Here is a 144179-nt window from a genome sequence, read left to right as displayed (position 1 = left end):
GTGGTCTCCTGATTCTCCTCCAGTTCTGGGTTTTTGTGCATGAACTGCCCCTGTTCCCCCCCTAGTCCTGCCTCTGATTTCCTGGTTTCTCTTAGACGAAAGCAAGCTGCCACCAAACCGCCTCTCCCACACCGCAGTCCCCAGCTGCTCGCTCTGGCTCCAGCTGCCTTTTGAGGTCAGTGCACCTGTTTTATAGGAGGGAGCTTTTCAGCAGAGCTATAGCCAGTTCCCAAGAAGGTGCCCATCTGCTTGCAGAGGGGTGGGGGGTCACCTCATGGGAAGTACTCACTCTGCTGACTAAATATTAACCACTCAGGCCTCCCTGGGGAGAAATATTCCAAATAATCATTGAGAAGCTCTCTGATTTGTGTAGAGGTAGCCCCTAAAACTGCCCAATGCTTCACGACGACCTTCCTGTGTAGGGTTTTAGGTGCTGTGTTTGGTGAGGTTGTGACTTAACACCAGAAGGGAACGAATTTTGGGGAAGACTTCGTGAAGATCCCACATCATTTGCGACCTCAAATATTCAACTGCGAAGGTGAAAAACATGGGGGAGTGAGATCTGGGGGTAACCCTACCACATGGGCAGCTGCCCCCTTGATGCTGCTCACTTTCCCTCACCGTCATCCAGCCAGACGGGCCGTGTGCCTTCATCAGAGTGCCCTATTCCAGGGACAGAGCAAAGACACCTAGATTTCCTGGGCCCGCTGAATTCCTATCTTTTTTCCTTCCCCTAAAAGACAAAGCCGCTGCGGCACTGCTTCAGACCCTAGTTTCTGTGGCTTTGGATTGCAGTCCTAAGGCCGTTTTCTAGAATGCCAGGGCCACTGCCTGCCTTCACCCACTGGACCACAAGCCACTGTTGGTTAGCACTGTAGGCACTCAAAGTGCCAGATACCGCCGAACCATCCCCTGTGACTGGACAGCGGTGCCATCCCCAGGTACTGAACAGGTGAAGACACCTTTGCAGTTAGTTAACGAGGAATCAAGAAGTTCTTCCTGACTCTGTGGCAGATGTGGGAAGTCTCTTTGCCAAAGATTTTCAATGTCGTGCCATGAGTTGGTGCTGGATACTTTTCTGGGTGAGCCGCCTCTGAGGACACTGATTTTTCTCCATCGTTGCGCTCAGCAGAGAGCAGGGTGCCAGGCACGGAGACCCCATCAACAGCTGTGGAATGAGTGAAAATGTGAGTGAACAAAAATGTATGAATCATCTTTCGTGATACATAGGACGGCTATTTACTGTGTGATCCCGTTTTCATGAAAGTTCAGAGAAGAGGAACATAACTTAAAACGACAGAACTATATCAACCTCATTACGTGCAATTTTTAAAAAGGCAAAGTAAAATCACACCGGGGTGTGGCTTTCAGTCTGCAGGTTAGCAAAAGTATGTGCTTTGAGCAAAACACAAATCTAGATCAGATTTGTGCAAATCGACTGCACAGGACCACGAGGGAATATTTTGCGGTGACATAAATGTTCTACATTTTGTTTATCCAAGAGTATACACTTGTCAAAATGAAAAAAAAATAAGTACACTTAAAATGGGGATTTTATTGTATGCAAATTACATTCAGGGGAGCGGGGAGTTACTGTTTAATGGATATAGAGTTTTTTGGGTGAAAAGAAGAAAAACTTTGGGCCTCCCTGGTGGCCCAGGGGTTAAAGTCTCAGTGCTGTCAAGCTGTTGCCAGCCACTGCAGCCTCAGTTCGATCCCTGGCCAGGGAGCTACCCACATGGTGCAGTAGACCCCTCCTGTCTCGCCCGCTGCTCCCCTCAGTAGATCTGCCTGTTTTACTCTCCACTCTGTCTCTGGTGAATCCTCTCAGCCTTCACCCCGCACCTCTGGCCTACACCCCAGTTCTTGTATGCATAAATAAATAAAAAATAAATCTTTTTTTAAAAGAAAGGAAGAAAAGCTTCATCTCTTTTCCCTCTGGTGGCAAAGGATGATACTTAACGTGAATTTTTAAAACAACGATGCAAACATGTGTCATTGAAGTGTACACTTAAAATGGCTAAATTGATAGATTTTCTATTGTGTATATTTTACCTCCATAAAATAATTATACCTCAATAATGTCGATGTTACAGAAGTGAAAGAGGGTAATCACATTAGATGGTAGAAAAAGAATAAAATATGTGGTGTGCACAAAAATCTCTAATTATTTGAACCATTTACCAGGGTCTACTAGATGGTAGCAAGATGTAAGTTGCTAGAGGGTTTTTTTTTATTTTTATATTTTTTATTTTTATATTCCCCATACAATTGCAACCCCCTTATTTTGATGCCAATCCCACCTTCCCCGCCCCCCCCCATAGAGTGTCTTTGGTTCACAGTTGTTTGTTGATTTTGATTTTTTTCTTTCTTATAGTTATTCATTTTCCTGGTCCCTTATTTAGGTTTTCTAGATTCCTGCTATGAGTGAGACTATCCGGTATTTTTCTTTTTCTTTCTGGCTTATATCGCTGAGCATGATCCCTTCCAGCGCCATCCATGTTGCTGCAAACGGCATGTGTTTATCTTTTTTGAATGCTGAGTAATATTCCATGGTGTATATGGACCACATCTTCTTGATCCAGTCATCTATTTTTGGGCATTTGGGTTGTTTCCAAAGCTGAGCTATTGTAAACAGTGCTGCTATAAACATAGGGGTGCAGGTGCTCTTTGGAATGGATGTTTCTGTGTCCTTTGGGTAAATACCTAGGAGTGGAATTGCTGGATCTTATGGAAGCTCTATCTTTAGTAGGTTGAGGAATCTCCACACAGCTCTCCATAGTGGTTGGACCAGGTTAGTGGGGTTTTAAAAAGCAGCACTGGGGCAAAAGTGAGTTGGGATGAAAAGCCAGAGTAGCTTTATGGTGCTTTGTGTGGCCTGGTCCTGTCATTTTCCGCTTTGAGATTTGGCTGCCTCCCCAGTAACCTATGGGGGTACCAGCTGACACCCAAGGGCCCCCCTGTGCTAGTGCTCTCTACTTTCCCTGCTTTTGTGTCCACTCAGGATTCACTTCCTTCTAGTGTGAGAGATGACAAAGGGTAGCTTAGGCCAATCAGTAAATGATACTTTACAGAAGTGACACAATATTTGCATTCATAATAAAAGATGTTCTACCAGTTGTTTCTTTTTCAACTGACTTTTACTAAGCATTTATGTTTCACACCCAGGCACATCCCCCCCTCTCCTCTGCTCTTCCTTTCTTGTTATTTTCTGTGATTCAAAAGCCTGTGTAGCAACACTCCCCAAAACTTCCTCTACCAGAGGTCACAGTGACCTACTTCCTAATTGCCAATTCCCATGTGCTCTTAAATCTTTGTCTAATCTGGGCCTCCCTTGGTGGCGCAGCAGTTGAGCGCTGGGCTGCGAAGCTGCCCACAGCCTCTGTAGCGCCGGTTTGATCCCCAGCTGCTCCCCGGCCACCGGAGGAGGGTCCCGCATGGCGCGCAGACCTCTCCTGCCACCCGCTGCTCCCCTCAGCAGTGTACCTCGTCAGTCTGCCTGTTCTGTTCCCCGCTCTGGCTCTGGTGAATTCTCTCACCCTCACGGGCTTCTGACTGTACCCAGTGCTTGAATAAATAAATCTTTAAAAAAAAACAAAAAAAAAACATTTAATTAGTTGCTAACTTAAAAAAAAAAATCTTCATCTAATCTGAATTCCTGGTCAGACTCAACTCTGTTAACCCTCCAACCTAACAGAACTTGTACCTCTTGAGTTCTGAGGCTCAGGGCCCTCCCCCCTTTTTTTTCTCTATCCCTCCCAGATTAGCAAACATTTTCTGTGAAAAGTCAGATAGTAAATATTTCAGGTTATGTGGGCCTTAGGCTTCTCTCTATAGTCTTCGTTGTGTTTGTTTGTTGTTTTAAACCCTTGTGAAAGTAAAGCGCACTCTGAAAGGAGAGCTCCCTGTCTCTGTGGCTTCCCACTCACTCTCAGCTCTTCCTGCCCCTTCCCCATTAGCCTCGTCCTTCTCCCACCTGTCACCCAGAGGCCTAAACAGTGATGTGCTCTGAGTTCCACCTTCCCAGGAGGGGGTGCCCCATTTTCTGAATTTAAAAAAAAAATGTAATTGTACGAAAGATAATGGGCAAAACATTGAAAAAGCTATTTGCAAAATAGTAAATGTCAGTGAGTTTTAGACATAATAAGATTCTCAACCTCGGGCCTCCCTGGTGGCGCAAGGGGTTAAGCACTATGAAGCAATCCACAGCCTCTGCAGCACCAGTTCGGTCCCTGGCCGGCCAGGGAGCTACCCACATGGCATGGCAGACCTCTCCTGACTCGCCCGCTGCTCCCCTCAGCAGTGTATTTCATTCAGTCTGCCTGTTCTGCTCCCTACTGGTGAGTCCTCTCACCCCCCCAACACCTCTGGCCTGTACCCCAGCTCTTATATGCATAAATAAATAAATCTTTAAAAAAAAAAAAGATTCTCATTTTCATACAGAATAAAAGAAAGGCAGAGTAAAACCACAGTGCAATGTGGTTTTTCTGTCTGCAGAACAACAAAAAATGAGAGTTTGATAATATGAGCTTGTTGATGAAGAGCTGAGGAAGTAAGCATTGTCTCCTTTGGCGGATAATTTAGCAACATCTATCAAAATAGAAAATGCACATGCCTTCTGACCCAGCAAGTTCAATTACAGGGAGTCATGTGAAATAATGCAGGATGGAAATACATTGGTGGCATAAATAAGGCATACGTGCATAAATAAGGCGTGGGAAGAAGATGCACATTGCTAGGAGCATTAGGCATGGCCAGGGAGGGAACAGATTAGAGGAGGTTCCTTGAGGAAGACACTTACAGGTGTCTAATCTAACCCCATCACTTGCTAATGAGGAAGTGAGCTCCGAACAGTTCCTTGACTTTCTAAGATCTGATTGTTTCTGGCTGAGCTAGAACTCCAATCCAGGCCCACCAGTTCTCAGTCCACTCTTGTCCCTCACATCGCATCTCTTAAGTGACCCCCTGATGCAAGAAGTTCATCTGGATAACTTGAACTTGAGGAAGATGTAGGCATTCGTAAAAGTGAACATTGACAATGTCGTTTCTTTTTTTAGGCGCATTTTTATAATTAAAAATTACCAAAGTATTTGTAGACCATTTAAATAATGCAGCATTGGGCCTCCCTGGTGGCACAAGGGGTTAAGCACCGCACTGTGAAGTAATCCACAGCCTCTGCAGCAGGAGTTTGATCCCGGCCAGGAGCTACCCACATGGTGCAGCAGACCCCTCCTGTCTCGCCCGCTGCTCCCCTCAGCAGTGTATTTCAGTCAGCCTGCCTGTTCTGTTCCCTGCTCTGTCTCTGGTGAATCCTCTAGCCCAGCTCTTGTATGCATAAATAAATAAATCTTTATAAATAAATAAATAAATAATGCAGAACTGTATTGTAATGTTGCTTCCTCAGCAAAGATTCTACTCCTCCCCCATGGGTGGCAGCCACAAGTGATTTGCATGGGACTGACCCAAGTCCCGAGGACACTGAACGATCAGGCCTCCTGGGCCACAGTGATCTATTTTTAGTCTGTAGGCCCAAGCCAATCAGCGCTCGCCATTTCCCTGCCTCCAGGGGTTCATTCTGGGTTGGTACAATCAGCAATGAAACTGAAGACTTCTGTGGAAATTATGGGCCACAAACACCTCTGCTTCCGGATACCATGGGAGGCTTATGTGAAGCTCGGCGCTGCTGCAGCCTTCTTACTACCATGAGGGAATTTTGCCTAAGAATGCAGGTGACACAAAGGAAGTCAGAATAAAGGGATGGAAAAAAATTACTTGCAGACATTAAGTTCGCAAATCACAATCCTGTCATGCCAAGCTGCCAGTCACACAGCTCTCTGAACCTTTCAGTTACTTGAGCAAAAGTTTCCCTTTAAGCTAATTTGAGTGAGGATTTCTGTTACCAGCAGAGCAGACATAAATGATACATATTTAAAGTAAAAAAAAAAAGTGAAATTCTCCCTACTTCTACACTTAAGGAATCATTGAAAATAATTTTGTGTTTCTTTTTAAATGTGTGTGTGTGTATGTACGTGTGTGTGTAAACAATCATTAATTATACCACTTATGTTATTTTACAACTTGTTTTTTGTTTTCCTTTCTCAATATAGCCTGGGTTGCTTCCCTAGAAGTACAAACACAACTACTTATTTGCTCATGGTATGACAGTAACTTGTTTATCAAACCAAATTTCTAATCTTAGAATTTGAGATTTAGTCTCTATGTTATAATAATGCCAAGAGAAAGAGAGCGAACTCTCCTTGTGAGCATGTGTGACATGTCACAGGTATGGGCTCAGGAATCAGATGCCTGAATTTAGACTCTGGCTTCAGTGCTTACTTGCTCAGAAAACTTCACTTTCCTAAGCCTCAGTTTCTCCTTCTGGAAAATGGACATAACAGGCCTACATTCAGCAGACTCTCTTGGGAAGACACATACCAAGTACTAGTCAAGGTTAACTATTTCTAAATACTGGAATCAATCCCTAAAATTGGACTTTCTGTGCCACTATTTACCTTTTAATTTTGATAGAAGCTACCGATTAACCTCCAGAACCAGAAATAAACCAAGTTACACTTTCCCCAGGAGTGTCCTTTGACCTCCACATTTACAAACACTGGATTTTCTCTTTTTTTTTTTTTTTTGCCAAACCACTGGGCTCATTGCTGTTTTATTTTTTTTTAAAGATTTTATTATTTATTCATGCATACAAGAACCGGGGTACAGGCCAGAGATGCGGGGGGTGAGAGGATTCACCAGAGACAGAGCGGGGAGCAGAACAGGCAGACTGACTGAAATACACTGCTGAGGGGAGCAGCAGACAAGGCCTGTGGGTAACTCCCTGGCCAGCTGGGGATCCAACTCGTGCTGCAGTGGCTGGTGATACTTGACAGCGCTGTCTTTAACCATGCGCCACCAGGGAAGCCCATGATTGTGTCTTTTTAAGGATGGTTTTGGTTTATGACTTCTGATGCACTTCAGTTTTTCTTGCTAGGTCCCTGCCGAGTTGGGGCATACAAAGGATGCTTGTCTGGACCTCCTGGACATTACTATAGATTACTAACTTCTTGGTCTGAAAAGGGCTTATAAAGCCCTCACAGGAGGCTTGAAACAGCAACCCCCTCCTGGACACCACAGGATACCCCACATCAACTGGCCTGAGCTGAGTGGAGGAAGGCCTTGGTCTTCAGTTAGTCTCTGCTGAGAGGGTTCTTAGCAGTGGGATAGAGGAATGACAAATGATTTAGGAATGACACAGGTCCCTGCCCTGGAGGTGCCTACAGGACCGTGAAGGAGACAATTACATAAACTGGTCATTTCAGTTTTTCTCGTGTGCCTGATTAGCAATCTACATACCCTACGTTGATAAACCATTCAAGTGAAGGTAGCAGTGTTGACAAAATTACTTCACTTAGTGTTCCAGAACTCTGCTTTTTAAACATGGAGCTGAGGAATTCTGATCTAAGATTGCACAACGAGGAAAGAATTACCTGCTAAACGAGACTTTTAAATATCACACTGATATTTTTCTTTTTCCTTCTGGCTTATTTCACTGAGCGTAGTGCCTTCTAGCTCCATCCACGCTGCTGCAAATGGCATGAGTTTATCTTTTTTGATTGCTGAATAATATTCCATGGTGTATATGTACCACATCTTCTTGATCCAGTCATCTATTTTTGGGCATTTGGGTTGTTTCCAGGCTTTACCTATTGTAAATAGTGCTGCAATAAACATAGGGGTACAGGTGTTCTTTTGAATCACTGTTTTTGTGTCCTTAGGTAGATCCCTAGGAGTGAAATTGCCGGGTCGTATGGTAGCTCCATTTTTAGTAGACTGAGGAACCTCCAGGCAGCTTTCCATAGTGGCTGGACCAGTTTGCACTCCCGTCAGCAGTGTAGGAGAGTTCCTTTTTCACCACATCCTCGCCAACATTTGTTGTTGCTTGTTTTTTTGATGTGTGCCATTCTCACTGGTGTAAGGTGGTATCTCAGTGTGGTTTCGATTTGCATTTCCCTGGTGATAAGGGATGTTGAACATTTTTTCATATGCCTGTTGGCCATTTGCATTTCCTCTTTGGAGAAATGTCTTTTGAGTTCTTCTGCCCATTTCTTGACTGGATTGTTTATTTTGTTTTTGTTGAGCCATGTGAGTTCTTTGTATCTCTTTGTGATCAGTCCCTTATCAGTTGAATGGAGTGCAAAGATTTTTTCCCAGTCAGTGGGGTGTCTCTCTGTTTTGGTTAATGTCTCTGTGCAGAAGCTTTTCAGTTTGATGTAATCCCAGGTGTTTATCTTTGCCTTCACTGTCCGGATGGTTTCACTTATAGCAGGAATATAGGGGAACCAAATAAGACATCAGTATAAAAAAATAATAGTAACAGTACAAAATACAACAAAGCAAAAACAGACAATTATAAACCAGAGACATCCTGCAGGGGAGCAGGAGGGAGAGGAATCAGAGGGAGGGAGGGAGGTGCACAGGGGACTGGGGTGATGGTGCCCGGGGGCCTTGGGGAAGGAAATTCTATGGGGACTAATCTGAGGGGGTGGTGGGAAGCAAATATTGTCTAAATTTTTTTTTAAATGATAAATGTTAAAATAAAAAATAAATAAATGAATTTTAAAAATAAATAAATAAATATCACACTGAACTTCCCGGTTGTAGATTAGACTCATATCTAGTTTACAAGCTGCTGAGTGATCTGCCCCTGCCCCACCCCAGCCTGCTCTGGCCCTGTACTCTCCACTCTCTGTGAGGCCTTGGCACATGCTAGCCTGGCCCCACCCTGCTGCTCTGTCCTGCCTCCTGCCACTTCTTAACCCACTATTAGGGGGTGAATTGTGACCTTCAAATTCCTATGTTCAAGTCCTAACTCCTGATACCCGAAAATATGACCCTATTAGGAAACAGAATGTTGGAGATGTAATTAGTGAAATTGGGATGAGGTCATCCTGGAGTAGGATGGGCCCTAGCACAGTAGCAGTTTGTCCTTATGAAAAGGGTGGGGGGAGAGGAATTTGTCTACAGAGACACCGGAGAGCGCTTACCACTGAAGGTTGCTTGTAAAGTAGGTGGAGCGGGGAGATACGGGGCAAATTCTGCCTCGTAACACTCAGAAGGAGCCAGTGCTGCCAATACCTTGATTTCCAGCTTCTTGCCTCCTGAATTTATAGAGACAATACATTTCTGTTGCCTAAGCTACTCTGGTTGTGGGGTTTTTTTTGGAAAATACACCCATTTCAGGACTTTTATCTGGCATCACCTTGAGGCCTCAGTTGGCCCCCATGGTCTTTAAAGTTATGGTTCCCTGGTGCCCAGTGTTTTCTAAGACCTCAGGCGGGTCCTGCCACTCCCCTTAAGTGCCCCACACCACATCTCATGCAACATAATAAAATGCACCCAAATCCCAAATTAAATCTAATTATATGGTAGAAATGCAATTTGTTTTATAATATTGTTTTGGAAATAGATTGAGAGTAATTATTTGAATTTACTGTGACTTGTAGAAAAGGAAAAAAATCTAGCTTATAAACGGTTTTCAGATGTAAATGTCTATAAAGGGTCACATGTCAGCCGTATTGAAATTAACTCTTTATAAATAATTAATCTGGTCAGTGTTGAAGGAATGTCACCTTTTATAGATATTCAATTTTATATGATTTGATAGTCATTTTCTTTTCACTTTTAGGACCTAATATATATTTTTTCAGGACATACAGTTTTAGAGCCTGTCTACAAGCTTGCAAACCTCCTGGTTCCTCCTGCGGCGCTGGTGAGCACACTTTAGCATCCTGAGCTGATTTTTGCAGAACCTAGTGCCCTCGGTGTGACTGTTATTTCCTTGCGCTTCTCTCACAAGCCTGTAAACTCCTTGAGGGTCTCTCTCTGCCTTATTTCTGTGTCTCCCGTCCAGCACAATGTCTGGCGTGTAACTAGTGTCCAGCGACTCATTTAAAGAATAAATAAGCACTTTACATGTTCTGCTCTTAAAAATTGCTAAGTGTGGAAATCGTTGATGCTTTTGCTTTAAAGCTGATATGCCAGGAGCAGCTAAACATGAAACAAAAACCCATCACATATTTTTTACACTTGAGGACTTTTAGACTCTGAGGAGGTTATGACAACAAAAGCAGGTTTTACATCTCGAGGACAAAACCACTGTCGCTTTGCCACTGCCCAGCGGTAGGAGCGGATGCTATGTCTCCACTGGACTCAGCTGTCTCTTCCTTCCCAGGGTCTGGGTTCAAGTGGGTGACTCTTGCCTTGAATTCAGCTTAAGTGTTTAGAATAAATGCTGGAGAGAGAAGGCCAGGGAGGAAAAAACATCCACCTCAAGGGGGCAGGAATGAGCAGGAAGGAAGTAGACACATCAGAAAGCAGAAGTCAACGTAGAAAAGAGAATTGTTGCTTTTATAATAGCCTTGTGGCTGAGATCATAAGCGGTCAAGCAAGCAGCGGCTGTGGTGGTGTAAAATTGGGGTGAGACAGAAGGCATGGAGGGGGTGGTACAGGGATGGGGGTAGAGAGGGGGGTGTGTAAAAGCATTCACCAGAGACATAGTGGAGAACAGAAAAGGCAGATCTATTGAATACACTGCTGAGAGGGGCAGCAGGCCGAACAAGGCTTAAGGTCTTTTATAGCCTGCTGGGATGTCTGGTCTCGGGTGTTGACCTTTGACACAAGTGTGTCCCAGCCCTGCTTCCACATTTGTGGTCTAGGGGATGGAGATCAGTGGTAGGTCTTATGGCCCTGTTGCCTTTATCTACTTGCCTGCTGGGCTAGGAAAGGCAGCTTAGTTTTCAACCTTAGTAATGATACCACTAAGAGTGTTTGCTTGTATTGTTTCCTTTCACTCTCTGGACAGTTCTGTGGGGTAGTTATTTATTTTTTTAGAGATTTATTTATTCCTGCATACAAGAACTGGGGTACAGGCCAGAGGTTGGGGGGGTGAGAGGATTCACCGGAGACAGAGCAGGGAGCAGAACAGGAAGACTGACTGAAATACACTGCAGAGGGGAGCAGCAGGCGAGACAGGAGAGGTCTGCGGTGCCATGTGGGTCACCTCCTTGGCGGGGGATGGAACTCGTGCTGCAGAGGCTGCGGATAATTTCATAGTGCGGCATCTTCTTTTTTTTTTTTTTTAAGATTTTTATTTTTTGTTTATGATTACAAGAACTGGGGTACAGGCCAGAGGCACAGGAGATGAGAGGATTCACCAGAGACAGAGCGGGGAATAGGCAGATTGACCAAAGCACACTGCTGAGGGGAGCATCGGGCAAGCCAGGAGAGGTCTGCTGCGCCATGTGGGTAGCTCCCTGGCCAGGGAGCAAACTCACACTGCAGAGGCTGGGGACAGCTTCACAGTGCTGCGCTCAACCCCTTGCGCCACCAGGGAAGCCTAAGAAAATTGGATTTAAAGAGGTTAAGGTGAGCTGAAGGTGAAGTTGTACCCCTGGTGATGGTGTAACCAGTGGCTGAAGCCAAAAGACTATTACAGGTGATTTCTCTGGGAGGGGTGCTGGTGAGGATAGATAGCCCCAGGAGAAATGCTAAAAAGTATCACATTTTGGGGTGAAACAATGGATAAAAAAATCGAAGGGATTGCAGCCTTCTGCCGTGGATTATTCAGTCTTCAGGATATAGTGTTCCAGATTCAGCTTTTGAAGATTTAGTGTTTCAGATTTAGAAGACTATTGTGGGCCTCTAAAGGTGAAGGTCTCCAGCAACCAACTTCAGAGAGGAAAGTTTGGAGGCTTTGCAAGTAGCCAAGCGACTGAAACTCTTCCTGGTTTTGCTGCTGTTACAGCCTGGCAAAGAACGCGAGGACCCAGAGCTGGGTGCCTCGCTGAGCTGCCATCAGTGTGGCCATTTGTCAGGGCATAAGACTGCCGTAGCTGCTGTTTTGAATGTTGTTTGTCTGGTGATGTGCTGAGGCATCTGGGCAGCTCCAGCACCATCTACTGCTGTGTCTTCTGCTCTTTGTGAGTTGGAACACTGGCCCATAGTCTGGCTGCTGTGTGTCCACAGTGGGAGGAAGACACCGTCTTAGACACATGGCCTATTGCTCGGGAGAGGATCTCCAGTGTCCTAAATGGCAGGAAGGCGCCATTTTAGCTGCTTTTGTTTAGGACTTAGAAACACTGGACACTGCCTTAGGTGAGGTAAACAGCCATTTTTGGCCTCAGTTACTCTTTGCTTTTCCCTGATTTGTTACATAAATCCCTTTGTTTTTGTTTTCTGAGCCTGAGTAGTCTTGCAATTGTGCATGCAGGTGAAGAACTCAGTGACGGGTAAACTATTTGGGCAGTGTCCTTGACCAGTTTTAGTGCCCCCTGCTACCCTGTATCAATGACAGAACTCGGATTTGACCTCTGAGGCCAAAGTGTCTCAGGCTTAGCTGCCACTGCTTCACAAAGATGTTGTATTCCAGCATCTTTTACAACATTACAGGTCCTTTGAAGGCAGAAATTGTATGTCCATTCTGTATTTTAGGGAGATTTTCTTATTGCTTTTAAATGGAAGAACATAATTGCTTACTAGGCCAGTTGATATTTATTGAAGAGAGCACATCATACTTTCCAAATTCATTTCTCTTGTCATTCATTCTCATCTTAATTTGAGGGCAATAACTTGAGTCAACACTTATTCTGTTAAAAATAGTCAAACACTTAAACAGCTGTGGGGCCTGTTTTGAGTCACCGGACTCCATCTTGCCTCAGCTAACTGCTATGTTGAGACTTCTGGGTGAAAATTAAACAGCCTGACCAGCCATTGAGTGGCTAGGAGGGGAAAGGGGTCATCTGCTGATGGGCACAACTGGATGATCTGTGTGTATTAACTCAGGTAACCCTCCGGCTTAACACTGGATGTGGACTGCTGGTAGAATTTACACTGCTTGAAAAGTTTATGAATTGTGGAATTATTTCTAATTAGTTCTACTACATTAAACTACATTTAACCAGTAAGTTAAATACTCCCAAGAATGTCTGCTGAGGGCCTCCCCTGGTGGTGCAGTGGTTGAGCACTGGGCTGCAAAGCTGCCCGCAGCCTCTGCAGCACCAGTTCGATCCCCTGCCGCCGGCGAGGGTCCCACATGGAGCAGCAGATCTCTCCTGTCACACCCACTGCTCCCCTCAGCAGTGTACTTCGTCAGTCTGCCTGTTCTGTTCCCTGCTCTGGCTCTGGTGAATTCTTCTGACTGTACCCAGTGCTTGCATAAATAAATGAATCTTTAAAAAAAAAAAAAAAGAATATCTGCTGAGAAGTACTGCCATGTTCCTTTAATGAACGTTGATGTCTCATTTATAATCAGGAACAATTAATGTACTAACATCCTTTAAAGTAGAAAGGGAGCTGACTTTAGTTAAATATGCCCCGTATAAGCCTACCAACTGCCTTTGTTAGCACATGAACGAGAGGTACATGTGGATCCCAAAAACACAGGGTGCATGCTCTAAAACAGGGTGCCGCCATTCACCACATCAGACAAAGGAAGCATACTCGTAGTGTAAAAGATCTTTGAGGGCATTAATGGGCATAGAAAGGGAATAGAGAAGTTCCTAGTAAGAGTTTTCCAATCAAACACCACAAATTACCTATCCCCTCCCAGGAAAATTCCCAGCCAAACAGGGTCGGCCTGAAGCAGGTTGCTGAAGCCTGAAATCTTGCCACAAGTCTAAGCCACTTTCTGGTGGAGAACCATAGGAAAGGGGCTCTGAAACAGGTCCCAGAAAACTGGAGCAAAAAGACATGCCACATCAAAAGGACAGCTGCCACTGTGTTTCTCACCCACAGTGTCTATTCCAAGTGTCTCTATGTGTGTTTTCCATGTGTTTCCTCCAAGTCTCCTTCCCCAAGTACCAGGGTACAAGTTCCCGTGTTACACAGCGTCACCTGACCACTAGCTCCACCCGTGTTCTCATGAGCTAGTCCAAAGCAGTTTCATGTAAGTGGAGGCGGGAAACACGGTATCTCCCCTAACACCTTGGCAATTTATCTACCACTTTCTTCTAAAATTATTCAAAGACTTCCCTACATTCCAAATAAATGTATCAGGCCTCCCTAATGGCCTAGGGGTTAAGTCTCAGCCCTACCACCATAGTGGCCTGAGTTTGATCCCAGGCCAGGGAGCTAACCCACATCAGACCTCCCCAGCCAGGCAGCTAATCCACAACAGACCTCTCCTGTCTCCCCTGTTGCTCTCCTTAGCAATGTATTTCAGTCGATCTGCCTGTTCTGCTCCCCACTCTGTCTCTGGTGGATCCTCTCACACACACACACCCCCCCCCCATAGCTCTGGCCTACACTCCATTTCTTCTGTGCAAAAATGAATAAAATCTTTAAAAAAAAACACACACACAAATAAAAGTATCACAGTTCAGAACTGAGAGCAACTTTTTTTTTTTTACTATATTATCAAAGACTGAGTTTTGAAGATTCTAGGCAGGAACTTCAGGAGATAAAACTTTTTAAACCTCTTAATTCTTAAGCCAATGATACAATAGGATGTAAACCTGGTTCATAGGATATAAACCTAGTTCTTGGCCAATTTAATAGGTCTAGCTTTTGTCTGTACAGGATATACCGTACAGTCAAAAAAAAAAAAAAAGAAGAAGTCGTCCACAGAATTCCAAGTAAAGTTTTTGTATGCTTACGTTAATATTTATTATTCTTGTAAAACCGGCCTTAAGTGTTGTATTGTGGTTTGGGCTTCAGTCTCTTTAAAATCCAATGTACACAGGAATCACCTGGAGATGTAGTTACCCCACGGATTTGTTCCAGCATGCTGAGGGTGGGGCCAGAGAATCTGCATGTCTAAAGTACTCCCAGGCGAAGCCCCAATGCAGAAGTTCAGGGTGTAGACTTTGGGAGCCAGATAGTTGGCCATGCATGATTAAAATTCTTGTTCTCTCACTTATTAGATCCATGTCCTTGGGCAAGGTATTAACCTCTCTGCCTTGATTTTCTTGTCCTCAAAATAGGATAATGATAATAGATACACTATAGAGTGTTTCAAAGATTAGTTAATACTATAAAGCAATTCAAATAGGAAAAAGAAAAACAACTGGCATTACACTGCACATGGTTACAACTCACTTTTTTCACTTAGCAAAATAACTTTGTATGTCAGAATAAAACCACCCCATGCTTTCTAAGGGCTATGGAGTATCCCACAATGGCATGGATCTTTATTTGCTTCAATCCAACAGACCTTGTTTCTATTTTTTAAATCGTAGTACATAACACAAAGTTTACCATTTTATTTATTTATTTTTTAATTTTTATTTATTTGTTTATCTAAGCACTGGGTACAGTCAGAAGCGCAGCGCGGGAGGGTGAGAGAATTCGCCAGAGCCAGGGCGGGGAACAGAACAGGCAGACTGACGAAACACACTGCTGAGGGGAGCAGCAGGTGCAGCAGGAGAGGTCTGTCGTGCCATGTAGGACCCTCGCCAGTGGCCGGGAATCGAACCGGCGCTGCAGAGGCTGCGGGCAGCTTCGCAGCCCGGCGCTCAACCGCTGCGCCACCAGGGGAGGCCCAAAGTTTACCATTTTAATCATTTTTGAATGTATATTTCAGGAGCTTTAAGGACATCCACACTACTATCCATCTCAAGTACTTTTTCACATCCCAAATTGTACGTCCCCATTGTACAATAACTTCACTCCACCCATTCTCAGGAATCCTTGGTTCTCTCCTTTCTGTCTCTATGAATGGATTTGTCTCTTCTGGCCCCTTAGGCATGTGGTATGAGGTAATATTTGTCCTTCTGTGCCTCCGGTGGATTTTCAAAAACATGCTTTCTCAAGCAGCCCTTCCTGCAGAATCCATACTCTGAATCCTGCCATCTCTAAGGAGCTGCCAGTTGATGCTCTTGGTGCCCGAGGCAAGAATTAGATCTGAGTTGCTCACCTGTGACTGTGCAACCTCTGCAGGCCTCTGACTCTATAACTAACAAAACCCCATGTCACTTTCATTCTCTGAGCACCTCCCTGGGGCCTGCACTGTGCTGGGAACTGCAGTGCTCCCTAAGATGGAAAAAATTACCCCACTTTGCATTTGCAAAACCGAAGATCAGAATACTTAGTTATTATTCCAGGGCAGAAGTGGGTTATGATTAGGTCTGCCTCCAAAGCCCATGCCCCTTCCACTGCTTACTAGCCTGACAAATGAAAAAGCAATTGTTTTCAGTGTTTTTGCAGCAACATTCTGCTTAATACAGGTGAAATCAAATTAAGAAGACCTAATAATTAAAGATTCAGATATGTAGACAAATTAATTGGAGTGTTTGCTAAACAAAAGAATCCATCACTGAGCCTCTTTTGAGCTAAGCTTCTCTTTTTTTTACTCAGTTTCCCAGATAGGGAATGATCTCTCAACTGCTTGTGTGTTTGAGAGTAGATTTATACTGCCTGCTATTGTCCAGCCTCCTTTTTTCTTGGTATCGCTTCCTCATCCCTGGAGAATGTGGATGTAGAATTGTTGTTAAACTAACTAAGGACTAGGAGAACCTCAACCAGCAATTCCTTGTTGAGCAGCCTCATCTTTAAACCCTGCTGACTTTCTCTTCAGGACTTCAGAAGGAGTAAGAGCACTCACAGGCAACTGCTGTGATCCCTGACAAAAGTCAAAATGCTGGTTTGATCTCTTCAGATTATTTCCTGACCAACTAAGTGGGCAAGTTGTATGTGTGTGTGTGTGTGTGTGTGTATACATGTGTATACAATTACTGTATAGAAGGAGACCCAATGTTCTATTTTTGCAAAACAAAACATGCTTAAAATTTGATGGAAACATCCCTTTAAATGACTGTAACTATCACATCTAAAAATTCCATTTCTTCCTCCTAAGATGGGTCTTTTTTCTCTTGTTTTTGCCAAGAAGAAAGAACGCTGTTTACATTTTGCATCACCCTTTCACGTGCTCCAGTTCGGATCCTCTCACCAGGCTCACATGTTGTTTTGGCAGCCCGCGCGCCTTCTTTCCTGCTTCCATCCCTTAAAGGAGCCGTGTGGAGCCCAGCAGCGCTGGGGCTGTCACCTGAGCAGGGGGTTGGGCAGCTGCCTGTCGCGATTGCCTGACGTGATGCTCTGAGTCTTTTGGCCCAGCTAGGTGTTAGATCAGAATGATTAGGGAAAACCTCAAAATACCACTTGATCACTAATAAGATGCACTACCCAAGGCCACTAGCCTACCATTCATTGTGCAAACCAAGAAAAAAAAAAAAATAATGTCCACAAGGACTCTTGGAGGGGGTGCAAGTCAAAATGCTCCAGGTCTGATGCGTTTTGGTGACTTGGATCAAATTAGTTAACATGTTGACTAATATCCCCCCCCCATATAGTTACTAGGGAATTCATTGTAAAACAAACTTCTGATTTGTTATTATAAATAAGTTTGAAATTCAAACCACATGTAGCTCCATCCACTCAACAGCTTTGAAGAACCCACAGGATCCTCCGCATGGCATGGCTGTCAGACAGTCAGGCTGCAGGCACATGTCACACTGGGAAATTGTCCTTATATTTTCTCACTACAGCAAAGGCTGCTGCCTTTCTTAACTCAGCTCTGTACCAAAAGTTGATCTTAACCTTTGCCCCCCTCTTTCCATGGTTTGTAAATGTAGTCACGCATCCATATTCTTTGAGACATCTCTGAATTATGGGGCTCCCACTATGTACAAGGCCCAGAAAACAAGAGCATAAATAAACCATCCTTCCACTTTTATATGCATGTCATTGGCTGCAGTGCGGGGTGGGTGAAATATGATGGAGGTGACTTCTGAAGTCCTTGTATTTGGAGAGATTCTAGTTATTATATATGCCAAATTATAATTGAGTACATATTTGTTGGGCATTTCTATGCTGTGCTTACCTTCAGTTAAGAGCCTGAGCAAGAGAATACGATGAATTGCTCATGGCCATCCTTATGAAAAGCTTCACATCGTCCCTCTTTACCCCAATATCATGTCCCCACACAGGGTCACTGGTTTCAATCACTCAACAAGCATGTGAAAGACAGAATGAAGTATCCCTTTAAGGAACTTACTATCTAGTTCAAGAGAAAAGATGTATGTGCATGAAAGATCAATACAAGGTCACATAGAATCAAGTGCCTGGATGTGGTGACAAAGTGTGAGTGTGGACTGGAATGTTAAAAGGGGAAAAAATGGCTGGGCTCATGTTAGTGAGGGTCTTCTTCGGAAGAGGGAATCTTAGGAACTGACCTTTGAATGAAGTGAGGAATTGGACTAATACAAAAAACAGGGAAGTGGACGTTTCTGACTAGAAAATAGATGAGCTGGAGCGAAGCATAGAGGAAAGAGGAAAGGGCTGTGCTTGCTTATTTCCCTTTGTCCTTCCTTTAGATTCTTTCTACTGTTTCACACATGAGAGTGCCTTTGACTCCAGCTAATAGGCTGCAAATTTATAGACTAGCCTTTTGCCACTTGCATTTTACACCATCTGTTCAGGGAATATTTTGTACCTATAGTCCCACCTTTGAGGAGGGGAAAGGAATTGTCTTTAATGAAGGAGAAATGGAATCATTAAAGAGAATGTGCTCTTTCCCTCCCATTCTTTCCAAATGGCCCAGACCTGCACTATTAGATGGGGCAGGGGCAGGTGGGCACCCATGTGTGAGCAGAGAGGGTTGGCTGTAGTGTGTCAAACCCATGCAAGGTAAAGAGGGCCTCCATGCAGGGCTTTCTGACATGAGTGAGAGCCCATGAAGGTGAGGGGGGTGCACACTTGGGCTGGCACCAGGTATGTGAATCTGAGAATGATGACCGGGCATCCTCAGGTGAGGAGAGCCAGACATGGGTCTAGAAACCCGGTGGAGAGGAAAGCATCCATGGGAGGGAAGGGGAGGGAGGTGGAGTGCATAGGGGGCTGATCAGTCAGTGACTAGATGAAGATTTCTCAATGGTTGAGAAGGGAAAATTGAAAGGGTAAAAATAAAAATATAAAATAAAAATAAAAAATACAGGGGCCTCCCTGGTGGCGCAAGGGGTTGGGACACAACCTGTGGGGCTGTCCGCAGCTCCTGCAGCATGAGTTCAATTCCCGGCCAGCCAGGGAGCTACCCACATGGCACAGCAGACCTCTCCTGCCTCGCCCGCTGCTCCCCTCAGCAGTGGATTTCAGTCAGTCTGCCTGTTCTGCTCCCCACTCTGTCACTGGTGAATCCTCTCACCCCCTCACCTCTGGTCTGTACCCTGGTTCTTGTATGCATAAATAAATAAATCTTTAAAAAAATTTAAAAATTAAAAAAATAAAAAATACAAACATTGAAAGGGAAAAAATAAAAATAAACACTGTCATGTTGAATCGGCATTGGTAGTATTAGTGAAATAAACCACATCTTTTTAAGATTGGCAGATAGAAATATAGACAGACAGACAGACAGATGATAGAAACATAAAGTTTACCAGTGTCTATATGTGTAAGTGTGTATAGACTCTAAGATGGTCCCCAGTGACCAGCATCATCTGGTATCCATGCCCTTGTGTAATTCCCTCCCCTTAAGTGTGGCAGGACCTTAAGCTACTTCTAACCAATGGACTACGGCAAAGATAATAGGAGTCATTTTGTGATTGTGTTACATAGATGAATGTCTGTTTGGCATGGAGACACTCCCCCTTGCTGGCTTTGGTGAAGCACGTTGTTCTGTTGTGAGTTGTTTTGTGGAGAGGCCCACAGGGCACAGAATTGAGGGCAACTTCCAGCCAACAGTCAGTTAGAAACTGAGGCCTTCAGTCCAACAAATACACAAAGAATTGGATTCAGCCACCACCTGAGCTTGAAATGGTCCTTCCTTAGGTGAGCCTGGAGATAAGCCCACAGCCCGAGCTGACACTTTGTGAAACTCTGAGACAGCCCAGCCAGCCAAGTCATGCCAGGGCTCCTGATCTCAGACACTGTGTGATGATAAATGGGTCTTGTTTTAAGCTGCTAAGTTTGTGATGATTTATTATGAGTGTAGATAAGTAGTACATATAATATTTTTACTGAGGCCAAAAACACTCCCATAGCAAGAAGTATATTTGGTACCAAGGTTTTTGCTCAAATGCTATTTTCAATTAAATGGAACCATGTGTCCTTGGAGAAATGGCTGATTGTGAGGCTTCCACATGAAAAATGCAAGATGAGTCTGGAACATTTTCTTGTACCAGAAAGAAATGAAGTACTCCAAGAAAAATCAGGACATGTCAAAAGGACACAGAAGTCAGCTTGAAAGGGCTCCCATTAGCCAAATGAGGAACAATTTGAGCAACATGAAAAGCAATAATAGTAATGGATTATGAACCATTGAATAAAACAGAAGCCACGAGTCCATGGTGATATAAATGAACAAAGTGAAAATATGATAATTAGACCATCTCAAAATACTTCTCCACAAAATATTTATTAATTACACAAAGGAAAAGAGTGACTTTATAGTGGTGAAGCCTGGGACATACTACCTACATTAAATAATTAAAATGAACATCACCATTAAAGGGAGACTCCAATCACGCAACACCTAAAGGGCTGAGGACAAAGATGCGGGGCCTGAATCTACTCATGAGGAAACAGAGACAGATCCCAGGTAGGGGACATGTCTAGAAATAACTGACTGGACTTCAAAAGCATCAGGATCATGAAAGTCAAGGAGACTGAAGCACTGTCCCTGGGCTATGGAAGGTGTCAACTAGGAGTGAAGCATAGTTTTGAACTGGATCCTTTGCAATGTTACTGCACAACTGTCAAAATTCAAACCGGGCATGAAGGTGAGACGAGGCAATGTTCTGTGTTCCTTCCCTGAAGGAAGTGGCTGTGGTTCTGTAGAACACCTTTTTTTTTTTTAAAGATTTATTTATTTATGCATACAAGTACCGGGGTACAGACCAGAGGTGAGGGGGTGAGAGGATTCACTAGAGACAGAGTGGGGAATAGAGCAGGCAGACTGACTAAATACACTGCTGAGGGGAGCAGCAGGCGAGACAGGAGAGGTCTGCCATGCCATGTGGGTATCTCCCTGGCTGGCTGGGGATCGAACTCGTGCTGCAGAGGCTGTGGATTGCTTCATAGTGCGGTGCTTAACCCCTTGCGCCACCAGGGAGGCCCAATATTCTAGTTTTTAAGAAGCCCATTGAACATTCATTCAACAAACATCTATTGATCACCTACTATGTACCACTAATGGAGCAAAACATTGAAAGTTACACCATAACAGGTTCACAAACTTGGTATTTGTGGTAATGACAAAAGTGACAGCTTTATTGACATACAATTCACATACGACATTCACATTTGAAGTGCACAGTTCAATGGTTTTAACATATTCAAAAGCTGTACCATCATCACCACAATCAATTTTAGAACATCTCCTCTCCTCACCTCAAAAAGAAACCCTACACTATTAGCAGACAATCCTCATTTCCTCCTCCCCTCAGCCACTGGCAACCACCAATCTACTCTGTCTCCATGGCTTGGCCTACTCTGGACCAGTGATATGGAATCATAAAATATGAGGTCTTTGTGATCAGTTCCCTTCCCCTGGAATGATGTTTTGAGGCTCATCCACAGGGTCATGTATATAGTACTTTCCACCTCTCTGTAGCTGAATGGTGTGCCATCGTGTGGACCTACATTGTGTGAATATGCCCACCCACTCGTGGGCATCTGGATGTGTCCACTGTTTGGCTGTCACGAATAATGCCTCTGAGAGTACTTGTGTTTTTATGTAGACATCTGCGCTGATTCCCACTGGGAATACACCTAGGAGTAGTCTCCTGGGTCACGAGTAACTCTATATTTAACCTTTTAAGGAACTACCAGGCTTTTCCCTAGAGGCTGCCCCATTTTGCATTCCCACCAGCAGGATTGGAGGGTTTTGATTTTTCTATATCCCAGCCAGCACTTGCTATTAGTACCTGCAATCTTGGCATCATAATCAAACTGTGAAAAATTTCGTTTTCAGAATGAAAACCATGGGGAGGGTTATGAAGTCCTGGAATCAAGCATTATGGAACTAGCTAGTGGGTTGCATCAGGAAGCATTTAAGGAGTGCCTACTAGCTGTCGGGCACTATACTAGGAAATGGTCTCTTTTGAGATGTTTCTCGTGGTTGTGTTAAGTAAATGGGGCATCTATGACTCAGATTTCCCTGGCAAGCCAGGAAATATCTCAAGATCTCTACAACTGGTTCTGCAAGCAGAGCAGCATGACTAAAAAAGCTGGTGTTTCCAATCACCCATAGTGGGCAGAGACAAATAGCAATTTTGGCTGCTCAGTGAACAGAGCTGATGTAAGACAGCAGAGCACACCCAGGACGTCTGTGAGTGGCCTGAATTTCCAGCTCTGAGTTCAGGCCAGCCTGTAGGTCACTAAGTGGGGACCCATTAGCCAGGTCTAGCCCACACCAGTGTTTTGTTGGCCCCCTACAGTGTTTCAGGCATTATGATTTGAATTCCTTCACACTGCAGCCTGTTAAAACCTCCAGTGCTTTCTGGGTGTTTCATATCTGACCTGGTTCACTGTTTGACATCATTTGTCTGACCTCTGGATGCATTAGTATGCACACATCCTGCCTAGGACACCTTAGTCATGTGATTAAGGCCTGGGCAATGATGAAATAGACCATCCCTGTTATCATCAAATAGACATGTTTCATCAACAACTGTTACCAAGTAGATCATTAGGCAATATCGACGTGGAAAACAAATTGTTGTAACCTGTCTTTACCTTGTCCTTAACAGATTAAAATAAACCACATGGACACAGACATTCATGTGGCCAACGGAGAGTGGATGAAGACCGACAAACTACAAAAATAAACCTGGTGGAGGTTGGCACTGAGCATGGCAGCAGAGTCAAACCCTATGACTAGACTCCAGATCCCACATGCAACCTAAAAATAGGGTTCTTTACAAAAGTCCCTCTCCCCAGATTATTCCTATGAAATTCTGATGTGTTTGTTGTTTATGTCTCCCTAACATGGGAGGCAAGACTTGTGAAATTACAACACTCTTCAGTAAAGCAAAGAAGCCTTTTTCTTCTTGAGTCCTCTGGTGGCAGGTGCGTTCGCTGAAATGACCCGCTGTGTGACCAGAACATGCCCTGATGCCATCGGCTCCCTGACCAACAGTTATCTTACCTGCCCCTGTGAGTAGTGCTTGCCAGTGGCTCACATGGCCCCCTGCTCCAGGCAGTCGTCCTCGCCTGAATGGAGCCTCCTAGTCCAGCAAAGCCCAGATACTATGGTCGCCCAGGGAGGGAGGGATCTGCGCCTATTCAGGGGTTAACACAGGTCTTGGCGCAGGTGGGACAATTCTGTAGCCATTGCCACTCCAGATGCCTTGGGGGGGGAGGGTCAGGCTGAAGCCAGACTTCACTGAACCTTCCCCTTTGCCTCTGGCTTCTTCGCTATCCCATTATGCTTCCCTCATTCCCACCCAGATTTCACTTGAGAGCACACTTTTAAAAAATCACTTGTATCGAACAACCCATCTCAGGCTCTGCTTCTAGGAAAATTGATGTAAGATGCCTGACCTATTTTACAAAGTTATCATTACAGAGTCAGATTTTTAATTGGGTGTTAAAGCAGAATACACACGCCATCGGGCATGTAATGGTTAAAAAGTAACAGCCATGAGCTGAGGCAGTCAAGGTGACCCTCTAATATCCTCCTTTAGGCAGTTTTATGGCATTTATGCTTCTGCCCAGTGGCAAGAGCTAGTTCAGTTCATATCCCAATTATAAAATTACTTTGCCATCAAACCAGAGTGCCTATAACCCCTCTTCTTTACTAACGTATGGTGAGGACTTGGGTTGGAGGGGGGCGGTTGTTGGGGAGAGTGAGAGAGAGAGAGAAAGACAAAGACTATTGTGAAGACAAGCAATAAGCCTACATTTGCTATAATGGCAGTTTTTACATAACATACGAGCTCAGAATCTTACAGACAAGCACATTCAAATAAAAAGCATTACAGTTTTTTTTTTAAGATTTATTTATTTTTGTATACAAGAACTGGGGTATAGGCCAGAGGTGTGGGGGAGAAGAGAGGATTCACCAGAGACAGAGTGGGGAGCAGAACAGGCAGACTGACTAAAATACACTGCTGAGGGGAGCAGTGGGCGAGTCAAGAGAGGTCTGCTGCGCCATGTTGGTTGCGCCATGTGAGTTGCTCCCTGGTTGGCTGGGGAATCGAACTCATACTGAAGAGGCTGCAGAGGCTGCGGACAACTTCATAGGTTGCGTCTTAACCCCTGTGCCACCAAGGAGGCCTGCATTATAGTTTTGATGAGGAAAACATGTCACAGTACACAGTGTTGTATGGTTTTCCCAAGAACCTCAAACGCTTCCAGCGTGAGCATTAGTTTCTTGTGGCTGCTGTAACAAATTACGACAAACTTGGTGACTGAAGACATGGGCAGCTTATTCTCTCAGAATTCCGGAAGCCACAAATCCCAGATCAAGGACTGGGCAGGGTGGCAGTCCTCCCAGTTCTGAAGGGGAGGATCTACACCCCACCTCTGCAGCTTTGCCTCTGCTGGTGGTTGCTGGCCTTGTTGGCTGTGGCTGTGTCACTGTTTCCTCTCCACGCAGCCTCTCTCTATTACAAGGACACATGCCATTGGATTTAGGGCACAGACCAGGATTATATCATTTCAAGATCCTTAACTTAAGTCATCATTGCAGAGACCTTCTTTCTAAATGAGGTCATGTTTCAGGTTCACAGGTGGAACTCTTCTGAAGGGTCATTTTGGGGCCTACCATGGTGCATGTGTTTACATATGTTGACTGTCCTCAGTCTCCACTCTTTTGAAGCAGTGCCGGAGGTTCTCAGATTAATTCTGCTTCATAACTGTAACAGAAACTGGCTCATAATTGTAACAGAAACTGGTCACATGGAGTGTGTCACATGGAAGCAGGCACTTGGCTATTGAGCACCTGGCTATCCACCCACCATCCCGTATCCAAGATTTATTTATTTATGCATACAAGAACTGGGGTATAGGCCAGAGGTATGGGGGGGTGGTGAGAGGATTCACCAGAGACAGAGTGGGAAACAGAACAGGCAGACTGACTGAAATACATTGCTGAGGGGAGCAGTGGGCGAGACAGGAGAGGTCTGCTGTGCCATGTGGGTAGCTCCCTGGCCGGGGATCAAACTCATGCTGCAGTGGCTGTGGATAGCTTCATAGATTGCGTCTTAACCCCTTGTGCCACCAGGGAGGCCCCCTTGCAAGTATTTTTAAAACCACTTAAGGAAAACTAACAAAAATGTTTAAAAAATTAATTACCAAGGATAAAATAATGTATGGCCATAATGAAAGAGTGAATTATGAAATAAATTGCTTTATTAAATTATTGCCTTTTTATATTTATGTATATTGCAAATTAGGTCTTGCACCTAGTTTGAGAACCATCATGAAAAAAATTGTATTAATTATCTCCATGCTGTAGTCCATGTACAAAGAAGCTTAACATGAAATATTAACTCATATTTCTTATAACAATTGGTTATATGGAGAATGATTTTTCCTGGGATATTAGGGGAAAAGCCATGATGTTTTTGGCCTCTATTATAGCACCTTTCATACCCTGCACTGAATAATTGGTTGTGTAAGTAATGTCTTTTCCCACAAAATGAAAAACTCCTAGAGGGCAAAGATTTCAAGTTCCTTTTTTTTTTTTTTTTCCAATTTCCACACGCTGCCAAGCACTGTGTATTGCATACAATAGGGAATCAATAATAACAGAAATGCAGCCAACAGTTCAGGAAAACAGGGGGTTAACCCACAGTGGGACGCAAGTCCTCAATGATACATAGCACTTGGGGAAGCCATTTATCATTAATGATACATCTTTTTCTCTCTCTCCACTTATTTTTTTGATACATCTTTTTCTCTCTCCCCTTAATGATACATATTTTTCTCTCTCTCCACTTATTTTTTTTCTACTTCTGCATTTTAATCTTCTTCCCTTATAACTATGTGCAATAGACTGAATGTGTCCCCTTCCTACAAATCCATGTGCTGAATCTAATCCCCGATATGATGGTATTTGGAGATGGGGACTTTGGAAGACCAGGTCAGGAGTGTGGAGGCCTCATCATTGGGATTAGAAAAGAAGACTCTTCTCCTCCTTCCAACCTCGTGAGGAAGCACTGAGAAGTTGGATATCTATGAACTAGGACTTAGGTTCTCACCAGACACTGAATCTGCCAATTCCTTAATCTTGGATTTCCCAGCCTCCCAAATTGTATAAATAAATGTTTGTTGTTTATGAGCCATCCAGTATATGACATTTTGTTACAGCAGCAGGAATGGACTTGAGCACTGTGCTTTGGCCACCCACACAATGAGGAATCCACTGCATCCACAGGCATTGCTTTTGCCAGTAGGTGGCATTGCCTGGAACTCAGGGAAATTCTGTGGCAGCCTTTCAGTTACTTGAGTCCATCAAGAACCTGATCATGACTTCCCAATAACAAACGGAGGGGAGACAACGCCGAGGAAGTGATTTTTTTCTGCTATTTACTCCCTCTTGTTACTGCATTTGGAATGCACTTTTCATGTCTATGAGACAAGAAAGAGGGAACAGAAAAATCAATATGGAAGAAAAAAGTGTGAGTTTTGATAAAGGAACTAGAAAAAGCAGAGGGAAAATTTACAAGGAAAACCAGAGATTGATAGTTGATTAACTTAGTAATTTTTAGCTAAGTTTCTTTAGGCCAAAATCACAGTTTTGGTTCAAAGCCTTCTAGAACAGATTAATAAGACATACATAGTTGCGTCCAAATTTAGTAACTTGGTTATTCTCATTTGCTTTTCTCATGGACACTGAATTGTAATCATTTTATTCATACCTGTTAATAAACAGTACTTCCCTGTTATCCCATGAGCCTTAAGCCCCAAGAATATTATGTCTTGGTTTTTTGTTTAGAGCCTGCACTATCTTTGGGTTCTGGCCCACACAGTGTGCAATTTTCTCTTACTGGACTTTGTCTACCTGGCTTTGCACTCTTTGAAGCCTTTGCTTCTAAAGAACATCAACTGTTTCTCTTAAGTTTTTTCTATTCAAAGAATGGTCCAAGGACCACCACCACCAGCAGCAGCAGCATCACCTGGAAGCTAGTCGGGAATGCAGAATCTTGGGCTGCACCAAACAAATCTTGGGCTGCACCAAATAAATTCCCACATACAGGTTTGAGGAGCAAGCTCTAATTCCTGATGCTAATCTTGCATCTTCAATCCATGACTCTGGATTGTTCATTTTTGTAGTCCCTCTTCCTTCTCCTTTACTCCACTCCCAGAATCTAGCACAGGGGCCTATACCTTATAGGTGTTTCATAAATGATGGATGGATACATATCTCAGAAGAGAACATCACCCTGTCATCAGGGATGCATGACTATTGTCTATGGCTACTTTTCATCCACAATGGCAAAGGTGAGTCACGTGATGGGGACTATGTGGCTCGTAGTGCCTAACATATTTACTACTGCCCCATTATAGAAAAATCTGATCTAGAAGCTATAATTGATGTGTGTGCAAGTAAAGCCTCTCTGGGTCACTGAAAGTTGCAATGACCCCATGATAGGCAGACTTCAAAGATGGCAGCCTTCTGGTAGTCTCATGCTATCATGTCATCCCATCCACTTGAATGTGGGCTTGATGTGGTGACTTATTGCGAACAGATCGTGGCAAAAGTGATGGGATGTCATGTCTGCGATTAGGTTACAAAAGACTGTGACTTCCATCCTACTTCTATTGCTTTCTTGGCTTACACACATTGATGAAGCATGTTGGCATGTTGAAGAGACTCACATGGCAAGGAACTGAGGCCCTATTCTGGTCAAGAGCCAGCAAGGAACCGAGGTCCCTAGTCCATTAGCTTTCAAGGAACTGAATCCTGCCAACAACCATATGAGTGAGCATGGAAGTAGATCCTTCCCCAGTCAAGAGTTGAGATGACCACAGTCCCAGCTGACACCTTGAATGCTTATGAGTGACCCTAAAGCAGAGGACCCAGTTGAGTTGTGCCAGATTCCTGACCCACAGAAACTGTGTGATAACAAGTGTTGGCATTTTTAAGCCACCATTAGAAGGTAATTTGTTAAGCTGCAATCAAGAACTAATATAGTCCTAAAAGCCACATGATAGATGTTGGCATACTTTGTCATTACATTTTCTAGTACCTAGAAGGATACTGTCACAGTTATTTACTGAAACTGACTAGCCAGTATCTGAACCTCTTTCCTGGTATGGACAATCCTTGACTGTGGGTACCAGTGGCCCTTTTTCCAGATGGTCAATGTGCTTTAACTTTTTTTAATGTCATGCCATGTGTAGAACTTGCTAAAATTGTAAGATTGTCTATGAGGTTGCTCTCTGCTGGAAGGGACCAGCGCTGTGGGCTCCAGGGTCACCTGGAGGTGAAAGTATCAATAGTTCATCCACAGGATAAACTGGGAATCTCTGTTCACTGGGGCCCTTAGCATGGGCACGCAACTATGCTCAGCCAACTTTGAATTTTAAATGGGGGGTCAGAGAGAGGAAAGTCCAGGTAGCGGAGGCTAGTTCCCTGGTGAGCCCTTCGCTGATGTATGCCTTCTAACTTCCTTTGGCCTTTGTCTGCATTTAGACCAGGTTGTTCAGCCTTCTGATCAATTCTGAGAACCATCCAATATCTTCCCAATTAGTTCCTTCTACTTAAAAGCCAGAATTGGCTCTCATTGTTTGCTACCGAGAACTCCGGCAGATACAGATATCTATCCATAATACAGGGTAAAGAATGAAAACAGGTACAAAAAGAGAGAGGATAAGTTCATGGTTTTCATTATATATGTGTGTATAACTCAAAATATTTATACCAAAAATTTAATTTTAATTATGCATTATAATTGACCATTCTAGAAACATTTTCTGATGGTCCTTCATAGAATTTTGGTGATGATTGGCAGGGTATGACTATTGTATACCCTTTTTCATTTAGCACATCATACTCACTTTTCCACCTCTCAAATCCTATTTTTAAGAGGCCAGCCATATGATACTGATTTCAAACCTGTGAGAGGCCTGGAGGGGAAGGGTCTGAACTTGGGCCTCGTATCCATTAGTCAAGAGGAAGAGGAGCTTTGTACCGAGAGGTGAGTTTCCCCACTTTTTGCAATCCATTGGCCAAAGGAGATGCTTCCAAAAAAATTTTTTTTTGAACAAATGTGTTATATGTGCTCCTGCAATCCTGTTTCTGTGGAGTCTGGTTTATGACCATTTCTTCAACTAGTCCTTTCATCTTGGGCAATTAGTTTGCTTCCATATTTCATCTATCAATGTATCTTGTTGAATACTTTCGGGCCTACATTTCTTTCACATTTTAGATTTTGTTATTTGGTTTTGATTTTTTGCTGGCATAAGTTAAAAGACGTGAACACCTTTATGCCACTTGATAAATATCACCAGATATGTGACTTTCAAAAATGACAGGTTCTCTGCCACTTTGGGACTGAGAAAGTGCCTATTTCACAGCATCCCCCCCACACAACTGAAACCATTCCTTCCTTGGGGTTTATGGGAGAACAACCAGTGCCTCCTATTAAATAAGAAGCTTTTAATATAATGTGCGATAATTCTATTCTCTTATCTGTTCCTAAGATGTGTAAGGTTCTAGATGGTTTCTAAGCATGCTCCCAGAAAAATGCCCATCTTTGTAAGTACGACCCTGATGACTATGTCAAAGAAGTCTGATGAGGTTTGGAGCCTAATTATTCTATCCTGGCTAGCCAATGTTCAAACAGAGGTGGCTTCCAGTGAACTCATACTTACCGTAATATAGAAGGAAGTTTTAGAACAATTTAAATACAATGACATCATGTAATGTAAAGTGCAGTGACTTGAAAAGAGTCATCAAACAATAGGTTAGAATGATCGTATATTTTCATTAAAGAACCACAGGGCATCCCGTTGCTTGGGTAATTGAGGGAGAAATTAGACTGAATGACTTTATTAGTTTTGGCCAGATATTGAGGGCCTTCAATGAAATCACTATTTACCTACCCTTTTCCAGACCAACTAAGTAATTCCCTATTCAGCAGAAGGTTCCTTGCTTACTCGGCCAAGCAATGACCATCCCAGGATCTTTGGAAGCAAGCAAAATTCCAGAATGTGTACCAGGTCATTGATGCGTACGAAGCTCTCTCTTGCCAGCTCACAAAAGCATCATCGAAACAAAATGCCCTGGCGAGAACCACCCCCCAGGAATGCTCGGAGGGGTCGGGAGCTCCCCTGGGCCATGAGGGGACCCCGCCAAGGGCTCTGTGGGGACTCCCCCAGCAGGAAGTCCTATTTTCGAGCGCTGACCTCGGTGGAGGTTTCCTCGCCTCAAAAAATGGGCACAATTCGCTGCTCCCTCACGGAGGCCTGTTAGGAAAATTAATGCGTCCATAAGATGTCCTGCCTCCCGGGGAGCCCTTCCCGGGCACACACAGCCTCGTAGTCACACCATGCACGTTCCGGCCCTTCGAAGACGCGCCGGTCTCCATCAGGGCTCGCAGCGCGACGCCCCCACCACTGTCCCTGTGAACCCCCAGATAAAGCGCCCACAATTTGAGGCGGGCGGCTGCGCCCTCAGAGACGCGGCGCACCCCCATAGGGTAAACGCCGGGGGCCGGGACACCCGCAGAGGGCCCTCTCCCGACGGCTCCCCTCCGGGACCCCGTGTGCGGGGGGACCCCGAAACGGGGCGCGCGGCTGGGCCCGGCGCCCCGGGGGCGCCCGCGGGCCAGGCTGGCGGCGGCCCCGGCGGGGCTCGATTGCTCTGGCCTGGGCGGGCGGCCGCGCCGCGTTCGGGCGAGAACCCCGCGGCGGGAGGTGGGGCGTCGACAACAAAAAGAAGTAAAGTAGGAGGAGATTCTCCCGGGGAGGGCCGCGGCGGCGGGCGGGGGAGGCGGCGGGCTCGCGGGGGAGGAGGAGGAGGCGGAGGAGGAGGAGGCCGGGGCCTCCGGGGGGGACCCCGCGCGGGGCGCCCCGAGTCCCGCCCGCGAGCGGCGGCGGGCCCGGCCGCGGGGGTCCGCGCCCGCCGCCTCAGCGCCTCAGCGCCTCAGCGCCGCGGCCGCCCGCGCGCCCCCGCCCCTCGCGCCGCGCTCGCGCCTCCGTCCCCGCCCCCTCGCCCAGCGCCGCCCGCGCGCAGCGTCTCGCGCCGGCCCGACCCGCCCGCCGCCCGCCCGCCCGCCCGCCCGCCGGGAGCAGCCGCCAGAGCAGCGGCCCGGCGGCCGCCAGCGCGCCCTCCCCGCCGCCCCCCGCCTCCGCGCCCGCCCGCGCCCGCCCGCGCCCGCCCGCTGCCCCCGGCGCCCCGGGCCCGCCGCGCGCCCGCCGGCCTCGCCCCCAACCGCCGCGCTCCCCCGGCGCGTGGCCCGCGCTGCTTCCGGGGCGGGCGGACGGGCGCCTGGAGCCGGCGGCCGCGGCCACAGCGCCCCGGAGGCCGCGCAGGAGGAGCGAGAGGCGCGGGGCCGCAGGCTGAGTCGCGGCCGGGATGTCCGGGCCGCCGCCGCCGCCCCAGCAGCAGCCGCCGCCGCCGCCCGCCGTGGCCCCCGGCCCCGGAGTCGCGCTGCCCGCGCCCGCGGCCGCCAGCATCGGCGCCTCCCCGGCCGGCTCGCCCGGCGGCGGCGCGGGCGGGGGCGGCGGCCTGGGGGCCGCGGCGGCCGCGCTGCTCCTGCACCCGCCGCCGCCGCCGCCGCCCCCGGCCGCCGCCGCCCCGCCGCCGCCGCCGCCCCCGCCCGCCGCGGCGGCCGCCCCCGCCGGCGCGCCCCCCGCGCCCCCGGGCCTCGCCGCGGGCCCCGGCCCGGCCGCGGGCGCCCCGGCCCCGGCGCCGACCCCGGCCCCGGCCCCGGCCCTGGCGGCGGGCAGCAGCGCCGCGGCGCCCTTCCCGCACGGGGACTCGGCCCTGAACGAGCAGGAGAAGGAGCTGCAGCGGCGCCTCAGGCGCCTCTACCCGGCCGTGGACGAGCAGGAGACGCCGCTGCCGCGGTCCTGGAGCCCGAAGGACAAGTTCAGCTACATCGGCCTCTCGCAGAACAACCTGCGGGTGCACTACAAAGGTGCGGGGCGCGCGGGCCGTGGGGCGCCGACCCCACACCCCCCCCCGGCCGGGGCCTCGGGGGCCCCGCCGCTCCGGGCCCGGCTGGGGCCGCGGGGAAGGGGAGTCTGCGCCCCTCGGTGTCGGGGCTCGGCGCTCGCAGGCCCGGGCCGGACCCCTGGGGGAGTCGGGGTGACAGGACGCGCTCGCCGCCTGACTTCCCGGGGAGGCGAGGCTCAGGGCTCGGGGCAGCGGCCCAGGGGCGCCGACTCGGGGCACATTGTTCTCCAGGTGATGGGGGTCAGGCGTTCCCCCTTCCGCGGGGGAGGCACGGCCCTGAGGTAGGATTTCTAATTAAGGGAGAGCAGGGCTGTGCAGGGGGAGGAGTGATCAGTGGAGGATTTTGTCCAAAATGAGGCCAGGGATGGTCTGCGGGGAGAAGGAGGACAAGTTTGCCATCGGGGTGCTGGTGCCAGCAGCCGGGTGGGGGGGTGGGAGGCGAGACTCGGCGTGTGCGCGTTCCCAGGGGGGCAGGAGCCTACCCGTGTGGGCTGGACAGGCTTTTGGGGTGGCATGATGTGGAGTCTTGCCGAGAAAAAGGGCTTGAAAATGTTAGTGTTCTGAAGAAGATCGCCTTGTGTTTTCACACCTGCGGTTGAAAAAAAGACCCGGCGCGCAGACCCCGCCTGCCTCTCCTGGGCTCCGACCGAGCTTCCAGCGGATCGCTGGTGTGTGCGGGCTTGGAAATGTGCGTGGGAGTCTTTGCAGCCCAAATTAATAGCGCCCTGCAAGTTTACTGGTCTGGGGGAAAAAATAAGATATCCGTCTGGCTGGAAGCAGATCCAGTGTTTTTTTAGGCCCCAAACCTGAAGCAGGAGCTTTTCTGTTCAAGCAGCCCCGTCTTGATTGGCTACAAGAGGAGGGTCTTGATCAGATCCCGATGACATGTAGTAGAGGGAATAAGCAGCACGGTGGTAAACTTCTTGAAGTGTGTAGGACTGAAACTTGAGTAGAACCTTGATAAATAAATTGCTATTTAATCAGGAGAATGGCAACAGAAATCTAAGTAATGGCTTGGCTGCAAAGAATCAGGCAAGGAAATAGGCCTGGTTGAATAGTCCTCAGTTGTACCCGTACATCACCAGAGGGACTTTCAGTCTGGAAAGTTACGCTCCTCAACCTAAATGGCTGAAAATTTTAAATCTTGAACTTCGGTGTTAAGTTAGGACATTTGGTTGATACGCTGTGAAGGCTGTTATTTAAGTTTTGTTTTTTAATTTGTGTAAACGGTGCTGTGTTACGCACTGTTTACTTCTGCTCTGGCTACCAGAACCCGTTTGCTAGACTTGACAGAACTTTATTTTAAATTCACACCTGATAGTTAATAATTACCTTTTAGAACCTGGAGATAGGGAAGATTATTGAACAGAGAGTCCTAGCTTTCCTGAGTCCAGCCATCGTGTGTGATTTTGGGTGTAAGATTTAAAACGGGGCCTCGAGTGGCTTCCTCTGAGTGATGAGGGACTTGAACGGAGTGGTTGGTAAAGGAAATTTCCAGCTCTGCGTTCTCATGGTATCTCAGACTCATGATTACATATGATTTAGTACCGTAACATGGCTTCATTAGTTCTCTCCCTCCTCCTACATGAAGCTGGTGATTGGGTCAGGAAAGTGTATGCTTCTGTGAAATTGCTCGGGGTTTGGAGTATTTATGACACTGCTGTCTCAGTTATTCCTGTGGCCTCTTTATTACTTTCTCTTGTGTAATACTCACACTCACTTTCTGGAAACATTAACTTTTATAAACATAAACCAGGATTTCTGGAAGGCCAGATTTCGCTGCTGGTAATCTCTTTCTCCTCTCCCTCTTTCTGTCTCCCCCTTTGTCTCTCTCTTCCCCTTGGTCATAAACAGTTTCTTTTTTTCCCTTCTACTGCCTCTTCCTCTTGTCTTGTTATTTTAATGTGGTTTTTTTTTTTTCCTGTTGTTTTTCTTTGTCCCTTCTGAGTGGACCACACCAAATGTGCTAGGCAACTCTGTCCAAGTAGCAGGGGAAAAGAGCAAAGGGGAAGTGTCATAGGTAGTGGAAATAAAACTTTGAAGTAAAAAAAAAAAAAAAAAAAAACACAAGAGGAGTGGATTATAATTACCCTAAATGTGCTGTGTTGATTTTTACCTAAGCAGTATGGATACTTTTACATTAAAAATTAAGTATTTTTGCATATTTCAGAATTTCAAAAGGGTCAGTAATCATTATTTTCCAGAAGATGAGGGTTTTCCTTATCCTTGAAGTAGAAATATCTTGGTTTCTTTTGTTGTGAACTTACTCTCTTTTAAAGATGTTATTCTAAGTTGGAACTGCTGTTTTTGGAAGCAGTACAGTTCCTTTCATGCTTTGAAGGGATTAATATTAAGTAGTGCCAGCCATGCAGCAATGCTGATTGGATTGCAGAGGACTTGCAGGATGATGTGCATACTGTATGTTAAAATTTAAAAGGACCTTTTGCTTAGCAGTCACATCCCAGCTACTCAAGCACTGGGGATGGCCCCTTTTATTTTTAAAATTCTTGTCAGCTTGGAATAAATACAAATGTGATTAAGTTTAGACTTACTTGTAATGGTAACTCTATTCTGATTTAAAGCATTTAATGAATATGACAGTTACAGATTGCATTAGATATTTGTGAGGTTACCACTGTTTACATTACAAAGCAGTTTACATTACAAAACATTTTACATTACAAAACATTTTGATACTCACAGGTACACCATGTACATATTCAGTGGGTTTGGTGGTGCAGTTCTCATTTTAGATATGAGAAAGTGGGAGCACCTGGAGCTTAGATTTTCCTAGTCACAAGTGAGCCAGGATTGGAAGTTAATTTTCACAGTTTCTAAATTTAGTACTCTTGCCACTATGCTGTATCGCCTATTTCAATTTGCGTGAGACTTAATTATCTCAAATATGTAAAATCTAGTGATACATTTAGAACTTTCAGAAGATTGGTTGATATTAAAAGTATTTCCTCAGGGGTTTGTGTTACCTGGAACACACTAATGCCGTGGAAAAAGTCCAGACACCTTGATCTTGCTGATCTAGGTTTGCTTAGAAGAAACAAAAGATAAGTGAAAGTTGTGAAAGCAATGAAATAGTAAATTGCACTTTTTATTTGAACCATGAACAATAGCCGGATAAGTTGCACTTTGGGGATGTCCAACACCCTCTCCCCCTCAATATCACCAGTCACTAGGCCTTTAATACTTCCTGAATGCAATTGCTTGTCTAATTTCTTATACTTCTTAAAGGTAAACAAATCTCAGCAATTTTTTGCTTGCCTACTAAAACAAAGGTCTTTTAAGATTATGGGAGTGATACAGCAATGTTTCGTAAAATCAAGGAATGTAAAGCCAAACTGAGCTTTTCTCAGGGATCCCTTTGTCAAAATTTGGGGACAGTCAGCTTTAAAAATACCAATTAACTGCAAGAATTCAGTGACACTAGTAGTCATACTTACACAACAGTGGTAATGATAACTTACTATCATTCTTTGATTTATTCAACAAGCTTTTAGTGAATGTTTACTTTGTACCAGATTCTGGGAACTCGCATGAATCAGTATTTATTGTCTTTGGACTTAAAGAACTCTGTGGACATAAATGTACAGTAAGGGAAGTGTTAGAAGACTTTGGAAGAGTCCTGGACACTGGAAAGGATGAAATTGGTGGGTCGGGGACAGTTTCCAGGAGGGGATGAGGCCAAGGTTCAGTCTGAAAAGATGATATAGGGGAAGAGGAGAGGATGGACATTACAAATGAAAAAACATAGATGAGAGCGTTTTTATATATGTTTGTCTTGGCAAGCAGTTGACATTTTTGGAGTGGGATGAGGAACAACTGGAAAAAGATTGAAAGAGGCCTTCTAGAATATTTGATATAGATATAGATAAGGATATAGATATAGACAAGGAATGATGAAAGAATTTTAAATAGAAAGTGACTGGCTCATATTTGCATTTTTTGTCACATCATACAACTAATTTGAAGATAGATTCAAGGGGTACAAGACTAGAAATAGCAGACTCAGTCCAAGACTCTTGCCGTAGACCACATGAGAATAAGGACCTGAATCAGTGGTCGGGGTGGAGAAGAGCAGACACACTTGGGATAGTTGTACAGTAATGCTGACAGGATAGAGAGAGCAGTCATTGGATTTCTAGCTTTGTTCTTGCAGTGAACCATGAACCAGATCCTGATTGCAAGGGAGGATCACGGTATAATTTGGAAGATAAGTAAACACGAGACTCTTAGCCAGGAGTTGTGACTTCATGGAAACCGGGAGAGGCTGAAGAAACAGGAATAGGTCTTAAGTGAAGATGTCTTTAAGTCAGTCCAGCAGCTGTAGTTCATGACTAGAGTTCAGGTGACCCGGCGACAGTCACTGGTTTCTGGTGGTTTTCTTTTCCCCCTTGCTGAACGCCTAGCGCTTCTCCCTGTTTCAGATTCCCGAGAGACTGATCAGATCGACCTAGCTCGTCGCCATCACGTTCAGTTGGGCCGGTTTTCACCATGGACTGTGGTGTGAATTGGCGCCTTTCACATCAGTTGCTGACCTATGTTGAATCGGCTGTAAAGGTGTAGGGATGGTTATGGTCTATAAAACGTCCATCCAATGTAAGAATAGGCTAAGTCCCACCTCTGTTAGTGGGAAGAGTGTGTGAGGCAGTTTCTTCTAGGAAGGGTTAGCGTGTGCCGTGATTGACCTTGGCTCAGGGATAGTCTAAGTCGTGACTGATTTGAAAATCTCCTAGGTGGTATTTGAAGCTCAGAACAAGGAATGCTTATGTCTAGAGAAGAGCAGGGCGCCAGAGGTAGACCCTTGAGCTACACCAACATTAAAAGACGGAGTGGCCCCCAAGAAGAAACAGTTCAAGAAGTACTTGGGCAGCCTTCGGTGTCACAGAAGCCAAGCAGAGGAATAGCAGAAATGAGGAAGTGATCTTTTGTGTCACATGGAACAGATGGATTTAATGGGGTAGGGACAAAAATTTTTCATTGGATTTGGAAACTAGATCATTGTAACACTGAGAGAGCAGTTTGAATGGGGTGGGGTGGGGCGACAAAAAAATCAGTAAGGAGAAGGGACCAAGCAGAAGGGATATCGACATAGATTACTTTTGAGAGAGAGATGAAGATCTAGACGACCTAGAGGAGGACACAAGTTAAGGCAGGATTTTTTTTCTTTAATGACTGATAGTGGAATTACATTTTACCTGAAGATTAGCGTCTGATCTCAGAATATAAAATAAAAATCTACATAATAAAGATTATCTTTAAAACCCCTTTGGGAAATACTGTGCTGCAGACCGTTGTATCATTTCTAAGTCAGTCTCATTTTGCTTTGACCGTGGAGTAACGCTAAAGCTATTCTCTTAGTCCAGGTAATGGAGTCCCAATAAATGTCTACAAAATTTGACATATATTTGAACAAATAAATAAGATAGTAACGATACCAGTTTTTATTACCTTAAAGTTAAAAAAAATCATACTTGCCATCAGCCTCAGAGCACTTCTGACAGTGCTTTATTGCACAGAGGCGCATGATTTATGAAAATGTATATATTTTGGGGACACTGGCCTTACAGAGTGAAGGGAAGGATGGTAAAGACGTAAAGGATGAGAATAGAAGCTGGTAAAGCTGACAGTGAGAGCTGAAAGGGAGGAGCACGGTTCAGGAGCGCAGGCTGGAAGTCCCGACGAGGAAAGGAGTGCGTGCATTCCTCTGCTAGCAGTGGACGGGGCGGAGACAGGTGTGGAGACAGAGCTATTGGTAATAGGAAAGAAGGAAGTAGTAGAACATGATCCTATATAATGGTGGCCTGTTTAAGCCCCATTTTTGATAAAGTAGGCAAGGTAATTTTTGTTCAGTGAGTTCTAGTAGAGAACTGAAAGGTTAAAGGGAATGATGAAAAGGTAGACTAACCATTGAATGTGGGAATAGGAAAAAAGCTGATTAAAGCTTTTGAAGTATAATCTCTTTTTTTTTTTTTTAAAGATTTATTTATGCATATAAGAGCTGGGGTGTAGGCCAGAGGTGTGGGTGTGTATGTGTGTGAGAGGATTCACCAGAGACAGAGTGGGGAGCAGAACAGGCAGGCTGACTGCAATCCACTACTGAGGGGACAGCGGGCGAGTCAGGAGAGAGGTCTGCTGCGCCATGTGGGTAGCTCCCTGACTGGGGATCGAACTGGTGCTGCAGTGGCTGTGGATAGCTTCTTAGTGCTGAGACTTAATCCTTTGCACCACCAGGGAGGCCCTGAAGTCTGAGGACAGTTCATAGTGGTGACTGCAAGAATTGTAGGACTTTATTTTTTAAAATTTATTTTTATTTATACAAGAACCAGGGTACAGGCCAGATGTGCGGAAGGGTGAGAGGACTCACCAAAGACAGAGTGGGGAACAGAACAGGCAGGCTGACTGAAATACGCTGCTGAGGGGAACAGCGGGCGAGTCGGGGAGATCTGCTCACCATGTAGGTTGCTCTGAGGCCAGCCGGGATCGAACCTGCACTGCAGAGGCTGCGGACAGCTTCACAGCGCTGCGCTCAACGACCTGCATCACCAAGGAGGCCCAATTGTGGGACTTTATTTAGGTGAAGCCAATTATGCACTGCAGGAGTAGGGAAGGTGGATTATATTATTGATATAAACTTGAGGTTTTGCTGGTTGGGTGTGATGAAAAGTTAGGCACAGGAGGCAAGTCAGGGATATTGAATTTCTAAGTGATTACCTTTTCTAGTCAGTCCTAGAAGAAGAAAGGTAGGGGAGAGGTTAGGGATTGGGCGTTCCTTGATGTTGAACAGGAAATGTAGACTGCTGTCTGCAGACAGCGGAGAGGATAGGCGGTAGATCCTAGAGGGAGATGTACACTCACCTGCTGTACTTCCAGAATTTGTTGCTGGGACAGCCTCCTGTTTTCCGCAGCATTGCACACTAAAAATAATAGGTCTTGTGGGAGAAAATAGGGCTAGAGAAGACCACTTGAGACCTGTGTGACTTTGTGACCAGAGCACGGCAGAGGAGAACAATGCTAATAAAACACAAACCCCGGTAAATTCCACTGGCATTTATGCCCAGTGTCACAGGTATAGGCACAGTCTGGTCCTTTGCAGCTTTTGATTTGGGGTTCAGGTTTCCTTCTTAAAGTCATATCTGCTTGACAGTGGTTTAATTCAGATAAAAAAATCTCCATCAGGGTTTAGCTGTTTTTACCATTTTTTCTTTTTCTCTTTCTTTCTTCTTCTTTTTTTTTTTTTTTTTTTGAGCAAAACAAAAATGTGTACCTTTAGCATTAGAATGACTATAGTCTAAGAAAAAGCTCATAGTGCTCATTGCTGGTGAGGGTACAGAGCAACAAGAAACTTCATACACTGCTGGTGGCATGCAAAATGCTATAGCCACCTTGGAAGATGGGTTTGGCGGTTTCTGATAGCTAAACATAGTTGCTAGGTAATTTACCCAACCAGTTTGAAAACTTACACTCACACAGAAACCTGCACCATGATTGTTTATGGCAATTTTTCTCATCATCAGCGCAAGCAAGAAGCTGCCAAGATGTCTTTCAGTAGGTGAATGGATGAAGAGTAGTGCAGCCATACCATTGAATATTATTCAGTGATAGAAAGGAAATGAATGATCCTTCTCTGAAGACACATTTGGATCTTAAGTGCATATTGCTGAGTAAAACAAGCTAGTCTGAAGAGCTTATGTATTGTATGATTTCAATTATATGATATTCTGGAAAAAGCCAAACTATAGAGATTGTGAAAAGAGTAGTTATCAAGGTTTTGGAGGGAGGGAGAGATGGTAAAATAGGCAAAGCATGGGGGATTTTTTTTAGGGCAGAGAAAGGAAGATACTGTCGTGTGGGTGGATACATAATACTACGTATTTATTGAACCCATGGAATTTTACAGCATAAAGAGTGAATATTAATGTATAAAATTTAAAAAAAAATGTAAGAGGGAGGTGGAAATCCCAGGCTAGAATGAAGAATGTGACAGAACAATCTGAGTTACAAATAAAAGAAACAACCTCAGAGAAGAGGTGGGGTCAGGTGCTGACCTATGCGGCTTTGGAAATAAATCAGGAAAACTAAAGATGAAAGATTCTGCATAAACCCTGAATCGTAGTTGATAAAGTTGTGTCCCATGGGCATAGTAGTTCACAATCCTGATACTGCCATGCATGTGTACTCGTATTGAGCAATAGATGCGTGGACAGGGAATCCTGGATGATGGGAGCCAGGTTTTCAACTTGTTCTAGTGGAATTTTACAGGTAAGCAAAAGGCGGGGGGGGGCGGGGGAGGATGGTCCAAGTGGTCATGGATTAGAGTTGGAGACATCAGTATGAGCCTTTGTTTAGCTTAGTGTAGACACACATGTTTACGTACAGAAATACAGACATGTTCGTACACATCTATACTGTGCATGCATCCATTTCCTAGCCGTGATTGATGCGAGGGCCTAAAAGCAGTGACACCCCAGTAACCAGGTATATACCTACCACTTCTATCTTTGTTCTGATGTCAGTAAATACCAGTGAAAGGCGCTAAGGCTTCTTGAAGAAATGGCTGATTTTAGGACTGAGATAGAAAATACATAAGACAAGCCTCCAGCTGTGGTGCCAGAAAGTAACAAACAAAACCAAAAAACCACAATGCAGGTATTTCAGAGAATCAGAGAAGCCAACTGGAAAAACTCCTAATGGCTAAAGTGGAATGGTTTGGTCCACAAAATAAAATAGTATCGAATCATAACCAAAAGTATAAGTAAATATGCAGGAGGTGCGTGAGTCCTTACTGATAAAAGCAGAGAAAATACCTTAACACCTTTAATCTGTACTGCATTTGAATTTTCCCCAGATGGCCAACCTCGCAGCCAGAGTGTCAGTTCTGAAGCTCCTGGACAGTGGGCACTACGGGAATGTACTTCTGCAGGATTCCCGGTGCTTTTCACTTAGGACCTTTTGTATATTGCTAAGATTTTTTCTTTTAGTTCATCGATTTACTGGGCAAAACGAAGATAGGAACTAAATGACTTTTTTTTTTTTTAAATATTTATTTATTTATGCATACAAGAAGTAGGATACAGGCCAGGGGGGCGGGGGGCGGGGGAGGGGAGTATTCACCAGAGACAGAGTGGGGAGCAGAACAGGAGGAATGACTGATATGCTGAGGGGAGCAGTGGGTGAGATAGGAGAGGTCTGCTGCGCCGTGTGGGTAGCTCCCTGGCTGGGGATAGCTTCATAGTTTGCGTCTTAACCCCTTGCACCACCTGGGAGGCCCCTAAATGGCTTTATTATACTGGCATCGTTCTTAAATTTGTCAAGTGCATGTGAGCTAATATGTGTAGAATAACAGACTTTATTAGCATTTAATATTTCTAAGATGAAATATTTCAGGTTATGTCAGAATCCAGAGTGTGGTTCCGGGAGGGGAATGGTTAAAGTTAGAGTGAAAGTAATTGACAACAAAGTCTAGGGCCAAAAATGCAAAACAATAATCACAAGTAAGTGTGTGTTAATGTTGTATGGAAAAGATACTTGTTACTATGAGGAGAGATAAAAAGGAGGTTAGACTAAGTCAGAGAGGCTAGAGAAGGAGTTGAGAAGTAAAGCTGGAGCTGACATCTAGAGGATGAGAGGGACCAAGTCAGGCCGCGAGGGAAGGGTGGGTGGAGCTTTCTGTCAGCAGAGGGACCACCTTAAGTCCTCGCTTGGAAACTGGTCACGGAAACATTGCTAATCTAAATAAAGACCCCAAACACTGCTAACGTTCAGCAGTCATTTGTATTCATGTATTCATATTCCAACTAACTTGTGTCAGCTCAGGGCGCGGTGGGAAGCACCCTGCACAGGAAGCCCTTCTACCCCAGGGTGCACTCCCACGTTCACGCGGCGGGGGCAGGCCAGGCCCAGCAGTGACCCTAACATGCACAGCCTCGGGATGGTGGAGGAAATCAGAGTATCCCGAGGACAGCCATGTGAAAGTGGGGGTACACGCAGATTCCACACAAACAGCGGCCCCCAGAAATCGATTCCCCCCCCCATTGTTTCCCTCATCAACATAATGAAACAATTTTGAAGAAAACCTTCTGTGAGGACCTGGTGTACATGGGCAAGACACTGTGGCCTGGTGAATGTGAGGAACTGAAATGGGGGGAATGTGGCTGGATCCAAAAGAAGATGGTAGGGAATGGAAAGGGAGAGTGAGGTCAAACAAAGTTTTCGGGAAGTTTCTCTTTTTTTCCTACACCGAATGGGAGGGTTTTAAGGAGATATTTTAGTTGTATTGAGGGACGGTGGTACCAGGAGGGCTGATTTATACTTCTGGAAAAGTAATTGGTGGCTACAGGTGGGAGACTGGAAGAGGACGGAGAGTAGACTTTGTTCAGAACCTTCCATTTCACCTAAATGCAGTCAACAGATTGGGTGGAAAGAACTAACCTTGCTAGTGTTAAGTTCTGAAGAAATAAAAATTCATTTTCTTCTCGAGCCATAGAAGTAGCATTTAGCCTTGAAGACTGTGAAGCTGAAAATGTACACTTGGATGGTGCTGATCGCCTCAGCATGGCTACCAGAACTTACTTTTGCCACTACCGTGTGTACGTGTTTTGTTGTTTGTTTTTGATCACTACAGAGTTTCAGGTGATAAACTTTCTGCTACATGAGCATTGTTGGAAATGGGCCTTTTGATAATTCTAGCTTCACCTGAGAAATAGTATGAATCCTGTAAGTTTTAAAACTCTACTTTTTCTTAGGTATTTTAACTTAATTTGAATATCAATCCATTTAACCCAGAATCTGTAGTGTCTCTGTAGAGCATGGTGAATAAATGGCACTGCATCTTACAGGTTTATGATTGTGTCGTTCTTCATAGTTACTTTTGGATAATGGGAAAATGTAGATTTTAGTTCATACATGGATTTAACACATGGTTCTGCTAATTTTGAATCTGCGTAACAATTTCTGCATTCTTAAAATGAGGTTGAATTTTACCTGTCTCACAGATGTTGAATGAGAAAAATCTGTATTAAAGCACCTAATGCTTTAAGAGATTATTTGCTCTTGATATTTTGTCTTTTCCCACAGAGGTAGTTAGAATAGGAAATGAGAGTAAATGTGAAATGCTCCCAGAATACTCATTGTAACAGAATCCTTCCAGTGGGTTCAGAGCACCCACTGGGTCAGGTTTCTTGATTTAAATTCCACCACAATTCCCGGTTTGGAATTCTCACCCAGCAGTGCTAGTTTCTCTATCTTTGCTTAGTTTCCTCAACTATGAAATGATAACAGATACACCTGTTTTGTGGATTGTTTTTGAGTGCTATGATGCCCTCAGAGCAATGTCTTTGATGTAGTAGTAAATGTATGCTATTATCATTATTACTAAGTATATCTTGAAATTACCTTTTCCCTAAATGTTTTGGTTACTTCCCTTCCCAAAAAGCTAAAGCCAGTAATAAAAGTTAGGACTTCTGTTTGGGGTTTGGTTTTTTGGGGGGATCTGTTTTTATCTAAATTTTAAAAATGCATTTAGTTTACATAACCTTTCCCCAGGCAACTCAGTTATTTACAGAAGAAAGATGTTTCTCTGAAGCCGTAATTTATTAAATGTCTATTTTTAAAAAATAGTGTCATTCTGCAGATTTGTGCTGTTATTTTTTTCTTCTATGTAGCTCCGTGTAGATATATAACCTACACATATTAAAGAACTTTTAGGGGTGTCTACGTATTGCTGCTTCACTTTTCATCTTTCTAACCAGATTTATCAACTTCAGGTGGTCATCAGGCTGAGAAGTTGTGATGCCCATAACATGTCTATGGACACAAGTTTTCATGATCTGGGGGAAAAGTGACTGAGTTTATTCAGTTTTCTCTTGGGTCTTGTGAACATGTGCTAGTTGGCATTGGAGGTACAAACCGTTTAATGATAGGGTATGCATTGGTGATTTGATAAAGTGTGTGGTGTGTTCTGGTTATTGTATAGGTAAGATATAATTTTTGACTTAAATAAAAGAAGGTATTTAGTTTTAAAACAAATAAGATAAATTGGAGAAGGAGACTTCTGCTACCTATGAAGGGTGGCGTTATAGCAGGAGTGACATAACGACATAAGTTTCTATTAGGGGAAGCCTAGCTAACTAGAACACCTAACTAGTGATTTAGACTGTTGTTTCTCATAAGGTTCTTTTGGAGATAGAGATTTGTCTCACAGGGTATTTTCTGAATGCTCTTTCAACTTTTGTCTTTATTTTCTGTGGTTTCGTGGGTATATTTTCTCTTGTTCACTTGATTTTGTTCAGATGGTAGCTTTTAAGGTTATTTATACCTGTGCCTGGGGCAGAGGAGGTAATTGGGAGTGAAGTGATCAGACTTGAGGACTAGTTAATTTAAAAAGTTTTAAGTGCCATTATAATTTTTCTTTAAGAAATAAAATAATAAAATCATTACTGTTTCTTAAAGGAAAGCTGGAGATTAGTTATGTGCTCAGTAGGTTGTAACTGATTATGATCATCCTTTGTATAGAATTAATAATGATGATCAAAGAACAAAAATGTAAATTCTTAAAGTAAGAAAGCTGTTTTGCCTATTAAAACTAATTCTATAAATTCACTTAAAAAATGTACTTGTAATGTAGATACTTCTGATATGAAAAGTAAGCCATGTGGTAAGAATGTTTAGGGGTTTTATAAATAATATGCTAATTTATACCTAACAAAGTTAAGACCACGTTCTTGTCATGTTCTCCAAATGCAGCCTTTATTTTTTTCTTCTTAAAAATACAGTATAGGGGCCTCCCTGGTGGTGCAAGGGTTTAGACACAACCTATGAACCAATCCGCGGCCACTCAGTGCGAGTCTGATTCCCGGCCAGCCTGGGAGCAACCCACATGGCGCAGCAGACCTCTCCTGACTCGCCCACTGCTCCCCTCGGCAGTGTACTTCGGTCAATTTGCCTGTTCTGTTCCCCACTCTGTCTCTGGTGATTCCTCTCACCCCTCCCAACATCTCTGGCCTGTACCCCAGCTCTTGTATGCATAAATAAATAACCCCCCCCCCTTTTTTTTTAAAGATTTATTTGTACAATCACTGGGCACAGTTGGAAGCACGGGCGGGTGAGAGAATTCATCAGAGCCAGTGCGGGGAACAGAACAGGCAGACCGACGAAACACACTGCTGAGGGGAGCAGCAGGTGCGGCAGGAGAGGTCTGCGCACCATGTGGGACCCTCACCAGTGGCTGGGTATCGAACCGGTGCTGCAAATGCTGTGGGCAGCTTCGCAGCCCAGCAAGCAACCACTGCGCCACCAGGGGAGGCCCAATAAATAAATCTTTAAAAAAAATATATATATAGTATATGCCAAAACACTTTAATTTGCACAAAGGATTATTGCTAGGTTCCTTGGATTTGCACAAAGGATTATTGCTACGTTTCAGATTCTGAAATTTTATTAAAACTAGTAATAATGTGTAAAATTCCATAGCTGATGGGCTATATTTGCTTACTATATTGTGATGATAAATATTTCATTGAAGTCTTTAGATATTTGTACTGATGGAAGCATGTTTTAAGATTTTTCATTTGAACGTCTCATTAGGTTTTTTTTCCTTCCTGTTTTATATGCAGGTCATGGCAAAACCCCAAAAGATGCAGCATCAGTTCGAGCCACACATCCTATACCAGCAGCCTGTGGGATTTATTATTTTGAAGTAAAAATTGTCAGTAAAGGAAGAGATGGGTAAGTTTAAATTTTGGTGGGAAAATAATTTGTTATTCTTGGATAATTACTTTTGTTTTGATTCATAATGTTTATTATGTAATTGGAAAATTGGAATCCTGGAAATTTTGGTAATTGGAAAAGTGGAATCTGCCTATTCCAGTAGAGCAGGTTGGATTTGGTTTTGCTTAAATATTAGTTGAAGCTAAGCTTGCTTGAGTTGGTGAAATTTTTCTAATAGGGTTGTTATTAAAACAGAGGTTTGGAATTAAACAATAGATAGTGACTCATTTTCCAAGTTTTTTCTGACTTTGCCTTCTTCTGAATTCTGATGAAGTTAATTAGTGTTCTCAAAGCTGGTTAACCAAAGCCAAAAAAGGTGATTCATAGGTATTTTATGGGAGTTGGGACTCAGAATTTTAGGCTTAGATCAGGGAAATGTGTATGTTTATATTCTGAATTGGAGGCAGTTCTTAGGGATTAGGATGTGCTTCAGAATCTTAGAACTCCTTGTAGATCTTTAATCAACCTTTTCATAATCACTTTTCAACTTGGGATGTTGTGTGTGTGTGCACGTGTGAGCATGCGTGCATATGTATACATATGCCTGAGTCAGTTATGGGACAGTTAAAAATACAATAGTTTGGGCCTTAGCCCAGAAGTTCCTAAATCATCATATTCAGATGTAGAGTTTGGGCAAGATAGGCAGATGTTGGTGTATAGCTTTGGTTAAGAAATAATTACCTAGACTCACTGGCTCTGTCTTAGGGTATCCTAATAACTTCATCTGGTCAGAGATTTCTTTATAGCAACTATAGAGTCATTTATCCAGCTATCAAGATAAAGTTATGAGGGTATGTAAATTGATTTGTTTTTGAAATGAATCATTTAACCCTCTTTAATGTTTCTTCTGGGTTTAGTAAGTGTACGTATTGGATTATCCCTTTTTTATTTGCTGAATATTCTCAGTGTCTTCAATATGGAAATAGAAAATGAAATCTTGGAATTCATTGATAACTTTTTATTTGACTAGTTCAGTTTTCCCAGGGTAATCAACCTAAAGATGAAGTCATAGATGCCAGTGATATGGTTGAGAGATCCCAGGTTAGACTAAGCACATGAGTGTAACCATTCCTAACTCTTATTGCTGTTAAACTAGTTTTTAGGTTTTTTTATTCAAATTGTTAAGCTGTTTTTTTTAATTCAAATTGTATCATCAGTCCCATAATGCTGGGTTCCTTTTGCCTTTCATTCTACTTATGGTATCTTTGCCTGCAAATAGCCACTGAATCTCATATCTAAACTACATCTCAGGTTATTCCCTTGAGCTCAGAATCTGATCAGAAGCTTGCGTTTAAATGTCCCACAGGTATTTAAATTTAGTTTCCTTAGAATCATTTCCTCAAAACCAGTTTGGTTAGTGGTTTCACCTTTGCTAGAAACTTGAGAATTTCCTGCCTAAATTTAACTTGCTCTATCCGTCTCTACTGCCTCTGTCTTATTTAGGTCTTGGTAATTTAGCCCCTAAATTAGTGAGGTGATTTGTTCATTGGCCTCCCAGTGCTCTCTTTTTTGCTCTCACTCCAGTCTATAACTGTTAGTGTTTTTTTCTAATACAGAACTGAATTGTGTGTACCCCCTTTTGAGATAATTTGGTATACCTGTTACTTTGAGGATAAAATCTAAAACTTCTTAGCAGGATTCTTTATGATGTGAGTAGCTCTATGATGTTCCAGTCTCGTCTCTTGCCAGGATCCCTCATTCTTTTTTTTCCTTAATTTAAAAAGCAAGGTGTATTTCAAGTGTAGTAAAATTTTTTTGTTTTTAGTGTTTAGGTCTGTGAGTTTTGACTGCTGTGTAATGTCTTGTGACTTTCACCACAGTCAGTATACAGAACAGTTCCATCACCCTCACATTCCTCCCTGCCCCTTTGTAGACCATCCTTTCCGTGACTGCTCCTGGGAACCATTGATTGGCTTTCTGTCTCTCTAGTTTTGTCCTTTCTAAAGTGGCATATTAATGAATGAACCGCAGCACTTACCCACTGGGGTTGTTTCTAGTTTTTGGCACTATAAACATTTATGTAAGTTTTTGTGTTAATAAGAGTTTTCTTTTCACTTTGGTAATTATCTGGATGTGGGATTGCTGCATCATAAATTAAGTACATTTTTATCATTATAGGAAATTGCTAGATTGTTTACCAAAGTAGCCCTACTAGTTCACATTTCCATCAGCAGTGTATGAGAGTTCCAGTTGCTCTGCTTCTTTGGTGAGACTTGGTATTGTCAGGTTTTCTTGTTAAAAACTTTAAGCCATTATAGTAGGTATCCAGTGATTTCTTGCTTTAATTTACATTTCTCTAGTGACTAATGTGTTGAAGAATCCCTAATTCTCACTTGCCTTTCACTCGTAACATACCCTGTAGTTCTCTGACCTTCTATGCTGGCTCACATTTCTAGCTCTAGATGCAGTCTCTTTTATTCCACTTTATAGCAATCTTCTCTGGCTCCTTGCCGCCTGTGCCTAGTTTAACTAGGTATTCTGCAAATACTAGTTTAAAGATACCTTTTTTTATGTCACTTTTCTGCTCCTATAGAGGGGATTTTGGGCCTCCCCGGTGGCTCAGCGGTTGAGCGCTGGGCTGCAACACTGCCTGCAGCCTCTGCAGCACCGGTTCAATCCCCGGCCCCCAGGGGAGGGTCCCACGTGGCTCCGGCCACCCGCTGCTCCCCTCAGCAGTGTATTTCGTCAGTCTGCCTGTTCTGCTCCCCGCTCTGGCTCTGGTGAATTCTCTCACCCTCCCGCACTTCTGACTGTACCCAGTGCTTGTATAAATAAATAAATAAATCTTTTTAAAAAGGGGGGGGTGGATTTTGACCTTTCTATGCTTTCTTTACAAGTTGGGCAGATTGTAATTCTGTCTATACTGTTTTAATTGTTTGCTTACTGGTGGTATATGGCTACAAATTCAGTGATTAGGAATTAAGATATATTTCTGTTACTGCAATACTTAATTTATGGCTAACATTCATATGGATGAATAAATGAATGGATGAGAAAAATACTTACCTCCTGTAGATTCTTGGAGAATACTGTTATTTCTTTGGTCATATTTTACTAATCCCTGGTAATTTTTAAAAAGTTCTAGGGAAGAACAATTCCTTTATGCAAAAAGGGCTAGTCATATTACTAATTTGGGCCAAGAAATGTTATTTTTGGTGATGTATTGAGCTGTGTGAAGTGATATAAAAATTGCTTCCTAAATCCTAATGTCCTTGTAAAAATGGACCATAAAGAGTGCCTGTTACCTTTCATTTGCAGCCGTATTTGGTCCTCTGAGAGTTTATTATATTTAATTTAAATATGAATTATCTTTTAAACAGTATGTTTAGGACGGGTAGTTAAATCTAATATCTCAGATTTTAAAGAGAAATTGTCACTGCAACAAGTTTTCTCATGAAATGGCAAGAGCTGTTGTGCGTTGTTACTAGGTCCTCCTTGGGAAACTGATGCTTGTTATATGTTTATCACCTAAACAAGATAAGCTTAATTTATTAGGACTAAATAGCCTTTCTGAAATTTTTACTTCTTTTTTATCGAGGTAAGATGGATTTAGAACAATGCATATGATTTAGGAGAACATTTCCTCAGATGTATGTTAGCACACCACACCCCTCTCCAAGACACTTGCTGTCCACTGGGACCATTCTCCCCTTCGCCCATCCTTCCCCTCCCTCACGAATAGTCCCAATTCCATAGTTACAGTTCTAGGGTTTGGTTGAGTTTTGTCATCTGGTATTTGTTTTTCTCCTGACTTACGTCACAAGCATAATCCCCTGCAGTTCCATCCATGTTGTTGCAAGAGGCAGGAATGCATCGATTTTTGTAGCCGAGTCATGTTTCATTGTATATAGACTACATCTTCTTAATCTACTCCTCTGCTATTGGGCACTTAGGTTGTTTCCATAAATAACTTGGCTATTATAATTAGTGGTGCAATGAACATAGCCCATATATCCCTTTGAATTAGTGTTTTTATATTCTTTGGGTACTAGGAGTGGAATTGCTGGGTCATGTGGTAGATCTGTTTTTAATATTTTGAGTAAATGCCATACTGTTTTCCATGAGAGCTGGTCCAGTTTGCATTCTTGCCAATATGGTACAGGGGTTCCTGTTTCTCCACACCTTCACAACGTTTGTTTCTGGTTTTTGGGGGGATATGTGTGTGTGTGTGTGTGTGTGTGTGTGTGAGAGAGAGAGAGAAGAGGCCATTCTCTGGGAGTGAGGTGGTATCTTACTGTGATTTTGATTTGCACTATCCTCATCATAATTGACATGAACATTTTTTCGTCTTTCCAAATTTTGCTGTTAATTTAGGAATAAATTTCAAATGCATTTGCAATAAAAAAATTTATATCACTTTATCTGTATGACTTTCTTTTTAGGAGACATACTTAAAGGATATATGTCTACTTTACATTCTTGTTAACTTTTGTTGACTGCCAAGATGAATTTCTAAAAGTAATCTGTTTCTATGAATGTACTTTCAGTTTCAGGAATTTCATTCAACTTTTAAATTATGCATACTAACAGAAGCAGTCTCCACATACAGTTAATCCTAAATGTGAGAGATAATAAATTTTTTATTTGAAAATTTTTAGAATTACAAGTTATTGTGAGTTGTATCTTTAGCTCTTTAAACAAAATATTGATGTTACTCTGACAGCAAATCAGGAAGAACTGGCAAAGTTAATCCAATCTCTTATTCCTTAAATTTTTCTGATAATAAAGTGCAGACTTCAGAATATTCTTTATATGCATGCTGACTTTCTGGAGCATTTCTTGGGGGAGTGGAAAAGAAATAAAAGACCTTTCCTTTTAGTTTTGAAGAGCTTTAAGTTCCAAATGAAAACACAGATGGAATATTGAACAAAGACATCAAGCAAACAATATGTTAGCTTAGCAAACATATATTGAACATGTTAATGTATGATGTCAGCAGCTGTGTGAGTATAAATAAGAAATTATTTTTATTCAACTCTGTCTAATCCTGGTAGAGGATAGTTTGTAGTAGAGGACATTTAGTAGAAACTCAATAAACACATTGAGTGAACTGAAATGTGGGTCCTTGTCCTCAGGAATACCAAATTCAGTGTTTTTGGGTACCAGTGGGGCAGAACAAGGAGCAGACATACAAATAACTCTCGATTAATATACTCTAAGTACTTAAGTGTAAGAGCATATATGAACTGAGGAATGATTAATTCTAGCTCAAAGAAATAGATTTATAAAGGAAATAGTATTTGATTGGCTTTACAAGATAAGATTTTGACTACTAGAGTAGTATGAATGAGAGTAGTAGTAGTATATATATATAGTAGTATAGTAGTATATATAGTAGTTTTGATTAGCTTTAAGTGGCAAATTAAAACACAGAATATTGAACAAAGGCATCGAACAAACAATATGTTAGCTAGGGAACTACATAGTGGGGAGCCTTCAGTCTGTGAGTAAGGCAGTGATAACTGTTTTAAAAAGACAGTATTGGGTGGGAAGGGTATGTATTTATTGTTGGCAAGGATTGATAATGATGGGATGTGCATTTCAGAGATGTGACTTTGATGGCTAAACGGAAAAACAGAGAAGTCTGAGACTGTTGGGCATTACGATTTTAAATTGAGGTCTTAATCTGTTTAGGGAGGGACGTAGATTCCTTAGCTACTTAGGACTGTAAGCCATAAAAAGTTGATCAGGTGGTGAGAGTGGCAGGGTGGCTGCTGAGAGAGAAATGATTGAAGATGACTTGAGGATTCTGGCTTGGATGTTGATTAGATAGATGGTGCTGTGACTCAACAAAATAACAAATACTGGAACAAAGTGCTGCCTTGAAGTTGCAGATGATGGGAATAAAGTTTGAATTGCTGTGAGATATCCAGATGAGTATTTGATAGTAGGTCTTTGACTAACATACGTGGAATTTATGAGAACAGAGCTGAAGGTTGATTTTTGGAGACAGCATATTACTTATTGAAGCCTTGGGAATTTATACAATCATCCAAATATGTAGTATTAAAAAAAAAAAGGAGAGGTTTAGGATGGACTCTTGAAACACCATTTTGTAGGCTGTATGGGAGGAGAGCATAGAGCTCAAGATTCTGAGGCAAAATGGTCAGAGAAAGATCCCAGAGAATGCTGTATGTTAGAAGTCAAAGAAGTCAATTAAAAGAACTGAGGTGTTCCTGGGTTTGTCTTTTAGGAGGTGGTTAATCCTTGTAACAGAATGGGAATGGAAGTGAATGTCGTGAGTTAAAGGCTGAGAGACAAGGAGTGGAGACGATGCAGTCAGTGCAGTGCTTAGTTGTCTTGCTGTGTGGGAAACAACATTTTACCATCCATTTAGAAAAATAATATACTACCATTTGAAACATTCGGAGTACAGAAAAATGTGAGGAAGGCGATTTAATCTTGTATAATTGCTATTTATAATTCAACTCATTCCTTCCATTTTTTATATATACTTTTATATTGTAAAGATACTTGTGTGTTCTTAGTTTTTATCCTATTTATATGCTCATTTACATATTTATGACTATTTCTTACATGGTTAAGCATTTTCCCATGAGAATAAAAGCTCTCAACTTTTTTGTTTTGCTTTTGGCTGTGCTGTAGATTGTTGTGCTTTATTGAGGCAACCCATAGCTATTTTATTGGCATGTAGGTAGTTTCTAATTCCTTTATAATTATAATTTTTATGCATGAAAAAATTTCTTTAGGAAAAATTCCTTGAAGTAGAATTACTGATACAAATGACCAAATTAACTTCAAAAAGATGTATCCAACCTGGTTTGGGTGGGAGAAACATATAAATAGAGAGGAAGGAATCAGGAGTGAGTCCAAGAGAGACTGGAGAGGTGAGTTCCTTTTCTGAGGGCTGGAATTGGAATGTAGAATGGGCTGTGCAATTAATTGGAACATAAATCAATTTCCAGAACTCGTCTTGACAATTCTTATACCTCAATCTATATTAGGTTCATCTGTTGTCTACTTACATTGCACTTTTACTCCCCCCTCATAGCTTTTCATCATATTTTTAATTATTTAATATCTGTCTTTCCCATTAGCATGTTCGTTCCATGAGAACAGATTTATTAATATCTTCCTCCAGCTTAAAACTACATTGCCCCATGCATATGTAGTTAACTTAGTAAATATCCATTCATCAAAGTAAAAGTATTAAGGAACTATGAGATTTAAAACTATGAATTTGATGTTCCATCAGTTTACATCCATAGTACTGTTTTACTCTGTGTAATCAGTTGTTTTTGTTTTTGTTTTTTTTAAGATTTATTTAGGCATACAAGAACTGGGGTATAGGTCGGAGGTGTGGGGGTGTGTGAGAGGATTCACCAGAGACAGAGTGGGGAGCAGAACAGGCAGCCTGACTGAAATACACTGCTGAGGGGAGCAGCGGGCGCGACAGGAGAGGTCTGCTGTGACATGTGGGTTGTTCCCTGGCCAGGGATCAAACTCGTGCTGCAGTGGCTGTGGACAGCTTTGTATGTTTTGTCTTAACCCCTTGCACCACCAGGGAGGCCCTGTAGTCAGTTGTTTAGAGAGAAAAGTTGAATTGTGTGGTTGAAGCAGGACAGAAAATTATAGATTTGGTAAGTTAGAAGAGCAATCTAGTAGTTGAGGTTACCGGTATAGTCTAAGAAAGAAAAATGTTTTAAGGTGTATTTGCATCACATAAAGATTTAAAAAACATATTATTTGTATGTGTATCACTACCTATACTTTTACCTTAATTTGAGTTTAATTGAAAGTTTAGAGAAAATCCCATTTTAATAATATCCCTAGATACCAATAATCTTTCACCAAAACCATAAGGTTGTTTAGCTTTGTCATCATGAATGTATTATTTAAAATCATATTTCAGGGAGGATAAATGAATTGTTACTTGAAGACCATCTTAGTAAACATAGCCAGGCCTTAATTTGTGTTTTTCAGAACCAGATAAAAGATTGTTTTGAATCTCAGATATATTGAGTGTTTGCTATGTGCCTGCTGCTGGAATCGCTTAGGTGAAAGTAAGTGCTCCAAAATGAGGAGAAATGGTCGGTTGGTCCCACACTCTGACTTTTCTTAGCTATTTGGTAGGGTTTTCAGGAGGAGTACCTGATAAGTTTAAAATGATAATAGTAACTCTTTGGGGATGGATACATAGGCTGGTTAGAACTCCATCCCAGTAATTTTATCTTTGTGATTTAGAAAGTACAGAATCGGGGCCTCCCTGGTGGCACAGGGGGTTAAGACGCAACCTATGAAGCTGTCCGCAGCCTCTGCAGCCCGAGTTTGATCCCCTGGCCGGCCAGGGAGCAACCCACGTGGTGCAGCAGACCTCTCCTGTCTCGCCCGCTGCTCCCCTCAGCAGTGTATTTCAGTCAGGCTGCCTGTTCTGCTCCCCACTCTGTCTCTGGTGAATCCTCTCACTGCCCACCCCCCCCCACCCGGCTCCAACCCCCACACCTCTGGCCTGTACCCCAGTTCTTGTATGCATAAATAAATACATCTTTTTTTTAAAAAAAAAAGTCACTTTGTCATAAGTAATTTAGTGCCTGTGAGTTGAAAAACAGTATATGAATTTACATATAACCGATAAGTTCTTTCATTACCCTATATTTGATATTATAACTACTTTAAAATGTCAGAAAACCAAGTTATGTTAGCTTGTAATTAACTACAGATGAGGTTGTTTGACAAAGAGTTATTGGAAGAACTCTTTAAGAGTGTAGTATTCTGCTTTTGTTGATCTTAGAGTTTTATCTTAATTATTACTTAAAAGGCAGGATAAATGAATTGTAACTTGAGGACCATCTTAGTCAACATAGTCAGGCCTTAATTTGTGTTTTTATGTAGTTCTTTTAGAAGTAATGGGAGAAGTACTCAATTGAAGAGTTGATTTATATTATTGTGGACTCTGGAAAAGACGCAAGAAGTAGATCCTGTTAATTTTTGTTCTCTGTGATCCTTGTGCTTTCGTGGGCACAGGGAAGGGGTGGTACCGTAGACAGAGATAGGTACTTGGCTGTCAGCGTAGTATTATAATCGGAACGGGTTTTGTATCACAGACAAGAAGTCAAAATGCTCTAAGTTAGTAATTAAACTGGCTTAGGTAGTCATGTAATGATTACTAGTTTGTAATATTGGCTGTATATATTCCTGGATTTCTTTCTTTTGTATGTTAATAGTGGCAGTTCCAAGAATGTTCATGTGATAAGGTGAAATTGTTACAGCCTCCAGAGGAAATAAGAAAGAAGTTTTTGTACTCACAGAACCTACCCATGCCATGCAGGGACATATGGGAAGCCCTAGGCCAGAAATTTTACTGTGTTTTTGTGGATCTATTTCTGATGTCTTGATTCATTTCCATTGATCTGTTTGTCTACTTTTTCCAAACTCATACTGTTTAAATACTGTCTCTTTATAAACTCATGCCATTCACAGCAACGTGGATGGAGCTAGCAGGAATTATGCTCAGTGAAATAATTCAGAAGGAAAAAGAAAAATATCGGATGGTTTCACTTATCGCAGGAATATAGGGGAACCAAAAAAGACAACAGTGTAAAAAAAATTAAAGCACAAAACACAACAAAGCAAAAACTGACAATTATAAACCAGAGACATCCTGCAGGGGAGCAGGAGGGAGAGGGATCAGAGGGAGGGAGGGAGGAGCACAGGGGACTGAGGTGATGGTGCACGGGTGCACTGGGGAAGGAAACTCTATGGGGACTCCACCTGAGGGGGTGGGGAGGGGGAAGCAAACGTTTAAAAATGAACAATGATGTAAAAAATTTTAAAAAGTTTTAAAAGGTTAAAAAAAACACTATATATTTACAATTTGTCTATAAATCAGATAGTATCAGTTTTTTTTTTTTTCTTTGTTCTCCTTCAGTATTGATTAGTCTGGATTTTTCAACTTCCCATATAAAGTTTGGAATCAGTTTGTTGATACCCATAAAAAGTAATATGCTGGGAATTTGATTGGGATTATATCTGTAAATCAGTTTGTGAAAAGATGATACTGGTAGAATTTTGAGCCATCTTACCCACGAACATGAAATATCTCTTCATTTACTTAGTTTTTCTTTTATTTTTTTAAATGAAAGTTTCTGTGTTAATCATCATAAGTTATACATATGTCGTTCGTTAGGTTTATACATAAGTATTTTTCTTGTTGCTAATGTAAATGGTGGTGTGTTTTTAATCTCACATTCCATTTGTTCATTGTTGGTGTGTAGGAACTAGTGTTTGACTTGTGTATTAGCATTAGAGCACCATTCTTGATAGAATCACTTACTAGTTCCAAGATTTTTTTTTTTTTTTTTGCCTATTCTTAGGAATTTTCCATATAGACATTCTTGTCAGCAGCAGAGTTCTGTTTCTTTCTTTTCAATTTATCTTTAATTTTCATTGCTCTACTAGGTTTTCCATTTTCCATTACAGTGTTGAGCAGTAGTGGTAGTACAGGAGATATTTTTGCCTGTCCCCAGTCTTGGGGGAAAGTATCTAGTTTCTTGCCATTGAGTATGATGTTAGCTATAGTAGGGGTGTTGTGGATGTTCTGTGTCAAGTTAGGAAACTTCCCCTCTTCCTAGTTTACTGAGTGTTTTAATTATGAAAAAAAAGAGTGTGTGTCAAGTGCCCTTTTATGCATCTGTTGTTACAATCGCATCAGTTTTCTTCTTTAGCCTATCGATGAAATAAATGGCTTATATTAATTGATTTTCAAATATTGAAGCAGCTTAGCATATATTGAATAAATTCCTCTTGGTTGTATTGTTTCTCTTACACATCATTGGATTAAATATGCTATTATATTGTTGTGGTTTCTCTTTTACATCTATATTGATGAGAGATAATGGTCTATAGTTTTCCTTTCATGTTGGTAATCTTATCCAGTTCTACTTTTAGGATAATAGTAACCTCATAAAATGATAGAGGCAGTGTTCCTGTTACTTGTGTTTTCTGGAAGAGATTGTAGAGAGCAGTATCATTTCCTCCCTAAATGTTTTATATGATTCACCAATTAAACCATCTAAGCATGGATGTTTCCCTTTTGGGAAAGCTGTTATTGATTCAGGTTTTTTTGTTTGTTTGTTTGTTTTTTCAATATAGAGGAATATTCAGAATATCTTGTCTCTTTGTGAGTCTTGGTCCTTAAAGAAATTGACCCTTTAAACCTGAATTATTAAATTTGTGAGCACAGAACTGTTTATAATATTCCTTTATCCCTTTTGTGTCCATGGGATCAATAGTGATATTATTGTTAGTAATTGATTTCTTTCATTCTGATATTAATTTGTGTCTTTTCTCTCCTTACTTAAGTTAGCTAGAAGTTTATTAATTCTATTGATCTTTCAAATAGTTTAATTGATTTTCTGTTTTTTATTTTATTAGTGGGCAGAATGAGGGGGAAGCCCATGACTCCCAAACCTATGTACTCTAAATAGGTTCTGCCATCTGCTGTGGAAAGACAAACATGCTCTCGTGCATAAGACCATCAATAGAAAGGAACTTTAATACAGTTAGTGTGTGACAGAAGAAAGAGAAGAATGTAGTTTAAAATAATTTCCAATTAACACCTAATGTTACCCTTCCCCTCATGGGTAAACGCCCCGCCAAGCAGGGTTGACCCAAAACAAGGCACCGAGGCCTGAAAGCTTGCCATAAGTCTCAGGGGCAGAAGGGGACAGACAAGTCTGGAAGGAAAAGAGCAAAATCAAAACCCAAGTGAAAATAAAGGCTGCCATTTGTCAGCCTCCCCACAGCTTTCTCACCCATGTCTCTGTCTCTTTTCGAGTGTCTCCCTCCATGTCCCTGAAGTCCCTGGTGCAAGTCCAAGGCCAGCAAGCCCGTGCAAGTTCTTTACATGTTTCTCAGCTCCATGTGCCTCTTCCAGTCTAATTCCTTCTCCACTCTTCCTCTGTCTTTCCAGACTCTTCTGGCTTTACCTGCCTGCCCAGCACCCTTCCTTAGGGTGGCACAGGGACGTTGGAACCTCCCCTTCCTCTGGGGATTATCCTGTTACAATTTCATAAGTTTCTGTGCTAGTTTTTATTATTTCTTCTGCTTGTTTTAGGTTTATATTTGTATTCGTTTCTTGAAGTGGAAGCTAAATTATTGATTTTAGGTGATTATATTCAGTGCTGTAACTTTCTATGTAGTTTCTTTTTTTGCTGCATCACCTAAATTTTAATGTTTTTTTAATTTTCATTTAGTTCACAATATTTAGAAATTTCTCTTCAGACTTCTTTTTTGGCAATGTGCCTGCCCACCTGTGACTATGCAGGTGTTTCTTTTCAAACCTTTTCCTTTGGCAAGGCAGCAGCAGCAGCTCTTTCTTCCCTTTCGCATTTGTGCAAGTGCCATTTTCTCCTTTCCTTTTCCTACAAAACCTGTCCTTTTAAAGTGCAAATAAACCAACAAATAAATAGACTTTTTTTTTACCTATGTGTTAATTAGAAGTGTGATGTTTAATCTCCAAATATTTGGATTTTCCCCGCTATCTTTGTTACTGATTTCTAGTTAATTCTATTATCATCTGAGATCAGACTTTGTATTATTTAAAAATATTGGTAAAGGTGTGTCTTAGGGTCCAGAATGTTTGTTGTCTTGGTGAATGTTTTGTGACCTTGAGAAACAGGTGTGTTTTGTCATTGGGTGAATTATTCTGTAAATGTCAGTGAAGTCCAGCTGTTGATGGTGCTGTTTAGTTTGACTGTATCATTACTGATTCTCTGCCTGGTTTGTTGATGTTTATAGTTACAATTCAGCTACTTGCCTCTGCAATTCTATCAGTTTTTGCCTCATACTTTTGACACTATTTGATACATGCACATTAAGGATTTTGTATTCTTATTCAGAAATTCACTTTATTATGTGTTACCTGCTTTTATCCATAACAGTTTTTCTGTTTCAGAAATCTGCTTCGTTTGAAATTAATATTTCTAGTCTAACTTTCTTTTGAGTAGTGTTAGCATGGTATATCTTTCTCTTTCTTTACTTTTAATCTGTCTGTGTCTTTATTTGGCGCTATGTGGATTTAAAGTGGGTTTCTTATAGACAGTATGTATTTGGGTCTTGTCATTTTTATCCATTTTGTCAGTTTCTGTCACTGAAAATGACCATTGTTATAGTTGAGTTGATATCTAAGTTATTTACTGTTACTGTTTTCTATTTGCTCTTTGTTGCTTCTTTTAAAAAAAAATCTTCCTTTTTTGGTTTGTAATTGAACATTTTTGATCACTTTTTTTTCTTTCCGGTTTTATCAATTATGCTTTAAAAAAGTTTTATTAGTATGTGCCCTAGAGTTTGCAATAGATATTTACAATGAATGTGGTCTATTTTTAAATCCACTTTACCACTTAACAGTTATTGCAGACCTTTAACTGTCCTGTAACTCAGTTATAATCTGCTGTCATTACACTGTTGATATGATAGGTATTGAATAAAGAAGGTATTAGATAATCTCATGGTGAAATGTTAGTGTTTTTGTGGCTTGGGTAAAGTACCTGGGATGTGTTCTTTAGGAGAGTTTTAAATCTCTCCCATTTCCCCTTCCCCAAACCCTTACTTCCATCCCAAAGATAATGGGGCTGGGATTATCTCATTGCCATTCATTTAGGTCAGATCAGGCTCTGATAAAGCAGTTTTCCTTGAAAGCAGGTCTTTGTGAAAGGAGGATTACTCTGGCGAATCTCAGTGTGACTACTTTTCCCTGTCTGGTACCCGGAACTGAAGGAGACTTTTTCCCTTTATGATGTCCTGGTGAAGCTCCTGGAGATAAAACAAATGACTGTGTGCCAGGGCCCCTCTAAGACTGGGCACCTGGGAGTTTTAAAACTCAGTTCAGTTTACACGCTAACATTTGCCAATTTCCTTTACCATAATCCGACGAGTTACTGCCTTCAGCAGTTCCTCCTCCTGGTAAGTTCTCATTTGCTGTATTCACTTGTCTCTTTAATTTCCATGTCAACTTTTTGAGGTTCAGATGATGGGATTCAGTGGGTGAGGGTCTTGTGTCCCTCTGAGAAAGACTGCAGCAGACGTTCCCATTTATCAGCACACAGCGAGTTTACTAAGGAAAAGAGAAAAAGGAAAAAGAAATGCCAGCATAGACCCACGTAGACAGGATTGCTATAGTTGTGAAAGGGGTTAAGAAAGAGCTGCATAGACACTTGAGCAGCCTTAAGAAACAAGACCTGCATTGTACAGGGCAGGGGGTGTTCTTCTATAGTGATTTCTCCCTTTGTAACACCTACTGCCTCTGGGGCAGGTGGGTGGTTCTCTGTCCCCACCTCTGTCTGATAATCTTTTCTGATCCCATCATAGATGTCTGGAAACTTCCACAGCTGTTAAGATTTATTAATCATCCCTACCCCCACCTCTAGTGCTTGTCCTGTGAGACCTTGCATTACAAATTTTTCTACTCTAAGCTGCCATCAAACTCAAGTTTTCTGATGAATCTAAGAAGTTATTTCTTAATTACCTTTTTTCCTTGTGGGGATGGGAGTGACAAATTCCAGGGTCCTTAATTTTATTTATTTATTTATTTTTTGCGTAGAAGAACTGGGGTATGGGCCAGAGGTGATGGGTTGGGTGGTGAGAGGATTCACCAGAGACAAAGTGGGGGGCAGAACAGGCAGATTTACTGAAATATGCTGCTGAAGGGAGCAGTGGGTGAAAGAGAGGTCTACCGTGCCTTGTGGATTTGTTTCCTGGCCGGATTGACTCAGGCCATCTCAGTGATAGTGCTGAGATTTAATTTAACCCCTGTGCTTAAGGGGGGCCCTCCTTATGTATTCTAACTGGAACTAGAAGTCCTCGTTTATTTTTTAATGAGATTTATTGAGATAATTCAAATGTCATAGAGATTCACCCTTAAAAGCATCCAGTTTGGGGGGCCTCCCTGGTGGTGTAGGGGTTAAAGACAGCACTATCAAGCTATCGCCACTGCAGCACGGGTTCCATCCCCGGTCAGGGAGCTACCACATGGCATAGCAGACCTCTCCTGTATCGCCCACTGCTCCCCTCAGCAGTATATTTCAGTCGATCCGCCTATTCTGCTCCATACACTGTCTCTCATGAATCCTCTTAACCACACCCCCTGCATCTCTGGCCTGTACCCCAGTTCTTGTATGCATAAATAAATCTTAAAAAAAAAAACATCCAGTTTGGTAATTTTGTAAGCCTGCGACTGAGGAGTCCACAGGGATTCCAATCTGTTAAGGCCTGTATGCTCTGACAAAGACAAAGAAAGCAGACTCCTGGTGTGAAAGATCTTTAATACAATTGGTGTGGAGTGAGCGAGCCCCATGTGCGGGAGAAGGATTTCAAATAATAAATTCTCAATAAAGTTTTTTTTTTTTTTTTCATGTTTTATTTATTTATTTGTTTGTTTTTGTTTATACATGCACTGGGTACAGTCAGAAGCACGGGAGGGTGAGAGAATTCACCAGAGCCAGAGCGAGGAGCAGAGCAGGCAGAAGGACCGAAGTGCACTGCTGAGGGGAGCAGCGGGCGGCAGGAGAGGTCTGCGCGCCATGTGGGACCCTCCTCCGGTGGCCAGGGAGCAGCCGGGGATGGAACCGGCGCTGCAGAGGCTGCGGGCAGCCTCGCAACCCAGTACTCAACCGCTGTGCCACCAGGGAGGCCTTCAATAAAGTTTTTTAAATTACCCATTTGCTTTTGGGCAAATGCCCAGCCAGAGAGGTTCAGTCCAAAATGGGGTGGCTGAGGTGGCCTGAAAGCTTGCCATGAGTCCAAAGCACTTTCTAATAGGTAACCATAAGAAAGGTATTAGGCTGAACCCAGAGAACTGTAACAGGAGAGAACCAAAACACAAAAGGCGCTACTCAATCCATCAGGTCAAGAATATGGCTGCCATTGTCTCTGCCAAAAGCCGGAGATCCCAGGATCCTTGTCTGCATGTCTCTTATCCACATGTCTCTTCTGGGTGTGTTTCTTCCGAGTATCTTTATCACATGAACCTCTACCCCTCTTTTTTTTTTTAAGGTTGATTTATTCATACATACAAGAATCGGGGTACAGGCCAGAGGTGCGGGAGGGTGAGAGGATTCACCAGAGACAGAGTGGGGAGCAGAACAGGCAGACAGACCAAAATACACTGCTGAGGGGAGCAGCGGGCAAAACAGGAGAGGTCTGCCACGCTGCAGAGGCTGTAGACAGCTTCACAGCGCTGTGCTCAACTGCCTGCGACACCAGGGAGGCCCCTCTACCCCTCTTTTGATTCACCCACAGCATATATCCACTTCACTTCTTCCTAGTTGACCCCCTTCTGGAAGTTTGGTTAATGACCTGCTGGGAGTTGTAGTTCAGGAGGGCTTGGAGTGGGTGTGGGTGGGAAAAATGGCACCATTCACTGTATTGAGGTGTTCCTAACTTCTGCCCCCTTTTTTTGGAGATGTACCTCTAAAAGTTTTTAGTATATTCACAGAATTGTGTAAATCTTACCATTTAGCTAAGAAATCCTATGATATTAGCAGTCACTCCTCCCAGTTCATAGGCAATCACCTATTTTTTTCCTTTGGATTTACCTGGTGGGAAAACTTTCTTGGCTATTATGAATAATGCTGTTACAAACATTTGTTAACCTTTTTGTGTGGATGTATGTTTTCATTTCTCTTGGATAGTTCTTCAAAGTTGAGTTCCTGGATCCTGTGGAAGTGCTTATGATTACCATTTCTAGGAACTTCCAGGCTTTTCCAAAGGGGGGACTGTGCTATTTTACATTGCTGCCAGTGATGAAAGTTCTAAATTCTCCATATCTTGTCAACTTTTTCCTGATTCTAATCATTCTGATGTGTGTGGAATAGTGAGATGTTACTATAGTTTTGATTTGCTTTTCCTTAATGACAAATGATTTTGAGCATCTTTTAACATGCTTATTGGCAGTGTGTCTTTGGAGAGAAATGCCCATTCAAATCCTGAGTTTACTTTCTGGATGGTTTTTTTTTTAATTGTTGAGTAGTTGAGTTGTTTATATATTCTGGATAGAAGCCCCTATCACCTTTCTGATTTGCTTATCTTTTCTTTAGTAGGTTGTCTTTTATTTTCCTTATATTTTCACAATATATATATATATGCTTTCAAGCACAAAAGTTTTACATTTTTATGAACTCTAGTTTCTCTTTTGTTGCTTGTGCTTTTTTTGTGTCATGATGGTTTATTCTAATGTTTTTTGTTTGAGTTTATAGTTTCAGCTCTTCCTCTTAGTTCTGTAATCCATGTTTTTAGTAGGTGGTGGGATATAGTAATCCACCTTCTTTGTTCCATCCTAACATTACTTATTGAAAATACTAAATTGAATTGTCTTACTCTTGTCAAAAGCAGTTGGCCATAACTTAAGGATTAATTTCTGGACTCAATTCTTTTTCACTAATAAATATGTTTACTCTTAAGTCAGTGATGTGACTTTTTTTTTTTTTTTTTTTTTTTTTTTTTTTTTTTTTGAGAACAGAATTAGTGGATTTACTGAGTACCATGCAAAGAAGCAGTGGTAAGACTGGAGAGATCATTTGCCTTAACTCTGATTACTGTAGGTCTATAGTGGGTTTTTAAATGAGGAAGTGTGATTTTGTTGTGTTTTTGGTGTTTTTTTTTCCCCAAAACTGTTGGCTTTCCTGGTCCAGTCATTGCATTACCATATGAATTTTAGCATCAATTTGTCAGTTTCTGTAGAAAATCATTAGACTTTTAATATGGATTGCCTTGAATCTCTAGATTAATTAGAAAGTCTTGCCATCTTAATTTTCTTCCAATCCATCAACATAATTGTCTTTCCATTTATTAGGTCATCTTTAATTTCTTCGACAATGTTTTACAGTTTTTAGTACTGAAGTCTTGTAGTTCTTTGGTTAGATTTATTTCTCTGTATCTTGTTCTTTTTAATTCTGTTATAAGTGAAATTGTTTTTCTTAAATTAATTTTCTTTTTTTTTTTCATTTTCAAATTGTTGGTGTGTAGAAATACAATTGATTTTTCATTTTGATTTTGTATCCTGCAGTCTTACTGAATTTGTTTATTTCAGTAGCTATTTGGTAAGGCAATTTTTTTTTTAATATACGCAATTATATTATTTGTGACTCGAGGACGTTTTCTTCTTTCCAATCTGGAGATGGAGTGGTGATAATTTTTCATTATATCTTTGGTAGAACTCAACAGTGAAGTCATCTGAGTGTGGACTTCTCTATGTGGGAAGTTTTTAAGTTTGCATTTCATTTTCTGTAGTTTACGTGTTTCTAGAAATTTGTCTATTTACAAATCTATTTTGTAATTCGTTGCTATAAACTTGTTCATGGTAGTTTTTTATAGCCCTTTTCATTAACTTTTAACCTTTTTATAAGGTAGTAGTAATATCCCTTTTGTTTCTGATTTTCAGTAATTTGAGTCTGTCTGGGTTAGTGGAATCAACTTTTTTGGGTTCATTGATCTTTTGTTTGACTGGTCTCATTTATTTCTCTTGTTTATTATTTCCTTTTTGTTGTCTGGTTTGAGTTTATTAGTTTGTTCTTTTTCTAGTTTCCCAAGGTAGAAATTCAGACTAATAATCATAGTTTCTATTTTTTTTTTTAAATATAGTCATTTGTAGTTACTAATTTTTCTGACAGTACTTCTTTAGTTGCAAACCCCTAGTTTTAGTGTATTGTATCTTCCTTCTCATTTGTATATAAATATTTTCTGGTTTGCATTGATTTTTTTTTTTTTCCATCAGTCATACTGGCTTTTTTTGGTGTTTGTTTTTAGCAGTGTGTTATTTGGTTTCTATATATTTGTGTACTTTCTAAGTTTTCTTCTCTTGTGATTTCTACTTTAATTTCTTTGTAGTTGGAGAATATACCTTGGGTAATTTTAGTTAATTTAATTTTACTGAGGATTATTTTATGGCCTAATATGTCCTAGGGAATCTTCAGCATGTCCTTCTGAAGCATGTGTTTTCTTCTGCCATTGACGAAGATTTCTGAATATATGTGTGATAGTGCTGGTGGGCTTACTGGTGTGTCCGAGTTTTGTCTTTGTTGCTCTTCTATTTGTTCCATCCGTAATTGAAAGTCGGTTACTTAAGTCTCTGACCATTAGTGTAAAGGTATGTATTTCCCCCGTTAATTTTGCAAGTTTTAGCTTTAAATATTTTAGAACTCCGTTGTTTGGTATACACAACTCTGTTGTGTGTACTTTCTTGTATTTCCTTCATGGCTTGAGCCTTTTATGATAAAATGTATTGTTTCTAGTAACAACTTGAGCTTATTTTTATGGGTCATACCCCAAACCAGTTATCTTGGTTGTGTTATGAGCCATAGCCACCCACATCTGCAGTACAGACTTCCCCCTTTCCAGTGACTGTCCTTCCACTACACAGTAATTCAAATTGCAATCCTTCTGTCATCCACTTCCCCATATCAAGTTAGGGTCTTTTTCAAGAGTGTAAAGTGCCATATTTATGTATTTCTTAACCACTTAACATGCATAAAACAGTTTTACTGTGGTTTTTTTGGATCCATTTCAAAGCAATTGTATTTCATTCTTAACTATCACATGCATAGTGACTAGAATTTGATGTTTGTTCACTGCTCTATTTTTCTATCCTGATAAAATTTATATACAGTGAAATGTGAGTTGCAGATGCACACACCTGTGAAATGCAAACGTCTATCATATAGACCAGTCATCACTATTATCCTCAGAAATGTTGGGCCTCTCTGGTGGCACAAAGGGTTAAGACAACCTATGAAGCTATCTGCAGCCACTGCAGCACAAGTTTGATCCCCGGCCAGGGAGCTACCCACATGGCGCAGCAGACCTCTCCTGACTCGCCCACTGCTCCCCTCAGCAGTGTGTTTCAGTCAGCCTGCCTGTTCTGTTCCCCACTCTGTCTCTGGTGATTCCTCTCACCCCCCAGCCCCAACACCTCTGGCCTGTACCCCAGTTCTTGTATGCATAAATAAATCTTAAAAAAAAAAGTTCCTTCATGCTCTTTCCCAGTCTAGCCCTGTCTCTGCCTTCACAGAAGTGACCAATGTTTTTTTATTTTTCTGCCATAAAATTTGCCTCATCCAGACATGCTATAAAAGGGGTCATAATATGGCATAACTTATGTTGGAAGACTTTGATCCACTCTGACATTTTTTGAGATCATCTGTGTTGTCTATAGTAGTAATTCTTTTTCCTTTTTACTGCTAAGTAGATTATACCATAGTTTGTGTACCTGTTCATTTGTTGATAGATACCTAGGCTGCTTCAGGCTTTTCTCTGATATGAAGAAAGCTGTTTCAAACATATTTGTACAAATCTTTGGATGGATAGATACTTTTCTTTCCTCTTGTGTGGAAACACTGGATCTTGGGAACAGGTACATGTTCAGTCTTATGAGAAACTGCTAGTCATTATTCCAAAGTTGTACTGTTTTACATTCTCACCAACAAAGTATGAATGTTCTTACTGAGCTGTGTTCTTGGAAACACAGCTATTTTAAATTTCTAAGTCTGTAATGGTATCTGAAAGTGTTTCTAGCATGTAGCAGTTTCATGTGCTTCTTGGTTGTATGCAGTGTCTTATTTTGTGAATTATCCAGGTCTTTCATTCAAAAAAAGTTGAATTTTCTTATATCCTTGGATGAGTTTTAATTTTGATGTAAGTCTAATTTATGAGTTTATTATTGTGTAGTTACTGATTTCTATGTCCTAATAAATCTTTGCTTGATCCCCAGGTTGTTAAGATACTCTTACATTTCTTCCTTTAGAAGCTTTATAGTTTTATAATTAGGGCCATTTTCAGTTGAGTTTTGTATATTGTATGAGGTAAAGGTCTCATACATACGGTTCACTTCTTTCCATATGAATATTAGTTTTATCACTCTTTGTTAAAACAACTTTCCTTACCCTTTTGGATTGTTTTGACATCTTTGTGTTTTCACTTGTCTTCCCACTAAAATATATCCTCAAATAGTTTTAAAAGGGTTTTTTTTTTTTTTTTTTTGAGGGTCTGTAAACAGTAAAGTTTTAGCTTTTTTGTGTGTCTTAAAGATCTTATTTTGTCCTCATTCTTGAAAGATGCTTTGGAACTAATGTACTAGGTTGATTGCTCTTAACCCTCAATACTTTGAATATTTGCCATTGTTTACTCTCATCAGCTGTTGCTTGGTTGAAGCTTATTGTCATTCTGTTGTTCCTTGAGAGGTAACCTGACTTTTCTCTATGGAAACTTTTAAGATTATGTCTTATTGATGTTCTTACTGTGTGCCAAGTCTGAATTTATTTTTGTTTTCTGTGGTAAGGAGTGTGTACTTTCAATGCAATAATGTATTTTTCAGTTGTGGATTATGTTTAGTAAATTATCTCAGTAAATACTAGTGTTCTACTATATTATTTTTTAGTGGTAGTGATTTTTTTCTTTTACATATCCTAAATATACTTTCAATATTTTTTGTCATACTGTCCACTGAGTGATGTGATCTAAAGTGAATTAATGCCCATTGATACATTTTTGGCATACTTTAGAATTTTGTTTCTGTAATCTCATTTTCAGTTGGATAGTTAAAAATTCTTTCTTCATTTTCCACATCTGTGTTTTTTTATACTTACTATGGTTTGTACTTGCTTTTTAACTCTTCATCTTACAGCCACATCTCTCTTAGGGTTTCTGTTGGCTCTTCTGTCATGGTAATATGGTGATATGGACTTCTGTCTGTAGTCACTGATCCTTTCGGCAGCTTGATTCAAATTCTGGTCTTGAGATTGCTCTTCTTCCTTTTGCCTTAAGGAGAGCATGATGTCAAATGACAGTTAGCCAAGGCAACACCTGGTACCTTAGCACCCTTTCAGGAGGGAAACCTAGTCTAGTCTTTGACTTTACACCATGAGTATGGCCAGGGCTCCTCTTGGGAAGCGTTTTTAGTCCTTGTTTCCACAGCACAGGAAACTGAGTCACTGATGAGTGGTCATAGACCCAGAAGTCCACAGGTCCACAGCTGCATTCCTGCTTATGACTTTTGTACCCCTGCTTATAACTTTGTATTGCGTCTCAGAGTGTCTTGTTGTGCCTTATTAAATCTGTTTTTGTTTCTTGTCTGCTTGCTTTCTGAAATACTTGCTTTCTGTTGTTTCTGGAGCAAAGGAGCTGAATTAAAATACACACTTACTGAGCCATCTTGACTAGTCATGTAAGTGTTGGTTCTTAATGTTTGTCATCCTTGTCTCACTCAGCACATGCTCTTGGTATTAACGCTACTCTCATGATGGCAGAGAGCTGAAGTTTTAATGCCTAATATGACAAACACAGAGTTACACTTTTTAAACTTTTTGTCTTGATCAGAATTCTGTATTTTCATATGTGAACTTTAAAATCATCTTTTCCAGTTTTAAAAAATTCAATGAGAATCTGTCTTGGATTGTATTACATGGTGTGTATTAATTTATAAGATTGCCATTTCCATGCTGTTAGATTATCCAGGTTCATAGTATACCTAATTATTTATGGCTTTTAATGTACTGATTTTGAGCTTTCATATCTTTATTATTGTTTTGTGGTCTCTGTACACTTCTATTCTGTAGCTGGTTTTTACTGGAAGAGAGATTGTTTTTCTTATACCCAGTCACTTTGCCAAAATATCTAATTAATTCTAAAAGCTTTTTAGGAGATTCTTTAGTCTTCTATATCTGTAATTGTATCGACTACCCAAAAAAAAAAAATTTATATCTTCTGATGTTTATACTGTTTAGTTTTCTTACTATCTAAAGCTTTCAAAACAAGGTTAACAATTTAAGATCCCCATTAGGGATGGTAGTAGAGATTTGTCAAGTGCCATTTTTAACTCTCCATAAAATCATAGTCAACCTTTTAACAAACTAGATTCCATTTGCTCTTTTATTTAGTTTTCTTTTATTTAGTTTAATAAAGTAGATTACTTTATATTTTTCCTCTTTAGAGCTACCTATTAGGTTTTGCTATTAATATTTTGAAAGGTTTTTTTTTTTTTTAAGATTTATTTATGCATACAAGAACTGGGGTACAGGCCAGAAGTGAAGGGAATGAGAGGATTCACCAGACACAGAGTGGGGAACAGAACAGGCAGACTGGCTGAAACACACTGCTGAGTGGAGTAGCAGGCGAGTCAGGAGAGGTCTACTGCGCCATGTGGGTATCTCTCTGGCTGGACAGGGATTGAACTCATGCTGCAGTGGCTGTGCTTAACCCCTTGTGCCGCCAGGAGGCCCTATTTTTTAAGTTTTAAAAATGATTGCATACCTTAGTAATTACCTGTTCCTCTGAAGTTCTTTTGTGGAGATTATTTTGTTCTCTTAGTTTCATAAATGATTATTAAGAGTCCCAGGTTTAGGTCAGTTTTGTCACTTTGTGCAAATACTTACAGAAAACCAATATCCTATGGTACACATTTTTAGTGTGAATTTATTAACTGTTTCAGCTGCTTTTAGGAATTTGATATTTTTCCCAAATACAAGTTTTGTGTGTCTTTTTTTTGGTTTGTAGTCTGGGTTTTTACTGTGTCCATTTGGAAACTCATTTGTTTTTTTACTTAACATTACTTTTGGCTTCCACAAATTCCTGTGTACTTTTTTGTGAGCAGTCTTAATCCTAAATAATGTGTCCATGAGTTGAAATTTTCATAGCTATTGGTAGTGCCTAAGCATTACTAATGCTTTGGGTATATTTATGAATGATTAATATAGGTATTTATTGTGAATTTATATGACTATTATAACAAGCTTTTCTTTCTAATTTTTCTGTTTTTTAACAGTTACATGGGAATTGGTCTTTCTGCTCAAGGAGTGAATATGAATAGACTACCAGGTACACTTATAATTGAATCATAGTACAGTCTTGTGGCTTTTGATTAGAATTTCAAGTAATAACTTGAATACATTGATTAGATACATTGATTTTTCTGTATTTTTAATCTATTTTATGAGTTCAGAGTGGACACTTGAGTGGTTTTAATAAATGTAATGCTTTTTAGCAAAATATAACATAGCTATGCAGTTTTTTCTACTTGTTTTTGTTTTATTTTATTTTTTAACTTCCAGTACATAATCATTTCAGCTACAGTTGGTTCTGTTTGCTACCCAACACAGTGCTGACTTTTAACCTACTTCTTCAGTTTAATATTATGGTTTAATAACCTACTTCAGTTGTTTAATAACAATAATAGCTGATAATAAAAGTAAACTAAAGGAGATATGACTTGAGATGGCGGAATTGTTTCCTGAGGCCATTAATCAGAAGGAAATGATTCTTAGATTATATTTTCTAGATTCTGTTTGCTGATGTTAAATGTTAATTTGAGGGGGGTGCTGAAAATAAAAGCAAAATGACTAATATAAGTACTTGATGTGCCTTCAAAACAAAATAAAAACAAGCCAGTGTATCTGTCACCTAATCGTGATTAGATATGTTATCTTGGGCATATTTCCAGTGTACCTTTTTGGTTAAAATAATACTTGGAAGAGGGCTTTAATTAATGAAAAACCGTAGAAGAACTAATAAAATATGTGTGCTTATAAGTCTTTACGATACAAAAATATTTGTAGATTGGTGTTATGGTATGACCCACAAATTGACTATTTTTTATTTTAATCATAGCCTTAAAAATTTGCTATTTGAATTGGGATGTAATCTTCTATTTTATATTAAACTCTGTGTGTGTATGTGTGTGTGGGGAATATGTATGTGTTTATCCTTTAGATATATTAACAAAGGTAGTATGCATGGGAAATGTGTCCTGGTGTTTGATTTTCTGTGGGAGTCCTCTGTTTAATTCATGATTTAGTGTTTTTTCTGTGTGATAAATTTATTTTTGTTGAATATTTTAAACAGTAGCTTAATAAAAGAAAATACGTGGTATAGTTATTGAGAATGTAAATGTACATTTGGGAATTTTATATTTATACTGTCTATTGCACCAGTTGGCTTTTGTTGTTCTAATTGTGGTGAATTAAATGTATTAAAGAAGACACTTACTTTTCATTGAAATATACTGGAATTTTCTTTCTAGGCTGGGATAAACATTCATATGGTTACCATGGGGATGATGGACATTCATTTTGTTCTTCTGGAACGGGACAGCCTTATGGACCAACTTTCACGACTGGTGATGTAATTGGCTGTTGTGTTAATCTTATCAACAATACCTGCTTCTACACCAAGAATGGACATAGTTTAGGTACTAAGATAGTGTATTGCATGTAAAATAACCAAATGTTGTGATTATTGTACTTGTAGTGTGGTAGTCATATTTTTTTGTGGTTCTCCCTTATAGATAAATGACTGTGGATATGGTTTCTTTGTTCTTTCCAGGTGAATGTTGAAGAAATGTGAAAATTTGTATTCTGGCTACTTTGTATCATAGTTATAGGAGTAACTAGAAAAATAGACTCGTGGTCTTATATTATGATAGTAATAGAAAGAAATCTGTTTTCTGCTTTGCTTTGAATATAACACTTCACAGTATGATGCAGTTCTTTAGGTAACAGGTACCAAAAAGACCCTTGTCAGTTTTCAGTTCACCTTGGGGCTTTATAACAAAGGGAAGGGACTACTAGTTTTGTGAAAGGGAGCAGAGTTAAGCAGGTAATAATCGAACTTCTATAAATGAAAGATAAGTGGCTAATAAGAAATAAATAGATCCATAAAAGCATGAAGAAACCTATATATTATCAGACTAATAGAAAATTAGATTTTTTAGTTGAGTGTGTTCCCATAGCACTTTATTTTTTTTTAAAAAGATTGATTTATTTATGTATGCAAGAACTGGGGTACAGGCCAGAGGTGTGGGAGATGAGAGGATTCACCAGAGACAGAGTGGGGAACGGAACAGGCAGATCGACTGCAATACTTGCAGCTGAGGGGAGCAGCGAGTGAGTCAGGAGAGGTCTGCTGCGCCATGTGGGTAGCTCCCTGGCTAGGGATCAAACTCATGCTGCAATGGCTGCCAACAGCTTTATAGGTTGCATCTTAACCCCTTGCGCCACCAGGGAGGCCCTCCCATAGCAGTTTAAATTTTAAATTAGTTTGATAGGTATATTCCCCTGTTCTTAGAAAGTTTTTGATTTTGTTTTGTTTTTAGCATTACTAAAAGTAAAGATTACTAAGTCTGATGCTTTAAAATAAAAAGGCTTTAAAATACGTTTACTGTCTGAAAAGTCCTATTCATAGCAAATTTTTTCTGATAAATGAAAAGCAAAAGCTAAGTAACCTGTTTTGTTGATAAATAGTATTTAAAAATCCGACTGCAAATAGTATGCTTAGACATGTATATGTTTTTTAATACAACATTAAATGCTGTCCTTTTTTTCATAGTCGTAAATCCTAAATTTCTAGCTACATTGGTAATAGCCATTCTTTAGTGTCTCGACATACCTGGTAAAAAGTTAGTGTCTTTTTCATGTGTATATTTAGCTTAGAACTTTTTCATCCATTAGTGTTGAATTTGAAGCCCTATGTTTTATCTGACTTAAAGGCTATCCCAAGTCCACAGAAGACCCTTGCAGCCTCATTGGTATAATGATACATTGATTAAGGGTGCCGTGCAAATTACATGTATATTTGTGATTTGATTGTTGTGACCATCTAGTTTCCAGAAGGATACAGTTTATTTGATAATATTCTGACATACCAAGCACTTAATTTGGATATCTTATCTTACTCAAGATATCTTAAATTAAACCAGGAGAAAGCTGATTTTTTAGTATGACCTTTGATTCAGAAGTGTAAAAGATGACATTTTAAAACCAAAATTTTTTTTAAAGTTTTTTTTAATGTTTAACCTTGAGAATTTTATTTGGGGAAATGGGAAGATCATAGTAATGTGATTTTATCTTTTTTCCTATTAGATTTTCACAAACATTTAAATTGAAATTTTTTTTAAATAAGAAAGCTTTTTTAAAAAAATTGCTTTATAAGAGCCTAAACCTTGAAGCTGACCATAGATCCGATGTATCCAGGAGGGGTAAGGGTAGAGTGAAAGGAGTTGCAGGGAGAACACATTAGACTGTGATGATGAGGACTGTGAGAGAAGAGAGAAATCACATACTCTGAAAATAATTAACAAGGATGTAAAACAGTGGCACTTTATTAAAACAAATATTAAAAGCGATTACCTAATGATGTAATCACATTCTAATTAAGTTAACATGAAGCATTTGTATTATTAATTCATAAATATAATATTTATTAAGCATATAGATCAGGGTGTATAACATTAAGATGGGTTATTTAGTTGCCGGGGTTTGTCTCCTCACTTACAACTTGTGCTGTTATGCATGTTACTTAATACTTCGGTGTTGCAGTTTCTTTACTTTGTAAAATAAGATCACTGTAATACATACCTTATTAAGGTTGTTAGATAAACTGAAACCGGAGTATGCAAACTTCTTAGAGCATTGCCGGGTACACAGTGAGTACTCACTATATGTTGTGTACCAGACTTTTGGCCTGGGATGCAGTGGTAAAACATTGGTGAGCAGAAATGATTCCTCTAGAATAGAGCCAAGAAGCTACAGCCCACGGGTCAAGTTTCATTGGAACATAGCTATTCCGTTCATTTATTACTGTTTCCTACTTAGTGGTAGAAGTGAGTATTTGTGACACAGACTGGATGTCCAAGAGCAGAGTATATTTGCTATTTAGCCCTTTACAAAAGAAGTATGCTTACCTCTAGTCCGCATTCTGGCATCTAGAAGATAATACATTATTCAGCTACTCTTACCTTTTACTTCTCAAAGTAGAGAATTTCTATCCAAAAGCAGATAGGCATCTTTAGTTTTCAGTCTCATAAGGGTTTTTGAAATAGATATCTACCGTGTAGAGAGAAAGAAAGGGTTTTATTTGGGAAAATAATTAAAGGAGAAATATTTCAATATCTAGGTTAATTGGAATTTTTTTGACATATTTGTTGAATATCATTCATCAATTAAAGATAGCTTCAAAAAAGCGCCTTCCTTGATAAATTGCGAAATTAGAAATATAAAAAATATTTTCTGTGTAAAAATTATGTCTGTTTGTTGAAGTGGCGTATTTTGTAGTCTGAGTATGAATAGCTTGTGGTAGCTATGTTTGACTGTGTTCAAAAGTGTTAATGTATAGAATTAAATTGGATTTTTTTAATAATGTTTGCTAAAGAGTAAGGATTTCATTAATTACTGATGAAAAATTATTTTAGTTAAAAAAATATAAGTTTAGACAATTTTTTTTTAAATTAGATTGTAGTAATGGTTGTACAACTCTGAATATACTTTTTTTTTTTTTTTAAAGATTTATTTATTTATTTTATACAAGCACTGGGTACAGTCAGAAGCGCGGGAGGGTGAGAGAATTCACCAGAGTCAGAGCGGAGAATAGAGCAGGCAGACTGGCGAAGTACACTGCTGAGGGGAGCAGCGGGCGGCAGGAGAGGTCTGCGCGCCATGTGGGACCCTCCTTCGGTGGCCGGGGAGCAGCCGGGGATCGAACCGGTGCTGCAGAGGCTGCGGGCAGCTTCACAAACCAGTGCTCAACCGCTGCGCCGCCAGGGAGGCCCTAGACAATATTTGTTATGAGTAAACATCTTTAAAGAAAATTTGTAAGTCGGCTATGTTGTGAAAAATTACCGGTAAAGACATGTATGGCATTATTTTTATTAAAATACTCTCTATTTTCTGTATCTTTTTTAGTTTACTTAAATTTTTAGAATAAAGTTTCTAAACTTTATTCTTCATACAATTACTTTCCTTTCTACTTATTAATGAAGGTAAAAACAATCAGAATGTTAGGGATGAGAGTCTCCAACTTTACTTTTTCTTTTGACAAGCCAAATGAATTTATAGGTGTTTTATTTTTAAACTGTAGGACAAAGCACTATTTTATACACTTTTTAAATATATATATATACATATAGTAGATATAGTCAGTTTGTCTTTTAAATTTATTACTTTAATATCGAGAGTCAGCCAGTTGTGTTTTCTGATTGTATTGCACAATCATAGAATCATAGAATATCAATTCAGAAGAGACCTTAAAGATAATATAATGGAAATGCCTTCATTTTTCAGATGCTGTTTAATACCAAAGGAGGTGATGATGATGTGGTTCTTCCATTTTGTTTTATTTTAATGTGTTTTTAGATTGAAAGACTTGAGATTAACTGATTGACCAATGACATCTTCTTTTGTTATTCCAGAGCTCAGTCTTTTTAAACATGAATGAGCAATATTTTTTTACTAGCTTATTTTCAAATAAGTTTTAATACATTTGAATATTTGAGTAGAAATTATTAAAGTGTCCCTTGGGATGCCAGTAGTCTTATTCCAGTGACATCTCATTGCTCAAGAGTGTTTGGAACATAACTGTGTTGTGAAATTACTGTCAGAGGACATTCAAGAGATTTTCAATTGTATAATTTTTTTTAAGATTTATTTTTATTTATACAAGAACTGGAATACAGGCCAGAGGTGCGGGAGGGTGAGAGGATTCACTAGAGCCAGAGCAGGGAACAGGACAGATAGACTGACTGAAATACATTGCTGAGGGGAGCAGCGGGTGAGGCAGGAGAGGTCTGCTGCGCCGTGTGGGTGTCTCCCTGGCCAGCAGGGAATCGAACCCGCGCTGCAGAGGCTATGGACAGCTTCACAGCGCTGCGGACAGCTTCACAGCGCTGCGCTCAACCCGCTGCGCCACTGGGGAGGTCCAACTGTATAAATTTTTATCCTTTGAAGGAGGAATTGATTTTTTCCTCCCAGAGTCCAAAGTTATTTAAGAATGTACTTTTAAACATTAAAAGTAATTTCTTGAAAAATAAATTGTACTATATATTTTTTTTTAACAAAAAAGTCCTCCCTTGTCTTCTCCCCGCCCCCCCATACAGTTATTTAAAAGCTAAGTCTGGGTGAAGATGATTAAATGTAAGATTGGATAAAATACCTTGGGTGTCAGTCAAAAATCAAATATAACTATTTTACAATCAACTTTCTTATGTGGCTCCTGGCATAACTTTGAAGATGTATTTAACCATTTCAGAAATCCTAGAGAGTATAGAAGGAGCCCAGAAATAAAATTAGTGCATTACTAATGAGACTGATGATCTTAGAGGGGACAATATTTACTCAGACCTAGGATAGTATTATTGAGAAAAAGTTAGTCTTGTTATTTTATATTTAGCTTTTATTTTTTCCCTTTTACCATTCTTTCCTTTATTTTTAGTTAGAAATTCAGCTTGTCATCATAGTCTGCCTTTGAAAAGGAGCTTCTAATGCCTTTTTTTTTTTTTTTTTTTGTAGGTATTGCTTTCACAGACCTACCGGTAAGACATTAGTTTCTTTTAAAAAGTGACATTTCATATTTAATTAAAGGAAGTGTAAAGAAACATGTTTAGAGTGCAATCTTGCTGTTACTTATTGAGTTTATATGTCACTCATAGAATTAACCCTTTTCCCAGTCATCCTTGGTGTGGACCTTTAAAAATTCAGCCCCAAATTGCATTGGAACTTTGTGATAACTGAAGAATAAATAAAAATGATTACTTAAAATGTACTTTTGTAAATGTCAGTATGCATTCATTTGAAATATGTTTTCTTGGTGTTACTAGACTGTTCAGCAAGTGGCTATAGAGCTTTCTAGTCATTCAGCATATATTGAATGCCTACTGTGTTGACCAGTTCTTAGCTTGGGATACACCATTCAGGAAGACAGGGGAACGCATATATCTTCTTACAGGGTTAGGGGAATTTAGAGAATAAGGAATACATGAAGAGTAAGTACATCATAATGTTTTAAAAGTTTTGAAATACTTTTTTTTTCAAAGATTTATTTATTTATGCATATAAGAGCTGGGGTGCAGGCCAGAGATGTAGGGGGGTGAGAGGACTCAACAGAGACAGAGTGGGGAACAGAACAGGCAGACTGACCGAAAGACACTGCTGAGGGGAGCAGCAGGCGAGACAAAAGAGGTCTGCCTTGACATGTGGGTTTCTCCCTGACCGGCCGGGGATTGAACTCATGCTGCGAGGCTGCAGATTGCTTCATAGTGCAGTGCTTAACCCCTTGCGCCACCAGGGAGGCCCCAGTTTTGAAATACTTTTAAAGAAAGACAAATAGAGTGTGGAAGTACCAAAGGTAGAACAAGGCACATTTGCTTACCTTTGCTCAAGGTAAGACTTGAGCAATAAGTTGAAGTGAGAAAGTGAATGAAATAGATAGGTTGAGCAAGAGTGCTCCAGGAAGAGGGAACAGTTGGGGGACGGAGAGGTACGTAATGTAGGAGCGTATCAGAATAGTGTGATGTGTGGTAGAGAAGCACAAGGAAGGCAGGGAAGAGAAGAGGAGTGAGGAACAATGACGGGAGAATGAGCTAGATCATCTAGGCCTGGAGGGCCGTTGAAAGGACTCATTTGCTTTGAGTCAAATGCAAAGACATTGGGGAGTTTCAGTTATCATGCTATGACTTCAGCTCTTAAAGGATCACTGACTATTGGGTTGAAAAGTATGTTACAGGAGGGAGTAAGGTTAGAAGCAAGCAGACCTCTGTGGAGGTTAATTGTAGAAATCCAGGTAGGTGGTGGTGACTTGCCTCACAAGAAGTGTGAAAAGTGTTTTGAGTCTGGGTACCTTACTGAACAAATCCATGACGATCAGTTGTAATACGTACCATATATAGCACTAAAGGGGAAAAAAACTAGTAGTACAGTGCTTTCTTATCATTTGGAGTTTTATTTTACACCACTGAATGACCTCTTATGGTTATGTAAACAAATTTTTTTTAAAGATTTATTTATCTATTTATTTATCTATTTATTTATTTGTTTGTTTGTTTGTTTATTTATACAAGCACTGGGTACAGTCAGAAGTGTGGGAGGGTGAGAGAATTCGCCAGAGCGGGGAGCAGAGCAGGCAGAAGGACCGAAGGACACTGCTGAGGGGAGCAGCGGGCGGCAGGAGAGGTCTGCGCGCCATGTGGGACCCTCCTTCGGTGGCCGGGGAGCAGCCAGGGATTGAACCGGCACTACAGAGGCTGCGGGCAGCTTCGCAACCCAGCGCTCAACCACTTCGCCACTGGGGAGGACCTGTAAACAAATTTTTAATCACTGTTGAACACCTGAAAAAGATGAAATAAGCAGTACACATTTGGTTTAGGTATTCCCTAACTTCATGTTCAGAGTCCAGTCTTTTATTTTAAACTGTTTTCGAGTTGATGTCTGTGGTTTTCTGCGTGATGTCTTCTGTGTTATCAAGAACATCTCTCAGGTTCTCCGTTAGGTCTCTGGCTTTTTTTTCTAAGCTCATCACCTTTTTTCATATCTCAATACTATCACTTTTTTTTTTTAATATCAGAAGGGGTGAACCAAACTTCAGAGTTCTGAAAAACAACCAGAACTCTGATAGTCCTTTCTCACTTAGTCCTTATGTGACCTGTTGACAAAAGTGTCTTGGGAGGTTGCTATTATCCAGCTGTTAAACCAGGGGGGAGAAAAAAAAAAAGACACTTTTCAGTTAGCTCATTCTTCACCAGATTCACACCAGTAACAGCTGTTCCATGACAACTGCCTGATCAGATATAAGATGCCATTGATAGAGCACGTTCCAGTTTCAGAGATGTTTTGAGAGCAATGGTAGAATTTCTAACTTAGAGGCAGAGGATAGAGACCCAATCTTACAGATTATTAATACTCAGAAAAAAGAAATCCATGGTATAATAGAAAACAATTTTGCTAAATTTACCAAAATTCGGAGACTGTAAGTCAAAATTGCTCATCAAGAAGCATTATTTAAAAGCAGTGATGAAACAAGTATCATTTTGAAGAAGTAGTCTTAGGATTTGTCTTATATTGATACCAAGAAGATTCCCAGATGGATTAAAAAGTAAAATGGATACAAATAAATCAGAACCAGGAGAACTTTCATGGTGGACTGGATGTGAAACTGAGAAACAGGATCTGACTTCAGAATTTTTTAGCTTGAGGAATTGAAAGAATGGAGATGTCACTTACTGGTGTTGCTAAGAGTATATAGGGGTAGAGCAAATTTTGAGGCAGGTAATCTGATAATTGGATAATTGGATAATTTAAATGGAATTGTCAGATATGCAGGTGGTTATTCAAGCACTGAAAGAGATCTGGACTGAAGAAAAAAATTTGTGGGTCAGTGGCATTTTAGTGTCTAAAATCCTAATACTGGGATGAGGTCAATAAGGAAGTGTGTGTACAGGCAGAGACGAGAAATGGAACCAAATGAGCTCTGGGACATGACGATTTTGAGAGAAGACAAACCAGCAAAGGAAAATTGAGAAGCAGCAATCAGTGAGGTAGGAGAAAGACTTAAGAACAAGACTTAGGATCAAGCGATTCTCAGCTAAGAAGCAAAACCACAATGGATTTTGGAAGAAAACTGGTAATAAAATCAGGTACAATTCAAGAGGAGATATTGGAGAAGAACCAAGCTGGCTGTGTAAGATGAGACAGCACGCATAGTCCTGACGTATCAAGATCAGTAGCATCTTACCATATCACACTGAAAACATCACTGTTTTGTTTTCTGCTGGCGTGCTTCTGCACCTGGCTCAGTAATAAGCATGTGAGCTTTTTTGGAGGAAAAGAAATGGAGGTCTCCAAAACCTAATGAAAGTTTATCAAAAGGAAGGAATAACTGTGTCAAATGCCTTATCAAATGTGATACATCACATAAGCTAAGGACTAAAGATTGACAAGTGGATTTAGCAAAGTGGGGGACACCAGTGACCTTTACAAGAATTTTCAACAGAATAATGGAGAAATCCAAATTGAAAGTGCTTTAAAAGAGTAGGAAGACAGGAATTAGAGAATATGGACACTGATGGTTTTTGAGAACAGCGAGGAATAAAGAAATAGGACATTACTGGTGGTAGAATGTAGGTTTTACCTACATTCTGGGTTACATCTGGCAAGATGTTTGCTGATGAGAATGATTCAGTAGCAAGCAAAAAAGATGATGTTAATACAGAGAGGAAAAGCAACATGGTGACTGCCTTTGAGTAGATGGTAGGGATGGAATCAACTTAAGTGGAGGGGTTAGGCTTTGGAGAAACCACATGAGGGGGTGATGGAGTATAGGTGTGGAACATGGTAGGTAGGTTGATGTGTTCATGACCGTTGCAGAGGTTTTGATAAGACTCTTTCCGTTTGAAATTGGTTAAAGGGCTTAGTAGCCAGACAGGGTGGTTCCCTCCATTTTTGTGGCATTAGGCATGTAAAATCAACTTGGCAGAACAAGCAAATATTTTTTTGTTTTAGTTTTTGTTTCTCTTTGGTAGATAGACTGGTGAGTATTTGGAAAAAGCTTAGCTGGTTAAATATTTTTGTATTGCCTTCTAATTCATTTTTGTCCTGCTTTAGAATCATCAGTTTGTTTTTTTCCTGTCTGTAATTATCAAGGGGTGTATTTAACTTTGTAACAGTGGCTAATGTGGTTATGGTTGTGGTTATGAATTTCCTTTTACTGTAGTGGTTCTGAGACCCGTTAAGTTTTATGAGTGACATCTCTGGGACTTCCACATGTATCATATCATTCTTCTACTTAAAAAGGGCACCATGAAACAAGTGTTTATATATTCTGCACCTATACGCTCACTAACTAGTTGCAGCATTAAATCCTTGTAGAGAGTGTATTTACAGAAAAAAAGCAATTTTGCCTAGTAGACTGCATCATACCTGTGACAGGACATAGGGTGTCCATAAAGCTGGGGAACCATCAGTCGTTTTCAGAGTAATCTTCAAGTCAGCTTACCAATTTGAGAAGTGTCCATCTATAAAGTAATGCAGTTTGGGATTAGGTAAATTCCTTTTGTTAAGGAAGCTATTATGACTTAGAAGGCTGCTACTCTCTACTCTAGTTCCTTAAACTGGTTTGAAATATACTTTTTATAGATACATAATTTATTTCCATTTTCTAGAAAAATCCTTTAGAGGAAAACTATGCTATTGAGAATATGAATTTATTGTCTGTATTTGCCTTTTGAACAGTGTTTAGTAAAACACTGTATCTTTCATAGGTTAGTAAAATTGCAGTGATCTGTTTTTCTGATATCTTCTTAAAGACAAATTATTCTTCTGTATAATTCTATAGGATTTTTTTTAATTTAGAAACTGCTTCTGGAAAATAACAAATTCATAATCTGGGTACATGCTTACATGCAACATGGATGAACATTCAAAGGTTTATACTAAATGAAAGAAGTCAGTTACAAAAGACCACACATATATAATTCTATGTATATGAAATGTCTAGAAGAGAGAAAGTAGATTAGTGGTTGTCAGGGGGTTGGCAAATGGGGAGTGACTGCTTATCAGTACAGGGCCACTCTTTGGAATTTGGTGATGGATAGTGGTCATGGTTCACGACTGAGTATGCTGAAAACCACTGAATTGTTTTACTCTATTTTTAGAAATCTAGCAAATTAAAGTTGCTAATTTTTTTTTAAAAAGTTAAGGGTTAATGTCCTTAATCCTTTCACTCAAATTCTTTAGCTTTTTATCCCCTGCTCTTACTTTTATTTACATTTCTTTTACATTGAACTTAATCACAGGCCATATGTTTTTGTTTGTTCAGTTTCTTCTGGGATGTCTTTTTTCTTTTATGCAGCCTCCTCTTTTGGTTTAGGAACAATATGCTCTTTTTCCAATAAAGGTCTTCTCACTGTGGCAGGAAAAGCTCACTGTGGGCTTTGCTCCCCTGCACTGGTCACACATGCGCAGTGACCAGGGAATCTACATCTAAACCCTAAAGTTCAGCATTACTCTGCATTTATAAGCATGTGTAGTAAAAATTCAGCACTCTTGAGTCCACTGACCCTGCCTCCAGCCCCACCGTTTGGCCTGGGCACATTAGCAACTCCACCTTTGTAAAGACAGAATGGCACGTTCTGCTCTGTAGAGTGACGTCCTTCAGATACTCGGTGGCTTTTTGAACATGGAGGTAGCCTGGACAGTTTCACCAGTCTTCTTAGAATGAACCTGAAGATTTGGTTTGCATGCCTTTGTAGGGTTGTCGGGGTCAAGTGACAAATGAGCCATTTTCAGAGATAACCTAAAGGCTGACAACAGGCAGAGCTCAAATTCTTCAGTTTTGAGGTTGAATAAGTGGTATAAAAATTTATTTATTTTTCATTGAGCCTAAACCCAAATAAACTTAATTATTTTTAACACTTTCTGATTATAGAAATAATATGTAGTGTTAAATATTCTAAGTAATTAAAGAAGTGTTTATTAGTACAGAAATGTGCAAAAAAAGTTCCTCATAATTCCAGACTTTTTAGATATATTCTGTTAACTTGAGTATATACCCTCCCATCTCTTTCTAAGCTTCTATCAGCCAGTATGTTCATTATTTAAATACTTACAGAAAAGATGGCATCATAGTTTATTATTCCATAGCCTGCTTTCTTTAGTAATATTTATTATACATCTTTCTGTGTCAGTATACAAATATTATGCATATCCTTTTGTTTTTATCTTATTGTATGACATACAGTTCTAAGATGCACACTTTATCATTTTTTAATATGTATGAAGTGGGAGTGCATCTTATACTCTATGGCCTATCAGAGATTTAACTGGCAGTGTTTTATTTTAGATACACTGAGAATCGTCTATCTGGAAATTATTGTAGTCTAGTCTTTAATGAATGTAGTAGATAATGTCATCTGTGAGTGGACATTCTTTCTAATTTTTTATTTGCTATTACAAATAATGCTGCGGGACCTATATCTTAGTACACGTTTGTTTTTCTTTGATTAAATGCCTACAAGTAAAATTGTATTATGAATTTTAATACATTTTGCTAAATTTCTCTTAAAAGGTTATTAATTTGCATTTCTGTTTACAGTGGACAGGAGGGCTTATTTTCTCAACCTTTGTTAACACTGGCACTCTTGATTTTTTCTTAACCTGATGTTTAAAAACTTCTTTTTTTTTAAAGGATTTATTTATGCATACAAGAGCTGGGGCACAGGCCAGAGGTGCAGGGGGTGAGAAGATTCACCAGAGACAGAGTGGGGAACAGAACAGACAGACTAACTGAAACACACTGTTGAGGGGAGCAGTGGGCAAGTCAGGAGAGGTCTGCTGCGCCATATGGGTTGCTCCCTGGCTGGCTGCAGTGGCTGCGGACAACTTCATAGGTTGCATCTTAACCCCTTGCACCACCAGGGAGTCCCAAACTTCTTAATTTATTTTGCTTTTTTTAAAAAATTGAGTCTCCATATTTTTATTGTCATAGTTCTTCAAATTGCTTGTATCTGTTGTCACTTAAAAAATCTGAATTAGGGGCCTCCCCGGTGGCTCAGCGGTTGAGCGCTGGGTTGCGAAGCTGCCTGCAGCTTCTGCAGCACCGATTCGATCCCCAGCCGCCGGGCAAGGGTCCCACATGGCGCGCAGACTTCTCCTGCCACCCGCTGCTCCCCTCAGCAGTGTACTTCGTCAGTCTGCCTGCTCTGCGCTTCTCTCACCCTCCCGCGCTTCTGACTGTACCCAGTGCTTGTATGTATAAATAAATAAATAAATAAATAAATAAATCTTTTTAAAAAATTGAATTAGTAATCTTTAACCTCCTAACCTCCTGTGTGTGATATAGTATGTTTGGAATATTGATCCTTAAATGTGTGGCAGGTGTTTTTCTTCTGTAAAGTCCATTTGTCTGGACATTTGTGGCATGTTTTGTGACAAATTTTAAACTGTTCATAGTTTTATCAGAGTGTTCCAGTAGGTTGATTTTCTTTTACAGTGGTGATAAGTATATCTTTTTTTAATTTGTCAAGAAAATAAAGACTAGCAAGCCTTGTTTTTTTCAAAGATTTATTTTTACTTATTGATGCATATGAGAAGTGAGGTCTAGACCAGAGGTGGGAGGGGTCCGTTGAGAGGATTCACCAGAGACAGTGGGAGAACAGGTGGATTCACTGAAATAAGAACTGAGGTACAGGCCAGAGGTGCGGGAGGGTGAGAGGATTCACCAGAGACAGAACAGGGAGCAGAACAGGCAGACTGACCAAAATAGACTGCTGAGGGGAGCAGCGGGTGAGACAGAAGAGGTCTGCCTCGCCATGTGGGTATCTCCCTGGTCTGGGATCGAACTCGTGCTGCAGTGGCTGTGCATAGTTTTATAGGTTGCCTCTTAATCCCTTGCGCCACTGGGGAGGCCCCAGCAAGCCATTTTAAAAGCCTCTGGACAGAGCTGAATGTCAGAATCATAAACTGCTTAATGGACAGAATTGCCTTTTAACTCTGGTGTTAGCTTTATTAAGAGTTTTTGGCTTTATATACTTTTGTTTTAAAATGTATAATTTATTTTATACTGTATGAATTTACTTTTCGTAAAAACAATATTTATCACTGTCTAGTACATAAAGTAGTAAGTACTATATAGTAAGTATTAGTAACTACAGTGAAAAACAAAATTATAATTTTATAAGGGATTTTAATGCAAAGAATATTCTGCTGGAGGTGGAGAGACATGTTTTTGTTTTTATGTATGTCATTTATATTTTTTACGCTTTTGTATAAATCTCTTCAGTTCTTTAGGCCTGAGTTTTCTCATTGGTGAAATGAGGTTTTAATATATATCTCACTTGTTTTCAGCTTAACGTTCCATGACCTGTTCATTTTGTTCATTATTAATAATTAATATATTTGCATACATACATTGCATTATTTCTCTAATCCAGCTTGATTATATTTCTTAATATTTTGACACAGTACTTAACTCCTTTGTTAAGTACTTTGGCTGCTTGGTTGATGAGTTGAATTTGAACACATTTTTTATTTTTTGTGATAACTATTTATCTTATATGTGCATACAAATAATCCCCTTTTAGTCTTTACCTGATTTTGTGCTGAAAATACAGACTAGTAAGCCTTAGCAAAGAAATAGGCATAAGCACAGGACTAAAGATGAAGTAGGATTTGGAATTAGGAGGAGAAAAATTGAACTTAAATTTGGTATCAGATTTAAGGAGTTTGGTGTTAGATTTGTATTCCTGTCCCACGTATACCATAGTACAGAATGAATGTGAGCAAGTTCATTAATTCCCTAATCCTCAATTTCTGTTTCTTTGTGTGTATATAATAATTACTTGACTAGGATTATTGTATATGATGATTAAGCTCTGTCAGTAGACATTCAGTAGTTCATTCCCTCTTCAGATATGATACCTAGTGACAGACCAAAAGGAGAACTTTTGTATTTTTTGTGTAGTCAAAGCTGTTAAACTTCACTGCTTAGTCTTGAAATCTTGGACTTTATCTAACAGCATTTCTTTATAAAATTAAATGCTTAAGCCCGTTTTTTCTTAAAATATTTACATTTGAGTCTTTTTAATATAGAGAATTCCCACCCTAATGGCAATTAAGTTCTCATCACCATCCTTTTTTTAATAGGATTAGAAATTTGACAGATGTCTTTATTTTATTTTTAAAGATTGATTTATTTATTTATACAAGCACAGGGTACAGTCAGAAGTGCGGGAGGGTGAGAGAATTCACCAGAGCCAGAGCGGGGAGCAGAGCAGGCAGAAGGACCGAAGTACACTGCTGAGGGGAGCAGCGGGCGGCAGGGAGGCAGGAGAGGTCTGCGTGCCATGTGGGACATCGAACCGGCACTGCAGAGGCTGCGGGCAGCTTTGCAACCCAGCGCTCAACCGCTGCGCGACCAGGGAGGCCCCACACCATCCATTTTTACATGTATCTCAGATACACAGATAAATGAAATTAATGTGGAACTGGTTAGGTTTGTATCTGTGATAATCTGCTTTCACATGAAGTTTCTAGAAAAGCTTAAGATAACAAGAATAAACCTGTTTTGTGTGTTTACATTTGAATTTCTTACTATATGCAACGCATTCTTAAGACTAAGAATTATGTGTTAATTTATTATCTAAGTGGCACCACACGGTTTCTGAAAAAATAGGTGGTTTAGGTTCTTGTGATTAGATTACTGGTAGTGATGTTTTTCATTCAGGATATTATGTATGTTAGATAATTTGCTTTATCTTCCTCTACTAGCTTTTGTTTGAGATTTTAAAATATTCATGAAGTAAATTTGTAGTTTTGTTATCATAAAAACAGCATTTGGAAGCATGAATAAGGCTTTAGCATAAAATGCTTAGTGGAATATGTTGTTTCGCAGCCAAATTTATATCCAACTGTGGGACTCCAAACTCCAGGAGAAGTTGTTGATGCCAATTTTGGGCAACATCCTTTCGTGTTTGATATAGAAGACTACATGCGAGAGTGGAGAACCAAAATACAGGCTCAGATAGACCGCTTTCCTATTGGAGATCGAGAAGGAGAGTGGCAGACCATGATCCAGAAGTAAGTGAAGAAATTTGAATTGACGTTATTCAAGAGTATACTTATAAAAAACATCTTGTTCTTTTGGTATAAAAGAATATTTGCTGAAGATTTTTAATCTTCTAATTTATAACCTAATGATTTTAATGTATTGCTCGTATTTTAATTTCTATAAAAATAAATCTAAACAATTAAAAATAATGTCTGATTTGGTGGCACACTAAGTGACACTAGATGGCTTAGTTTAGGTTAATTCATTTACTGTCCCTAATGGTAGGATTTAATCTTTTTCATAGGAGACATGATACAGCTATTAACAGTGTCAGTGCAAAAGAAATTTGGAAAGATAATTTAGATTGTGTTATTCAGGATCTGTGGTTTTTAGACATGAACTTGACTGTACTGTTCAGTAGTTCACATGTTGTGTGAACATAAACATAACAACACAATAATCCTGTAAATATTGAAATGCAGACTTGATATGTGTATTTCACAATTTAGGATTTGGCTAATTTTACTCTGTTAGAATAATGTCAACTGTTTTTGTTTATCCTATAAGCAAATATTTATTACTACTTTTTTGCTTAATATTATCTTGTAGATTCAAAGAGTTGTAATTGTCTTATGCAAGAATATCTGACCAAAACTTTCAGCCTCAGGAATTTTTTAAAACCTTAACTAATTATTATTAGTACCATTTGCTTATGTATGCTAAAAGAAAAAGGGAATGAAGACTGAAGAACAATGAATATGGATTTAGTTTTCCTAAATAGAGGGTAAATATTTAGGATTTAGTATTTATTCCGTGGTGGAGGATTCAGGCAGCAGCAGAACAAATAAAAAATGTTAGTAAAAGTACTTTAAAGTGAATAACCTTTATTTACCTCCATCTTTACCAAAAATTCTCAAGATGTTTTATTGGGGAGGTTTTTTCCCCTTAAATATACAGAGTGGAATTTGTTACTCCTCTAAATATAATTTTGAATACACTTTTTAATGCACATACAGCACAACTATGTTGCAAGACATCTTCAAAATGTTTTGGAAGTTAAATAATATGGAACACTTCACACAAATTTGTGTGTCATCCTTGTTCAGGCGCCATGCTAATTTCTTGTGTCCTTCCAATTTTAGTGTATGTGCTGCCAATGTGAGCAGTTATTGAGGAACTTTTTATGAAAAAGTAAAGTTTCATCATGGAAGTCAGCAGGAAAATTAAAGTCTCATGGCAGTCTACTTTCTACATTATACCATTGCGGAAAGGCTCAAGTTGACACCTGTGTGTCAGTGGGACTGAATGGTAGTTCTTATAGCCTCAAATCGTATAAACTTAAAAACTAAATAAATACTAGTAAGTTAAATAGTTATTTTCACTACTGTTATCTAACCCAAGAAAATAGCAAAGGCTTCAGACACCATCATTTAGGCACAGTAAAATTTAAAAAATCTAATAAAATGTATTTATTTTTTTGGAGAAGACACACTGATTTTGAAAATACGCTTCTTCCCTAGAGTTACTGTTATCAGATTAAGTTACAAAGCCTTGATAATAGTAATTTTGTGTAGCACAGTTGAAAGAACAGTGAACCCTGACTCAGGAATGCCATAATTGCCAAGAGTTAGAGCTAGGTAGGATAGATTGCTGTCTTGTGGTTACAAACTCAGTGCTTCAGAAGTGGTTGCTACTGCGCGTCATGATCACGGTAGGTCGTAGTTAGAGGAAACATTATTTATTTTAATCCTGTGGGCGTAGTTCAGTGAGGGCTGCCACCCTACCCCATTCTGCACAAAATTGACATTCACCCTGACCTCCTGGGAGATTCATTTTAAAAGATTTTCCTCTTCCTTAAGATTTTCTTCTTAAATTTGAACAGTTGGATGAAATGAAAAAGAAAGATCTTATTTCTTAGAAAGTTTCCCCCCTTCCTCCTTAGTCCCCCCTTTCCTGAACCCACTGCTTCCTGTCATTTTCTGACTGGCTTTTACTAGTGCCTGGTCGAGGTAGGTTTGGTTTAAAAGTTGCATTTTGGTATATTGGTTGTTCGAGTTAATGTTGTTTTGAATCAACAGGTTTTTATCATTTTGTGGCTAGATATAAATCCGTGTTTTAACTACTTGGTCACTTTTTAAAAAATAAATCTTGTTCTTTGGATGTAATGGCCACTTGCATGTAAACCATATTTGACTAATTAATCTCCTTTGCACAGCCATACTAATTAATTTGGTTTTACAAGACCGACTCATTGATAAGTATTATTACCTTCATAAACTTTGTTGTGGAGGATTCTCTCTCAGGGTACGCCTTAATATTTCTTGTGTTCACACCTTGTAATCCTGTCTCATATAACTGGTGAATGAAGAAAGTGGATGAATTCTGGAACACAGGGTTAATCTGCTCTATTTCATACTGCTTTATTTTACAAAATACTAACACCCTAGGTCATATAAAAAAGGTGAAATAGAAATTAGGTTAGCGGGATAAAATATGTAAGAATTAGAAATAGTGGAGAAGGGCTTGGGAAGGGTAAGATCCAAGAATCACAGAAAATCATTTCATGTCCTTGATTCTCCGGTAATATTTATTTTTAGAGAGAATAGTTTCAACGTAACATTCGCAGTTACTTTTTGTAAGTATACTACATGAAGACTACAGAATGATTTTTTAGGACTAAGCTTAAACTTGACGTTATTAAGCTTTAATTGTTTCAAGGGAATAGGTTTTAGAGCAGTGGAGTAGATCTTGTTTATGTAAGTTACAGTATGAAGTATGTATTCGCTTGACTAAAAGATGTGTGTTTCTTTTTTTTAAGAATGGTTTCATCTTATTTAGTCCACCATGGGTACTGTGCCACAGCAGAGGCCTTTGCCAGATCTACAGACCAGACCGTTCTAGAAGAATTAGCTTCCATTAAGAATAGACAAAGTAAGGACACTGTGGTGCATGGCTAACAGTTGTTTTCAGATTACAGATTTGGTTACATTGATTTGTAGAAATTTTTTTTAATTAAAATTTCAAATAAATTTAAAATGGATACCTCCAAAATTTATTTTCATTGATGTTTTTGAAGGTCACCTTTAAAATTTAACATAGGACTGTATCAATGTTTTGAATGTAGAAAGATAATTTGGGGGGAATTTTTTTTTTTAAGAAATGCTTACCATTTTTTCCTTAAAATGTTTGAGTTTTCAGGAAGTAAACATCTAATACTATATATATTTTTTTTAATTGTAAAGTGGTATTGATATGTTAGTGGAGATAATATGTGGAAGAATAAATATTTTTCCATTTTAGTTGTATCTAACTTTAAGATTGTATTGATCTTAAATATTTATTACTAGGCCCCAGTGCTTAGGACCAGAGCTATAAAGTCTTTTCAAACCAGGGCAAACCAACTTGATAACTGTTCCACAGTTAGCCATCCTAAATTGGTGTGGTTAGTCCATTCGGGAGGATACGACCAAACAAAACATGATGGGTGAAATCACGATAGATGAAAATAATTTTTTTTATAGATCAAACTGCTATAATAACACTGATTACAGTTGTGTTGTAACTGATTGTATGCTTATCTTTCTCACTATGTTATAAGCTCTGGCAAACGAGGTGGTGATCAGTTACTCATTTTGTATCTTCACCTAATTTAACAAATTTCTGACATAGAGGGAATGCTGAATGAGTATCTGTTGAATTTGTATCATATACCGGTGCTAGCATTCTTTAGTGTTGGGCTCAAAGGTTATCATACTTAATCAGACATCTTGAATATTATCTCTTTTAATGCTTCCTGTTTTGACCACTTTATTGAGGTATGATTGACATTAAAAGCTGTACATATTTAAAGTATACAACTTGATAAGTATAAAGAGAATTATGTACCTATGAAACCACAGTCTATGCCACAAACATTCATCTTAGTATTTAATACTTAAATATTGCTTCCCAGGTATTTTTTTTTTTCCTTATTGTATGTTTGTGACTTTTTAAATAGTTTAATGAAGGTGATTGGTTTTCTAATTTTTTAATATTAGAAATTTCCCCTCAAATGATAGCTAGAAAATGATTTTAGAAAAAGAAATGGAACTTGATTATAATAATTTAAAGATTTATTACAGGATGGGGGAGTTAGGTTGAGAAGTTGGGAACACAGTGGACTGTGATGGAGGACTAGGGTTGCTTAAATGGTGGGAGACTTACGGTGACCATACCTAAGGGGAGAAATCCTGTGCTGTCAAAATAGTAACAAGGATGTGAAACAATGATACTTTGTTTAAACAAATAAGATTTTTTAAAAATATTTTTTTACTAACACTTTTTTTGGATCCATTAAATTTATGTGTCCGCTCTTTAAAAATTAATCTTTTGCTTTCTTTTTCTAAATAGGAATTCAGAAATTGGTGTTAGCAGGAAGAATGGGAGAAGCCATTGAAACAACACAACAGCTATACCCAAGTTTACTTGAAAGAAATCCTAATCTCCTTTTTACATTAAAGTGAGTTTGTTTAATAACAGATGTTACATTTCTATGTGTGCGTTAATGTAGAACCAAATTATTTTCAACTTGTAATAATTTTCATTTTTATACCTTGTAATATTTACCTATAATTTCATAATGTCACATTTAAGTAACAGGTTATTTAAAATACTTTGGTGTTGAGGATTATAAGCAGATGTCATCTTTTGCTATCATTTTTTTCTCTCATTCTATCTCTGCATTTAAAAATGTGAAATTTTTTTTAGAAGCTAGGTATCTTTTTTTTCTACCTGCAAATTAACCTGTAGTAAGTCTGGCACCTATTTTTAAATTGTAGTAAAATATACCTAACATAACATCTATCTTTTTTATGTATACAGTTCTGCAGTTATCACCAACCATCCAGTTCCAGAACTTTTTCTTTATCTCAAACTGAAACTTGATGCCCAGAAAACACTAACTTCTCCTTCCTCCCTCCTCCCAGCTCCTGATAACTACCATTCTATTTTTTTGTCTCCATGAATTGATTTTGACTATAGGTGTACCTTGTTTTTAGTAGACTCTTAAAATAGTTGTCCTTTCTAACTGACTTGTTTCGCTCTGCATAACGTCCTCAAAATTCATCTTGTAGCATTTGTCAGAATTTTCTTCCTTTTGAAAACTGAATAATACTCCGTTGTATGTATATGCAACATTTTGTCTATCCGTCAGAGCACATTTGGGTTGCTTCCACTTTTGGTTATTGTGAATAATGCTGCTGTGAACATGGAGGTACACATACCTGTTTGAGTCCCTGCTTTCAAATGTTTTGCATATATATATATATATTATATATATAGCCAGAAGTGGAATTGTTGACCATATATTAATTCTGGGTTTAATTTTTTGAGGAAATTAAATTCCATGGTCCTGTACATTTTACATTCCCACCACCAGTGTACAACTCCACTTTCCCATATCCTCTCTTGCACTTATATTTTCTGTTCTGTTTTATGTTTATAATAGTCATCCTAACTTGGCATCTTTTAATTGGTCCTGTAAATCTTTAAAACTGAAATATTATTTAGTTTAAGATTTAACTTCCCAATTACCAAAACCAGCTGTAAGCCAATTGTCAGTATTATTCGTTTTAGCATAAAGTTTAAATGTGAACCATTTGGGTTAAGAGGTTGCAAATGTGATGAGGCAGGGTGGCAAGGTAAGACTCTGCTTTGTATGTGCATTATGTTCTTGAGCACTACCAAATGCAACTATTGTTTCTGATTATCTTTAGCTTTTAAAAATGGAGTCCATTTTTATTCTTTTTATTATAGTTACAGATAGATTTTCATTCTCTTAGTATGTCTTGATTAAGAGATGCAGAATCTTTTTCATTGTACTTTATTTTTTGGAAAATTTTAAATTCTAAGGAACACAGTATTTGAAACTATATTTAGTATTTTTAGCATATTATGTAAAGGCCAAACTTACTGATACATGCAAGTTCTTAAAATAATTCCTTTCAGACATCTGTTCCTATAAATAAGTAAATAACAATTTGAAGATATCTAAGTAAACTTTTCTTTTTCTTTGTTTAGAGTACGTCAGTTTATAGAAATGGTGAATGGTACAGATAGTGAAGTACGATGTTTGGGAGGCCGAAGTCCAAAATCTCAAGACAGTTATCCTGTTAGTCCTCGACCTTTTAGTAGTCCAAGTATGAGCCCCAGCCATGGAATGAATATCCACAATTTAGCATCAGGCAAAGGGAGTACTGCACATTTTTCTGGTGAGATTAAATCTTATGACGTTACCTTTAAATTTTTACCCTTCTGTATATTTTTGATTCAAAATTAAATTCAATAAAATCTGGACATTTTCTGTTTTGCTTTTTTGCACATGTATACACTTGATCTCAATATGTTCAGGAAGAAAAATTGTAGGTGCATGAGATGGATGTGTTTTCAGTACCAGGAAATAAAGAGCTGTTTCTTAGGTTATTAGCAAACTCTTTATAAATTAAGGCCAACATTTGGATTGTCTCTAGAAATTAATCATACATATTTAGTAATGAAAAGGTAATTATGTGTTTTAATGCTGTGTAAATGTAAAGGTGATCTGGTGGTGGTATCTTAACACGCCAATCACTAAACCTAACTGGACAGCCTGCTATCTCATTCTTTAACCGCCAAGCTTCTTGCAAAAATCTGCCTGCCCACTTCATTATCTCTTGTCCCTTTCTTGCATACCAACCTTACTGACAAAGTTTTTGGTGTTCTCTTCATTAAAATTCTTTCCTTTCTTTCTGGCTTTGAAGATACCACTTCCGCAGATTTATTTCTGATCCTTTAAGTCTTCTTTCTTGGCTTGTTTCTTTAATTCTGTTTTCCCCAAGGTGTATGTTCTCCTGTATGATGACCTTTCTAAAACAGTAATTAAATATTGTCTTATTTCCTTTCATGGAGTATTACCCCTCTTGAATATCTTACACTCACTTTAGACTAGGAGCCTTAGTCTGTGTATTCATGTGTAAATTGTGGGTGATGATAGCACTAGTGTGATAGGGAAATTGTGAGGATTAAATAAAAGCCATAATTAAACCTTTAACAAATGTTAAAGGGGATGATCGGTATAGCTCACAATTAAGTATCTTTATAGTCTTTCAAATAATTTGTCTGTTTATGATTTAAGTAGTCCATTGACTTGTCTACATTTTTAAATACAAAATCAGAATATGGGTATTATATTATTACTGTCTTATACTAAGTTAGTGTTTATTTCTGTTTCCATGTGGTACTTTTTTTTTTTTCCTTTTCTCTAGGTTTTGAAAGTTGTAGTAATGGTGTAATATCCAATAAAGCACATCAGTCATATTGCCATAGTAAACATCAGTCATCCAATTTGAATGTACCAGAACTGAACAGTATAAATATGTCAAGATCACAGCAAGTTAATAACTTCACCAGGTCAGTAATTTCCCCAGCTTTTGCATTACTATAAGCTCCCTAATTACAGGTGTCATCATCATTAATAGTTTTGAAAAATTGGGCCATGTAGTTCCCAAGACCCAGAAAATGGAAGATTAAGGAATAAATCCAAAGCTTTTCATGCATGTAGGCTCTTTTATTTGTTCCTTCCTCTTCCACAACATGCTCACTTCTAGATAGTGGGGGTTATAAGGACAATTAAGGTCTGTTCATGCCTATTTTTCTGCCAACCGCTGATCTCTAGATGATCACATAAGTGCTATTTGTTGTTTCCAAATAAGTCATACTAGTTTATTTAACCTCTAGTGATAACACACAATATGTTTATAACAACGTTTTCTCTGTGGGGATTTCTTTGGTATTAATGCGCAGTCGTTTGCCTGAGTTCAAATAACTAATTTTGTGAAGACTTTTTGTGAGCTTATCTTTAAGAAGCTTGCGTATAGCAGATGGTGAAGTCATTTAATAAATATATAACATAACAATATTGAGGATCTGTTGGTTGTCAGACATTTAGTGATGCATGGTCTCTGACTTGGAAGAGCTTTGAGAAAAGAAATGTCTGTGTCATCATACTTTGACCCTTGATATACTGGAGTTTAATATTCATGATGCCTGAATTCTATTGAAATAAAATCATTTTAATGCAATGCTAGTGTGTAATAGTAAGTTATGATTTTAGGCAGTCCAAATTATCCAGCATCTCAGTCTCAGTTTGGTTCAGGACCAGTAGAATGGTAATCTTTTCTTCATAAAAATAATGGATATTCTTTATCAGTTTGACATTGATTTGGTTTCATAACTTGAATTGTTTTGTCATACTGAATTTTTTGAAAATGTTCGTCAGTGCAAAATTTTCTTGTTGGTGGGGAGAGGACCTAATTTTTATCAGGGAATCAAAATGGAAATAAGATTCTGGAGAAAGGGACATTTGTAAAAATCTGTGTATGCAATTTTCAAACTAATTAGAACTTGAAGGTTATCCTTCAAGTCACAAAAATTTACTGAAGTAATGGTTTTGTGTGGTATTGGTTATTTTGAAGTCCACAAAAGTAGTATGAGAAAAACAATTAGAAAAAAAATGACTGTCTTTTGCTGAGCAGGTCATGGTAGATATGACATGCTGGAAAATAAAGAATTGGAATATTATTACAGTAAAAACTTATATATGGAAATTTTGAAAGTTAAACCTTTAGTACCTTATTGTGCTTTATGGTTACATTAATACTTTATCATTGGTAGAGGAATCTTCGCTTGAGGGTAAGGTTGCACTCAGTTCATGGGTTTTTCTCTTAAATACTATCCTCATGCCAGGAAGTTGCTAAAGAGTCCTCTTATTACCTGAGTTCAGGGAAGCAAACCCAGCGGAAGAGTTGATGACACAGCATCCTTCTTTGTTTGTGTTCAGTATGTAAGAAGAAAGTGAGCTTTTAAACGACCTTAACCTGTAAAATAGTAACAATAATTTTATAGTTGGTAATGGCTTTTCTTACAACAATAATGTAAAGCAGGCAAAGATGGTATTAATTATTAAAACCATTTTACAGATGTAAAGCTGAATATCAGAAAAGTAAGTGACTTTGTTTTTAAAGGTAAGTTGCAGAGCTAGTAAGTTGCAGAGCTGACACTGTTTCCCAGGATCATTGCCTTCTAGACCTGTGTTCTTGCAAGTACATCTCCCACCCTTCCCTCCATCCCAGTTTCTGTTCAAGCTGTAAAACTAAAGATGTCACCACTCTCAGGATGCTTTCCTTGATTTATGTCCCCACTAAATGTTGTGTGACTGCTTGTGAGTAACTTTCGGTATAGCCTGATACTCGGTGATGTAGTGGCGGCTAGCTTTCTGTAGGCTGTTCACTCCTGGAGAGCAGATGCTAGTTCATTATATCCAATTCTCACAGAGAACATGGTGCAGAGGCTTATAATTGTGTTCAATCAGGAATCCTTCTCAGATGCTATAATGGATTGTCAGAAACAAAACCAAACCAGTTTATTATTAAGATCACTAAAAGCTGTGTTCCTAAAGGTTTTCATCAAATTAAACATTTTCATTTTTAAAATTTGATTTTCTTATTGATCCTCAAAGTTTGTCAAGATTATAAACAACCTTTTCTGACTGATAAAGGAATCTTTGGCACTATTCGACCCCCCTTTTCACAGATCTATGTCTTTTTATGATGTAGATTTTATTAATAAAAGTGTGTGCACATCCATGTACACCTTTGCACACATACTCAGTCTTTCTACATAGAGTACTTTTTCTTCACCTGTGTTTAGAGTTTGGTTTTTTTCCCCAGCAAATGGATGTACATTGCTCTTCTGTGAAAAAAGGTCACTTTTGCTTAAATATTTCCTGAATTTTTGTCAAGTATTTGCTCCTGGCCTATATGTAATCATTAGCTGGCTCTTCATAGGTGAAATCTTAAAGATTAAATATTTATTGATGTGTAGATTATTCTTGAATCTGAAGGGCATACATCGACAACTTCAGTAGTTACAGGGACATAGTTATTCATTTAATAATAAACATGAAATGAGTAGAAATTGGAAATACCCTATGTATCCAGGACAGCATTAAAAAATTAAGATTCAGTAATTCTTAGGCTCTGGCCAGTAAGAAGGCCTGTGAGAGAAAAATAGTGTTGGGTGCTAGAAAGGAATGCAAGGATGAGACTGAGTGATTTTTAACATTATTAGTTATTTACCTTATAAGAGGGTATATTTTTAAGTAGTATGGACATATTTCAAGGCTATAAAGGAAGAAATAGTCTAAAAGTGAGTTGAATATCAGGGCAGGTGGAGTGGGTTCCAGGAGTAGATTGTTTTGAAAGTAAGTTTCTCCCCTTTTATCCTGGAAATGAATCCTGTTGTGGGGTTGGGGATCTGGGGATGAGAGTTGATTGACAAGGGACGAAGTGCAGTTCTGAGTGAAAAACAGTGCCAGGTATGTGCTGAAGCATGACTTCTGCATATTGATGTACAAGTCATTAAACCATTACATTTTAGTACATGTGCTTTTTTTTCTCCCTTATCTGCAGGAGTACAGATTTGTTAGTCAACTTTTGGCTTTGAATACATTTAAGATTTAACTAAATGCCTTTTTTGCAGATTGCTATTGCCTTATGAAGTCAGTTTCTAAGTAGGCTACATAGTAGTAGTAATTTATTTTAAACTAAGCTGCAAATGTGATATTTCTAAAATTAGGTTTGTTTTTTCATTTTCAGTAATGATGTAGACATGGAAACAGATCACTACTCCAATGGAGTTGGAGAAACTTCATCCAATGGTTTCCTAAATGGTAGCTCTAAACATGACCACGAAATGGAAGATTGTGACACCGAAATGGGTCTGCAGTGATATTTCTTACATTTTTAATAAAAAATGATGACTACAAGGTTATGTTTTTACTTGTACTGATTCACAGCTGATGAGCATAAATCAAATATAAAGATGTATGTGCCACTGGATTTGACAGTGATACATACTCTCAAACGTTCTTGTGAGAGTGGGTTGCTAGATAGAGTAGAGTTACTTTCTGGAACCATCTGCAGTTATGTATTAGACGAGTTTCTTTGCTGGACTGAGTTTTGGCTCAGCTTTAGTGCTGTTATTAATGCGGTGGTACTAACTTACTTGTGTTAAATATCCTTTAGATTTAGGGCTAGGGATGTGAAAAGTTTTTACACTTCACTATTCAGTAACAGTCAAAGGATAGATAAAATTTTACAAATTGTATTCAAACAAATTTCTTGAATTCATTTAAGGTAAATATATATGACTATGCATTGTTGAGTGCCTGGCACACAGAAGGTGCTTAAGCATGACCCTGCTCTTCCAACGCAAAAATTATGTGACTGAAAGATACATTAACATGTATAATTTTACTTTGCTGACAACTTGTGTAGTAAATTGTAAAGTTAAACTGTCAACAAACTTTCAATTTGAGAGTGAAAATTGTTGACGTTTATAAATTCTTACCAGATTTCCACGGCAACATTAGATTTCTTGGCATTGAGTTTAAAAGTTATTTATTTAAATAGATTATAAGAAAGTACTTTAGAAATGCAAGGTTTTTAAAATTTAAATAACCACCTTGTTGAAATTATGTGTTCTTTTTTACTTTTTATTTACTTTTTCAAGCAAGGGGTCTGATTAAAAAGGCATAGTTCTATCAGGTATCAGCATTTCTGTACTCAAGAGTAATTTAAGCATAATGATTAAGAGCATGAGTTATAGAGCAAGAATACCTGGATTTGAATTCATCAACTGCCACTTACTAGCTGTGAAACCTTGGACAAGTTATTTAAGCATTCTTATACCTCAGTTTCTTCATCTGTAAAATGGGTATAATAATAACTGCCTCATAGATCATTGTGAAGATTAAATGAGTTTATCTGTGTAAAGCTTATAGCACAAAAGGTTAGTGTTTAATAAGTGTTTACTATTACCTGTTTCATTAATGATAACATTAATATGTTATTACCAATTTATAGTTCAATTATTGATCAGTGACTATTATCAATCAAGATAGACAGCAGATCCTTGATTATTGTCTTGTTCAACATTGTTTCATTATAATGATCAGAACAAATCCCAACCAGTGTTGAATGGAATGCTATTAGAGAATCTAGTTTCATCATAAGATGATGATGACTTGCTTAAGGTCGGAGTTTCCAAGAACCTATTGACAATGTTAATTGAGGACTTACTGGATAGTATAAATTTTTTCTAAAAGTATTGTATAACCCTTTTGTTTAGTCCAATATGGTATCTTCTGTGTTTCTGTTTAAACTAATTAGGTTCTCTTAGTGTCCAGGAATCATTTTATTCCATCTCTGTTCTTTGTCACTTAAAATAGTCTTGAGAGGCAGTTCGTTTTTTTTTTTTTAATTGTTGCTTGGTGTAGTTTTAGAGATTTTTGCTTAACTTTTCATACAATTACATCCTAACACTGAAAGGCTGTCACCTGACTCACTAGTTTTTGGTTCCGGGCTCTTGTGACCTAAGGAAAGTATACCTTATAGCTGCAAAATTGCGTATGAAACTAAAAATAAATCTGCACATTTTGATAAAATAGTAGGTGGTGGTTACTAGATGAAACACGCACTTTTATAAGGAATTTATGTTCTTTTCTCCATTATACTACATTTATAAGTAGTAAAATACTTGTTTGTTTTGCTTACAGAAGTTGATTCAAGTCAGTTAAGACGCCAGTTGTGTGGAGGAAGTCAAGCTGCCATAGAAAGAATGATTCACTTTGGAAGAGAGCTCCAAGCAATGAGTGAGCAGCTGAGGAGGGAATGTGGCAAGAACACGGCAAATAAAAAAATGTTAAAGGTAAATTTGTTTTCCCTTGAAACCTTATATGTGTATCTTATAGGAACTGTTATATCATTTTGTAAAACACTGAACAATGGTAGACATGCTTGTTGGGAAACTTGGATATAAATTCCTCCCTGGCTTCCTGTCTGTCTGAGAGTGAAATGTCTGATACAGTTAGGTAGCTCTGCTGTACTGCAAGTACACTGAACTTGACACCAAAAACTGATTACATCCTATTTCTGCCTCTTAGCAGCGTTGTGTGTCCTTTATCAACTAACTTTCTTAGTGGGTGTGAATCATAAAATTGGCACAGTTATTAGGAGAAATTTGAGTGTACTGATGAAATTATAAATTTGAACTATTTCTATTTTTTGAACATTGTTGAGGCTGTGCCATATAGAGCTCTCATGTTGATGGTGATTGGCCATCATCTTTCACAGCCAGTTAAAACACATGTTCAAGTCTCTTCTGCACTTATGTCTATAGTGAGGTGGGTAAAATTTAAACAGCTGAGTGAGTTAACCAAAATTTTGCCTGTCATTGGAAGATGGAAGTTTCCCCTACCTTGTCAGTTAATTGTAGAGATGTTATGATTATTTAAATGTTTTTTCCCCATACTCATAAAAGTTCCACCAGCCCTATAAGCCTTTGAACCATTAAACCAACCACTGTTTTTTTCATTTATTATTTTTTGAATCCTTCCCTAGGTTGGGGTCAAAGTTGATTTGTTATGTATAATGTTCTGAATATTTTGAAAGAAGTTACAAAAGAGAGAGAGAAAGGAAGGGAGAGAGGGAGACTTAGTGGCTGTGGGCCTGATTCTTGGGTATAGCGAGAAAGGGGGTGGCTCCTGCTATCCCTTCCTACTCTAGTCCAGCCACATACAGTGTCATTCAGTCCTGTATTTTCAAAAACAGGTGGTAAGAGAGTTGTATTCTCTGTATTTGGTATTTCATTGCTGGGTAGCACAACTATTTTTAATGGTGACCCTGAGATACCTAGGAGAAAGTTAAATTGATTTTTTTTTTAAGATTTATTTATTCAGGGGCCTCCCCGGTGGCGCAGCGGTTGAGCGCTGGGTTGCGAAGCTGCCCGCAGCCTCTAGAGCACCGGTTCGATCCCCGGCTGCTCCCCGGCCACCTGAGGAGGGTCCCACATGGCGCGCAGACCTCTCCTGCTGCCCGCTGCTGCCCTCAGCAGTGTACTTCGGTCCTTCTGCCTGCTCTGCTCCCCGCTCTGGCTCTGGTGAATTCTCTCACCCTCCCACGCTTCTGACTGTACCCAGTGCTTGTATGTATGTATGTATCAATCAATCAATAAATAAATCTAAAAAAAAAAAAAAGATTTATTTATTCATACAAGAATTGGGGTCCAGGCCAGAGGCGCCGGAGGGTGAGAGGATTCACCAGACACAGAGCAGGGAGCAGAACAGGCAGACAGACCGAAATACACTGCTGAGGGGAGCAGCGGGGGAGACAGGAGAGGTCTGCCACACCATGTGGGTATATCCCTAGCCGGCCGGAAAGGGAACTGGCGCTGCAGAGGCTACGGACAGCTTCACAGTGCTGCACTCAACCCACTGCGCCACCGGGGAGGCCCGAGAAAGTTAAATTGTTTTTTTTTTTTAATGCTACAGAAAATTGGTGGGTTATATAAATTACTTTTTCATTTAAAAAGTCAGATCCATATATTAGGAAAATGGCTGTTCACATTAGCCCTATAAAATTACAAGTTCTTTGAGGGCACATTATGTTTTTACTTAATTCTTCACCTTTTAAATACCTCATGCTTATAGCACCTAGGTATTCAATAAATGTTTATCAAGTCAAAATTGAATTTAATGGAAAACTGATTTTACCAGGTTGGGAATTTTCATCACTGTGCAATTTCTGAGAACCTTTTCTAATACCATACTGCTAAGAAGAAGGTTAATGTTCAAGTTTATTACTAAGTTTTCTTTGGTGTCTAAAGTCCACTTGGGAAATTGATTGAGTGCTTCTTTGCTAGGTACTGAGAATGTTTTAGAGTAGCTGTTTTCAATCTTTTTGATGTCTAGTCATTTTTAAGAAATATTTAAGAAGATATCTGAAGAGTTTTTGTTTATATGGTTTATATTTATTGATTTTTACCATAATAGAAATTAAAACTAAAATGAAAATTAATTCATTTAAAATAAGAATCCATTAAATAAGTAACATTTTTATGAAAAATGACTCTTCCTACGACAAGAAAAAGTGAGAAAAGTGGTACTGCTTTCACATTTTTCACAAAACTTTTTAATGCTTTTGTTTCACAAATGTTTTTTAATGCTGGATTCTCATACCTGCCTCTGGATTCAGACTGTTGAGAATAGTTTGAAAGAATGAGTGGGAGGGAGGGGGGGAGAATGAGTGGGGAAAGAGCAAGTAATATCTTAGTAGTATTGTTCAGATGGTGTTGACCTTACAGGATACCCTGAAGGGGTCTTGTTTTAGGGGCTTTTTGAAAATAAATGTTTTTAAGATTTTTTTTTTTTTTTTTACACTAGGTCATCTATCCTGTTAAAATTTTATGGTAAATGAGCTCAGTGAAGGAATGTACGTTTCTTAGTCTTTGAAATTTTAAGATTTTATTTCATCAGCTTACTGCGTCTTGTATTTCAATTTGCGTGACACTCAGAAAATGGTACTAAAGGCCTGTTCTCCAAGATAATAGAATTCTTTTTTTATGATTTATTTATGCATACAAGAACTGGGGTACAGGCCAGAGGTGCAGGGGGTGAGAGGATTCATCAGAGACAGAGCGAGTAGCAGAACAGGCAGACTGACTGGAAAACACTGCTGAGGGGAGCAGCGGGCGAGACAGGAGAGGTCTGCTGCGCCATGTGGGTAGCTCCCTGGCTGGCCTGGGATCGAATTCCTGCTTCAGAGGCTGCGGATGCTTCACAGTGCTATGCTTATTAACCTTGTGCCACCAGGGAAGTCCAATTCTTGATTATTTATTGAATTATGTGAAGATGTCATTCATCTAAAGAGTGTAGATGGCTTTGATTTTGCATCTCTTCACTTCTAAGCAAATGGCAACTGCTTTGAAACTTGAATACAGTGGGCTGCTTCCCTCCCTTGATCCCGATAGGGATAAACTGAGCAACAGATTGAAGTTATAAGTGCCTAAAAAACAGGACTACAGAATTTGAGGATAACATACATACAAACACACAAATTGTCGGAGGTTTTTTGCCATAGTTGTGGTTTATAAAGTATTTTCCTTTTATTCCTTTCAGGTCACATGTGATTCTAGTGAGGTTTTTTAATCTTTAATTTCTTTTGGATTTACATAGACTTCTGAATCCTATGCACATATAAAGGGAATAATTTGGTTAAAGTTGAAACATTTACCTAGTTCTTTACCTTAGTGTCTGTGTGTATTTTGTGTCCCCTAGTTGTGGACTCGTAGGCAAACTGCACCCTCAGTAGCCCCCTCTTGGTGAAATGGGACAGCAGGCCCTGCAGCTACCCGGGATTTCTCTGCACCTCTTTTCTAGTTTTCCCTGATGTTCTTTCCTCTTCCTGTTGTCTGCTAGTGACTCCCAAGGGAACTGCCTGAAATTGCTCAGCAGCTGTTATTAAACTCATGCAGGGTGGCCAGGCCTTGCTGCAGGCATGATGTAGCATCAGATATGAAGGAGCAGCCCCTGCCTGCAAGAGCTTTTAATATTTTAATAGCATTGGAAGCAGAAACAGACCCACCTAGATACTGAGGCAGATTTTAAGCCAAAATAAGTAGTTTGGGACTCCTACCTAAATGAAGTCACAACTCCCTCAGAAATTACTCCCATTGAGCTAATATTTTTTTCTAAAATAAAAACTAATGCATAATACTGATATTTCAGAAACTTTTTTTTTGGCCTAAATCCATATGCATGTATTTTATCTACTTGTTGTAGGCATAGTTTTGTATTGTCTTATTGTCATAAAGATTTATTTCTAGTTTCTGTGCTTGATTTACAATTGTTTCTAAATGGCTACATGATAATATTCTATTATGTTGCTATATCAGCTTGAGATATAAAATCTGCTGTTAGATGTTATATTTATTTTCATTCAAATGTTTTCTCAAGCACCTTTGTACAGATAGATCTTTATCTTTCTTCTTTAAAATTATTCCATTGAAATAAAGCCCTAGAAGTAGAATTATGGAGTCAAATGATATAATTATTGTGACTCTTGCTTTCCAGGAACCTTCTACCAACTTACCAACAGTAATAAAAGAATATGCCAGTGGCATTACCACGTTAAATCCACACTGGTTGGTTAGTTTAATGTCCTATTTTTTTTTTTTTTTTTTTTTAAGATTTATTTGTTTACACAAGCACTGGGTACAGTCAGAAGCACGGGAGGGTGAGAGAATTCACCAGAGCCAGAGCGGGGAGCAGAACAGACAGACTGACCAAGAAATACGCTGCTGAGGGGAGCAGCGGGCGAGACAGGAGAGGTCCGTCACGCCATGTGGGACCCTCGCTGGCGGCCGGGGATCGAACCGGCGCTGCAGAGACTGCGGGCAGCTTTGCAGCCCAGTGCTCAACCGCTGAGCCACCAGGGAGGCCCTTAATGTCCTATCTTAAAATTGCTTATTTGCATTTCTTTGGTTACCATTACCAATTAAGTTTTACAGCATGAATTTAAAACATTAATGTTGTTTCGCTGATTTCATCCCATTTGTAAGGAAAGATAAAATTCTAGGTGTTGACTTCTGAGAACTGGATACTGTAAATCTTTCTCCTCTTTATGAGGTTTGATTAGTTTTCTCGCTTATGTAGCTTCACTCTACTAAACTGTGTTTCATGTGTTCCTGTGTGATATTTCTAAATTTGATTCTAATTCATATCCTTTATTTAAAACTCCGCTGCCTTATTGGGAAAAATTCAGCATTTTAGTGTGATTTGGGGGCACTTTAGAATTAACGCATAATACAAGGTTTCAACCAGGCTTTTCCTCCTTCTCTCTCAGCCTCACTTTCCATGTAAACTGAGCCCATTTCTGTGATTGTGTCTTGTGACACAGTCCACCCCACATATTTACATGTCTGCCTTCCACACAGGTCTTTGAGTCCTTGAAACAGGGATGAGGTCCTAGTGATTGCTGTCTTGTGTCCTCAGTGTCTGGCAGGTGTGTTCAATAATTACGCAAATATGAGAACAAAATTTTAGACTTTTTTCCTCATGATATCAGATTGGTAAATTAAAATGATAAAACTAATCTTAACAAAAGAAGTATAACTGCCTCTGTGAGCTAACCTCTTACTGCCGCAGTCTCTTTCTTTGGAAACATCTCTGTAAGGTGGACATTACATAGTATTTACCTTATAAAGTTATTGTGGAGATGAAATAAAGTGATGCATATCAGCACTTGAAACCTTGCCCCAACCAGTGTCAATGCACAATACAGACTCTCGTCGCTGTGTTTGTCTGTGGATAATATCTAAGGACATTGGCTACTGTCTATCGGTACATTTGAATAGAAGAACCTAGTAGCTTTGTGGAATGCACGAAATATCCTAAATACTATAAGAATTAGATTTTTTTAATTTTTTAAATTTTTTTTAATTTTTTTTTAAGATTTATTTATTTATTTATTCACACAAGCACTGGGTACAGTCAGAAGTGCGGGAGGGTGAGAGAATTCACCAGAGCCAGAGCGGGGAACAGAGCAGGCAGACTGACGAAGTACACTGCTGAGGGGAGCAGCGGGCGGCAGGAGAGGTCTGCGCGCCATGTGGGACCCTCACCCAGTGGCCAGCGATTGAACCGGCGCTGCAGAGGCTGCAGGCAGCTTCGCAGCCCAGCACTCAACCGCTGCGCCACCAGGGGAGGCCCAGAATTAGATTTTATAATCAGAAGGTGTGTGACGTGTCTTCCCTGTACCCAACACATGAATAGCTGCAGGGCATTCAAAATATGGCTGACCCTTGAACATTGCAGCTTTGAACCGCACAAGTCCATTTATATGTGGAGTTTTTTCTGTTCACGGGTTCATATCGCCAGATTCAACCAGCCAAATTCTAGAGTTAGTTGAATACATTAAAGCGGAACTAATAGATTCAGATGCCCAACTATAAATTATATCCAGACTTTAGATTGCCATGGGCTCCTTGGCTCTGACTCCTGCATTGTAGTATAATAATTTTTATCTTCAAACAGCTTTCATTATAATAATTGAGGGAAGAAGTCTAATGTGCATGAAATACTCAGCAGTGTAAGACAATGGGGAACTATATATTTGTGTAGGGGCATATATAATCCCTGGAGCCTCGGACTAGCTGCACAGTTCTGCTTTAATGGGCACTTCCTTTGTAATTGTCAAGATATAGAGGCAGATTTGAGAAAGGGCAAGGTTACAACTGAGCAGGAAGCTTGTCTTCCACTTCTGCTTTCAGAACACTAGTAAGATAGATGACTAGAGGAATGTGAGCAGCCTTACCAGGGAGGTAGTATTCCTTAGGAATTCCATCTTCCATACTTTAGTAATTTTGAATTCACTAATTTAGTTTCCTCATCACCCCTCCATGATGTCTTTGGAGTTAGGAAGGTGCCCTGTGTCTGTTTTTCTCTCTCATTACTCTGAAGTGGGACATTGACTTTTGACAAAATGGTAGGACATTTACTGTCTTCTGTCACATCACTGACTTCCCTTAGCTCAGTCCTCTTATTACCCTGAAATAATTGGCTTTATTATGATGCCATTATAACAAACGATGAAGCTGACAGAGAGGTTGATACTTGCCAGAGGCCACTTGCCAGCTAGTAATGCAGTTTGAACATGAAGCCAGTGCCTGAAACCACTATCCTATGCACCTCTCAGAGAAGGAAGGCAAAAAGTTATTTCAAAGAAAGATTGTGTGTCAGTTACTTTAACAAAGGTGTTGAGAATGGTTGGAGCCATGGAATGTTCCTGAAGGGAACTGAGTTCAAGAAGATGATGTCCAGTGATGTACAATTTACCCAGTTCCCACATCTGTTTTAGAAAATATATAGGCAGGCCCTGTGTTTATAATGTCAAATTCATGTCTCTGATAGGAGATAAATTGTAAAGTAAAGCATCTGAATATTCTGTCTTCCTCTTTTCCTTAATTAGCCCAGCCTTCCACAGGAGTTACATCTTCTTTATGGGGGGATGGGTGGGAACTATTCTGTATATGTTATTAACATATGCAGGAATCGGGGAAGACTATTGAGAATGTAGGCTTTGCTGCATATTCTAGCTATTAAAACATACATAGCCTCATCGTCATAGGGATAAATGGTTTAAATTAGTCTAGTGCCTTAAAGGCTATTTTACTTCTCAGCTTATAACCAAGATGAGCACTGTGAACTGTTTCAATGTAAAATCAAATTGTTTTCAACAGGATGCATTCAGTTTACTAGCTTATTCAGATCCTTGGAACAGCCCAGTTGGAAATCAACTTGACCCAATTCAGAGAGAACCTGTGTGCTCAGCTCTAAACAGTGCAATATTAGGTAAGTGAAGACAGACACACACCTTCCATTAGATTCTCCGCTATTTGAGGTGGTTATTTGTGCTGGTAATTGTATTACAATTACAAGAAAAATGGTGTCTACATTTTTAAAATTACCTTGAAGTGTAGAAAACTTCATTTATTGCAATTCTCAATCAAATGGATTCAGATGGAGACAAAACCGTACTTTAGGTTGCATCTTAGGATGGCTGGAAAACAAGTTGTGTGTGGATGTGCGGTAAGTGTTTCTGGCCTGAGCCGTCTCTGTCCCAGCTCTCGCCATGTAAGATGAGGCATGTGGCACTGCGAGGTGACTTGCGAGTGCCCTGTCGGCACCACCTCCTGACGTTGCGTAAAAACTCAAGCCTTTGCCAGATACAAAGGATGGCTGGAGAGCAGCACTTTAAATGGGCTTAGCCACGGGTGAGCGTAAAGTAAGGAACTGGAATTTGCTGTTCCTCTGCTTGGTGGCCATTCCTTTGGCTGCTCACTAAAATATCATGAAAGTATTTGCTTACAAAACAAATACACTTTCACTGTGAATTCTGTCACTGTTCACTGTGTGCATTTGTATATAAACTATCAAGTTAGTTGTTTACATAAAACTTTTAAGTTCTGGGCAATTCTTTTCAAAAGTAATTTAGATAGATGTGATTTTTCACTTGATTGTACAGTGAAATTCTAGAGGTAAAATGGGACTCCTGTTTAGAAGTCCCTGGTGTGCTGTCTGACCATTAGATACGGGGACTTTTAGCAGTATGTTTCGGGCTGTTTCAGCTAGACGCGAGCAGTGCCGCACAGAGAGCTGAGAGGATGTTCAGGAAGGAAAGGGCTCACAGGGCTGGAACTTCACGTAAGGAAGCAATTAAAAGTACGCCTATTTGTGCCTTACTCTCTTTCTTTGTATTCAGAAAATCCATGTTAAACTCATCATGTAATAAAGTTCTAATACTGAAGTTCTAAAATAGTAGTATCTGGTGTTAGAGTATTAAGTTTAGAATTTGTGTATAGTAAGTACTGCAAATTTTCTTTGGTAAATGTGTTATTTTCCCTGATTATACAATCATTTAACTCTAATGGCAAAAGTCAGAGAACTAAGTAGCAATACTGGGATTGTGGAACAAATTATGATTTACAATTTTTTAATCTTTTTGAAAATACATGTAATCTTTTTGAAATGATAGGTAATCGTGAAGCCCTAATTGCTTCGTGTTTAGGTAACTCAGACTTGGAAAGAATTTTTAAAGAAATGGGATCAGTTTTCTTAGGACCACTTTTGTATCTTGGATCCTTCGAGGGAATTAAATTTTTAATTAAGTTACTTAGGATCATCTCCAAGGTATATATATTCTTACACATTGTGCCATATATCACGTAGGCTCAGCTATGGATAGTGCTTCAACTTACTACGTTAACTAAATGTAATGCCTCCAGAATCATGAAATTGCAGTGGGTATTGTGCATATTTATTCTGGGCTGTATTTTATAGTTTCATCTGTATATTATGCTTCAAGTTGCTATTTAATTGTATACAATTATTACAGATTCCTTGTTTCAAAAAAACTTAAAGATGCTCACAAGTAGATGCCTCCCTTGGCTAAAATAAAATTGTAAAGACCCCTGGATGCTTGCCTCAGAGCAGGGTTACTTCCCTGGGAACCTTCGAGAGACATCCTTGAAAGGATGTTTCCTTTTTCAGTGTTTATTCCCTGTTATCATATGATTTTGTCTAAAAATTAAATCGATTCAAGTTAACAGAATAAACTATCAACTGCTTAGAGTTGGAAAAAAATGTTCTGTCAACACCAAAATTCAGCTAAATACTGCTTTGCCAAAGAACAGGCAGTACTTGAATAACCATAACCCACAGGCCACTTTTCAAACCACACTTTCTCAGGTCTTTTTGCCTTTCCTTGCATACTTTTTCCTTAATGTTATTTATCCCAATTTATTTTCTCTTGTACCTTCAAGAGAACCTGCTCCCTTTTTATTTTTGTTTCATCCTCCCCAGCAGCTTCCCACCACAGTACATCCTGGTAACCAAGAGTAGAAACTGAGCCTTATCAGCCTTTGTTGTCAGCTATGCTTATGAAAGGTTGATTAGTAGTTTTATTAGTCGGGAATCTACATAAACTTAAAATGTGCACATCTCCATGCAAGAAGTTACCAGCATCTATAAATTTGGCTACTTTGACCATATAACTCATTTTTCAACTCTGCTAAAAACAAATTTTGGTAATGCGAATGTCTGAGAAAGAAATTTCTAGTATGTAGGACCATGAAAACTTAAATCTTGCAATTTTTAAAATTTTTCACCTACGAATTAGGAATTAACCCCTCTGAAATTATACGTGTTTTTTCTCCCAACCAACCCAAGTAATACCAGCATACCATGGAATGATTAGCTTCATTGGGTCCTGTCCCCAGAAAGGAAAGAATCCATCAGTGAAATAATCACTGACAACCTGGTACTTTTTCCCTCAATGTCAACTGACATTGCTCAAATAGAAGAGAAGTACTAAGCATTCCTTATTCCCCCCTACAAATAATCAGATAAGGGTCTGAATTTTTCCCATCTTAGCTAATACAGAAAAGTTCTTGAGTAATACTTTAAAAGCCTAATTCTACAAGCGTATTTCTTGAAGTTGAATATCCAGCACCCGTATTACCTTGTCAGAGTAGTAGCTCCAAAACATTGATCATTTGTTAGGTGTTTAAGAGTAGTATAGGCACTGGTAATTTTGTAAGTAATGCATTATTTTCCTAATTGTTCTTTTAATGCCTTGCTAACTGCTTTTTCCATTTTTAATTATTTTTCCTCAGAAACCCACAATCTGCCAAAGCAACCTCCACTTGCCCTAGCAATGGGACAGGCCACACAATGTCTAGGACTGATGGCTCGATCAGGAATTGGATCCTGTGCATTTGCCACAGTGGAAGACTATCTACATTAGCTATGCATCTAAGGAGCTCACACTTATATTGTGGCATATAGTCAACATGGAAGTAGACCAGCTCTGCTGATTTGAAATTTAGATTTTTTTTAATTATGTACTGGGGACAGGTTTTTGTCGCTTTACATTGCTTCCTAGTTTACAGCATGATGCAAATGATTTTCTAACTTAGTGTTAGGAGAAATTATTTTCCATCTTTAACCTCTTAGTTGTCTAAGAGTTAAATATTACTGAATTTCAGACGTTCAAATTGATCATCACAAATCCTTTAAAACAATTACCTAAAAGAAACCAAAAAATCCTGCCGCCTTTGTTGGGGGGAGAGAGGGGAAGGAAGTGGAACAAGTTGTGTTTGTGTTAGCATGTGGGTGATGTAAACTTCAAATTGGGAGATGTTCGGACCCCTGCTCCCATCTAAGCATCCAATCAGTGTAACTTGCAAAATGCATAAACATCCGACAGTTTGAATTTATAGTGTTGATGGAAGAAATCATTTTTAATGTGTACTGTAAAACTTGAAATACTCAGGAGCTGAGTGAATATGTTTGTTGCTACTTACAATCCCGACCTGTTAGTCCCAGTAGTTTTGTTTTAACATGGTCTTTTTCAACTTTGTTTCCTGTTTAACTACAGAGGACTTCTGTTGTAGACTCACAAGTTTAACTGTTGTATTATAACAGTATTAAATGTCAACAGTGTGGTTATGACCTTTATTTATATAAAAACCAAATATTTAGTCAATTTACCGTGTCTTAATTTAATCTTTGTACACCTTCCATTTTTAAGTGCTTAAATGAGTACTATATTGCAATAAAAATGTAGTGATATAATTAACCAGCCATTAAAAATTTACTTCTACAGATACTGGAGTCTCAATTGAGTTTCTATATTAGGTGAGTGCATAAATGAGTCCACAGCCTAAGACTGCCTTCAGGGTACTGGCCTTCCTGGATTGGGGTCAAACCTGATGTTGTGGATGAAAGACAAAGAAATAATCTTTACGTGAAATTTTCACGTGACTCTGCCAGTGAAGCAAACCTCCAGTCTCACTTTAAAAGAACAAAGCTGGCTAACTGTATCCTTTGGCTTGGCAAATGTGGCATTGACTGTATTTTGTACACAAAGACTTGAACTTTAGATAATCGTACTGTTCCAGTTACTTCTTGTACCACATTCTGAAAAACAGTCTCACCAATAGCACCAAAACATCCGAGTGACTAAGGCATTGGAGAACACAGTTAAGACTTTTTCTGGATGTTACTTTTTTCCTGCCATTCCTGCCACATACCCATGGGGGCTGTGGCAGGGAGGGATACAAGAAACACTACTACTGTTATGGGGTTATTGTTTGTGTCCATTACATAAATACAAAAGAAAGGAAAAAATTTGTTTGAATCTGTTTTTGTTCCAGAGCTCTCACAGACAAGGCATGGCCATGCTCCAGAAGCACAAAATGTGACCGGGCCCTCCTTTCAGTATAGATTCACGATTTTTGTGATGACACTTAGGATGATTTAGGAATGATTTATTAGGTTTTTTCCTCTCATAAAAATGAACCCTGTGAATAACAAGCTCTTTATATACATTTAGCTTCGATTTACTTCTTAGAAGTTTTCATCTTTCTGAACATCCACCGTCTCTTAAACCTCTTGGCATTTTGTTTTTTCTGGGTTCCTAGAACAGAAAGTTTTGTGTAGTGTTATTTACAGAATTCCCAGCAAAAAATTCAAAACGTAACTGGAATGTCAGTAAAGATTACTTGTTACACAATTTTGAATTTAATTATTAGGTTGACTGAATTAGAGTGTACATTAGATACATATACTATGCCGACCTATTCAAAAACAATTTCTAAAAAAATATAAAAATGATCTGTCATAACTATTTGAGTAATTATCTCTTTTTAAAAAGAACATTATTCAGTACATACATAAAACTACAAAGTCAAGAGACTGTAGATGGCTCTTACCCCAAGCATTATTTAAAAATTGGGCTGCAGCTTTTTTCACTGGTAACCTCTTGTTTTCAAGAGACAGGAACTTGTTTACTAGAAAAGAGAATTACTTATTCTTTCTTGGTCTTATTCACAACAAAAAGTGAGAAGAAGACGCCTATAAGGAAGTACCTGTAGTTCTGTTGGTTCCTGGACCATATAAAGAATTCTGTATGAAGGCTTTGGCTGCCTCTTTCCTTGAATCTCTTAGATCTTGATCTTTTAGCCTTACAGCCAAGTAGCTTTTATTCTGGCTGATGAACAATACAAAAAGTCAAAGCGAATGAAGTTATTAATGACATGTCTAGGCATTTTCAAACTATTTTTGTTTATTGTCTCAAATAGCAAAAAAAAAAAAAAAAAAATCCTAATTTTGTAAAAGTAGATAATGAATAAAGCTAACTTACAGGGCTATTTATTAAGAAACAGCCTAAAACTCACATTTAAGTGTAACAAATGCTTTAATATAAATACCAAAATTGATTTTTCTACAGGGTTCTATCTGAAACTGCTTATATTTTTTCCACATAAATACTCAAAAGGTCACCTTTATATCCTATATGAAAAGAAGACAACCCTTACCCAACAGACTGTACTTTTTGCACTTTAGTTTTCTTGGAGTCGCTTCCTTTATCACATTCGTTTTTCTTTTGCAAATCAACTAAAAAAGGAATTATATCTTATTTAGCATTTAGGCAAAAATAAATCAACATTTATTGCAGTTCCCTTTAAATCTTTATTACATACCAATTTAGATTCAATTTTTGTTTGTAGTAACACATAGGGAACAAGTCCAAGCTAAACTTGGTCAGTTCTGTCTGTGTCTGTGCTTTTTCTGCGGGCCAATAACATTTAAATGCAAACATCTAAAGAGGCACTTGACACCGGAAGTGAGAAGTTATTTAAATCAAAATAGCTCATACCTTCTTTGCGTTTTCCTGGTGATTTCTTTATGCTATGAAAGAAAACAAACAAAAAAACCACTTAACTGTAATGACAAATATCAACTTGTATCTAGCAGGCTTTTTTACAAAGGAAGCCACTTGCCCAGTGAATGCACTGCCATCAAGCTCCCAGTCAACAAGCTAGTATATACGGGAGGCAAGTATCTCAGATCTGAAAATCTGAGTGCATAGTAACAGGCTTCTGAAAGCAGATTATTATGGTTAACAGAGTTAAAAAGTGATTTAAGGATGAGTTATATATAATGGAGTATCCAAAATGCAAAGGAAAGGGTGGTAGGCCTGCCTCAGTTTATTTGGAGAAATCACAAAGGATTAATTCCACAGTTTGCACGAGACATAATGATGGACACAAAGACTCTAGCCTCAGTAAGTATGGTCTGACAGACAAAAATAAACTGGAAAAAAAAAAAATGAGATGCTTAATACAGAAGCACAGAAAAGCTATAGTAATGAGTGAATGAATGAAGTTAAAAGAATGAAGAGGTGGCATTTAAGGTTGATTTGAAAAGATGAAAGGGGAAAAGGAACTCTGCCACCAAATAAACGTTTGTGTTTACTGTATTCAGGACCGAGGACTTTCAGAAAAGTCCTTTTACAGAAAATTTGAGAATCACTGGACTAAGTAAATGAACTTTTGAAATAAAAGCATTAAGGGGGGGGGAGACTCCAAATATTTATTAGTTGAAATTTAATTGTATTTATTTCTTTGGGACAGAAGAAGAGCATTTGGCTGTAAACAGTGAATGGCAAAGCTGCGAAATGAAATGGGGGCAGAGGAGGAGGAACAGGTTGGTGGCAGGTAAGTGTGGGACAGGTTGAGCTTTATGAGCTTGTGGGTAAGTGGCTGCTGTTTGCCTTAGTTGTAAATTTCAAAACACCTACTCGGCAGCATCTGCGCGGTGCAACCGCTGCACAGCTTACTACATAGACGCGGGCTGGGAAGCCCGAAGCGAGCGTCATCTGCAGGAATTCCCTCCACATTTCCCACCAAATCCTGAAATCTACTGTGTCATTTCTTAATTTGGGCTTATCATTTCCTCAGTTACGTGGCTTCCAATGTTTCTAGCCGTAGTTCAAAGAGGGGTGCGTGTAAATAATACAAGATCCGTTACTTACTTGGTCTGCGAAGCTGTTAACTTCTCTAGAATAGTATCTGGAAGGAGCTTCCTTTTCTTAAACAGATTTTAAAAACCAACAGTAAGTGAGGAACATGACAATGAGCCCCGGGTTGCTTCTGAAGTTACAGATTTCAAGGGCGGCCCTGGGTCTGGGCAAGAACCTGAATCCGGCCGATGCAGGGTGCCCGCTGGACCCCCGCCCCCGCGCCCGGGTTTCAGGTTGAAGGGGCTCAGCCCGGCCCACGGGACGGGTCCCTCTGCGGCCACACCCGCGCCGGGCAGGCGTGGTCCAACTCTCCCGCAACCTGCGGCGGAGAAGCCCCTCGCGAGGCCAGAGGCTGCCGCGGAGCCACCCGGGCCCCGCCCTCTGCGGCCGCATCCCCGCCGCCCCTCGGCAGAGCCGGGGCTTCGCCCCGAGCCAGCTGCAGCGAGGCCCGAGGGGGCGAACCTTCTGCTCGATGAACAGCTCCTCGCGCCGCTTCCTCTTCTCCTTCAGGAGGGCCCGGTCCCTGCGGGGGAGCGGGACGCCCGCGTCAGCGGGGGGCTGGGGGATCGGGGGGTACAGGGGGGCCGCGTCCCGCCGGCGCGGGGCCGAACCTGCGCAGCGTCTCCCGCACGCGCTTCTCCTCCTCCCGCGCGCCGGCCTGGGCGCTGGCGAAGGTCAGCTCCTCCGGGGCGTCGTCGTCGGAGCCCTCGTCCCCGTCGCCGTCCTCGTCCTCCAGCGGCTCGGCGGCCGCGCCGCTGCTGGGCTGCCCGAGCAGCAGGCCGTGCTCCGCCGCCTCCTCCGACGGGGGCTGGCCCTCGTCCACCATCGCGGACGCCGACGCCGGGGCGCGCGAGGCCCGCGGCCGGAGCTGCACCATGGTCGCGCGGCGCCGCGGCTGACCTCTGCCCCGGAAGCAGCCGCGCGCGGGGCGTGCGTGGGAAGCGCGGCGGCCGGTCTGCCGCCCCCTGCCGGTGCGGAGGCCCCACAGCGGCGCGCGAGCCGGCGACCGACCGGCGGGGGAGCGAGGGGCGTGGCCTAACCTGAGGGGCGTGGTCTACCCGCGGGTGTGGTCTCGTTGAGGGGGCGTGCCCTAGCCGAAGGGGCGTGGTCTAGTCGGAGGGGGCGTTTCCTTCCGCCTGGCTGGACCAACCCCCCCCCTCCCCCCCCGCCGCAGGCCTAAATCCACCCTCAGGACAAATGTGTCTCCGGCCCTTTCGCGGTCTCCCCTGACCACACCGCCTCCGCCGGGACCCCGCCAGGCCTCCTCCCCCCGCACCGTCCCGGTTCCAGCTCCAGGACGCTAAGCAGGACAGACTGCACCCACCCCCCACCCCCCGTAGTTCTGGCATCCGCGGCCCTTGGGGATGGGTTCCTCACCTCCCACTCATTGCACAAGACTAAGTGACTCAGCATTCTCTGAACAAGCCAGGCTGTCTCACACTTGCCATGCATGTGCACGTGCCGGTCCCCCCACTGACACACTCCGGGTGTGCGAGTCCTGTTGAGACTCAGAAAAACTCCCACCCAGACTGACTGCTCCTCAAGTCTTAGAAGCACCCGAACATCCATCCTACCCTCGCCCCACTATGCCCATCTCTAACTGCATCCTCCCCGGTACCTTGCACTGTCGTTTCCACGTCGTGTAGCCATTTACACAGCCATTCGTGGTCTTGAGGGTGAGGCCCTTGTCTTAGCAGTCGTTTATTTCCGATGTGTATCATATGGTGATGGTCGGCAAATAGTGCATTGGAATAAATAATTTGCCCTCACATAAATTTTGTGTGTTTCTCTTTTCATCTCAGATTTAGAATCAATTCCTAATTTAAAGGCAATAAAGCCATATATGAACAAAAATGACAAAACACAAAAACAGCTCTGGTATCCAAGGGCAAGTGTGAGACGAGCTGCAAAGACTTCAGAACTAACTGGGCCGTGATCAGACAGAAATGACAGTCTCAGATGGTGTGCTGGCTTCGCCACTGCTAACGTGGGAAATGCATAAAGTTCACTTTGAGAAGCACAACGAAAGCAAATGATGGCATTTTTGCACAACAACCGCATAATAAGGATTACAAGTCTTCTTATGTATTTCCCACCCATGTAAAGTGTGAATCGAGCCCCAAGGGTACCTGACTGGTCCTTTGGAGCCCCCACAGGTCATAACATGTCTCTTGCGCTTGCAAAGCATCTTTGGGATTTATTAAAAAGTATGATTTGCAAATAGAGTACGAAGTCTTATGTGTCTATGTCTTGTCTATTCCTACAAAAGCTAAGGGTGTGACATGACATGCAGGGGCCATTCCTATGACCGACCTTCTCAGCATTTTACTGAAGGCCGCCCCTCCCTCCCAGCCTTTGATGCACTAGGGCAGCAGACGTTCCAAGGATACGGGGTGCTGTAGCAGGCCGTGAGGGGAGACCTGTAGCGCTCCCCTATTTCCAAGCTTCAAGGTAACTTGAGCACACGTTTTAAAATCCCCCGGGAAAAGCTCCCTTCAGGGTTCAAGGCCTGGGAACACTCGGCTGACCCAGAAGGACTGTATGTCCTGTGTTGGTGACGCTGAGAAGGAAGCAGTCACCTCTCCCTCTCTTCTGCGGCTGCGGGCTCAGGGCTGCATTTCAGGCAGCTGCACTTGTCCGTGGGGTCCATGTACTTGCATCACTCTTCTTCCTCATCTCAGTTTCTCTTGTGGCCTTTTCCTCTTCCCTCCGGGCCTGGTGTGAGCCACCCCCTCTGACGCAAGTCAGGCAAAGAAGGCCGGAAAGGCCCCTGTAATAAATCGCCTGCCATAGAGAATGACTTTATTTTCCACTGAAACTTGTGCCAAAATCAGAGACGTCAGGGGTTGACCAAAATCTCCTTTTTATTGCCCAAAAAGTAAATACACAATCAGAATCATCACATTTTTAGCTAACCTAACGACGAAAAAATTTTCCCTCCCAGTAATCAACCCTCAGAGGTGCCTGAGGTTTATGGTCATAGCAAACAGTCCGCATGCGCCCCGCAGCTCTCCGACCCGCCCTTCCAGGATGTCGGGGAGATGGTTTTCGGACGGGTCCGCCCTGCCACTGCGCATGCGCACTCGGCCTACTGGCCTGGCGCCTTGTGCGTGCGTGCGTGGTGTGGCGTGCGTGGCGTGGCGTGGCGCAGTGCAGTGTGGTGCGGTGCCGTAGACGGAAGAGCGCGACAGAGAGCGGCGGAGAGCGGTGACGACGAGCAGCGGCGACGAGCAGCGGCGAACGCGAAGGCACCACAGGCCTGAGAGAGAAGGTAACGGCCTGGGCGGGGTGGGGGGGTGCCGGCTGCGCGGCGCCGCCATGTTCGCGTGGTTCCTCATAAGCCCTCATCACCATCACGAGGTGAGAATTGCCGCCGGAGACTCAGGGCGTTCTTGGGTCTTCCAGCGTCCAGCTCACCCGCCGCGAGGCTGTTTCCCCGTGACCCAGGACGTGGACCTGCTGTCATGTCTTCCTTTGCCGGGCGGTTAAGAAATGGTTTCAGATTCGTGAGGAGCCAGGGCTTCTGGAAGCGTCGTGCCGCAGGGCCCCTGGAAATGAAACCTGAAAGAGGACGACAAGACAGCAGTTCTGGGTAAAGTGCGAGACTCCGTCAGCAGGACGTACATTGCTTAGTTCTCGCAGAGCCAAATCCAGATTCTCACCAAGAACGGTATTTTGATTTTTTGCGCCCGGTTCTTTCAGTGAGTTTCTGCCAACTCAAGACACCTCGCTGTTGGTTGGGTCTGTGCAAGGGAGCTTAGGGAAGAATGGCCTAGAATTTATGTGCTGTAAATAAGAATTTTACTGCCAGGGGTGGGGGAGACATGATGATAAAGTATATTTTGTGATTGGGTCACTAATGTATTAATTGCAATTGCAAGGGGTTTTTTTGGAAATTGCAAGTTTTAAACAACCAATATATTACATAAAAACAACATTCATATGTACAAAGGACAAGAGAAAATTAGCTTGTGCACCATGTAGGCCATAAGCCAATAATAGGCCTCTCACACCATCCAATGACTTCATGACTAGCCATGACTTACAGGCAGAAAGGAGAAGGCAAAAGAACAAAGATGGAGGAAAAAGAAGTAAAATCAATGATTTCTGCTTCCTTCAAGGAAAAACACTTGGGATGGAAGTGGTTAAATAAAAAACTCTAACTACAGAACAAGAGCAGAATTTTCTACTGTATTATTTCTTATTAACAAATAAGAAAACCAACTGAGCACATTCAAAAATAGAAAAAAACATCGGCTCAATATAATTTATCACTCATATCATTCTTTTTTTTTTTAAAGATTTATTTATTTATTTATTTATGCAAGCACTGGGTACAGTCAGAAGCACAGGAGGGTGAGAGAATTCACCAGAGCCAGAGCGGGGAACAGAGCAGGCAGAAGGGTCGAAGTACACTGCTGAGGGGAGCAGCGGGCGGCAGGAGAGGTCTGCGTGCCATGTGGGACCCTCCTCCGTGGCCGGGGAGCAGCCGGGGATCGAACCGGTGCTGCAGAGGCTGCGGGCAGCTTCGCAGCCCAGCGCACAACCGCTGCGCCACCGGGGAGGGCCACTCATATCATTCTTGATGCAACACAGTGGCCTTCAATGCTGTGCTCTCTGGACAGAGAGGGCCATGAATGGACAGCCCTGACAAATGGTGTTGCCACGCCTCGTGCCACCTGGAGCATGCTGGCCACTGGCCATTCAAAAGCCCTGCACCCCAGCAGTGGTTACGGTGCCTTGAGGACCTTCCAGAATTACAGCCAGGCAAGCAGAGCTTTCGAGAACCTGCACGTTCTCCTCGATCCCACGTGTTCTCATTTCTAAGAGTGAGTTTCAAGGGCACAGACCTACATTCGCCCTCCTCCACATTAACAAAAGCGAGCTGTTCCTCTCACCTGTTTCAACCTTACAATGGTGCCTTATTCCAGAATTTGAAAATGTATGAGGTGGCAAATAAAAGGGACGTTTGAAATATTCATGTAGCTCTGAGGAAACAAATGGTTTGGGAAGACTCAGTAATGAGCCCACGCAAGGAGGCGCGTTCATTCTTGCTTTCAGTAAAACTGGAAGAGGGTCGGATAGAATTGTCAATCCACAGATAACTAAATGGGATCCAAAGTTAGGATGTAATTTTAGCTTATAATTTGGAGGGAGGTCCAATATCTGAGTGACAGTGTTGTAAAAAATTCCTTTCAGCCCCAGATTTATATGCTCCTGGTTTCTTGGTACGTACAGCTACTAGAAGCACAAACCAAGAATTACAATTGAGATTAAGAAGGTGAAATGTAGGTTGGCCTGTAAAATTCTGCCCTGTCATCCCTCAGACTGGAATAAGAGACATAGAGCCAGCTGCAATGTTAATAGGAAACTGCTTTTTTCTAGAAAAGCTGTGAAGTCTTGTAAAACGTACTTCTTCAAGTGATTACTGCTGTTTCAAGTACTGAGGGGATTTTGTTCTCTAAACTCATGAACTGGGCCTCTCTGGTGGCACAAGGGTTAAGATGCAACCTATGAAGCAGTCCACAGCCACTGCAGCACAAGTTTGATTCCCGGCCAGCCAGGGACAACCCACATGGCACAGCAGACCTCTCCTGACTTGCCCGCTGCTCCCCTCAGCAGTGGATTTCAGTCAGTCTGCCTGTTCTGTTCCCCACTCTGTCTCTGGTGAATCCTCTACCCCCACCCCTCTGGCCTACACCCCAGTTCTTGTATGCATAAATAAGTAAAAATAAACCTTTAAAAAAAAAAAAAAGAAAGAAAACCAGAAAAATATCAAAACCAGAGGCTGTAATCCAGTGTTTCCCCAAATTTCCTGATGATAAGAACCATCTGGGTCAGTCACTTGTAAAATCTCCAAATAAACACGCCTCTTGCCCTGGGAATTCTGATTCTAGAAGTCTAGACTGGGGCCCGAGGATTTCATTTTCTTAGTTGTCTGTTTTGTTTTATAAAATAAGGGCCGGGAGACTTTATAAATCAGGAAATTTGACAACTCCAGGAACTCTGAGTCAAACAAGGGAAACAGAAGGTGAGTTCCAATCAGCAGATGCCTACTCGAGGGCGTCAGCTCTACATGAAAAACTAAAACCAAAACAGTGAATGTACATTTCTGCTATAAATGAGAATAAAAGAGTTCAGGACACATGTACCTGTTTTATTTTTTTTGCTTTAAGTGACTTTTACGATTGATAGACCAACTAGGGGGCCAGCCACCTTCCCTTGACAGGCCAGCCAGGGACGTGGGCCACCCCAGCCAACGTGGACAATTCTAACTTAAAAGAAGTAACCTCTTCACCCCCTTGGTGAGTAGAGATATAATCAAAATTTCTAGCTAAGAATTCCCTAGATTTCTAAACTCCACTGGTGGACAGCTTTCTTTGGGGACCCGTTCTTCCCCACACTAGTTACTTTTACCTTAGACTACCTTTCTGGACCCTCTAAATTAGAATTGGAGCAAAGAATCTAAACAACGTGTGTGATGTCTGAGGAGTCTTGTGAGATGCAAGTTTAAAATGCAGCCAGCATTCCTGTTACCTTTTTAGGAAATAAAGAAGATCAGGTTACAAGTAACAGGAAAAATGAATCAAATTTTTGTGTTTTCTTATTAACTAGGGCAGGGGTTAGCAAACTTTTCCTGTAAAGAGTCAGAGAGTAAGTATTTTAAGGCTCTGCAGGCCAGATGGTGTCTGTTGCACATACTCCTCTCTGTTGTGCAAAAGCAGCCGCAGACAAAACATAAACACACGCTCGTGGCTGAGCGCCCATCCAGCATTATTTACAAATACAGATGGTGGTTGAATTCGGCCTACAGGACGTAGTTTGCCGACGCCCGAACTAGATAAGACTGCAGTTCAGTCAAGATCTGTTCTGCGTGAGACGCAAGAGAATTCCACCGCTGTTAAGCTGTGTGTGGAAATGAGCCACGCCACTTGAAAAACTGTCGAGATGAGCAGCACTCTGTCCCAAGTGTCAGCTCTGAGGACGCCGAGAGAACAGCATTGCTGGCTTTGCTGCTCAGTGAAAGTCCTAGATGCAGTGATCACACAGCCTCGGCTGCTCCCAGAGGCAGCCATCGACAGCCTGTCCGTGGATCAGAGCTGCTGGCTGGCAAGTCGTCTGTCTGGCCGGGGACATCACAGGCTTTCGGGACGTGAGGCTGAGGAGCTGCGGTTGAAAGAGTAGCAGCTGACGCCGGTCCTGGCTTCAGAGGCTCCGCTTGGGTAATGACACACATCACATACCGCAAATCTCTTCGACTTAACAGGAAAAACAACCCAGTTTAACTTCCTTTCACACGAAGACATGACCAGCCCCAGACACGACAGATGCAGCTCCTGCTGGTCAGCGCAGGGCATGAGAGGAGGGGGTGCAACTGTGATCCTAGGGTGTAGAAACACTCGCGTTTTTATAGTCTTCATTTTCCCTATGTGTATTTTTTTATTTGTTTAAAATGACAAACTTTTAATTCTTCATACTCATTAGAGATAAACTGGAAATCAAATGTCTAAAAATAAACCACATTAGGAGAAGAAAGGAAATGGATGGAGCTTATTGCCTTTTCTAGAAAGTCCATAATACTCCTGGGGATTCCAGCAGACAGGCGGCTTCAGTTATCTGGCTCTGACCTTCCTTTTTTTTTTTTTTTTTTAAATTTATTTATGTATGCATACAAGAGCTGGGGTACAGGCCAGAGATGCAGCGGGTGAGAGGACTCCCCAGAGACAGAGTGGGGAACAGAACAGGCAGACTGACTGAAATACACGCTGAGGGGAGCAGCAAGGGAGTCAGGAGAGGTCTGCTGTGCCATGTGGGTTGCTCCCTGGCCGGCTGGGGATCGAACTCTTGCTGTAGTGCCTGCAGATTGCTTCAAAGTGTGGTGCTTAACCCCTTGCACCACCAGGGAGGCCCCTGACCTTACTTTCGATGATGCTAAATCAGCAACTATACACATGAGCCACAACACATATGAGAGGCGTAATGTTCATTATTCAGTAAGTTATAAAACAATTTAATTGTTAATAAGTTTTATTGAGTTATAATGCACATAATTTACTCACTTAAGATGTAATATCATGTAATGGTATTTTTAGTTTATTTGCAGAGTTGTACAACCACTGCAATAAACATTTTCAGCACCCACAAGGACATTTATACCCATCAGCAGTCACTTCCTCGTCCTCCCGGCTCCAGCACTAGACAACCACTAACCCATCCGCAGTCTCTATAGAGTTGCCTGGTTGGTCTGGGTGTCCCTGCACTGTTTCCAAGGGCCGCCCACGCTCAGCACGCATCAGTAACCTTATCTCTTCCTGGCTGAGTAATGCTCCATTGTAAGAATAAACCAAATTTTGTTGATTCATCATCAATTGATGGACATTTGTGCTGTTTTTACTTTTTTATGATGATGGTATATATGATATATGCTCTGTGAACATCCATGGACACATTTGCATCTCTCTTGGTGACACGCATGCTGAGGAGGGAACTGCTGGTTTGTAAGGTAACTCTGTATTGAACCATTTGAGGAACTGCAGGCTGCTTCCACAGCAGCGGCACCTCTGCTTTTCTACCAGCCATGTGGAGGGGGCCGGTTTCTACACCAGCTCTTGTTTCCTGTTGTTCTTTTTTTTATTATTACTGCAGCCAGGCTAGTGGTTATGAAATGGCATCTTGTGTGGTTTTGATGTACATTTCCTTAGTGATTAAGGATGAAAATGTTTTCCATGTGCTTGTATTGCAAATGCACATCTATTTGGAGAAATGTGTATTTGAGGGGTTGGCACATTTTTTAAATTGAGTTGTCTTTTTATTATTGCGTTGTGAAAATTCTTCACAGATTCTAGATATAAGTCCCTTATCAAATACTAGACTTGCAGATATCTTCTGCTACTCTGTGTGTTGTCTTTCTCCTTCCTTATTTTGGTCTCTAAGTATAAAAGTTTTACATTTTGATGAATTCCAACCTATTTGTTTTTCTGTTACTTGTGCCTTTGATAGAGGAGGGCTTTTAACTAATCCAAAGTCATAAACATTGACTCTGATGGTATGAAAATTGTGTAGTTGTAGCTCTTACATTTAGGTCCATGAAGCATTTTATGTTCATTTTTGTACGGGACACCACGAAGGGTTCGGCTTCGTTCTTTTACATGTGCCCCTCCGGCTGTCTCGGCACTGCTGCTGCAAAGATTCTGATTTCCCTCACTGGGTCATCTTGGTGTCAACCGACCAGAAATGTGAGGGTTTCCTTCTGGAATTTAAATTTGATTCTATAACCTATATGTGCCTGCTTGTGACAGTTCCACGCTGTTGAAGTTACTGTAACTTTGTACTAAGCTCTGAAATTGAGAAGCGTTAAGTTTCCCAGCTCTGTTCTTCTTTCTGCTTTGTCTGTTCATTCATTTTCATATGCCTTTCAGCGGGGCCTTGTCCATTTCAACAAAGAAGCCAGCTGCAGTTTTGATAGAGCCTGTGTGACTCTATCAACGTGGGGACTGTTGCCACCGAAATGATACTAAGTTGTCCAATCCATGCACGCCTGATGTCCTTCCATATATTTAGGTCTTCTTTATTCCTTTCAACAACATTGTGTAGTTTTCAGAGTATAAGTTTTACAGAGGAGGCAAATTTTTGAAAGGACGTTTTCCTAGTCCCCACCCACCACTGACACAACTAAGACAAGAGCCAGCGAGCTCAGCTGAAAAGGATGGTGGGTAAGTGCTTCTGCAGAGTGTGTGCCACGCTTTTATCCCAATGAAGACTCAGAGCAGTGCTCCTCACCCCCGCTGCTCTAGGAGCCACCTGGGAAGCTTTTTAGTGTCATGAGGGCCAGGCCTCACACTGAGACTGGCAAGTGAGGAAGTTCTGGCTGGGGATCTCTTGGGCTTAGGAAGCAAAGTCTATGGAATCAAAGAAGAACTTGCAGAATCTAAAACACCAAAAAGTCCTATGGCCAATCCCCTGTAAAAAGCCACCTTAGTCTAAAGTTAATGATAGGATGTTCTTCCACAAACGCAACTACAGAACAAATTAAAAACCCAGAAAAATCTTTTTTTTCAATCAGAGTAGGTAAGCGTGTCTGATAACCGTGTCATACCTGCTCACCCCCTTCCATCTCCCACCCTGATTATCCCATTACCTGAATCTGTTCGTGGCTGGGGTCATTTCCATGTTAAATTCCGCCACTGGGACTCCTCTGGCCGACACCTGGGGGGCAAACATGGCAGCAGGATAAACCACAGAGGAGGTGCCCACCTGCAAAGCAAGCAAACAGAAAGGGACAAATGACCACACTATCAGGAGAAGAAATGTTTGTTTGTTTGTTTGTTTATTAGTGCATACAAGAACCCGGGGTATAGGCCAGATGTAGGGGGAGGGTGAGAGGAGTCACCAGAGACAGAGTGGGGAACAGAACAGGCAGACTGACTGAAACACACTGCTGAGGGGAGCAGCGGGCGAGACAGGAGAGGTCGGCCGTGTCATGTGGGTAGCTCCCTGGGTGAGGATGGAACTCGTGCTGCAGTGGCTGCAGATAGCTTCATAGTGCTGCATCTTAATCCCTTGTGCCATCAGGGAGGCGCCGTCTGGCAGGGTTTTATATGTTCAGATTAATTCATTGCTTTTAGTGTTTCTATAGGACACCACAAGCCCTCTCAATGGAAGACGGGGAGGGAGGGAAGGAGGAAAAAGTGGAGAGGAGTTGAGGGGAGCAGTAGGAGAAGAGAGAGGAGGGAATAGGAAAGCAGGAAAATGGGGGAGGGAGGAGGCAGGAAAGAAACCACAATCCAGCCCAGTGCTAGCGTTTCAGAACACCCCGAGTTGGGGGGCAGAGTGGGACCTACCACCAGACACAGGTCACAGAGGGCCAGCTCTCTGTCAACCGCCTCCAGAACATCAGGGTCCAGGTTTTCTCCGAACCACACTACATGAGGTCGCAGCAGGCCCCCGCAGCCTGCCTCTTCACACCTGTGAGAACATTAACTGTTACAGGTAACCCAGCCCTGAGCCCACCCTGCCAGGTCTGCAGGCAGGGCAGAGAAGGCCTGAGGCCGCCCCAAATCCAGTCACCTCTGATCCCTCTTATCCTGTATTCTTTCCCTCCCAGCCCACTGGAGCTTGTCCTAAAGAGGAAGCCCTGCTTTTACTGTCCTTGTAACATTTTTTATTTTGCCTGGATATGCTGGGTTGATTTGTTGACAAACATGCTTCAGCCAAGCGCAATCTCTTTCTAAACAGCTTTCTCTTTCCCAGTCACTCCTTTATGCTCATGGGCATAAAGGACTGCGCTCAGTTTCCCAGACCTGGAAAGAACACTGGGCCTGGATTTTCCTTAAACATCAGTATCCCCTAATGTCATTAATTCAGAGTCTTCATTTCCTCTCAGATTCACCTTCGCTTGTTATGTCTACAGCCACGTTGTCCAGGGCCCATTACAAAAATTTTGCCAGCTTTCACTCTGCTACCTCTGAGTCCTCTCTTATACACCTTGTAAAATTATCTCCCCAAGCAATTTCATTGTATTAATCTCTATTCAGGCACCTCCCCACGCCAGATACTATTCTTTCATATCAAAATTTCAGAAAACCCTTATTAAGAAAAATAAAAATTTCCATGGTTGAATAGGCCAGTGAAATAGTAACATAACTTTGTACAGAGTAGCAATATACTTTAGTATAGTAACTGCTCTGCGAAGTCCTGCAGTAAAGCAAATATACTTTAAATTTATTAGAGTATCCATATTTATTTGAGCATATAACATCTTTTTTCAAGGTAATCCCCATCCCCATCACATGGAACTAGTGCTCTATGAAATGCTTTTGAAAGCAGGGCTATAATACCTGGTTTTGAAAAAGTGATGCAAAAATCTTTCTTTTTTTTTTTTTTGTTTCCAAAAGTTCTGTCTGGTCCTATAATTTCACCTTTGCAAGACCTTTTACTGTCCCCATAGCCCTGGATTAATAACGCTGATGAGTAGGAGGAAGAGAAAATGCCAGCAGCTATCCTGGGCCGTTACAGGGTGCGAATCTCTGTGCTTTATGCATGCTGGATAAGCTCCTCAGCACAACTCCAGAACCCTACCTGCCCACAGAACCCTTCCTGCTCACAAATGATCCCAGCAGAACAGATGCACAGATGAGGCTGGAAAGAAGCAGTTCCCTCAACCCAGTTTGGCCCTGGGCCTCATACATCAGAGGTGCTTTTTGCATCTGCACATTTATTAAGAGGCATCTCATCAAATAATTTAAATTCTGATTCCTAATTTCCTTTCTTTCTTTCTTTCTTTTTTGCAATCTGGAACACCAAATACAGATCAAAGTATTTTACCCACCGGGGAAGTTTCTCAACTGGAATTCCAGCATCTTGAGCTTCAGGTTCTGGAGCACTGAAGTAAGTAACATTAGAAAAGAAAGTCATCAGTGTAATTAGAACACAAAAAAAACCAATATAACCCAATAAGTTTGCATATTGTCCTGGCAGAATAAGGTACAAAGCTCCTTATGAAGGTTGAAAATTCATTAAGATATAAAGAAAAAATCAAAATTACTCATTATTCTGCCACTTCCAGTAATCACTGTTATCACTATTAACTTTTTTTTTAAAGATTTATTTATGCATACAAGAGCTGGGCTACAGGCCAGAGATGCAGGGGGTGAGGGGATTCATCAGAGACAGAGTGGGGAACAGAACAGGCAGAACTACTGAAATACACTGCTGAGGGGAGCAGGGGGTGAGACAGGAGAGGTCTGCCGTGCATGTGGGTAGCTCCCTGGCTTGCCGGGGGTTGAACTCGTGCTGCAGAGGCTGCAGTTAGCTTCATAGTATGGTGCTTAACCCCTTGCGCCACCAGGGAGGCCCACATAAACTCTTTATTGCACGCTCTTTTCATGTATATGAACCTGGTGTGTGTGTGTGTGAATACAAAGCTACAAAGTTGGGATCATATTGCATAGTTAGATCCTGTGGTTTTAAACTAACATTGTAAATTGTGAACAAGAATGTCTTTTATCACGTGGTTGTACCAGGTCTAATCTTATTTCTCATAAATGCCACGGGAATCTTATATTAATGTCTGATTTCCTCACCATCAATGTTCAACTTCAAAGAGAAAATGACATGGACTTATTCTGTAGTGCTGTGTAATTACCCCTTTCCTGCTAAAGCTGGACAAATTGGACTCTTGTAATTCTGAGCCACAGTTCCACAAGAGGTGCATCGAGTTTTAAATAAGCTACCTGAAAAACACAAGTTAAGCAAGACCAGAATTTAGCATGGTAGAATAATCACCTTCATGTTTAAAAAGCACAAAATAGTTTAGCTTTAACATATTCACTTAAGCAAATGGGCCGACCCTCAGGACAGCTAAGGGCAGGTGCCCCATGACTTTCCATCCGGAGAGACAGCACTACACGACCCTCAGCACATACACTGCAGCCCATTACCTGTCTAAGGAACTCGCCGATTGCCGTGGAGGGGTGTCCAGGGGGAACTGAAGTGGCCAGTGGGTAAAAGAAGCCAACTTAAACCGAGGGCATACTTGTAGGGTAAATGATTGTCAGGCTTTTCCACCCTCCCGCCATTAGCGTGGATGATGATCCTGCAGTCCTGAACGCATGCCTGATGGCGGGCGCCTGGACTGGGGTGTGGGCATACGAGGTGGGTACACCTGGGCTGAGACGGGGCTTATAAGGGTGGTGTCACGGAAACGGAAGCAGCAAGAAGAGAACCAGGATGAAAGAGAAGCGGAAGAGAGAGAATGAGACCATGACAGAAGGCCGGAGAGCCCAGGAAGGCAGCGTGAAGATTCGCCGGGGGCTGGGAGGCCTGCCAACCTCCCGGCCCCCTGGCTCCCCTACCTGCCGTGTACTTGGTCAAATGACAGTAAAAGCCGGAAAAGCCACCGAGGGCTCCAGGACTCCTCCTTTAACCGTCTGCTCGGGTCACACAGACCCTGCTCTGGCCCATCCTGCCCCTACAGCGCTTTCCTAGGTAGATGACTGATAAAGGTCCAATAGCTTGTGATGTTTACATCTCAATTTATAAAGTCTCAATTTTCACTTAACACAGCTGGAATCTTTCATCCAAAAGCAGCAATGAATAAACAGTCAACAAATAAATGAAGAAAATAATTGTTAAAACTAGCAACCATGTACTGGGCTAACCAGCAATGACCCCAGCTACCTTTACCACATGCCTGGCGCTGTGCTGGCGCACATGCTCCATCCTGTCCAGCATTCTTCAGGGAGCCTATCCTCCACCCCATGCCAACCTGATGGAGCTGTCAATCACATCCCAAAACACAGGCCTGAGCACAAGTTCCAGAATGGTCTAATCATCGCACTCTATCCCTCTAGAAGTATGTTGTCAAAAGGGAGGTACGTGACCCAAGCAAGGCCATCTAGAGATTTCATTTTCTGAGGAGGGAGATAAGAGCCTGGAGCTGCCAAATGCTACCTAAGCTGGAGGCAGATCCACAGGGAGCAGTGAGGTTAGCACAGAATAAACAGAGCTGAGAGGAGAGAGGCAGGTGCTGCTGAGGACATCCTCTCTGGTCCAGGGCGCTCCAGTTTCCTGAGTTAATGTCTCTATTCTGTCAGTTTCAGTTGGCATTTCCCCCATCTTAACATCCCTGAAATTCTCTTGTGTCCTACAATTGTTGCTGGCCAGGTGATGAATGTTATGAGGTTGTCAAGCTTCATTAGAGTCCCTTGAAGGATAACACAGATGACCCAAACGTGGTGACTTGCTTGTTATTCTTAGCAGCCTGACGGCACAAAGGCAACCCTTGGGTATTTCTGCTGCCACACCGCTGACCACTGACAGGCCCTTTGAAAGGAAACAAGTCCCGGTTGTTATTCCAGAGCCTTCCATTGATATCTTCCATTTGGTTAAGATCAAGAAAGACCAAAATCTAACATGTAGAATGTATGTCAACAGCTTGCAAGGGAACCCCGGAGATAACAGGGGGCACCCTTTTGGGACATGTGGGGTCACTAGTCCCTTTAAAGACACAGAGCCTGACATTCTGTGTGAAACAAACACGGTGCCTCAAGTCATCCAGAAGGAGTTCAGATGAGCTAGCCGGTGAGAAATACCTTACCCACTTGACTTCACTCATGTTGGTTTTTTGAAATCCATTAGAGTGAGATTGTTTCTAAAAATCTATGTTTTTAATGAGCCTTTTCTATAAAGATATAATCCCAAGTCTAAGGGATAAAAAAACATCCTAGTTTAGGCAGACTTTTTCTTTGCTAGCGTCACATTAAAAACATGATGCTTCTTAAAGTAGATGGCGTCCTCACTATGATAAAAGGATAGGAGATCTTTTATTTCTACCTAAATTAGAAGAGAGTCCTCAGCACCTGCAGCAACCAAAGAAAGTCTCAGTATGTTTACATCACCTAATTTAATCCTTGAAACTACTCTATAAGGTAAGCATTTGCCCCATTTTATACATCTTATACGATGCAAATGACAGTCCATCTGACACCGGAGAGAACTGAGAAAAGACAGGAGGAAAGCAGCCGGAACCGTCACGGGCAGGTGCCCCAGACACTTGTAAGTTTTGCAGGGGACCGACCGTTCCTGGGACACAAAAGAGATGGGCTCCAAGCAAACAGTGTCCAGCTTCCCTCACCAGGGTGATCACAAGCCCAAGCAGACGCTTCACTGTACACACAGAACAAGCAACATTCCCACAGGGTCACCGACGGAAATCCCCTAACTAGACATGCGCGCCTTGGGACTGAAGCTGTAGACTCTAAAATGCAGATGCCAGTGGGGAGAAATGTGCAGGGGACAGAGGGAAAGTAAGTGCGGCAGCTTCCTAAGCTTGATCCTGCTAAAGCCGCAGCTGATGCCCCAGAGCCCCCGCTTCCCGCTGCTCTGCTGGGCAGCTGTCTGGCAGCACGACGCCCCTCCCCAAGGAGATGCGCAGATGTTTCCAGTATCGTGCGCACCTGACACCAGGGCATCTTGTCAAAAATGCAGATTTTGATTCAGTGGATCAAGGTAGGAAATTACAGGACATGTGTTTTAAACTCTGATGGTTCCTTACCGTGGATTTCCAGAAGGTTCTTGGTGCCAGCCTTTCGGTGCAGCTCGTCAATATTCTGGGTGATGACCATGACCCGTCGGCCCTGCTTGTGCAGCCGGGCCTCGCACTCAGCGATAGCGAGGTGCCCGGGGTTGGGGTCCTTGGTCAGCATGACCTCCCGCCGGTAGTGGTAGAACTCCCACACCTGGGACGGGTTCCGTGCAAAGGCATGAGGAGTGGCCAGGTCCTGCGGTGAAAGAGGAGACGGGGTGGGGGGGCCAGAAGTGCCACGCTTGGGAACACGGGCGGCCCATGAACTGTGGGTTCATGTCGGTTGCAGATTCATGCAGTTGGCAGACACCGGGGCCTTTCCACCAGCCTGTGTCCCAATCCTGGGACTACCCAGGGCTTCCGAGAAGGTGGTTTAAATGTCCCCAATGTAAAAACAAGGATAGGGCCTCCCTGATGGCGCAGGCTGTTGAGTGCAGCGCTGTGAAGCTGTCTGCAGCCTCTGCAGTGTGGGTTCGGCTGGCGAGAATCCCCCATGGCGCGGCAGACCTCTCCCATCTCGCCCGTTGCTCCCCTCAGCAGTGCTTCCGTTCTGTCTGCCTGTTGTGCTCCCGGCTCTGTCTCGGTAAATCCTCTCACCCCCCCACACCTCTGGCCTGTACCCCGGCTCTTGTATGCATAAATAAATAAACCTTTTTTAAAAAATTGGTGAAATTTTGTGCACATGTTAAACCTCCATAGAAAAGTGAATGAATAATGCTAATGAAGGTTTTCGGATTCTGTTTTAATGACTACAAGAAGTCAGTTGTTATCTGAAGAGATGCAGTATCTCTGGGTATCTCGGGAGTAAGGACAGTGGCTGCTTTGCTTAGCCCGCTCAGCGCTTAGTCAGAGGCAAAGCGACAAGATGAAGGGGGTCAGTTCATTCAAAACCTCCCCTCTGGGTTTCAGGCATCAGCGTAGGTTCCAAGTCAAACTTGGCTTCATTCAGAAGAGCTTTTGAATGTTCTGGAAACATTACTAACCTGAGCTTGCCATTTTCGCCAATAACCTCCAGCTCCTCTGAAAGTCGGAACCCCACTTTCAGCACTAACGCCAGCCCCTGACAGGATGACTATGTGCTTTGCTTTCGCAAAAAACTTTCGAAAATCGGCCATATCTAAACAGAGAAGAAAATCTCTATCAATCCAGAGTACCATGTGAACATTTCTATCCCAGAGCAACTGTCTGTACTTTGACATTTGCCCTGGACTGCAATGATGGGACACCCAAATGAAAATCATCCCCTTACCAGTAGACGCCACCCCGCCCCCCGCGTGTGCGTACACAGTGTGAGTGCAGATTCCAAGAGAGGAGAAGGGGGTTGGGCACAAAGCACTGGCTGCTTGGAATCCCAGCTCCACCTTTGTCTCTGCAAATGCATGACCTGTGGGGTCTCTGCAAATGAATGACCGTGCCCTCCCAGTTCCCTCGGCTGCCTGACGTGCACAGCTTCCCCAGGCTGTCAGGAGACGACAGTGTCTTCCTACGTAAAAGTGGAAACAATTATGCACGTGTGTGAGGACTGAGCCGAGGGTCACTGGACCCTAGACCCTAACTCCATTCACCTTTCCCGTGGGGAGCTGGCTAATTCTAGCTCCCCTTCTCATCGCTGCTAAGGGGGAGGAAGAACCCGTCCCCCGTGACAAACACACGCCCCAAAAGTGGTGATGTGGGGACCTTCTCCTTTACAGCTCCAGTAAGAGAGGTTCCAACAAGATGTCACCACAGACTTCGGACACTGCCGCCAGAGAAGGGAACTGAACACAGAACAGCACGACAGTGGGTGATCTCCACGCAGACTGTGGGTTGTCCTCTGGGACCCCAAGCTTTGTCTTGCACCTCCAGGCACCCTCCTGCCTGGTCTCAGACCAACAGGGGCAGCGAGGGGCCACCGAGTCCCAGGCTCTGTGCCGAGCATTTTATGTGGATCACAAGGTGGGGTGTGTCCTCCTTCCGGGACAAGAATCGGGGCTCTCACTTGGAACTGAGTCTTGCGGAGCTTAGGCCGGAGCAGAGCAAGTGGCTGAGTCTAACACCCTTCTCTGCCAGGCAGGTACGACTTTAAGCAACTCGTAGGTATAATCACAAAAAGTCAACTCAAAGTTTGTTTTTTGAAAACAGGACATAAGGTATAAATAACGTTAATGTGGTGCAAAATCTTTTTGAAGAAGACATTTCCTAACACACCAGCATGTTTTGAGGCACCAAACCCAGATGCCCACTTTTGGCTGAGGGCAGACACACACTTCCCCGGCCCACCACAGCCGGCAGCACTGGGGTGGCAGCTGAGTAGAAATGCATTCTTTAGTTTCTTTTCTGTTCCCGAGGTTGGAAGGAGGGGTCATGACACCTGAGCAGACTTGCAGTGTTAGATAAAGCATCTGGAAATCGAAAAGGAGGTAAAAAGTGTTCCCGCCTGGCCTTTCAGTGCCCCATTGACGCACTCTGAACAGGCCCACCACGGATCATCCATCAGATAAAGGTGGTAGACTCCATTCAGGATTCCCCTGCCACCCAAAAGTCCACCGTTCCTATTTGGAAGGTGATTTTGTGGGTCTGGGGATGGTAAATAATTTTCATGTACATGAATGGTAATAGCATCGCCAGACTCCACAATTGAGATAGGAATGTTCTACTTGTGGATAACAGATGAAACCTGAACTTGGACAGACTACGAGTCCACTTGTTAACCTGTGCTTGTTGTCAGGCAGATACAAATCCTTTCTGTCCAGTAGAAAATTTGCCCGCCTATGACCCTGCTGGACAACCAGCAGCTTTCTGTGCAGACAGTGAAAATGACAAATTGAATGTTAATAGCGAAAACGTTAATCCCAGGAGGAGCAACAAGACACCTGAAATGGACTTTCTCTGAACTGTCTTGATCTGAAGGAGAAGAGAACAGCCTGGGTCTCTTTCTCTAAAACCTTCCAACATCCACTTCGATGCAGACATTCCACTCCAAGCGTGGGACTGTCGGGTCCTTCAAAGTAACCGGAGGAGACGGTGCTTAGAAAGACCTACCTGAACTTGGACGAGTCATTGTTAGGTGAATCTTGGTTCTCGTATAGGCTGGAGACTTCAGTCCACAGAACAGCTGGGGAATGAATCTCCTTGGGACAGCCTGGAGGGGGCTCATCAGGTTTTCTTTGTAGTACTAATTCTTCAGCTGGACTTTAGAAAAATCACAAAAACAAAGAGAAATAATCAGAAAAAGTAATACTTCTAGTATATATGTATAGACATCTATATATTATAATGAATGCCTTAATAGGAACATTTAATAACAGATCTTAGAATTCTTCCTCTAACTGGGCCTTTTTTTTTTTTTTAAGATTTATTTATCCACAGAAGAACTGCGGTACAGGCCAGAGGTGTGGGAATGAGAGGATTCACCAGAGACAGAGTGGGGAAAGAACAGGTAGATCTACTGAAACACACTGCTGAGGGGAGCAGCAGGTGAGACAGGAGAGGTCTGCTGCGCCATGTGGGTAGCTCCCTGGCCAGGGATTGAACTCATGCTGCAGTGGCTGTGGATAGCTTCATAGTGCTGTGACTTAACCCCTTGGGCCACCAGGGAGGCCCCTAAATAGGCCATTTTTAATTACACCTGCAGAAATCTAGTTCAATAAACAATGGCATTTTCACAATATGCAACAAGACTGCTATAAAAAAGCACACATGGGGCCTCCCAGGTGGCACAAGGGGTTTAAGTCTCAGCACTATCAAGCTGTCAGCAGCCACTGCAGCACAAGTTCAATCCCCAGCCAGGGAGCTACCCACAGGGCGCAGCAGACCTCTCCTGTCTCGCCCACTGCTCCCCTCAGCAGTGTATTTCAGTCAGTCTGCCTGTTCTGCTCCCCACTCTGTCTCTGGTGAATCTTCTTACCCTCCCACCCCCCGCACCTCTGCCCTGTACCCCAGTCCTTGTATGCATGAATAAATCTTTAAGAAAAAAACAATATATGTATGATTCCACTTACATGTACCATTGGCTGCCAACATGGGGAAGAACGATTCCTGAGGGGCAGGAGGGGCAGAGTGTAGGAGGAGCGGGGAGTTATCCTACATGCTGGTTGTGGTGGTGGTGAACATATGTCTCTTAACACCCACAGAACTCTATGCTAAAAAAGGATTCATTCTGCTACGTGTAAACTGTACTTAAAAATAATAGATGGAGAGGGTCTCTTGCAAGATAAAGGAGTTCTGGAAGCTGGGACACAACAATGTGTAGGGACTTAACACTCCTGAACTGTGCACTTAAAATTGGTTAGAGAGCAAACCAGATGTCAGGTGAATTTTATTATAATAAAAAATGAACAAAGCCTAATTAAATGTGATTTTCTGCTTGCTGCAGTATCTAGAAGCAGATGGCTCGTTGACTTCAGAAGTGAGGGTATCAGCAAAGCGGTTATTCAGAGAGGTTAAAGACAAATGGCTGGCAGATGAGGCTCAGCAGCCTGTCAGTGTCAATCAGATGATTTCTTCACCCAATCACACCAAAGTTCAGATTCAAATGTGGAAAAATCCAGAAAAAAATATTCTGATTTGACAGCAATTTCCAGAACATAATAGAGGAAAAAGTCAAGTGGAAATAATGTTTTGTAACAGAAAGCAAGCAGATACAATATGTACTACAGTACATGTTTGCATTTGTGTTTAAAAAAATGAAAGAATTCACAAGAAATCAGTAAAAGGAATTAGAGATGGGGATGAATAGAGGATACAAGGCGCCTAGAGTGGAAGCCAGGATTTCCATTATGTGTGTTTCCGTTGTCCGTGAGCTCCAGCCAAAAGCCAGGAACACACCTGAGGCTGGGGGGAAGGCGAGGAGGGGGTCCGGGGTGCTCAGCAGCAGTGTGAAGGATTTCTTACAGGACCCGGGGTGTGGTGGGGAGGTGGGAGACTGTAATGGAAGTGGGGCTTTGCTCTGGATTGGATGCTGTCAGGAACACAGGACGCGCCTACTGAATGTTTTAATGAAGCTTATCCAAAAAGGGAGATCAGAGCTACGATTGGTCAGGAAGAAGCTGCAGCCTTCAAATTAGCCAGGATAGGGGAGAGAGAGAGAGAGAGACTGTGTGTGTGTGTGTTAAGCAAGGTTCTTGTTTTTGTCTGGCTTCAGACCTAACTATGGAGTTGTTTTATTTTTTATGCCGATTCACGGTGCTCACACAGCCTTGTCTGATGTTGGTGCTCTGTGGAATTATGTTCAACAGGAAATCATGAAGGCCTATTAGATAGTGCCAGCCCCCAAACTGAAGCAAACCAAATGACCATCAGTTTTAAAATGGTAAACAAATTGTGGTTCATCCATACAATAAAATACTGCTCGGCAATAACAAGAAGAAAATGCTAATATAAGAAAGATACAGGAATTACTAGTTTTATGCAATAATGACAGTGGGAAAACCTACCAGACATTACCTTAACCAAGTTACCAAAGTTAATTAACATCACCAGTAATAAGATGTAGTGACTTCATCTACCTACTGATAGGATACAATGAGAGGAGCAGGTGGGTAGGTTTTTTTTTCCCCAAAATGCATTAGCTCAAATTAGCTCCTATTGAACATAATTGCACAGAATACCAACATCAGACAAGACGATTATTGTGAGAAAACGTAACAAAAATCTAAAAGGAGATTTTAGTAGGGAAATTGGCAAAATCTGAAATTAGCCTGCAAATTAGTTAACAGTACTGTATCAATATACACATCCTAGTTTAGGTCCTCCCACACCCGTCAGCTAAAATGCAAGCCTTAAGGGAAATTAGATAAATAGTATATGGGAAGTGTGTACTATTTTTGCAACATTTCTGCAGAACTAAAGTTATTTCAAAATGAAGTTGCTTGCTTAAAACACACACACACAAACACACACATGAAGGGTCAGGAAACTGTTTAAAAAGCAATGGAAAATTCTGTCTTTATTTTGTAGTAGTTTTTCAAAACTCCAGACAACTGTATAATAAAAATGATGGATTTTACAGCATGTAAGCTGTATTTCAATAAACCTCACTTAAAAACAAGAAGCAAATGTTTTGCCAGATTTCCATCGGAAACTCTGCTGTAGTCAAAGAGGCTGGACAAGAAGCTTGGAATACTGAAGACGAAAGGTTAAGGAAATGGTATAGCGCTGGTTTCCAGAACAACCTGGGGCACCTCCGTCTGCCTGGAGTCAGTTCTGTTTAGAAGGGGAATGCAAGTCAGAGTCCAAGGGCTCTAGGGCCAAAAAGACGCCCTACACCCTGGCTGGGGATGGGGAGGTGGGCAGCAACGGAACACAGCAACCTGGAGGCCCATTCTGGTGGGGGCTGCTCTCTGACACTATGGTGATGCCCAGCCTTCAAGAAAATCACCACTCAGGCCAGGCTGTATCAGAGGCACAGGGCAAATGGGTTGGCATGATTTTCAACCCGTGTAAGCATGCTAAGCTTCTGACAAACTTCAGTTTCTTTGGAAAAACTAATTATCTGGAATACCTCAGTAAGAGACAAGAGATGCTACTTACCCGCTGTTTAATTTTTGTTAGTTTTATCAGTTGCACAAGTGTCACTACATGATGAAATGTTCTAAAATGTGATGGAAAATATGAAAATGATAAAAATGTTCTCAAATTAGACTGATTTTTTTACAGAAAATTTCAAAAATACATATTACAAAATATTTATACAAATACAAAGATAAAGTGTAATCCTGTTTTCATTACCCAGCTTCAATAATTATCAAGGGGCGTTTTCTTAGACCATTTAAGGCTTTAAGATATTGTCACAGATAATTACCAAACTAGCATTTTTTTTTTTGCATGAAAGAACTGGAGTGAGTGAGTGTGTGTGTGTGTGTGAGAGAGAGAGAGAGAGAGAGAGAGAGAGGGAGGGAGGGAGGGAGAGAGAAGAGGTCTGCGGGGCAGGTGGGTTGGCTCCAGGTGGCAGGGCTGGAACTCTGGGCACGGTGCTGTCCCAGGAGGGCCTTCGCAGTGCTAGTGCTGAGACTCAACCCACAGGCCACCAGGAAGGCCCCCAAGTAGCAAATGTTGATGACAGTTCTGAAAACTAAAGCTCCCAGCACCACCTAACTTTACTAAAAGCTCCCTAAATACTGCACGAGATTGCTTGTGCTGTCATCTGTGCTTAATACATGGCTTCAGTTATTTCTCCTGAAGATGGAGATGTTTGTTTTCAGGGTTGCTGATATTACAATTTGAAGTCATCATTTTAATCCAAATTCTACAAAATTCTTTCCTTCTTGTGTAGCTTTTTCAGTGTTAGGAAACATTCCCACTTACTGTTTTTTAAAAAATCTAAACAGGGGCCTCCCTGGTGGCGCAAGGGGTTGAGCACCACACTACGAAGCTGTCCGCAGCCTCTCAGCCCCAGTTTGATCCCCGGCCGGCCAGGGAGCTACCCACAGGGCGCGGCAGACCTCTCCTGTCTCCCCGCTGCTCCCCTCAGCAGTGTTCTGCTCCCCACTCTGGCTCTAGTGGATCCTGTCACCCTCCCGCGCATTTGGCCTGTACCCCAGCTCTGGTACAAATAAATAAATAAATCTTCAAAAAAATAACCGCCCCGCGGCGGGCCCCACCGTCCACCGGGCAGGCTCGCCCGCCGCCCCCGCCCCCCCGGGCCGCGGGGCCTTCACCTTGCCTCACCCAAAGGTCGCGCCTCCCCGCCTACCGGCCGGGCCCAGGCTCCGGCCGCTTCAGCCTCCGGCCGCCTAAGACGCCACCTTCCCAGGCTCGTCCCCTCCCTCAGGCCGCCCCCCGCCCCCCCACCCCGGGGCGGCACACGGTACGGGCCCTGCGCGGCCCCCACCCGTGCCCGGGGGCCACCGCCTCCGCCTGAAGGGGCGCTCGGCTCGGGGCGCCCCCTGCCCAGCGGCCTACCCGCCCGCGGCCCTGCCAGCCCCGCCCCCGCCCCCGTCAGGGCCGCGCCGGGGTCGCGGGCCCCGAACGCCCGGGACGCGGGGAGCCGCTGGGCCGCGCATGCGCGCCGGGGGCGAGCCCCCGCCCCCGCCCCGGAGCTCAGGGTCCGCTCTGCGCGGTGCGCGCATCCTCGCGGGAGCGCGCGCGCGGCCGGGACCCCGGGCAGCGCGGCGAAGGCCGCCGAGACCCCGGCTCGCGCGGGCAGACACGCACCTTGCGGAGGCGGAACCGCGGCGGCCGGGCGCGGGGGCGGGGCTAGAGGCCGCGGGGGCGGGGCTAGAGGCCGCGGGGCGGAGCGTGGGGCCGCCTGCCCGGGCTGCAGCGGCCCCTGCCGGCCACCCGGAGTAGGACGGCGCCCGAGCGGCGGTTTGTTTGATTTTTCACATCCCCTTTCATCTTTGCACAATGTGTGCATTTTCATCTTGGTTATATTCCCCATGCAGTTGCCACCCCCCTTTATTTTGACCCTAATCCTTCCCCCCCCTCTGGTTTATAGTTGCTTGTTGATTTTGATTTTTACTTTATTATAATTACTCTTTTTCCTGGTCCCTGAAGATGTGGTGCATGTACACCATGGAATATTACTCAGCAATCAAAAAAGATAAACTCATGCCATTGGCAGCAACATGGACGGAGCTGGAAGGGATCATGCTCAGCAAAATAACCCAGAAAGAAAAAGAAAAATACTGGGTCTCTTTGGTGCCACAAAGGGTTAAGACTCAACCTATGAAGCTGTGCTCAGCCACTGCAGCATGAGTTCGATTCCCCACCCAGCCAGGGAGCTACCCACATGGCGCAGCAGGCCTCTCCTGTCTCACCCTCTGCTCCCCTCAGCACTGTACTTCGGTCAATCTGCCTGTTCTGCTCCCCACTCTGTCTCTGGTGAATCCTCTTACCCCCTGCACCTCTGGCCTGTGCCCCAGTTCTTGTATGCATAAATAAATAAATCATTTTTTAAAAAAATATATTGAAAGAGTGACTTTATGTTCTCACTCAAAAAGAATCTCCATCACTGAGCTCAAACAGAAGCAGCAAGTCATTTTAACAACAAAATGGTTTAATTTGGGGGGGGGAGAAACACAGAAGAGAGCGTAAGCTGTCAAGTACAATTTGATGGGAGCCACCAGCATCCAAGGCTAACACCCCCACCCCCACCCATCCAACCTCTGGACCAACTGCTTCCTGGGATCCACCAGGAGGGGAAACAGTGGGAGATGCAAAGCATGCTGGGTCCTGTAGATTGCTGGTATATGCACGCTTGTGTGAGTGTGTTTCAGCCTTCTGACCTCATTTATGTGGGGTTCTAAATATTAACACTCATGCCACTTTGCTCTGCAGATGCAGCTCTCCTTTCAGGCCTCTGTCCATCCCATGGGGTGTGCGAGTTCTCCCACTTACAGGTACTTACCTTTGGGTGCAAGATTGTTCAAGCTTGTTGGGTAGGGAGGGCCTATGCTTGAGGAAATCTCTCCCTTGAGGTGCGTGCACCCTGCTCCTTGACCTCCAAGGTACTTTAAGGATAAGGGTCAGAGTCTCAGCAGCTTCCAAATGCTAATTCTTGTGGGAGACCTATGTAGTTTGGGGGGATTCTTTTAACCACAGTCCCTTTAACAATGTTGCAGTTGCCCCAGCTTCTGCATCTTGGTATGTCTGAGCATTTTTTGGCAGAGACCATCTCTAGCCTGGCAGAAAGTCTATATGACAAAATCTTTTCCAAGAAAACTGGTAGCCAACTGTCCTTCCTTGGGCCACAACAGACCTGAAAAATGTGGATGAATTCTTACCCCCGGCCCCAACTTTGGAAATGAGGGCATTTCCAACATAACTGTACGTCTCTTTGCTCTGCCCTCAGTCCCATGGAGCCACATCCCACCTTCAAGCTCACATTCATACTGAATATCAGTCCCTGGAGACTCCTGGAGACACAGGACAAGCTCTCTGTCTAGTCCACCAAAGTCCTGCCCCTTTATCTTGAGGTGAGGGCAAAGTGCTGCCCTGCCAGGGTGCAGGAAACACACCTGCATTTTGACAACTATCCTGGAAGATTGTTTTCCATTTTATATGCCTGAAGGTGGGTGAGGGCCTAATGATGCATGACAATAATAATAATAGCTAACTTCACTGAAGTTTTGCAGTTCCAGGCATCCTGCTGAACACTTCCCATGAACTGTTGTACCCTTGAATCCTCATGATGACCTCGGGAGGTGAGGGCTTCGATTATCTTCATTTTGCAGATAAGGAAACTGAAGATGTACTAACCCCTGCAAGGTGACAAGCCTGCAATGGCAGCGTTAGGATTTGGACCTCCTAGCTTCAAAGCCCAGGCCGTTGCTCTACACTTGGATGGCCCAGCACCCCTCTTTAAATTATCTGTCAGCCATTTTGCTCTCAACTTTCTGAACCTAAGGCAAAAGTTGGAAACAACCAGAAACAAAACACAGCATTTAATATCTTGAAACACCATCGTGTGTGCATGTGGGCACACCTGCGAGTTGCATTTTATTTTCTTCTGTTCCCTTTCTAGTTACCTGGTACCTCAGATTCCTGAACTTTCTAGGGACTGTGACATGAATCAATGAATTAGCCTCCTTCCACATTGCAGGATTTCTGTAGACACTGGCACTCAGCTTTCTCAGCTCTGGAAATTAATTCCTCCAGCCTCTTCACATTGTCCCCAAATTGCTACTATTTTTATCTCCTATTTTTGGAATCTCTGACCTAGTGAACTCACACATCTTTTTTCCCCCCTTAGCTGTCATTTTAGGGAAGTTTCAAAGGAACGTAAAGAATCTCATTCTACCACACTTAATTGGAAGATATTTCACCGTTCAGAACTTCCCAGTGAATTGTAGAAAAAGTCCATTTCTAAGAACCATATTCTACTAATATTCTTGAAGGGATCAAATTAATTTTATAAATTAAAAGAAATCAAAAAGTTATGATTTTGAACTTTCCTATTCAAGACCAGTGAATACCTTTCCACTTATTCAAGTTACCTTTTATTTTTTATTTTTTTTAAAGCCACTCTGTTATTTTTTTTTTAAGGTTTATTTATTTATTTATACAAGAACCAGGGTACAGGCCAGATGCGCAGGAGGGTGAGAGGATTCACCAGAGACAGAGTGGGGAACAGAACAGGCAGACTGATGAAATACACTGCTGAGGGGAGCAGCGGGCGAGACAGGAGAGGTCTGCCTCGCCCACCGGCCGGGATCGAACCAGCGCTGTGGCTGCAGACAGCTTCACAATGCTGCGCTCAGCCTGCGCCACCAGTGGAGGCCCTCAAGTCACCTCTTAAATCTCTCAAGAGCAGTTAAAATATCTTCATATAAATTTCCCACATATTAAAAGAGAGTATTCCTAAGTATGTTGTAATTTAAATTAAGTTATTGAAATTAAAGATAGGACATGTTCTTTTTTAAAAAATTAAAGACAGGATATACTCTTTACATGAAAAATCCAACAAGACAAGAGATGGTTACAAGCTTAGAAATAAAGAAATAAAGTGGAATCGTTCAATATTCTATCACTTCATATTGGTGGGCCAAATTTGACCATCTCTACCTTATTGTCACTCATCTACCGCCCATGAATGATGTGCTGAGAAGACTGGCTCGGCCTTCAATGAGAGCTATAGAGAAAAATGAACAATTTCAGTCAGAATGACTGTGCATAGATGGAATAATCAAGTTCTGCCATCAGGTGTATGTTTAATATTTTGCCCTTAGCCTCTCTTCAAAATATTTGCCTTCTTCTATTGGCTCCATAAACAGCTTTATGTGGTATCTGTTGTACAGGAGCTCAAGCATTTTTTAATAACCTTTCATCAGTATCTTCAACAAGTTTCATACGATCTGATGAAATGTCAATTCAGCCATCCTGATACCACACTCCACTAGACGGGTGGGAGCAAAAACACCCTCAAAAAGCAAACAGAAAAGATCCATGTCGTTTTCGCTTTATTCAACAAGAATTTGTCCACTTTCACTGTATATTTGCTATATATATATTTGCTATATATTTAATTGATAAACATTTTTGACTCTCATCGCTGGGCTGTGTATAGAAGTGTGATGTGGATGACTGTAGGACTCAAGAATCCAGTCTCCACACTCTTAGCATGTAGAGTGTCAGAATTTGACCTTTAAGGAGGGACTGAAAATGGCCATTCTTACTAAATTGTTGAGAGGTGTAGGGCAAATGAAAAAGCATCAGGCTTTTCTGCCCTCCCGCCACTAGGCTTGATGATGGATCTGCGGTCCTGAATGCATGCCTGATGGCGGGCACCTGGAGTGGCGTGTGGGCATGCGTAAGTGGGTGCACCTGTGCTGAGAGACTGAACTTATAAGGGCGGCGTCACGGGGACGCCAGCAGAGAGAACGTGAGCAAAAGGGAAGCAGAATCAGGAGGAGCAGAGAAGCAGAGACCACCAGAGAACGCCGGGGAACCCAGACAGAGTGAAAACTTGCTGGGGGGCCTCCCAGCCCCCCAGCACCCCTGCCTGCTGTGTACCTGGTAAATCCCAAGAAAGCCTGAAAAGTCACCGAGGGCTCCAGGACTCTCTCCTCTTTAACACCATCTGCTCAGATCAGAGAAAACCTGCACTGTGCCCATTCCTGCCCCCTTCAAGAGGAATAAATGAAGGTAAGAAGGGTATAGTGACTAGTATTCAGTAACACCCGATGAGCGGTCGGGGTTAATTTACTACTTGCCAGACTTGTTTAGGGAATTACTTCATCTTGAAAGATTATCCAATTTGTTATTAATGTTTATCCCCCCCATCCTTGTACTGTTTCATCAGTCTCCTTGAAAAAGATACAGTACCAAACCCCTCCGGCAAAGGTATTAAAAAAACATTGATTGCATTCTTTTTTTTATGGCCAATACATGTGATTCTGGGACCAATAACATCAGCAGCGCCTTGGAGCTTATTCGAAATGAGGAGTCTCCAGCCCCACTTCAGGGCTCAATCAGAATCTGCTCTGGAACCGAACCTAGAATATCTCCAACATGTGCCTGTATATGCTTTGCAAGTATTTCCTCTGTCTGAGCATTGTCATATGAGTATTTTCAAAATAACAGAGGTCTGTAAATTTTGTTGAAGTTCTATTTATCAAACTTTTTCTCTTATGGCTTGTGATTTGGATTTTGTGTCCTAAGTAATCTTCCCCTAAGCCAAAATCACAAAGAACTTCTTCTGTCTTCTTCTAGAAGTGCACTATCCTGCCTAAGGTGATAAATAAATCGAATACCTAGTACTAGTTAAACTTGACTCCTCTAAACAGATGAAAATATAATTAATGAAATTTGAAATAGTTTCTTAGTCACCTTAGTCACATTTCCAGGGTTCAGTAGCCACATGTGGCCACTGGTGACTGCACTGAACAGCACAGGACTAGAAAATATTTCCATCACTACAGCAACTTTACTGTAAAGCAATAATCCTAAAAATACATGGTATTGGCAAAAAATAGACACATGGATCAACGGGCCAGAATTAAAAGCTAATAAATAAATCCACATACCTATCAGTACCTAATCTATACTAAAGGAGCCAGGACTATCCAATGGAGAAAGGGCAATTTTTTAATAAATGGTCTGGTGAAAACTGAAGAGCCACCTAAAAAAATGAAGTTGTATTAACTCTCTAACTTCATACACAAAAATATATTCCAAAGGGATTAAAGATTTAACTCTAAGACCTGCAACAATAAAATATACAGATGAATACAATGATAAAGGTGTTTTTGGAGACTTGACCCATATGGCAAGGGAATAAACAATTGAGATTACCTGAAATTAAAAAAAATTTCATAGCAGGGGATTGGGGAGTATTAAAAAAATCCTACTGAATGAGAGAAAATATTTGCATGATATGTAACTGACAAGGGGTTAGTATCTAAGATATAGGTTAGTATCTAAGATATATTTTAAAAACCTATACAATTCAACAACAGGAAAAAAACCCAATTAATAAATGCCCATTTAGCATTTATTAATTTAGTTAGTTCTGAACAGACAAGTCACCAAAGCTGATATCCAGAAGGCCAACTAAAATGTGAAAAAATGTTCCTCATCACTTAATAAAGGAGATGCAGATCAAAAGCACAATGATCAAAAGCACTAACCTTCCACCCATGAGAAAGAATAGCATCTATTAAAAAGACCCCCAGTGACAAGTGCTGGAGAGGATGCAGTGAGAGAGGAACCCTATTACACTTTTGGTGGGACTGTAAACTGTGCAAAATGATCTGGATTTAACTTTAAAAATGGAAATACTGCATGACCCAGAAACGCTACTCTTAGGCATGTATCCAAAGAACGTGAACCCATCAAAGCAAAAAAGAGAGCTGGGGAACAGGCCAGAGGCGTGGGGGGTGAGAGGATTCACCAGAGACAGAGTGGGGAGCAGGACAGGCAGATTGACTGAAATACACTGCTGAGGGGAGCAGCGGGTGAGTCAGGAGAGGTTTGCTGCTCCATGTGGGCACCTCCCTGGCCGGGGATCAAACTCGTGCTGCAGTGACTGCGGTTAGCTTCATAGGTTGCATCTTAGCCCCTTGCACCACCAGGGAGGCTCCCTTATATTTTTTTTTTAACCTTTTTTTATATATTAATTCTTTAATTTTTTACATCATTGTTCATTTTTAAACAATATTTGCTTCCCCCCACCCCCCAGGTGTAGTCC

The 144179-nt window shown here is 41.4% G+C and overlaps 3 protein-coding genes, 1 long non-coding RNA gene and 1 other non-coding gene across 18 annotated transcripts; 2 read left to right on the top strand and 3 right to left on the bottom strand.

The window, feature by feature from the left end:
- The first annotated feature begins 31519 nt into the window (after window positions 1–31519).
- RANBP9 (RAN binding protein 9) lies at window positions 31520–110287 on the top strand. The gene is made up of 14 exons (XM_037518891.1): window positions 31520–32084; window positions 45748–45859; window positions 69672–69724; window positions 70926–71093; window positions 76183–76205; window positions 86054–86238; window positions 89028–89140; window positions 90599–90707; window positions 92267–92457; window positions 93490–93634; window positions 96880–97001; window positions 98841–98992; window positions 106361–106472; window positions 109295–110287. The coding sequence occupies exons 1-14, from the start codon at window positions 31520–31522 to the stop codon at window positions 109423–109425; spliced, it is 2181 nt and encodes a 726-aa protein (XP_037374788.1). The 3' UTR covers window positions 109426–110287.
- Window positions 87269–87375, bottom strand: LOC119253596 (U6 spliceosomal RNA). The gene has a single exon (XR_005127133.1). It is a non-coding gene; the product is annotated as a U6 spliceosomal RNA (small nuclear RNA).
- Window positions 110145–114364, bottom strand: NOL7 (nucleolar protein 7). Its single transcript, XM_037518892.2, has 8 exons — window positions 114099–114364; window positions 113950–114010; window positions 113500–113555; window positions 112342–112373; window positions 112001–112079; window positions 111551–111672; window positions 111395–111472; window positions 110145–111099 (listed from the first exon to the last, which is right to left on the bottom strand). The coding sequence occupies exons 1-8, from the start codon at window positions 114362–114364 to the stop codon at window positions 111023–111025; spliced, it is 771 nt and encodes a 256-aa protein (XP_037374789.1). The 3' UTR covers window positions 110145–111022.
- A 1948-nt stretch (window positions 114365–116312) lies between these two features.
- On the bottom strand, window positions 116313–137739 carry SIRT5 (sirtuin 5). Of its 13 annotated transcripts, none has more exons than XM_037518890.2 (10): window positions 137219–137307; window positions 136082–136142; window positions 132593–132742; window positions 130555–130688; window positions 129542–129767; window positions 126632–126719; window positions 125816–125869; window positions 124329–124452; window positions 123626–123741; window positions 116313–117048 (listed from the first exon to the last, which is right to left on the bottom strand). In XM_037518890.2, exons 3-10 carry the CDS (start codon window positions 132705–132707, stop codon window positions 116973–116975), a joined length of 933 nt encoding a protein of 310 aa, XP_037374787.1. In that variant the 5' UTR covers window positions 132708–132742; window positions 136082–136142; window positions 137219–137307; the 3' UTR covers window positions 116313–116972. The 13 variants fall into 13 exon arrangements, with proteins under 13 accessions (XP_037374787.1, XP_037374779.1, XP_037374778.1 ...); XM_037518882.2 differs by lacking the exons at window positions 116313–117048; window positions 137219–137307 and adding exons at window positions 119824–120870; window positions 137705–137739; XM_037518881.2 differs by lacking the exon at window positions 116313–117048 and adding an exon at window positions 119824–120870 and having other exon boundaries at window positions 137209–137307.
- LOC129146365 (uncharacterized) lies at window positions 116496–139778 on the top strand. 2 transcript variants are annotated; one of them, XR_008552979.1, is made up of 4 exons: window positions 116496–116758; window positions 125797–125874; window positions 138830–138891; window positions 139619–139778. It is a non-coding gene; the product is annotated as an uncharacterized LOC129146365 (long non-coding RNA). The 2 variants fall into 2 exon arrangements; XR_008552980.1 differs by lacking the exons at window positions 138830–138891; window positions 139619–139778 and adding an exon at window positions 138047–138422.
- The last annotated feature ends 4401 nt before the right edge of the window (window positions 139779–144179 follow it).

The sequence above is a fragment of the Talpa occidentalis genome, unplaced genomic scaffold (genome assembly GCF_014898055.3).
Source record: "Talpa occidentalis isolate TD23 unplaced genomic scaffold, MPIMG_talOcc4v2.1 talOcc4.2, whole genome shotgun sequence".
NCBI lineage: Eukaryota > Metazoa > Chordata > Mammalia > Eulipotyphla > Talpidae > Talpa > Talpa occidentalis.
This window is presented reverse-complemented; position numbering and strand designations above follow the sequence as displayed.

Excerpts from the sequence above, each read along its gene's own strand:
- RANBP9 (XM_037518891.1), top strand. The coding sequence starts at position 31,520 with ATGTCCGGGCCGCCGCCGCCGCCCCAGCAGCAGCCGCCGCCGCCGCCC. Across the intron at positions 45,860-69,671 it reads GTCAGTAAAGGAAGAGATGG|TTACATGGGAATTGGTCTTT; the intron begins GTAAGTTTAAAT and ends GTTTTTTAACAG. Across the intron at positions 76,206-86,053 it reads TTGCTTTCACAGACCTACCG|CCAAATTTATATCCAACTGT; the intron begins GTAAGACATTAG and ends GTTGTTTCGCAG.
- NOL7 (XM_037518892.2), bottom strand. The coding sequence starts at position 114,364 with ATGGTGCAGCTCCGGCCGCGGGCCTCGCGCGCCCCGGCGTCGGCGTCC. Across the intron at positions 114,011-114,098 it reads GTGCGGGAGACGCTGCGCAG|GGACCGGGCCCTCCTGAAGG; the intron begins GTTCGGCCCCGC and ends GCTCCCCCGCAG. Across the intron at positions 112,080-112,341 it reads ACCAGGAAAACGCAAAGAAG|TTGATTTGCAAAAGAAAAAC; the intron begins GTATGAGCTATT and ends TTCCTTTTTTAG.
- SIRT5 (XM_037518882.2), bottom strand. The coding sequence starts at position 132,707 with ATGAGCCCCCTCCAGGCTGTCCCAAGGAGATTCATTCCCCAGCTGTTC. Across the intron at positions 129,768-130,554 it reads GGCGAAAATGGCAAGCTCAG|GACCTGGCCACTCCTCATGC; the intron begins GTTAGTAATGTT and ends CTTTCACCGCAG. Across the intron at positions 124,453-125,815 it reads CCAGTTGAGAAACTTCCCCG|GTGTGAAGAGGCAGGCTGCG; the intron begins GTGGGTAAAATA and ends ATGTTCTCACAG.